The 144,179-nt window shown below is 43.7% G+C and overlaps 4 protein-coding genes and 1 long non-coding RNA gene across 5 annotated transcripts; 3 read left to right on the plus strand and 2 right to left on the minus strand.

Annotated features, from left to right (window-relative positions):
* Positions 1–44,702: 44,702 nt before the first annotated feature.
* Positions 44,703–46,753, minus strand: LOC130082697 (uncharacterized). Its single transcript, XM_056247553.1, has 2 exons — positions 46,374–46,753; positions 44,703–46,175 (listed from the first exon to the last, which is right to left on the minus strand). The coding sequence occupies exons 1-2, from the start codon at positions 46,539–46,541 to the stop codon at positions 44,703–44,705; spliced, it is 1,641 nt and encodes a 546-aa protein (XP_056103528.1). The 5' UTR covers positions 46,542–46,753.
* A 4,278-nt stretch (positions 46,754–51,031) lies between these two features.
* On the plus strand, positions 51,032–90,178 carry LOC130082698 (GTPase IMAP family member 8-like). The gene is made up of 4 exons (XM_056247554.1): positions 51,032–51,102; positions 52,880–53,451; positions 71,718–71,763; positions 89,034–90,178. The coding sequence occupies exons 1-4, from the start codon at positions 51,087–51,089 to the stop codon at positions 90,176–90,178; spliced, it is 1,779 nt and encodes a 592-aa protein (XP_056103529.1). The 5' UTR covers positions 51,032–51,086.
* LOC130082720 (uncharacterized) lies at positions 66,219–67,746 on the plus strand. The gene is made up of 5 exons (XM_056247576.1): positions 66,219–66,379; positions 66,475–66,542; positions 66,641–66,823; positions 67,057–67,118; positions 67,200–67,746. The coding sequence occupies exons 1-5, from the start codon at positions 66,219–66,221 to the stop codon at positions 67,257–67,259; spliced, it is 534 nt and encodes a 177-aa protein (XP_056103551.1). The 3' UTR covers positions 67,260–67,746.
* LOC130082722 (uncharacterized) lies at positions 67,392–69,296 on the minus strand. Its single transcript, XR_008806792.1, has 3 exons — positions 69,172–69,296; positions 68,231–68,560; positions 67,392–68,146 (listed from the first exon to the last, which is right to left on the minus strand). It is a non-coding gene; the product is annotated as an uncharacterized LOC130082722 (long non-coding RNA).
* A 20,245-nt stretch (positions 90,179–110,423) lies between the features above and the next one.
* On the plus strand, positions 110,424–114,189 carry LOC130082719 (trichohyalin-like). Its single transcript, XM_056247575.1, has 2 exons — positions 110,424–110,494; positions 112,187–114,189. The coding sequence occupies exons 1-2, from the start codon at positions 110,479–110,481 to the stop codon at positions 114,022–114,024; spliced, it is 1,854 nt and encodes a 617-aa protein (XP_056103550.1). The 5' UTR covers positions 110,424–110,478; the 3' UTR covers positions 114,025–114,189.
* The last annotated feature ends 29,990 nt before the right edge of the window (positions 114,190–144,179 follow it).

A 144,179-nucleotide genomic window follows, 5' to 3' on the forward strand; every position in this document is an offset into this window, starting at 1 on the left:
AGAACTGATCAACCGGTCCTGCAGTTCATGATCACGAGTCTCGCGCCCCCTGCTGGATCAACAGGCATACTACACACACATGGGATAATAGTTTTGAGGGTACCCAGATAGCATGTAATCATTGAAACAATGTTGACTCAGTGTTGATGCGTCAACGCTAATTGCATTGAATTAACGTTACAAAGTAATGTTGCTTTAGTATCACTCTTGAACCCTCAGTTAATGTTGAAATAATGTTGGGAATTCAACCAAAAATCAATGGTAATAGTATTGATTCAACATTACAAAGTGATATTTTATCAACATCACTTTTGCACCATCAGGTAATGTTGAAACTATGTTGAACAAAAAATCAATGGTAATGCTATTGAATCAACGTTACACTATGATTGATTATACATCACTGCTGTTGAATCAATATTGAAATTAACAAAAATAACCAATGGTAATATTGTTGAATCAACGTTACACTATGATTGATTATATATCACTGTTGTTGAATCAATATTGAAATTAACAAAAATAACCAATGGTAATATTGTTGAATCAACGTTACACTATGATTGATTCTTTATCACTGATGCTGAATCAATATTGAAATTAACAAAAATAATCAATGGTAATATTGTTGAATCTAAATCACTGCTGTTGAATTAACACTGAAATTAACAAAAAATAAACTTTGGTATTATGGTTTGATCAATGTTACAATGTGATGTTGATTCCAAATACATTTTGTTGAAAGACTGAAAAGGAATGTCAAACAATATTGCCATCTGATGTACCAATTAATGTTGAAACAACATTAATATTTCAATCACACTTCAATGGTGCGTCAACAAATTCCTGACCATTTCAGAATTTGTCGAAAACCTTTTCAAATATAAATGACACCTTTCCAGCAGTTGAGTCAATTTATTTTATTCAATCAATCAATGACAACAAATATATTAAAATATCATTTTTTTTAAGAAAGGGGGAGAAATAGGACAAAAGCATTTCAACCTTTAAAAATAAAATTGCTTCAGAAGTCTGATGCCATCATAACTACAGGTCCAGCGGTTCAGGTTTTTAAAAATCTGTCTTGCATCATCAGATTCTGCCTCTTTTCCTTTGGGTTCTCTGGAATCTGAAAAAGAAAGCATGATGTTACTCAAGAATGAGTCAAATCAGTTGTAATACATACAGTCACATTCAATAATGTTAATATACTAAACACAATATGATTCACTTTTTTTTTAAAGTCACTGAAAACAAAATATTCTAACTACGATTATAGTATCGTAAAATTCTGTTTATTTATTTCTATGAATGCTTTAATATCAAAAGAAAACACTAGCAGGGGTGTCGGATTTTATCTCCAGCCCTAATTAAACACACCTGAGGCAGTTAATCAAGGTCATCAGATCAATGAACACTTCAGGTGCTGGAGCTAAACTCTTCATGAAGAGGAATAAACACCTCTGAGCTATAGCCATTCATTTCATTTTCTGTGAAACTACAGCATTCAAATAACACTTTTTGATCTTGTAGAATAAAAAAGATCTTAGTTTTTTTCAATGAAAATTTATTTAAAGAGATAGTTCAGCCCGAAATGAAAATTCTGTAATCATTTACTCACCCTCAAGTTGTTCCAAACCTGTATGAGTTTCAATTCTTCTTTTGAACACAAAATAAGATATTTTAAAGAATGTCGGTAACCAGAAAGTTGACGGTGGCCATTGATTTCCAGTAGGAAATAATTACCATGGAAGTCAATGGCTACCATCAACTGTCTGGTTACCGACATTATTCACTCTATCTTCTTTTGTGTGCAGCAGAAGAAAGACATTCATACAGGTTTGGAACAACTTGAGGGTAAATAAATGATAATTTTAATTTCAGGCTGAACTATCTCTTTAAAGCTGCAGATTCACTAGACCCCAATCTATTTAAATATCACAAAATAGCCATGTCAGTCAGTTTCTTAATAAACACTAGATGTTTTTTTGTTATTGTGTTTCAGTGGAAACAAGCTAAACTGAATGGAAATCAGTTATTTCTCAAATTTAATACAGATTCAGGAATATGAATGATTACCTGATTAAGCAGTGATAAGATACAGGATATCATCAAGTCCCAGGTCAGGTGATTATGCTGTCGACAACAACTCAATGTATGATCAATGTCAGCATTATCAGGAGGGTGCTTTTTTAATTGTCCATCTTCATCTGCCTTCACTCCTACTAAAGGAGCAATGTGTTCTGCATGCAAGCACTGACCGAGACAAGACATGGGCTATGTTAACATTCTTGCTCATGTTCATGTCTCTTGCACCTTAAGAAATCTGTTAAATGACATAACTTTATTCAGGGAATTCCTAATAAACTTTACTAAAGCAAGATGCATTTTTTTAAGAATGTAGAAAAATAGATGCTTTATTCAAACACTTTAATAACTTTGTAATCTAATTACAGTGAGTAACAACACAAATCAAACGCAAATAAACACGCAAAACAAAGGAACAGAGAAATAAGGTAGATGCACCATTGTTTGAAACTCTGCTAGTCGTGTAAGTATGTCAGGTGATTCAACAAACAAGACTTCTGTATAGGATGCAGCTGTTTTCTCTCTAATGAGGAAGCATTAGACTACTGAAAAGTGCACATGCAAAGACAAAATGGGCGTTTACCAATCAGTGGCCAGTTTCAAACTACAATACAGGTAAATGTTTTTCAACCATTTTTCAACAGACTTGCTAAAATCATGAAGGCCCACCCCTAAACCAAGCCCACAGTGGATTACAGCAAATCGGGTAAAGCGGTTGAAAATGCCCATTGTGGTTTGAAACGCCCCACTGATCGAGAAACACCCACTAGTGTTCTGCAGAGATACGCCTGAATGATCTTGTGCTCATCAACTACAAATCACTGTTAGTTCAATGTCACTGTCTCCACCCATGTGTGCTGTTGGCTTTCATCAAAATGTCAATGCTGATCCAGCACACTTTAAACATTGAAATCTCAATCTCAACCAAAATGTTGGTTTAGATCAAAACTCAACATTGTATCAATGTCACCATGCTATCTGGGATAATGACTTGTAATAACTCAATATAATAATTATTTGGTCAGAAGAGAGCGGTCAGCTCTGGTATGATGCTCTGACACGTGTGTGTGTGTGTGTGTGTGTGTTTCTATAAGAGCTTGTTCAGCAGAAGCAAATCTGGGTTTCATTTCAACACACCCTGACGTGATTAGCTAATAATTAAACACATTTATTAATGATTAAAACAAATGTATTGATCTTTTATTTTTTGTTGTTGTTGAAAATAACCTCTAATCAATGTTTTGCATTGATTCATAAGTAGACCTAGTGACACTTATCAATTATCAATGCTAGAAAAAATTTCTCCATTCAAACTTTTGAAATTTGAAAACATTTTCCCTGAAAGATTGAGTTAGAATAATTATTAAGAGCGCGATTATAAACTGTGTTTAGAGGAGTTCACCTGTTTAATGTCCTGTCCTCTCTCATTTACCCAGCTAACAGAAATATGTTTTGCTAACATTCTCATTAAGTTATGAAAACGTTATTTGTGAATGTTTTTTAAAGATTCAAAACTTAATTTTTTTAATGCATTAAGAATGTTTTTTTTCCTCGGTTCATGTGAACGTTAGAGGAACATTACATTCTATCGTTTTGGAAATATTGTGAAAATCTTATTTCTGAATGAAGGAATAATGCACGACCATTCAGAAATATGACTGTTTCTAACGATACAAATGCTTAATCCATTTCGTAAAACATCTTTTGCCCAAAATGTTTTTTTCTGTGAAAGGAGCCAATCTGTGGAACTGTCTTCCTACAAATATAAAGACTTTAACTAAACAGTGTGTGATCATGCCTTATGTATCCGTGTGTGTGTGAGGTGTGTTCATACAGCAGTGTGTGATCATGCCTTATCCGTGTGTGTGTGAGGTGTGTTCGTACAGCAGTGTGTGATCATGCCTTATGTATCCGTGTGTGTGTGAGGTGTGTTCGTACAGCAGTGTGTGATCATGCCTTATGTATCCGTGTGTGTGTGAGGTGTGTTCGTACAGCAGTGTGTGATCATGCCTTATCCGTGTGTGTGTGAGGTGTGTTCGTACAGCAGTGTGTGATCATGCCTTATCCGTGTGTGTGTGAGGTGTGTTCGTACAGCAGTGTGTGATCATGCCTTATCCGTGTGTGTGTGAGGTGTGTTCGTACAGCAGTGTGTGATCATGCCTTATCCGTGTGTGTGTGAGGTGTGTTCGTACAGCAGTGTGTGATCATGCCTTATCCGTGTGTGTGTGAGGTGTGTTCATACAGCAGTGTGTGATCATGCCTTATCCGTGTGTGTGTGAGGTGTGTTCGTACAGCAGTGTGTGATCATGCCTTATCCGTGTGTGTGTGAGGTGTGCATCTGTGAGAGTTTGAGTGAATGTGTTTATTTACTACACTAACTCTTACTGGTGCTAACTGGTTTCTGGACATTTTATTGTATTCACTGTACATTTTTACTCCATTATCTTTACTGTTAAAAGCCCTTTAGGGACAAGTGTTGCGAATTAGCAACGGCTATAAACACTGTGACACAGGCATCGGATTGTTTTTTATAGAATAATCTATGTTTTTTTTGTATCTGTCCCTATTCAAATAAACAACAAATAAATAATTAAATAAATAAAATAAAATGTGTGAAGTGTCCCTTAGAGACACTGGGTAAGGAGCGCGGCCACTATATGTCTTGAGTGGTCTTAGTGTAGCTTCGGTTGAACGCCGAAGACTTTGTTTTGTTTGTTGTATCTTTTTTCTTTTTGTGTTAGTAGTTTATTGGGAAGGGATGTAGTTTGAATGCGGGTTTGTTTTATTTCTCTTGATTCGGCCCTGCTCAGGTTCCTACTGCACGGGATCTGTGTGTTTCTTTAGTCTCTCTCTTTTTGAGCACTTTGTTGTGAATAAATATGTTTCTTTTCTCAATTAAACTCGCTTTGTTCTTGTGTTCTTTTGCCCCAGCGCCTTAATCACGTTACCAGGGTTAAACGATCCGGGACAATACTCATTTATTTGATGTTGTGTTTCCGCATGTCCTTAGCCACTTTAGGGACGCAACCGCTCTGTGAAAGCTTGGGGTCTATCTGACCCAAGGTCCAAACCCTAAACCCTACAGGACTACATTTAAAAACATTCATAAATAATGTTTTCATAACTTAATGAACATTCTAGGAACGCATTTTTGCTGGAATGAAGTCTGTGTGTTATTCCTGCTTGCCTGTATATTTTACACAACTTGCATCCCTTCATTGTTTGTTTCTTATGTATGTGTCTGTGACTTCATGATCTCTTCAATTCACTTTAATTATCAAACAAGTAACGTTTAAAAATGTACAGAAAGTCACAGAGATGATATTACACAGAGACATAATATTCGTCTTTCAGGGAAAAGAGCCAATCATCAATAATACGCATTATCTTCACACCAGTCCCTTATGTTTGACTTCTCCTCGACTGTCCAGAAGATATTCACCAACACTGGCCTCTGCTGGCTCACAGCGTTCACAACACACACAATGGCTGGAGAATAACTACACTGCACGCTTCAAACAACTACACTTCTTCTGACACACAGAGTGAAAGGCTGAACAAAAAGTGAGGCTTTATTTGTTGTTGATGTGATTGTCTGAGAACAGTCCAAGCGCAGATACAGGGCTTCAGTGTCACACACGCATGGGTGACATCACTAATGCAGATGAAGACAGTGAAACTGGGGTTTTTGCCTTGCGACGTCAGCGTGTGCGTCGTTATCCGCTGTGTTTGACGTCAGATTGTGAGCCGCTGACTAGTTCTGATTGGCCAACGTGGCTTTACGGTTAGGGTTATATCGCCGCCTGCTGGTGTGGAATGCTCTTGACAGCGCTTGATAGCGTGTTTTTGCATTTCATGTGGACGGGATTTTTCTTTTAGACGCAGGAGGAAAAACTGGTTATAAAAATACCCGTGTCCGTGTGGACAAGGCCTCAGATACACTACAGTGTTAGAGGGCGGAGCTAAGAGACGCTGCTCAGCCAATCAAGACCATTCAGCAATCAAGGCTGCCATTATGCAAATTATTCCATATGAATTTAGCAACAAGACTCTTCAGTCTAGAAAAAAAGGTGCTAGAGGGATATTCTGAAAAATATATAAAAATTTAGGCAATATATTTATTTTTTTATTTGCCCACAGTAGAAAATTTACATTTACAGTATCACAACATAAAGTTCTATTCGTGTTACAGGGTGTACAAAACATAAAAGACAGGAATAAGTGAAATAAATTAAAATAATAACACAGATAAACAAGTTCACATTGACTTCCTTCAGATAGGAATCCTTTAGATAGGAAGTCGCAGGAATTAGAAGCGGTTCGAAGTGCCTGTTAAGGGAGTTCCTTTATATATTCCCAAAGGGGAGACCATATGAGCCAGAATCTGTCAGATGTTTTATGTTTATCGTAGGTGAGCTTTTCAAGAGATTTGGGATGTACACATGTTAAAGGATGGAGCCTGTGATGCAGACCAAAGTAACAAAATGCATTTTTTAGCTAAGTATACCAGGACAACACATAGTTGTATTGCATCTTTTTTAAACAGACTGTTCACATTAAGATTCAATAAATACAAAGCTGGGGTCATATCGAAGTGTAGTCCAAGAAGATCTTCCATTACACTATGTACTTTCTTCCAGTATGACAAAATGTTGTCACAGTACCAAAAACAATGCATGAAAGTGCCTTTATCTTTATTACACTTGAAGCACAGGCCTGTAGCGTTGGTAAACATCCTCTTAATGCGCATCGGCGTAAGATAGATTCTATTGAAGAATTTGAAATTGAGCTCATGGATCCCAAGGGAGGTACATTTAGGGTACACCTTATCACATACAACAGTCCAGCCATTCTCTTCAATGGTCTGACCAATGTCCTTCTCCCAGACTTCCTTCAGCCCCAGCAAGGCAGAGGTGCAATTGCTAGACAAGATGTCATATGTCCTTGCTATCGATCCCTTTAGACAGATGGATTTAGTAAAATGTCTTCAATCTCTGTTATGTCCATTCTTAACTCTCCTTTGTCTATCTTTAGCTTAAAAAAATGTTGCAACTGAAGATATTACTGAAAAAAATAGACTTTGGTAGTTTATATTGCTCCACAATCTGTTGGAAAGACTTTAGAGTTCTCTCTGAATATAGACAAGAAATTTGAGAGATTCCCAGTTTCAGCCAGTTTGATATCTATCGAAGAGTGTTTGATATGGTATAATGTTCCGAAATATTTTTTAGCTTTGTATAATTCTTGACAAATGGTAGAAATTTGATTGGTAGTGGAGAGCAAGTTGCGGCTTCCATATTATACCAGATAGAATTGGTCCTCTCACTACACCAACTAATCTTTTATCTGGGCTGCCCAATAATATAACTGAATGTGGCAGTTTGAAGTTTTAAGTTAAGTCCGACTACGCCACCCGGAAGTAGTCCGGGAACCCACAGATAATTCAGGTACACAAAGCACACAGATACGTTGTGGCTGAGTCAGATAACAGACAACGATGATAGTGTAAAACAATTCATTCAGAAAAACACCATTTAATAAAACACAACACGACCTTTAATAATAAATCTTATAGGACACACACACACACACACACACACACACACACACACACACACACACACACACACACACACACACACACACACACACACACACACACACACACACACACACACACACACACACACACACCTACCACTTCAGAACCTGGGGAATTTGTCTTGCCTATCAGATGGACACAGCAATCACTCGTGCTCTCTCACAACACTCCACCCGTTGTGAACACTGCAGGCTGTCAGTCAGACCACCACCACACCCAGAAGACTTCAGGAACCACGGGTACCCCAGATTCTGAAGGGAAAAGACAAAAACAATCAATATAACAGCAAAACACATAGATTTTCGTCCTGTAAAGTTCCCCCCGTCCTCAGTCCATCAGTCGAGGAACACTGTCACAGCACCAATCTAGATGTATCCTGGCAAGCTGTACACCCGACGCGGGTTTTGATCCGCTTGAGCGTCGTCCTCCACCGGATGGCACACTGTCGAGTTAGAATTCGCATACAAGTTCACAGGAAAATACACAGTTCGAACAAGAGACGGAAGGGTGGGTGAACACGGCGACTGGTAAGTGAAGCACCGTCCCATCCGTCCGGAGTCGTTCGGTGTCACACGCAGATAATGGTTACCGAAAGTAGCACGAGCCGACAGCGTCCTCAAAGTCTGCTGAGCCTCCTGCAACACCTCCACGCCTTGTACCACTGCGTTAAAATATCACATTAGTTTTAGGAGGTAATTGTCTCGTTTAGCTTAGGCATAAGAAAAAATGCATCACATGCCTGCGTTAAATAGCTCACGCTGCGCAGTGGCGTGTTAATAAAAGGCTCGCTATGATAAGCGCTCACTCCACGTGTCTTCCGTCCTCCTCAGCCACACTGCAAGTTAATCGAGTCCCAAATTACCCTTCCTGACCCAAACATTCAAGATGCACTTGCCACCAAAAGCCCTTACCTCCTGAACCTAAACCGGCGCTCCAGAATGACGTCACTTCCCGAACCCGGAATAACACGCTTGCCTAGATGTCCGTCGCATCTATTTTATATATATTCGCGGAACACCATATTTGGGAATTAACCCTATAATGGCTGATTACATCACCACATGAAGATTTGGCAAGGCGATTCCACCTTTCTCCTTTGGCTTCATTAGTTTGGAAATTTTGATCCGAGGCATTTTATTATTTCAAATAAACTTTGAAAGGTGTTTATTGAAGTCTTTGAAAAATGAACTTTTTAAATAACTAGGTATAGATTGAAATAAATATAAAAGCTTGGGAAGGATATTCATTTTAATTACATTTATTCTCCCTAGAAATGAAATCGGAAGTAAACACCAGGTTTTCACATTGACCTTGATTTTTTCAGAGGGGTATAATAGTGTTTATAAGATCATTAAGTGAAGCTGTGATAAAAATACCAAGATATCTAAAGCCGTCGTCTGATATTTGGAAAGGGGATATTCATTTTAGGTGTTCTAAATAGGGAGATAAGGAGATATTTAAAGGTAATTCAATGGATTTCGAAAGATTTATTTTATAGCCAGAGAGACTATAGTAAGAAATACATTCCAATAATACAGGAATAGACTGGTCTGGTTTAAACATAAATATGAATACGTCATCAGCATACAATGATGCGCGATGATCTTCTCCTCCCACTGTAATGGAAATGTTTGCTCTGTCTAATAAGTTCTGCTAGGGGTTCAATGACTAGAGCGAAGAGCAAAGGTGAAAGGGCAACCCTGCCCTGTGCCTCTCCCTAAGCAGAATGGAGCTGAAGTGAGACTGTCCGTGACCACTGCAGCCTTAGGGTTAGAGTAAAGCAACTCAAGCCATCTGATCAAATTATCCCTAAGGTTAAATTTCCCAAGAGTGGCAAACAAAAAGTCCCACTTAACTCTGTCAAAAGCTTTTTCAGCATCAAGGGAGAGAACAAGTGCGGGGTGCCTTTCCTTTTAAACAAAATTAATAATATTTAACAGTCTGCGTATATTATCAGTGCCGTAACGCAATTTCACAAACCCTGTCTGATCTGGTTTAAAAATCTTAGGTAATATGCTCTCCAACCTACACGCCAGAACTGTAGCCAGTATTTTAGAGTCTGTATTGAGGAGACTTATTGGCCTATATGATGCAGTCTTGTCAAGTCAAGTATATTTGTATAGCGCTTTTCACAATACAGATTGTATCAAAGCAGCTTCACAGTATTAATTAAAATAATAATAAACGTCCACGTTTGGTAATGCTAATCAATAGTATTATTGATTAAATTAAATTGAATATCCCCAACTGAGCAAGCCAATGGCAACAGTGGCAAGGAACCGAAAAACTCCATCGGGTGACCTAATGGAGAAAAAAAGACCTTGGGAGAACCCAGGCTCAGTCGGGGCCAGTTCTCCTCTGGCGGTTATGAACTAGAGGCCGGATTTAACTGTAAGATTAAAAATATTATATGAATGCCTGGGTGAAGAGATGCGTCTTTAATCTAGTTTTTTTCTTGTGGGTCTTTGTCCTTGCTTTGTCCCCAGATGTTTTCCATGTTTCAGGTATTATACCTTGATCTAAAGCAGCTTGTAAAGCAGGCATAAAGATATTAGAAAGCTCAGGCCAAAATGATTTATAAAATTCCGGGGGGAAACCGTCAGGTCCTGGTGATTTATTAGATGGCATTGAATGTATTGCTGCCAAGACCTCTTCTAAAGTTATAGCTGAGTTAAGGTCATTTCGGTCTTCATCTGAAATAACGGGGAGAGAAATATTATTAAAAAAAGTTTCGAATTCTAATTGTGAAGCACTGTTTTGTGAACAATATAGAGATTCATAAGTTCGAAATGCATCATTTATAAGTGCAGGATCATATGTAGTGATGCCATCCGACATCTATAGAGACTTAATTATTCTCTCAGACGGATTCTTTGTTATCTGATATGCTAACAGTCTACTCGATTTGTTTGCGTGCTCATGATAATTTTGTTTGGAAAGAAACAGTAATTTTTTTTATATGATTGGTGTGATCAAGATTGAGTTCGGCTCTAGCATGGCATAAAGCAGACCGGTTAGTTTGAGTGGGAGTTGTGCTATGTAAACGTTCTAATTTTTTTCCTTTCCTTTCCAATCCTTGTTGTTTAGATATCATGGCTTTTTTCTGTGCAGCTGTATAGGAAATAATGTATCCCCGGATTGTAGCATTATGCCGAGTTCAGACTGCACAATGATTTTAGCCCCGATTTTGGCTCGCCGACAGGTTTTGAGAAATCGCCGACAAATGCCCGAAATCACAGGCAAATCGGCGCTCGTTCACACGATTGACAATCACGGAGTGTGAGTAGGCTTGTTTGAGATGCGCCTTGCCTCGCCTGAAATGTAGTCGAGAGTATAGGCGGCTGCAGTGAGGGGAGGAGTGAAGAAAGCGCAGGCAAGCCGGACAGATCGCTCTTCTCGCAGTGGATCTGACACCTGTGAGATCAAAGGCAGATATCGCGGGATTCATGGGATTCACGCCCGTGCACAGTGTTGCTAATAAACTGGATGTAATTGTTGCTTGCAAGTTTTGTTGCTTGAATATGAAAATAAATATAAGGAACAAGACACCCAAAGTACTTATTTAATTCCATTTTAAATAGGCCTATGTGTTTATCAATAATTTTTTCTTTAATAGGCCTACAGATAGCCTATGTGTTTTATTTTTTTTATTTTTTATTATTACATCACATAGATAGATCACACTGTCAGAGAGTTTGGGAATATCCACACATAATTTATACACATAAAACATGATCTCAGAGTTTTAAAATCAAACATTTTAAAAGAGAACAATACATCACGGTTGTTTAAACCAATGAGCATTAAGCTGTGTCGTCAGCAAGTCGTTTCCCATCGTGCTTTTGATCAGCGCAGTCGGTGGAGAGCAACCGTGCGCGACTGCAGAATCCGACACGTGCGCCTTGCGGTCGCGAGAGTTTTTTGACATCCGTCAGCATGACATCAGAGCAAGGCGGAGCGCACTCGGACACATTTCTAACCGGCATGCATCCCGCGCTGATCACCGGTGATCGGTTCTGCGCAGATTTTGCTCATCTCAAACAAGCCTAATGAGCAAAGACGCGATCTGAGAGAATCGCTGTGAGATATTTGGCATGCTAAATATCTGGACCTGTCGGCGAATCAAAATCCTGCTGTGTGAAAAGTGTTCTGACTGAAAACTACATCGGCGATGACCGACAGCCAATGAGAGAGCAAGACACAGGACAGCAGGAGTTCGGGGAGGAGTTAGACCAGAATATCAGTATTTAGATATAATTACAATTATATCAAACAGAAACAAAGTAGTCTACACATTTGCTTGACCAGCAGCACATTGCAAATTTTTTTTTTTTTACCCCCAACTCTCTTTGCAGAACTCACAATCCTTGCTCTCGTCTCCCCAACCATTTCCTCCATAATCTGTTTTTCTTTTCTCCTTTTCACTGCAGATCAGCGCACAGACAATTGGGATCGCAAGCTTCTTGTAGGCTATCATTTTTAATAACAGTGAATCTCGCGCGAGAACTCTGGTCTCACGCACGTGTAAGGACTGGGCTAAAAGGGTGAATCTGAATAACTAAATACATCCTGCTAAAGACCCAAAAATACTGAATGCAACACACACACACACACTCTCTCTCTCAGGAATGGCCAGAGTCATAAAATGCTTTTAACATTCCATGCCATCCCCCATCTCTACAAGAGAGATAACAGAACTCTGACACACACACACACGAACCAACACACACACATAATGAACCTTTACATTACACGCAGAAAACGAGCCATTACCAATTGTATATGATATATTCCTGTATGTCTGTGTGTTTCCCAGTCCATGGTAGTTTAGAAATGATCTCCTAGCGTATCAGTGAAACTCTTGTGAGTTTAAAAGTTATGTATTAAATGTATCTTCATATTCCAATTATGTGTAAATGTTGTGTTTGGTACCGTTTTAATTATCTCGTTCCAACTGATTTGGTCAGATACAGAAGATTACAGTAAAATGTATGTTTTCTATGTTTTTATCATCTTGTGGAATGATTCTGACAAATTCTGACTGGTCATTAAAGAGGCGGACACGGCCATAGTTTAACTTTGACAAGACAAAGAGAATTTGGCCGCCAAAAGTTTCGTTGAATGTCATTGGCCAGTTCGCACCTCAGAGGTGTGGACTCCAGTTCCTCTAAAGAGGACTGAACCTCCCCCTGGACTCCTCTCTTCCTCCCGTGTCCTCGTGTCATGATGTAACGTCTCGCCTCCGGGCGAGCTCTTCGCCTTTCTTTTATTTGTTTCTAGTTTAGTTTGTGTTTTTCAGTTGTAGATAAGTCTCTGTGTTTAATTCCAATCGACGATTGAAAAGAAAACCCCGTGACATATCTCTTCAGCAAATCCATCTACAAGGGACCTTTAAACGAGCGCGCGCTCGCTTTGAAGGAGAAACACGCGCACGTGACCGCGTGACGCGCCGGACCGAGCGAAGCACGCGCTTCTTCGCCAGCCATGCACAGATGGAACATTAACTCCTCGTGATTCCTCCGTTCTACGAAGTGAAACGAACTCAGCCGAACTATTTCCCTTTGGTAATGTTACCCCAAAGACTGTGAACCTCCGTTCAACACGCGCGCCAAGCAGCCCACGTGATGCTTCCTCACACACATAGGAATCCTCTCACGCACGCGGCCAGACAAGGCCGCGCAGGATTGCCGCGATACAGAGAGACCAAGAAACTTGCGCAAGTATATCTCTTTATAGAGCTTCTAAGAAGTTTTAAGATGATGTTTCGTGTTGTTATCAGAGAGGTGAATGTCTTCCTGCCAATGAAATTCTCCCAATTTCTCTGTTCTCTCTCTCCCCATCCCCTTTCCTCTCTCTCTTACTCGCTCACGCGTGTACGTTATCCATTGTCCAAACTTTATGCATTTCTCGTTCATTGATGTCTTATTGTATTGTTCATTGTTGTCTATGTGTTTGTAAATACATATATCCCATGTAACCGTAGTAAATACATAAGTAGTCATGCCTTTATTAAATCCATTATATTCATTTTGATTGATGTTACTGTGTCTGCTCATACTCCAGGTCTCTGAAATGAATAGATCAAGCTACGGCTTTATAAATTAAAAATACTTTAAAGAGTATGTGTTTATAGGGCAGAAAACCCAGTTCTTCTGGCCAGAGAATTGCGTTTCCTGAAATCCTATGAAGTAAGATGATATGTGGGATTCCCCCAATATTAATCTGACAATTGAGCTAATTAAATTTTACCTGTCTGTAAAACGTGATCTATGCAATCAACTTGTAGTTAAAATGCAAGGATACACGTATGCATGCAGGTAAAATGATAGATCCTCCCTTAGAGGGAGAGTAAATTCAATGTAAGACTGATCTAATCCAAACATGTATGAATAATTATTAATTACCAATTATTAATTAATTTATGCAAATTCCCCACGGATTAGATCCGCCCTGAATCCTTACAAAATGGTGGAGAATGCGGGCACATTTTAAACTTGTTTATGAGCAATTCAGATTCAATCGAATGTGTATATTGTTATTTAATATTGTTTATGTAATATTTAATATTACACGTGCGCATCGGAGTGAACGCTTGCGAACTCCCGATCTGATTTAACAAGCTGCTAAATGTTCAAACATCTTAGTCACTTTTAATCGCTAAAAGTAAACTGCAGTTCATAGTATTAAATTTGTCCCACAAAAGACGAAGAAACCTCTTTTGAACGACGACATTTTTAATGTTAAACTCCCCTGTCTGAACGATGTTCTTCTGTCAGGGTGAAGACAAGACTTAGTGAATCGATGCTCTTTCACTATTCTTAAAAAGGCCTTATTTTATAATCGTTAGATTAACGATAAAAACTCCTGGTTAAAACATCGACTTAGCTACTCAATTGTAAAAAACCGAAAAGCATATTATCACAAGTGCTATTTGATATATGCTTGGAGTCGAAAACAGATGAATAATTCCTGTTTCCTTTTGCACGACGCAGCGAAGAAAACCTGCTAACGTGTTAAATAAATATAGCACCGATAAAAATCCAAAACTGAAAACATTTTTAATCAATGCCATTTGATAAATGTTATTTGGAGTTGAAAACAGATGAATAATTCCTGTTTCCTTTTGCACGACGCAGCGAAGAAAACCTGCTAACGTGTTAAATAAATATAGCACCGATAAAAATCCAAAACTGAAAACATTTTTAATCAATGCTATTTGATATATGTTATGGGAGTCGAAAAACAGATGAATAATTCCTGTTTTCTCTCGCACAACGCAGCGACGAATCCTGCTAGATGTGCTTGTAAAACATAGCACCGAGAAAAAAAAAATCCAACACTGAAAACATTTTTCATCATATATGCTATTTGATAAATGTTATTTGGATCCGAAAAACAGATGCCTAATTCCTGTTGTCCACAATTTACGTGTAGTGCAGCGAAGAAATCCTGCCACACACTTGTGTGAAATATAGCATCGAAAAAAAATCCAAAACCTAAAAAACATTGTAAATCATAAAATGCTATTTGATAAATGTATTTGTATCCGAACGACAGACGTGTAATTCCTGTTGTCCCTATGTGTGTGTGTAGGAAAAATCCTGCCACGCCGTTTTGTGAAATATAGAACCGGAAAGAAATCCGTCGATATTTAAATTCCGCACTATTTCGGATTGATGCAGCAATTGAGGCGTGTAATTCTTTGCACGTCCTCTGAGACAGTCACTTGTGAAAGCAGGCGGGTTGCAATGCTACTGCCAAACGCTAGGGCGCGCCCTTGAGTTTCCCAGTATCAGACGGCCTCCACGTCCTGACTTTACCCTCCATGAGCGAGATGTCGCCATCGTGTGGACAATGGTAACAAGGTCATCCTTTCCTAAATAATTTTCTCTCAGCACCATTTCAGATTGTTCCAGTGAATTCCTGAAATTGTGTTTCTAACTTTCAATGCATGTGCAAGTTCCAGTTTTAATAACATGATTTCACTACTGACTGTGTACATTTATTTTGAATTTAGTTCAAACCACGTTTGAATTCAAAATTCAAAAGTAGGTATTAGCAGTTTCTGATGACTAATCAAATATAATGCCAACCTTCAATTTCCTACACTTATTCAAATTTGGTTTGAAACAAACAAATTTCTAATTAATTTGAAGGAAGTCTCCGTTCCTGTCGGGAATGGTTTTATGGCTTTATTTCTATATTTCCTTTTTCAAATTATTTTTAGTAATTTTGATTCGATACGTTATGACAACTGTATCCTTACTTTCTAGAAGTTACTTAACATCTATGCATATGCTTGATTTGAATTGTAGTTAAACCAGTTTGAATGCAATTTAAATCAAGGTCTCTGTCAGCCAGATTGACCACTAGGAGGAAGTGGCCCAAACACGCCACTGCAGCTTGCTTCCTCCTGTGCTCTTCCTGCGGCTCTAAAACTCTCCTCCGAAGGGAGACTAGGTTATTCTGATAATTAACATTGTCATAATTCCCTTTTGTTTTTACCATAATTTTAGTAAAGCCGTTGCCTTTGATTTTTCAAAAAAAAAAAAAAAAAGAGACACTCAATTTGATTTAGATAAAAGAGCTTTAATTCACGTTGAGGTTCAATTGTTCTTCATCCTGTTTTGTGTTTGTAGGTAGAAATCTCTCTCGGGCTGTGGCGATTTGACAGTCAGCTCTGCTCGAGGTCCGGCGGGTGGTTCGTCTGATCTGCGTCACCAGCACTGACTGAGCACGGGTCTCGGACTTTCCTGTATCTTTCCCTTCGTGCGGCCCGCAACACGACATTACCAATTCGGCACCGCCGGTTGTGTTCCAGGTCAAGTTGCTTGAAAGGGCGCACCTAGGTACAGATGCACCGAAAGGCCCGGGACACTGCTGCCAAGTGTTTGGGGCGACAGAAGGACCAACCACGATGCTGACTTCGAGCGGAATGACCTCATTTCACCCCAGGCAAACTAGAAAAAGGTATTAAACCCATCCACTTAGTATTGGCCACAGAATCTATGAATTCCCCCGGTCATTGAAGCGTGTGGCTCCCTTCTCCTCTCCGAGCCACAAACCGCAGGCTTAGGCCTCCTCTTCCCTTGTAACACTTCCTGTGTACTATTGACGCCATTTCATTACAGAACTTTCCATCTTTAATGGTTGCATGTTACTTCAAACTTTGCTATCTTGCCACTGCTCTTTTCTGTTGTGCTCTGTTCCTTTCAGTTCACCTAGAAGACAGAGCCTATCTGAGACAACAAGGAACGCTGAATAATAGTTTGACAAACCAAGCCGTTAGCATCAACAGGTGACCACTAAGCTACCGCCCTGTTAAATTTTATTCAGGCCCATACTGAACTACCTAAATTGTCCCACCGAATGATTTAACTGTCTGCATCAGTTAACCAAAATTTTCATACACGGCATAGCCCGTATTATAGCTCGTTAAACGTAGAACGAAATTGCACTGGTCTCTCTGCGTGTGTTGTGTTCCTCTCGCCCACAGTGAAGCCAGTTTGTTCCGGTCCCACAACCCGCTGGGACAACCTCGACACATGGCTGACGGCCATGACGGCTAACTTCCTGCCCGAGGACGCTAGTGACTCAGAGCCTCGAGCCAAGAGCATCGCAGATGTGGACAAGCTGACGGCGCACAAACCAAGCCAAAGCTCCCACGACAAAGACCGGTCAGACACGTCAACCTCACTTGCCAGCTCATCACACAAGAACGTCTCCACGAAAGGAGCCGCATCGCCCTGGAGCACAAAGTTGCAACGCTAAGGATGCAAGCCGAGGATGACAACGACCCCTAGCTACAAGAAGGAAGTGGAAAGACTTCAAACCGCCCTGGCTAACCTTCATCGACACAGACCGAAGTGAATAGTCAGAGAAAAGAACCAGAGAGGAACTCGACGAGAAACTCCGACAAAGTGAAGCCTCTTGCAAAGAGCAGAGACCGAACTGAAAGAGACTCGAAAGCGCACGGCCTGCGAAAAACCCAAAAGAGGCCCGTGCGACCATCCACAAGCCCGTTCAACAGAGACAAGATCTCGAACACGAACTTGGCACCGATCACACAGAGTCGCCACACTCTGTTAGACTGCAGCATGACCTGAAAAGGGGAAACACACACCACAAGTTTCCCCTGACCGGTCCGCACATTTCAGCCAACGCACAAGAGCTGAAAAGGGGGGTGAAAAAGCCCGCCTTCCACACATCTCTGACAATCTACAGGACATTGATTTTTCACCTGCAGTCTCCAACCGGTGAACACACGTCACAGACACCCAGCAGCACAGACCTAGAAGAACCTGTGCTACCACCACCGGCTCCGAACGAGTTTGCTGTGGAACTTACAACGAACCTGTGACTGAGGACACAAGTTTCAAGAAACTTTCCCTCCAAAACCCGTCAGCCACCATAGTTCTTCTGCCCCCACGCAATGCCCACTCAACGATGCGTGAAGGTCCCCTCAGTAAGAATTCCTAAAACCCCAAATTCCTGAACTGCAAAACCAGAAGACACACTGCACGAACACCGTGCAAGACTCAGCTAAAAGGTCCCCGATCAACATCGGACATAAAACTTTTAAAAGTAGATGAAAGTGTGCTCAAAGAGTTGCAAGACTCTGCGTCTGTAAAATTAGAATTTTACTGATTTAAAGGAATCTTAGACGGACATGTAAGCCTCAACGGCCGACAGACTATGCACGACTCTGTTGAAACAAACGGTTTCTAGATGTTGAGTAAATCGGCACCGCTAAACATTAGGTTCCGTGACAGTGAAGAGTTACATAGAACACCAGCTCCAAATAGGGTATACGTTACCTTGACGCCAGAGTGTAGTAAAATCACCTGAGTTCTAAACTACCGTTAACCCACGGGCGTGCACTTGATCATCGCGATCCAACTAAAACAAAACGTGCAATACGTGTTTCGATCGCTGGCTTGTCTAAATGCCGATAAAACAATAGCTGGAATTGACATCTCTACTTCAAGTAAAAGAGCCTTAGATTCTCAACTGGTATCAGTAACTTCAGCATTAAAGCGTAAGTCTGTGTGAAAAAGGTATCATCTCAGCAGCTTGTAATCTGTACCGATATCCATTCCGCTTTGGTTAAAAAGAAATCCAAATCGCGGTATGACTAAAACCTGTTTCTGACAAAGAAAACTCAGAACAGTGTTATCTATGTAGACCCGGGTGATGCTCCCCTTTCTACGATGTAAAGGCCCTCAGAAAAAAAAAAAGAAAAAAAAATTTGTTGCTAGATTGATGTAATTCACCTAAATTTTGGCTGCATCTACAAGCAGAAAGCTACTAAGCGATCAAACCAAGTCACGTGCTGAAAAATCAGCATTTATGCACGAGAAGAAACGTAACTACATACGCTTAGACAAGCGTTGACTTGCAGCAATTCTATTTCCTTACTTTGTAAACAAATAGAATAAGTCATGTAAAGTAAAGAGCAAAGTTCCATTAGTACAATTAGCAAATGCCAAAACACATCTGCAGTTTACTAAATGGAACATCAAGTTCTTGAAAAACAAAGTATAGGCGCCTCCTGTTAACCCGTTAAAACGTGTGTGATTCATGTAAAATGTACAGACATTCTTCAAGTACTGTTGAATTGTTCTGACATGCTCTGGTTCCCATGACAACAACTTGCCACAGGAAGTGTTAACTCGTAATGTCACTTTTGTAAACAAACCAGCCTGGGTGGCTAAGCTAAATCTAACCTAGCATCCAGCTAACTTAGGCTAAGCTAACCTAGCCTAGCATCAAGCTAACTTAGGCTAAGCTAACCTAGCTTAGCATCAAGCTAACTTAGGCTAAGCTAACCTAACCTAGCTCCCGTACAGCATAGGCTAAGCTAAATAACTTCCACAGTTAGCAGCTAGCATCATTTACTTGAACTCTTAATCACCGCCTGTGTTCCACAGGGCAAAGTATTCTAGAATACTTTCCTCAACACCAGTTAGGGTTTCTAATTATCCACTTTCCGTGTTTGCAATTCTTATTAGCTAAAGTTCACCTTCACTGGTTTAGGAATACTCCTTGCTAACCGTTGAAGACTAACTTCGCAGATCCCCTGTCAATTAAACTTAAGTTTAACTACATGTAAACTGCGTAAATAACTACAGAAGAATTTGTATAACCATAGGAATTTTCATCTGCATGTTGACTAAACCTTTGGAGGGACACACACGATGTGGTTTTGAACATGCAACCGCTACAACCCACTATAAAGTGTTGATCAAAGCAAATCCAAAGTTTAGTCACTAATGCCACTGATTATTCTCGACTTCAGATCATTCCTGTGTTTGATCATTTTATTCCATTTTGCTTTGATTTTTATTTTATTTTCCTCATTAATTATTTCATTCCTTTGACCTTGATAATAATAGCAAGCAGCTATTCCCTGGTCTATTAGGTCATCTATATGATTTAATTTTTTTTTTTTTTTTTGCCTCTCTTGTCCGAGTGTGGTTCCATCTCCTATAGGGCCCAGAAAGGAAACAGACCCCCTTATTTGTTATTTTGGCTTAATTTCAACCAGTGCACTCGTTTTGTGACCCTTCAACACCACTACTAGAGTCCTGAGGATTGACAATAAGCAGAATTTAAATAAGAAAGCTGTCCTTTTCCCTATTATCGTTCACTTCGTCGAACCATCTCTAAGTCCAGAGAAATAATTTAGTCATAAGAACCACCTTACGTCATTTATTTCATCTCGGCTATGTCCTTTCCAGGAAATACCATCGGAACCACACAAAACTTAGCCTAACAGTCACAGCTAAGATAAGGACACAAGAGACACTTAGCTTTATGCTAAATGCTTAACGAACCTATTAAGCAGTAGTTCTGAACTTTTAGGGCCACGCATTAATCACTCACAACAAGTGTGCCAGAATGCCACAGAGCCCCTGCCTAACCGCTCATCAGTCACGACACCAGCCCAGACGCCAAGACTTCTGTAAAGCCTAATCAAAAAGGGGGTGGCACGAAAACTCTACCTAACCACCACCAGAGACATTGATTTGAGCCTTGAAGGCCTGCTAGACACTAGCTCGAACACCACGCTAATGTCAGCCCAACTCTCTGAAAGACTCAGTGCTACAGCTGAGCATCAAAACGAACTCTCAAGTCCCAAACATGTGAGCTGAACGTGCAATCCTACAGCCAAAACAACATTTGGCTCAAAACAGGTAGCTCCCGTTCACCCAGTGTACCGATCACGTACCCACTTCTGATTGGCCAAGTTCTGTTAAATCGCTTTGAGCCTTTAATAGACCCTAAACAACTGAATGTCTGAGCTCAAGTTCAAAAACCCCTCCCCCTCCAGTCACACAGGTCAAGAGAACCTAACTGGCAGGTCACAGAGGTCACAAGAACTCCCTCAGCCAGCCATAAAGGCACAGCCTCAGCACCAAATGGAGATGTGAACTTGCTACCCTGCACCTTTCAGCTCACCAAAGACTGTGACTAACCAAATGAACTTTGAGACAACCACCTCTCTACCCCTCCAACCACCCACGACCGCAGTCTGCACCCACCGACAACCGGTGCCTTCAGCCAACCTGCGTCGACAAGCACATGCTGCGTGCACTAAACAACATTCAGCGTTCTGCACCTGATGCCATCACCGCGCCACAGCTTGTGATGCCACAGTGCAAAAGGGGGGTAATGCCAATGTATGCCGCTGCACGCCGCAGCACCAGAGACACTTGCAAGACACCGAAGCAAGTGGCATACCGGCGAAATTTTTCCTCCCTTTCTCTCTTTCTCTCTCCCTTTCACTTTTACCAGGATGCTGCTGTGCCTCCAGCCAACCAGAGGGCAACCGCACTCGGACATCTCACCAGGTCTGGCACCAGGACTCCTTTTCTGCCGGACCCGCACTCAGAAAGTGAATGTGCCACCTGATCCTTACAACGCCTACAGAACACACTACCCCAGCGTAACAACACAATACAGCTGGGTAGGTGCCGATGGACAAAGGACTCCCGCACTCACGCTGAGACCGTGGTTGAACACATGCTCAAGCAACTTGAGAAAATGACTGTCACGAGCACTCACAACAGAGTGCATCCCTGCAGACCATCGACAAGACACTGAAGGGAACTGTGGTAACTTTCAACACTCACAGCGTTGAACCCCATGCACTCCAACACTCACTCCATGAAACAGCTGTTTACTGTCTTCCAGAATGACTGTGCTCAAACTCAGCTGGTAACAGCCCTGATGACAAACCTGCTGCAGGGGGTGAACTCCTCCATCGACAGCCTCGCCAGGGGTAGAATTCCACCGCACCTGATACCCTTAAGCCTCGTGAAAACCGTACTGGCGTCCGCCATCACCACGCCACGAGTACAAATACACCTTTCCTACTCTCTGGGTAGTGCCATCCCTCTCTGCGCCGACTACAAGCAGAGAAGTTGGGGGGTTTTCTCTTGAACTTGCCCATCATAGAGTCAAGCCGAATCTACCGGCTCAAGAACATTGTCAAGGTCAGATTTTGAAAAGTAACATTCACATCAAGATCCACACGCCGGACGGGGTTGACTGCAACGACGGCAACACAAAGCCGTCCTAAGCTCCGAACCCGTACGTGTGCACATTGACCAAAGAAATTCACTATCTCTGCCCTAACAAGCCTCTCCTCAGAGACAACACTGACGGAATCTGCAGGCTGCAGATCAGCGACACCCGCTGCCCTGCCGAAGCCAAGCTACGCACTCAAGGCATCAAGACCCAAGCAGAGAGTGTAAGTGACAGGCGGCTCGCTAACACTCCTGTACGCACAGCTGCACTCACTTACGACCAGAATGACACCGACACCTGTGTCACCTCGCTCCACTAGAGCCTGTGAATCCAAGCACCGGAAAGTGCCATCCTTCACCTTGGCGACCTGGCATGGTACCATCTTCCATGCAAAGAGTACAAATTAAAACTGGAAATCCCATCCTTCTCCAGGTACCACACTTTCACCCTAACTCCAGAACGGGAGTTGTGGTTTGCGAAAGGGGGGTGATCCCAGCTAATTGACATTGCTCCTATCTACACAGCTCTCCAAGCTTTGTCTCGACTACCCATTCTGACTACCTCACCTGTTGTCCAAGCCTGGACCGCAGCCGACACTGCACGGTGTACCTCTATGGTAGTCAGACACACCCTGACACTGGGCTTGACCTTCATCCTATACAGGAGACTCAACGAGATACAAACATCTTCAGCCAAGCTCACGAAAGGTTTCGGACGAAACCCGCAAAAAGGGGGTGCCAAGTCAGAGACCAGGCCAGAGGCAGCTTCGAACCTCATAGAGCTGAATCCTCAGCCCTAATAACCACCTGCTGCATGAGTCATGATTCACCTGCCATCCGTCCATTGTGATGATTGTTGTCCGATTAAGTCCACACAGGGACTTCATCGGACAAAAAGGGGGACTGTAAGGACTGGGCTAAAAGGGTGAATCTGAATAACTAAATACATCCTGCTAAAGACCCAAAAAGACTGAATGCAACACACACACACACACACTCTCTCTCTCAGGAATGGCCAGAGTCATAAAATGCTTTTAACATTCCATGCCATCCCCCATCTCTACAAGAGAGATAACAGAACTCTGACACACACACACACGAACCAACACACACACATAATGAACATTTACATTACACGCAGAAAACGAGCCATTACCAATTGTATATGATATATTCCTGTATGTCTGTGTGTTTCCCAGTCCATGGTAGTTTAGAAATGATCTCCTAGCGTATCAGTGAAACTCTTGAGAGTTTAAAAGTTATGTATTAAATGTATCTTCATATTCCAATTATGTGTAAATGTTGTGTTTGGTACCGTTTTAATTATCTCGTTCCAACTGATTTGGTCAGATACAGAAGATTACAGTAAAATGTATGTTTTCTATGTTTTTATCATCTTGTGGAATGATTCTGACAAATTCTGACTGGTCATAAAAGAGGCGGACACGGCCATAGTTTAACTTTGACAAGACAAAGAGAATTTGGCCGCCAAAAGTTTCGTTGAATGTCATTGGCCAGTTCGCACCTCAGAGGTGTGGACTCCAGTTCCTCTAAAGAGGACTGAACCTCCCCCTGGACTCCTCTCTTCCTCCCGTGTCCTCGTGTCATGATGTAACGTCTCGCCTCCGGGCGAGCTCTTCGCCTTTCTTTTATTTGTTTCTAGTTTAGTTTGTGTTTTTCAGTTGTAGATAAGTCTCTGTGTTTAATTCCAATCGACGATTGAAAAGAAAACCACGTGACATATCTCTTCAGCAAATCCATCTACAAGGGACCTTTAAACGAGCGCGCGCTCGCTTTGAAGGAGAAACACGCGCACGTGACCGCGTGACGCGCCGGACCGAGCGAAGCACGCGCTTCTTCGCCAGCCATGCACAGATGGAACATTAACTCCTCGTGATTCCTCCGTTCTACGAAGTGAAACGAACTCAGCCGAACTATTTCCCTTTGGTAATGTTACCCCAAAGACTGTGAACCTCCGTTCAACACGCGCGCCAAGCAGCCCACGTGATGCTTCCTCACACACATAGGAATCCTCTCACGCACGCGGCCAGACAAGGCCGCGCAGGATTGCCGCGATACAGAGAGACCAAGAAACTTGCGCAAGTATATCTCTTTATAGAGCTTCTAAGAAGTTTTAAGATGATGTTTCGTGTTGTTATCAGAGAGGTGAATGTCTTCCTGCCAATGAAATTCTCCCAATTTCTCTGTTCTCTCTCTCCCCATCCCCTTTCCTCTCTCTCTTACTCGCTCACGCGTGTACGTTATCCATTGTCCAAACTTTATGCATTTCTCGTTCATTGATGTCTTATTGTATTGTTCATTGTTGTCTATGTGTTTGTAAATACATATATCCCATGTAACCGTAGTAAATACATAAGTAGTCATGCCTTTATTAAATCCATTATATTCATTTTGATTGATGTTACTGTGTCTGCTCATACTCCAGGTCTCTGAAATGAATAGATCAAGCTACGGCTTTATAAATTAAAAATACTTTAAAGAGTATGTGTTTATAGGGCAGAAAACCCAGTTCTTCTGGCCAGAGAATTGCGTTTCCTGAAATCCTATGAAGTAAGATGATATGTGGGATTCCCCCAATATTAATCTGACAATTGAGCTAATTAAATTTTACCTGTCTGTAAAACGTGATCTATGCAATCAACTTGTAGTTAAAATGCAAGGATACACGTATGCATGCAGGTAAAATGATAGATCCTCCCTTAGAGGGAGAGTAAATTCAATGTAAGACTGATCTAATCCAAACATGTATGAATAATTATTAATTACCAATTATTAATTAATTTATGCAAATTCCCCACGGATTAGATCCGCCCTGAATCCTTACACACGCGTGATCTTGCGTTATTTCACTTCTCACGTGTGTTTGGTTGTGAAACGTAGTTTGCGGACCAGGCAGAAGTTGTCGGTGATACTTTCTTTTGTAAAGTCATGCAGTGTGAAACCCATAGACATAATAAATACATAGACGCCCTATTGGCCGCTTTGGAACGTTGCTGCGATACGTCAACGGCGCCGCCATTTTGCGGAGGGCAAGACTGCACTGTAATCAAATGTAAGTAAACGGGTGAGCTGGGTTTCTGTTTCATTCTTACTGACCGCCAGAGGCAGTGTAAACACTATGGATTATCGCAGCGCCAGCTAGATAGGTCGAGAGAATATACCAACAAAGTCACGTGGCGTGACGTATGCTGAGCCCTGGAGGGTAAAGCTACAGTAGCTCAGCACTCTACCTCTTTCGCTTTCTCGCCTAGTTGAGATAGGTTGTATTGGTTGAGTGACGCGCTGTCAAGTGCAGCTTACAAGAGCAGCGAGATTCGTCCTCACAAGCTGTGACAGCGCGTGTCTACGCTCTTTCAAGGATTTGGATTTTTTCAAGGATTTGGATTTAAATTAACGGCACTTGGTGAGTTTTGTTTTTTCATATTGCTTCGTCGGTAACACTCTGTGCCTCTCGGTGCAATCCGGTGGCTTGTGTTTGCCGCGCTATGAGTTAACGGTCTCCCGTTGACATAAGTTATCTAACGTTACTTAGAGAGTTTTTTCCTCGTATCCATGTAACACTTTTTGTCCCTCGGTTCAATCCGCCGGCCATTTTAGACACTTCTTATCTTTTTTCATAAAATTTTTGTTGGTATTACCTGTCGGTTCACCCGAGGTAATCGTTTTATTTTATTTTTATTATTTTTTCATCCCGCTTAACTTAACCTTACGGTACTATCCGAGGGTGTTATTAGCGAGTAACTATGGCTCACAGCTCGATAGCCACTGGTTTTCCACTGACTTGTAAGCTGTGCCCTAATAATCTTCTCCCTGACGACGGTCATGACATCTGCCCGTCGTGTTTGGGTGTTCAACATCTGCGAGAGGCTCTCACGGACTCGTGCATGCACTGCAGCCTTTTGCCTATGTCGGAACGACGGCTCCGTCTTGCCGAGTTAGACCCTAATTCTACAGTGAAACTAGGGCAGTTAGATGTAGCCCCTTCGCGCACTCGGAAGCGCAGGGCGTCGGCGGCAGCTGGTGCTCCCCTCCCAGCTAAGAAGGCCAAATCGCGAGATGATGAACATTCACATGTTGAGAAAGGTTCACTTTCTATGACGGTGTCGGTGCTTTCTTCAGAGATGGCAGAGCTGAAACGCCTGCTTCACTCACTTCAGCCGGTCACATCTGCTACACCTGTGAGGATGACACAGGAGGATGAGAATGTTCAAAACCAGGGAGCTGGGGAAGAGTCTCTTGATTCCCCTTGTTTTTCTCATCGTTCAGAGTTTGATGTGCTTTCTACAAGTGCTTCAGATTCCTTTTTTCACGATCATGGGGATCCTATGGATGTTGCTACACAACCATCACCTCAGGCTGTTTTCACTGGTTACCCAGCAGCAGAGGGCTCTAGTGGGGGGTCAGTTCAGTCATCTGGACAAGCCCAGTCCTCCTCCGATGACACTTTAGCTGTGCTTCGAATGGCAGCTGCTCGTCTAGGACTTGATGAGTCACCTGTCCAATCTGCACAAACTAATGTGTTTTTCAGACAGACCACAGCTGCAACTTCTTTTGCCATGCCACCATGTAAGGATTTTGTGGCTGAATTCTCAAATGCTCTCATTGGTTCTGGTACACCTAAGCGGCGCTCAAAGATTGCCGAACGCTAGCATCTATGGCTGAAGCAGATTCTATCGGGGTGGGTCGTGCTCCGGAAATAGAGCAGCCTGTGGCAGCTTTGGTGGTCTCTCCTGATGAGGCTCTACGAGGGAATGTGCGATGCCCCAGTGCGCAATGCGGTCGTACGGATTCCTTGCTAAAAAAGGCATACGAGTCTGTTGCCTACATTACTCGAGCAGAAAACACGATCTGCCAGTTACTTCTTGCTGCCACCAGTACGCTGGAACCTGCAAATGCAGATCCCTCTATTTCACAATTTCTGCAAACTGCTCTGTTGGCGACAGGCCATGTGACCCGCGAGCTGGGTAGTCTTACAGCCACGCTTCTGGCAGCCCGCCGCCAAGTGTGGCTTGCCCAAGCACGACTGCCGGAGGACTGTAAGAAAACCTTGAGAGATCTTCCTTTTGTTCCCGGGCATATCTTTGGTCCAAATGTTCCGGAACTGTTGGAAAAGCGGGTAAAGCTGTCTGAAGCCACTCGTCAGCTGACACAGGTGCAGCGCAACCCTACCTTTAGGATGCCAGCGGTTCAGACCCGACATCACTATGCCGCATCGGAGCAGCGTTTCCGCTGGCATGCTACACCTCAGTCACAGCCCCCTCAAAGACCTCGTGTTCCTGAAGATGCGAGAGTTTTTCGCCCACCTCATCGACAGTTTCCGGGAGGGCCCCGTCAGCGTCCCCCCGCGACCACTAAAAATCGCACACGTAAAGCCTGAGACAGTCAGGCCGGCGGTCGATCGTTTTTCTGTAGAGCAACTGGAGTACTGGAGATCCAACACAGCAGACCCCTGGGTGTTGGCGACTCTGAGCAGGGGATATACTCTACAGTTTCGGCGCCGGCCTCCCAGATTTTCAAGAATTGTTCCTACGATTGTCAGAGACGCGGTTCGCGCAGTGGCTCTCTCTCTGGAAATCTGTTCACTGTTAGAGAAGGGAGCCATAGAAAAAGTTCATCCCCTCGTTCAGAGAGATGGGTTCTATTCAACTTATTTTCTTGTTCCAAAGAAGGACGGTGGTTTCCGCCCAATTCTCGATTTAAGGCTTCTGAATTTGTTCCTGAAGGCCCTTCCCTTTCGAATGCTGCGCACAGCCGATGTTCTCCGGTCTGTGACAGCAGACGATTGGTTTGTAAGTGTCGATCTGAAAGATGCATACTTTCACTTCCCAATTGCTGTACATCACAGAAAGTTTCTACGTTTCAGTTTCCTGAATCAAGCACACCAGTTCAAAGTGCTACCCTTCGACCTTTCCCTTGCTCCTCGCGTCTTCACAAGGTGTGTGAGCGCAGCTCTGTCTCCTCTTTGGATGAGAGGTATCCGTATTCTTCCTTATTTGGACGACTGGCTTCTCTGTGCCCCCACAGAGCAGCAGGCCGTACAAGACTCCAGACTGCTCTTGAGACATGTGCAGAAGCTGGGGTTTTCTGTGAACAAGAAAAAGAGCCGTTTGATTCCATCACAGACCACTACGTTCATAGGAATGACCCTGAATTCCTGCCTAATGTCTGCCTCCCTGTCTCAGGAACGTGTGACAAACATTCTACAACTTTTGGCTCGCTTTCGTCCGGGTGTGTCTTTGCAGTACGAGGTGGTCCTACGACTGATAGGGATGTTAACAGCGGCTACAGTTGTGATCCCCCTGGGTTTACTCCATCTCAGACCACTCCAGTTATGGAACAACAGTTTGCGGCTAGATCCCACCAGACATCGTCATCAACTGGTTATAATTTCTCACCGTTGCATATGTGCATTGAGGTGGTGGAGACAGTTAGAGTTTCTGAAGGCAGGAGTGCCCCTGGGTGTTGTTCCCTCTCGTCGGGAGTTGGTCACAACAGACGCTTCCCTCACAGGATGGGGGGCAACGTGGAATCGGAGGGGTATTTCCGGGCGCTGGACTCCGATCCAGGCCGCAACCTGCTAGAACTCAGGGCAGTGTTCTTGGCTCTAAAGTACTTCATGCCGGTTCTGGCAGGCCGCCATGTTCTTGTTCGGTCAGACAATACCTCAACAGTGTTCCATCTGAACCACCAGGGCGGCACGAGATCCCGCAGGTCTCTATGGTTGACTAACGAGATCCTGACATGGTGTCAGCCACGACTCGCTTCACTGAGGGCAGCTCATATTCCAGGAGTGTGCAACCAGACAGCAGATGCTCTTTCCAGGGATCAAGTACATCCAGGAGAATAGAGGCTTCATCCAGATGTAGTGCAGGAGATCTGGCTACGATTTGGAAGAGCAGAGGTGGATCTTTTTGCTTCAGAGATGACCACCCACTGTCGCTTATGGTTCGCAAGGACAGAAGTGTCGAGCCCCCTGGGCCAGGATGCACTGTCTCACGAATGGCCGAACTGCCTGCTTTATGCGTTTCCACCTACCCCTCTGTTATGGGAGACGTTGCACAGGATCTCCCTGTGCAAGCACAGAGTGTTACTCGTGGCACCACGATGGCCAGCCAGACCGTGGTTTCCTTTGTTGCTGAGACTTCTGACAGGCAATTCCTTGGAAGCTTCCCCCCAGGAAGGACCTCCTCTCCCAGTTGGAGGCCAGTGTCTGGCACCCGGATCCGGCTCGTCTGCAGCTTTGGGTCTGGCCATTGGGTTAAATCCTTCCCTGGAGCATTGTGACCCTGCTGTTATTCACACAATCTCTAATGCTAGGGCTTCTTCCACACGACAGATTTATGCTTCCCGTTGGAAGCTTTTTTCTGCATGGTGTAAGGAACGGGGGCTCGATCCTGCAACATGCGACATTCCGCGTGTCTTAAGTTTTCTTCAACGTTTACTGGAGGAAGGAAAAGCAGCTTCCACGTTGAAAGTGTACGTTGCTGCAATTTTTGCATATCATGTTCCAGTTGGTGGCTCTTCTCTTGGCTCTCACCGTCTTGTCTGCAGTTTTCTGAAGGGCGCACGCCGTCTGAACCCTGCTCGGAATCCTCATTTTCCTGTGTGGGATTTGTCACTCGTACTTGCATTCCTGTGCTCACCCCAGTTTGAGCCCTTGCAAAATGTTGACATTAAATGGTTGTCCTTGAAGACTTCTTTTTTGTTAGCTATTGCTACGGCGAAACGAGTCAGTGAGTTGCACGCGTTGTCTGTTAGTGAACTGTGCTTGCGTTGGTTACCGGCAGTGGTGGACGAAGTACACATACTATGTACTTGAGTAAAAGTAAAGATACTCAAGGTAAAATATTACTCAAGTAAAAGTAGAAGTGCTGCCTTTAAACATTCACTTGAGTAAAAGTACAAAAGTATTTGCCTTCAAATGTACTTAAGTATCCAAGTACTTTGATTTTTTTATGGCAATAATGTCCTATTATAATTTGTCACAAGACTCTTGCTTAACTCAGTCTAAGTGAAGACTAATGGCACTCTTGGCACACCAATCTATTAATGAAATTACATTAATTAGTCTGATATATATATATATATATATATATATATATATATTAATTGAATTAATTTTTTCTGTGTTTAATTTTGGAGGGAAGGGGACTGTTCCTATAAGGTATAAAACATTTACAGTATTTATATATTTTTCTCCAGCGCCTATGGTCATAATTATTAACATCTTAATGTTATGATACATTCACATAAACCTGCACAACGCCATTAAATATATATATATATATATATATATATATACACACACACATATATTTACAGACGCGCGCGCACACACACACACACACACACACACACATATATATATATATATATATATATATATATATATATATATATATATATATATATTCTATATTCTATGTTATGGGAGCAGCCAATTTCCCTGCAAAATTAAACACAAAAACGTATTAATGCAGTGTTTCTGCTAGGCTACTCCCCAGAAAAAAAAGCTATTATATGCAAGTCATTTTAGTGGCAACGTAAGCAATGTACATTATGTGTCAATACTTACTGATAATTGCTGCTGCTCTCTGTCCCGCTTAAAATCATCAACGCGATTTGTTTGGAACTATTGAGAGCTACACGAATAATGTGACCGCGCGGCGGCGAGATCACTGTCACATCTATGTTCGCAACTCTCATATTTAACGGCTCTGGTTCGCGCTCAGTAGATACCGCCAGGGCAAGTTCAAAACAAAGCGCGCGCGCTGTACTGTGATTGGTGGCTCGTTTGGCCAGTTACGTTTTTATCCACTCATAAATAAAAAGGAACGACTGATTTTGAAAATGTAGTAGAGTAAAAAGTAAGATATTTGACTTTGAAATGTAGTGGAGTTAAAGTAAAAGTCTCCCAAAATTTAAATACTTGAGTAAAGTACAGATACACAAAAAAGCTACTTAAGTACAGTAACGAATTACATTTACTTCGTTACTGTCCACCACTGGTTACCGGATGGCTCCGGGGTGGTTCTACGACCCAATCCTTCTTTTCTTCCGAAGGTCCTTCTTCCTCGGTTCATAAATCAGCATATTGAACTGGCATCCTTTCAGACTTCTTCAGGGTCCGATTCAAGTGCCCAACTCTTGTGTCCTGTTCGGGCCTTGAAGTGTTATGTGAACTCTACTGTTCAATTTAGACGGTCAGACCAGTTATTTGTCTGCCATGGTGGTGTGAAGAAAGGTGCTCCAGTGTCGAAACAGAGGTTGTCGAACTGGATAGTGGAGACCATTACGCTGGCTTACAAGGCGGCAGGGAGACCACTGCCCTGGAGACTAACTTGCCATTCCACTAGGGCCATTTCATCTTCATGGGCTGTTTTTAGAGGAGTTTCCCTGGTGGATATCTGCACTGCTGCTACCTGGGCTTCTCCATGCACGTTTGCCCGGTTTTATAAGGTCAACGTTGCTGCTCATCATGCCGTTAGTTCTGCGGTTCTTCTGGAGCAGCCTTAATTTCATCAGGTGGGTGGCATTCCTCATGACTATGTTGGTATGTGTCATCCATAGTGTTTACACTGCCTCTGGCGGTCAGTAAGAATGAAACAGAACGCTAGTTACGCATGTAACTGTGGTTCTGTGAATTCTGGATGACCACCAGAGTTCTCTGTCACTCGGAATGCGCGAGAAAGGCGTACCGAGGTAGAGTGCTGAGCTACTGTAGCTTTACCCTCCAGGGCTCAGCATACGTCACGCCACGTGACTTTGTTGGTATATTCTCTCGACCTATCTAGCTGGCGCTGCGATAATCCATAGTGTTTACACTGCCTCTGGCGGTCATCCAGAATTCACAGAACCACAGTTACATGCGTAACTAGCGTTTTTCTGGATAAAAACAAACTGTTTTTACATTTATCAACCGATTTCAGTGGTTTGTATGTGGTGTACAAAAAGTTCCATCTCTAGTTATTTAAAATCTCGATAGTTAGACTTAGATTTTTTTTTTTTTATAAAGAATGGTCAAAGCTCAGGCTTATGTATCTGGCTTTTTATTCTTGGATAAGAATGGTGAAGACCCCCATACTGAGATATAATTTAAGTTTTCTTATTGTGGAAAAAGCATTTTCTGTGATTGACCAGATTTTAGCAATAACAAAGATATCTGATGGATCCTTTATGATAATACATATGTTACGGTACAACTATAGTCCAATGCAAATAGTAAATATAACATAAAGTGAGAAGTAATAGTAAATAGTTTAGTCAATAAAATAAACAAATAGTATACAGCAAATAAAATAGTAATGAATAGTATAATTATATAATATCATAAGTACAATAATACAATCATAAAAATATTGATAATAGCATATAGTTTATTAATAATACTATAATAATAGCAATAGAATAAGAAATATCAATTACAGAATATATACAATAAAAAATAAGTTAAATAGTGACATTTTAATATTTAACTCTTTTTGTTAAATTTCAGTTTTATTGATCAGTAATAGCCATTATAACAGAAGTAGCTTCAGTCAAACATACAGCAGGATACAACGTTAAAATAGCCTAAATATAAAGTTATGAAACTTCACTTTGCCCTCAGCCAAAACGGAAACCATTTATAGATTAATGAGACCAAAGATCGCCCGTTAGATATACACAAGACGAATTATATCTCATGTTTAACCACTAGACTACAGACATCAGAGTCAGCGGCACACGTCAGAAGCACTGGCCGAGGTACGGCTGTTCCAGGCGGGGTAGACGAGCGCTGAGCGCATCTTACAACTCCGAAAACGTCAGATACAATTTTTAAATAGGCGCTATCTTTATAAACAAACCACAGATTTGAGCTTTAAACAACTACATTGTCAACTGAAAAACTATTAAAACTACATTTCGTGACACAATAACAGTAGTATTTCTAAATGTATCCTCTGAACGTTACTATTACTAATTAAATCATGACCAAATACAACCAAAAACAAACGTTCAGTCTTGCTTGTGAAAGGTAATTCCTCGAAAGCTGTTTTCAATTGTGTGGCGATGTGTACAGCCCCAAACAGCGCACAAAACATGCATTTTTCTCAATACCCGGTATGAGAGGTATGGGAACTACATTACAAAATTTGGAGTCCGACAACATAGACGAATTCAGTTTCCATACCTTACTTCTGTCATGATCCTGTCTCCTTCTCTGTCTCCCTCTGCTGGTCACACACACATCTCGCTTTCACTTATATTACTGACAGCTGTTATCACTTTTCATTTCGCTCATTCCTCTCCACCTGTTCCTCATCTCCTCTCATTATCTTGGCTTCTGCTAACCCTCTCTTTCCCTGTCTTGTTGTCAGATTGTTTGATGTCTCAGATGCTCATGTACCAGAGTCTTTCTCTGTCCTGTCCTGTCCTGTCCTGTGTGTTCTACGGAATAACGTCTACTGCTGGAATTACTCTGTGCTCCTCATTGTACATCCACAGAACCTTACCTGCTTAAGGCTGAAGCTAGTGATGGGCAGATCGAGGCTTCGTGAAGCAATGAAACAGTTGAACCAAATGGGCCATATTGTGTCGAGGCTTCGAATCAATCCGACACCCGTCTCCACTGTGACACCTAGTGGTCACTTGCAGGTATTGATCTGAAACAACCTTGACGAGCCATTAAAAAATGTTGTTTTTTTATTATTGTATTTTTCTAATATGTGAAGCTTGTAACCTATAGGCTCCTCCTCCTGTGCATAATGTTATTTTGGTCCTGCAAAATGAATATTAATAAAATAAATCAAGCCACAATGTCTCACTTTTTTAAAGATTTTTATTCAAAAATATGAATTTCTCTGCTGTGGAAAGACTTAGCCTACTTCTTTTTTTACAGATAATTTCTCCAGCCTTTGAAAAAATCCTCTCACAAGGGACTGTTGCTGCTGGCATGCAAATATATGTTCCCTTTCGAAGGGAACTCAACAATACGTCATTCGACGCTATGGGGGGGAACGCCTCAGGCGTGACAGGTGTCTGAAATCACTATCAAATCACGTCAATCACATTGACCGGCGACAGCCCGTGAATCATTAGCGTGAATGATTAACGTGCGACCTGGAAGTATATAAGGGCGCCTTGCAAACATGACAAATCATCTTTTCGTCTTCAGGGACTGTTTTGTCTGTAACTGCTTTGAAAATCAGGTAATTATGAAATGCTTTCAGAAGTGTGCAGACCCGTGCTCAAGATATCTGAAGCCGGGTGACACACGCGAATTGTGCATTTTTCTGTCTGGGAAGGAAGACGCGCACAGGCAGTTCTCGAGGGAACTGCCTGTACAAATTGTGATCGCGCCTGTCCCTCTTCTCGAGAGAAGAGGGTTCAGCGTCTGGATGTCACAGATGAAGCTCGCCGATCGCCTTGAGAGGGGTGTAATCCTCTCAGACGATGCGGCGGCTGACGAGAAGCTGCAATTGGATGAAGTTTTTCAAAAAAAAAAAAAAAAAAAAAAAGGAAAACTTAGTCCGGCAGCAAGCGCTCTCCCGGACAAACAGGAGATGGCTGATGAGGGTGGTAATAATAAGATATTTTCCTGTATCTTCTCAGCTACCCTGCCCCGTGTATGCTGAGCTGGTTGGTATTATAGAACGCGCCGCGGACAGGCTGCAGCTGCCGTGGCTGCTCGTTGGGGGAGAAATCGCTCGCGATGAGAGCGGTTTTTCCCCGGTCATAGAACCACCAGCTCAGGTGAGCCTTTCATTTCTTCCCGATCTCATACTGAGATCGAGAGGACATGAAAGAACCCATACTCTGCCTGTGTCCACCAACATCAGCAGGCTAGTCTCGCTGATGTTGAGAGGATAGGAGAGCGTGGGTATGCGTCGATGGGAAAACAATCGACACTGAGAGCTCAAACCCTGCCAGTTGAATGGCAGAGCATACACGTCAGCGGGTCAGGCCGGTGCTAGCCTGCACATCATGGCGGTGTTGCAGGTACACCAGGCCAATCTGCTGGGGGATCTCGACCAGGGGTGGGGCCCCTGAGGCGGTTACTGAGCTGCGCCGCAAATGAAAAAATGTGTATATATATATATAGCTCTCCGGGATGGCGACGATACTGGCCACGGAGAGACATTTGTGGTTGAACCTGGCCGACATCGGGAAGAAAGAGAAAGGCTTTCTCCTCGATTCGCTGGTTTCGCCCTCTGAGCTTTTCGGCACCTCCGTGTTGGCGGTGGTTGGAAAGTTCAGAGAGGCGAAGGCGCGCTCAGCTGTATCCAGGACATACATACCGCTGAGATCCGTGTCCACGCCCAGACAGATGGGAGGGCCTGGCCTATCATGGTCCGAGGACCTTAAATGAGGCCAGAGAGCCAGTGTCACCTCTCGTGCGCCTCTTCCGTGGAGTAGTAGGTCGCAGAGGAGGCGCGACTCCCGCAAGAAGTGGGATCTGAGGGAGGTGATCCGGCACAAACGCACGTTGCGTTGGTCATGGATCATCTTCCCTGAGGGCGTGATTATATCTTAGCCCTTTCCTCTCTTCCCCGACTCCCCAGGCGCTTCTTACATCAGGCCTGAGGCTGGGCTCATGGTTAGAACAATGTTCTGATGGCCCGCCTCGGCTTGGTTAGTGAGAGTGCCTCTTTCAGGTATGTAAAGGTGGTAGACCCCATGTTCATGAAGAACTGTCTGGTGAGTCTTCACTTCGCATGCCGCAGGTGAGCTGCTGGTCCTTCAAAGAGTATTTTTTGTGATTAAAAAATAATATGTTTCTCTTTACAGACCTCGTTCCCTGTATAGAGTTATGGGGCCATGTCAAGGTAATAAGGTAAGAGAACTTTTTTGGATTATCAGGGCCCTGAAGTTCCCCGTTAGGTGGCCAGAATGATAACTATGTTAGCCTTCGGGCTATTAGCCACCTCAGGGTAGAGTAGTTGGTCTCTCTCTGATAGAATGTTTTACTTAGAGTGTTGACTGACGCTAGAGCTTCAGATAGATCTTATGTCCGGCCCATGGGACCGTTTTGACTTTTCTGAGTATTTCGCCCCTTGAGCTCTGTTGAGTTTTCATTAGGTTGAGCGTTCTGTAGCCCTTTGTATGGAATAATACAGACTATATTCTTTAGTAGGCTGTGGCTCCTCTGAGCCCTCAGATAGATCTATGCTTACAGGTTGGCCCTCACCAGGGCCGCCTCTGTAGCTGGCCTAGGCTGTGCCAGGGATATTAGAGGCGTTCTGCTAAAATTAGCATTTCTTCCTCTGACCCTTCACTTTGTGAATGTAGGTTTTTGGCATCCCTGTATAATCAGCCTCCTCCCATGGGAGTCGTTAGGCCAAGGCCCGCCCCCTTCTCTGCATTCTGGGGTGACTAGAGTAATGCAGCGTGGTGCAGAGGATGGTTTATAAGGACATGGTAGGCCTCAGTTAGGCCTCCGTGGTATATAAGTCCTTTTGAGCAGGGTTAGGCCGTCTTTCACTTCACGAAGAAGACTGGGTCTCCTGCCCGACCCTGCCGTGCAGAACTGGCCTACGGATTTAGGCCGCCAGTATGGGCTTCACTTACCTCGCTGAGCTACTGCTCGAGCGCCGGGTTGTAGGTGGTTGGCTTTCATTCAAGCCCCACTCCCCTAGGTTGGGCACAGATACATTTCTGTCACCCCTAGAGCCGCTGGCAGGCCCGCCCCCTGGTAACCTCAGGGTGAGGTGTGAGTATTCCCCTGTGATTCAGGGTAGGTCTGAGTACTTCACTCCCAGTTCTGTTTATCCTACCTCGCACCACTATGGCTCGGGTCGAGTATGAAGTAAGCCTTCACTTCTTCTTTGGTCGAAGTACGCTCCCCTGTAGCCAGAGCATTGCCCTGAGCTGACGCCCATGCATAGACGGTAGGCCCCTGACTAACTGGGGCCTCCGTTGAGGCAGAGTGGCGTATGTTGTACTCCCCTTGTTTTTAGGGTGCTAAGCTCTCTTGCTGAGTACACTGCCATGGGCAATGTGATTAGGCACCAGGATGCTGTAGGCGCTGTGTAAACAGCTTATCTGCCAACGAAGGCTGCGCCATCAGGTAGTAGGCCTCAGCAGGCCTCCTTGTATGGGCAGCCCCCAATGGGGCGCTGTAGGCCACTTCTCGAGAGAAATGGTTGGCCTTAGTGGTTCGGGCAGTTGGCTCACCGGTGGGTAGTAGGCCTTAAACAGGCCTCCTCGGAGGTGAGTCCCAACATTGTGGGACATACTTTATAGCTGCTACAGGTAGCTAGCCGTACTAGGCCGCCTGTGGGTGGGCCCAATAGTTACATTGGTGTAGTATGGTTCCCAACAGTGTTCCTTTGTTGCAGATTTGACTTGCTATCAGCTAGTAGGCCCAACCGGGCCTCCCTGACAGGCGAGTCGCCAGCTGGCTGGCCTTAGCAGGCCGCCTTGGATCTGTCACCCGGACTCAGCTACCAGTTGCTATCAGGTAGTAGGCCCCTCAGGCCTACCTGAAGGTGAATTCCCACTTAAGATGGTTATCAGGTAGTAGGCCTCACCAGGCCTCCCTGGAGACAAGCCCAAGGACAGACAACTGGACAGCTGGCCTGACTTTCTATCGGGTAGCAGAAAAAGCTCCCAGATATTATGGCTGTCAGGTAGTAGGCCTCACCAGGCCTCCCTGAAGACGAGTTCCCACATGCTGTGATTATCAGGTAGTAGGCCTCACCAGGCCTCCCTGAGGGTGAGTTCCCCACGTACTATCGTTATTGGGTAGTAGGCCTCTCTAGGCCTCCCTGTAGGTGACCACATACTGTTGCTATCAGGTAGTAGGCCTCACCAGGCCTCCTTGTGAGTGGTTCCCAAGCGGTGCTGGGTTCAGGAAGCTAGTGGCCTCTTGCTATCATTTCAGCTGGCCTTATCAGGCAGCTGCTGAAGGCGAGCTTGCGCCCTGGCTCGACTGAAGTGTTCATTCTCTGCTGCTGGTTCCCTCTCGGAACCTCTTTCCTGCCTACAGCCTGGTTTTGCCTACCAGGGGGACCATATGCTCCCCTCATTGAGGGTCACTGTGAGCATGCGGACTCCTGAGTCTGGTCAGACGGTCGTAGGCCTCTCGTGAGGCCTCCCAGTTAGATCAGTCCTTAGGCCTTCACAGGCCTCCTCAGTGTTTTGAAACACAGACACTGGGTTGATCCGTGGATCGAGTAGAGAAACTCCCCTCGCTAGCAAGGGTTGGAAAGCACTATGCTGAGTCATACTCTCCGGGATATCCCGTCTCTGAGATCCGGGCCGTGTGGTTCACTGCCAGCTTCGCAGTCCCTCGGGTTGGATGCCTTACTTAAGGCAAGTGTCCAGAGGCTGTGTCTTCGGACAGACAGGAAGTGGCCAGACTAAGTGTCTATGCTCTGACACCAGGTCAGGCCGTCCTGGTGGCACTTCGGGGTGAGTACGTTCCCCTGAATAGTGACTGGCTGGGGTTCCTTCGGGTTCCCTAGCCACATTCCCTAGAAGGGACCCCTTCTAATTGAAGTTGTGGTCCTAGGCCTTTGAGCAGGCCCAGGTAGGCCTTTCATTTAACCATGTTTATGGAGGTTTTCCTGCTAGGCTTATAGCTTGGGCTATGACCGTAGGGAATGCTGTCACTGACAGCCCAGTGTGACCTGACGGTGAGTGGTTCTAGCGTTTCATTTGAAATAGCTGGTTCTGACAGTTGTCACTGCCTTTGGGCATGCACTCCCTCAGCATGGCGGAGTGGGTATTTCGTTCCCCATAGCGTCGAATGACGTATTGTTGAGTTCCCTTCGAAAGGGAACGTCTCAGGTTACAAATGTAACCTTTGTTCCCTGAGAACAGGGAACGAGACAATACGTCTCCCTGCCATGCCTCGGGGCTTGCCTGCCGTACAGTCCCTTCAGACGATAAGGTGATTTGTCATGTTTGCAAGGCGCCCTTATATACTTCCAGGTCGCACGTTAATCATTCACGGGCTGTCGCCGGTCAATGTGATTGACGTGATTTGATAGTGATTTCAGACACCTGTCACGCCTGAGGCGTTCCCCCCATAGCGTCGAATGACGTATTGTCTCGTTCCCTGTTCTCAGGGAACAAAGGTTACATTTGTAACCTGAGACGTTTTAGCTAGGACATACAAATGAGGAAAGATTACTGCTCTCTCTTTCCAGTAAGTTAGTGGATCATGAGTTCTGGGCAAATCTATCTATTAATCTTATTAATTACAGGCTCATTTTAATAGCTAACGCTTGTTTTTAGTCCCGCCTTTTAACTTGTTGTGTTTTTAGTGTATACTGTATTGTTTTTTTTTTTTAAATTATGTTTTACTGTAGCACTTTGAGATTTGGTGTCAAATGTAAAGTGCTTTACAAATAAAATGTATTATTATTAGCTAGCTGTCTATATATTTACATGCATCTATTGTGTCACTATATGTATACTCTGTCTGTCTCTAGCCTATCAGTCAATGTGTTGTGTAAATTTAAATGTAAGCCTAAATAGCCTATAACTAATCAAATCGCACTATGTCACTATATCACCAAAATCCGCTATCTCAAAATCAAACTCCTCTCACAAAAACCCACGAGGTCAAAATGCGTTGATTTCACTTTTATACAGATGTGCGATTGTGTGGTCTGTTGTTCCCGACCGTGTCAATCAAACGCTGATGAAACACTTAGTGAAACACTTCGAGGCTTCGTTTGGCCGTAGTCACGTGACATGGGTGTTTTGAATCACGCTTCGGATCAGTGTTTCGAAACATCTGCGCTTCGGGATCTCGCAAAGCTTCGGAACGACTGTTTCGTGTCAGCCATCCCTAGCTGAAGCTAACTACCTGCTCCGTGCTCGTCACCAGTGTCCAGCTTCATCTGTTTCTCCGTGAGTTACGAGAACCGCTGCTTCACCAGCCTTCTGTTAATCCCTACCACAGAGGAGATTTATGTTCATGTGATATTGCCAGTTCCACTGGTTTCTTCGGTTGCCAATTATTATTGAACTTTCTGCTTGGATTACCTGTGGTCTGACATTTGATTCTATTAAATAACTGTGATTGTCACTCTTGCTTTTGAGTCCTCTCTAACCGCATCACAACTTCTTGTTGTCGGAGTCCCTAATGTAATCTCTATCTGAACCGGAGCATGATCTGAGATAGCAATTGAGCCAATTTGACTAAAAGATGTAAGATTAAAAGAAGTGTTTGGGATAAAACTATAATCAATTCTTGAGTACGAACCATGGGGATTGGAATAAAATGTCTAGTCTCTACTAAGAGGGTTAATTTCTCTCCAGCTATCAATTAAACCAGTCTCTTTGCACAGTTTTTTAAGAACCAAAGAGGATCTAGGATTGACTAGAGTGCCTGACGAGGATTTGTCCAATCTCTCATCCATCACGCAATTAAAGTCTCCGGCGCAGACTCCCAGTCCTTTACACTGTTCATTGAATAACAAAATCATTTTGGATATGAATTTGGGAGAGTCTTCATTTGGCGCATAAACATTTAACATAGTAATATGCTGGCCAAATATTAAGACCGTGACCAAAATAAATCTCTAATTTGATTTTCAAGAATAAATGGCAAGTGTTTTCTAATTAAAATAATCGTGCCTCTTTTCCTGGGGTTAACTGCGCATGAAGGATAATATACTTGACCCACTCAATCCCGATTCAATTGCAGATGCTCGCTATCCGATAGATGCGTTTCTTGAAGCCTGGCAATTGTGGTTCTTTCTTTTTTTTAAGAAAGTCAGTATTTTTTTCCTTTTTACCACATGTCCTAATCCCTTAACATTCCATGTCATAAACCTAGTCGAGCTCTGCATGATAATAAAGTGTGACCAAGTAACAGACTGTCAATGTAGTATTGAAAAAGTAGAACAACAAAAGTGTCTGATGGGCAAATATTTTAACATCAGTGAACAAAATAACAACATTTGCTACCAACATGAGGTTCAAAATCATCCCCGTTGTGAGAAACGCTAAAGTTAATCCGCTCCAGAAAGTAACGTGAAACATTATTATCTCGGGATTAGTCGTGCAAAAAAAATTAGACGCAATATGTAAAGTCTCTGATGTAACAGTCACATGTAATTCCGAACAGATTAGAAACAAATATATGACGCAATATATTCATTTTTAATGTTTATCCTTCCTATTACAGAGATGGGTAATGAGGTCCATCGTTCAATTGACTTTGCTGCATTATCAAAAACAGAATCGTTATTTATTACAACAACATCTTCCACCTTTGGGGTTATTTTAATACCTAAATATGTGAAGACTCTGGAAGTTTTAAACATATTAACATTAACATATACACATATTAACATTACTACTAGGATTTTCCCCTTCTTCCTCATTCAACATCATAATAGAAGACTTTATTATTAATAATTAATACGATACCCTGATATTTTCCCACATATCTCAGTAAGATGGAGTAGAGCAGTGATAGATGTATCCAGCTTCTTTAAAAACAATATAACATTGTCAGCAAAAATAGCTATTTTATGTTCAAAACCAGGAATTGTTATACCTTCAATATCTTTATTTCTTCTAACTGCGATTGCAAATGGTTCCATGGCTAGAAGAGAAAGCAGAGGGAAAGAGGAGAGCCCCGTCTATCCTCTAGAAATATGAACTGGCTTTACCATTCTGTTAGTCAGGACCTCAGCTATATCTATCTTTATTCAGATCTTTCTTTTGTTCCTGCGATGTACATGGTAAATCCAAACCATCTGTTTTTTTGTATTTCAGAACCTTGTAAACGTTCTGAGCTATATAATTTCACATAATTACACCTGAACGATTCATTCATTTGTCTTCTCTCCTGGATCATAAAAGGTCTGTTTCAATTTCAGTAATTTCGTAGCCACTTTATTAGCTGACGATGTGTTATACTTGGATCGAAGCAGCAAAAGTTGCTTATGTGAATCTGTACACACAGACTCATTCTGATAAATCTCATTCTCCAGCTTCTTAATCTTCATCTCTAATGCTTTCAATTCTTGTTGAGATTTTTTTACTTTTTGAACTATAAAAACTAATAATGTGTCCGCGTAAAAAAGCTTTAAATGCCTCCCAATGAACCCCAGCAGAGGTTTCGAATAGATTTGTTTCAAAATAAACATCTATTTGTTCACCAAGAAAGTCACCAGACGAGGGATCCCCCAGCCATCCGGGTTGAAATCGCCATTTTGGAGCGTCCCTATCTATTCTGTATCCCTGTCTATCAATGACACTGCTGCATGGTCGGAGATTACAATACTGTGATATTGACAATCTATGATCCTAGAGAGCATTTGAGCTTAAATAAAAAAATCATATATTCAGGAATAAGTTTGGTGTGTTGCAGAATAACAGGAATAAGAGATTAGAGTTGTGTTAAGATGTCTTCATTTCCAATAGGTTGAGCTCTCTCATAAAGTGTTGTATCAGTTTCCTGGAACATAAATGGGAAGTGTCAACGCCAGTGGAACGATCCCTTTCTGGGTCTAGGGTGCCATAACTCCTGCCAAGGGCGTAGGTTTAGGGGGGGACGCTAGGTACTAGTCCCAATCAATATTTTGAGATGACAAATTTGTCCCCACCAATATTTAGCAAGCTCCTTTGAACTGCTATTTTGATATTTGCGCTGCTATTTGGATCGATTCCAACGGCCAGGACGACGACAGTACAAGATACGCCGTAATTTGATTGGCGGCGGGGTGTCTGACAGGCAGGCTACACGCGCGGGCCGGGACTACTTTTTGGGCTTGCACTCACTGGCAGCGAGCGGGTGGTGTGTGCGTGTGTGTGTTTGTGTGTGTGTGCGCGCGTGACGACGCCGACGGTAAGTTACCAGGGCTGTCTGTCTCTCTGCATGCCATATACAAAGGCCAGGGTAAAACATTTTAATATTCCGTTTTTTGCCACTTTTTGTACTTTGTAGATCAGCTATGTCACCCAAGAAGAAGAAAGGGGACATACGAAGCTTTTTCATAAAGCAGAGTGTAAGTAGGCAAAAATAACTAGCCACACAAATAACTAGCAGTAGTGAGTGACTGACCATGCTTTCAAATGCAGATTCTACTGTGGAAAATAGTTTTAACTGGTGATTCTGGTTACCCAGGATATTGTTACAGTTAAACCTAGCTTCTGCAATCTTTCAAGGTTAGGAGCATTAATTAGCGGTGTGCAGCACGGATAGACCAACACAGTCTCATAGAAGTCGCACTATCATGATAGACGTTAGCAAGTCACTGAATGTTAATTAGCCTACCTTAACTTAGAATCTTGCAGTCATAAACAGTGGATCATCTCAGACATTTTTCGTTTCTACATTCTGTTTATGTAATGTATTTGTGAGTGTAGCCTACTTGCTAGACACATGTCTGGAAAAACATGTTGGCAATGTTAAAAAGGCAAAAGTAAACACTGTTGGTTATTCAAATATAATGAATCATTATTTGTTTGATAATATCCAAATAACAATATCTGGTAGGAGGATAGAATATATCAATAGAATTTGATATAGAATAGAAGATACATAATAATTTATGTTAAATAAAATGTTTGGTTGTTCAGCATTACAGTCTCAGGTTTTTATTTTTTGAGAGTGCATTTTTGAGATTATACAGTTATACTAGCTCTTTATTGACAGTATACAGGATGGTGTATCGGGGGTCAGGATACAATATAATGAGATGAGATGAGATGATCGGGGGGGGGGGTAGGGGGGGGGGGGGGGGGGGGGTCAGATGGGATGTCCCCACCAAAGCTGAGACCAAACCTACGCCCATGACTCCTGCTATAATATTTAAAAAATATAAGCACTAGATTCCCATATATGAAAATGTATTATGTAATATATCACATTATATTTAGCAGTTTATTGGGTGGACTCATTTAAAGTAATCTAATTGTCTGGTTTTAGCCAGGTCCCTGTCAAACACAGCATATCCAGTTTATGATCTGTGATCAAATCATTTACAATAAGTGCTTTTGAAGAAAGGGATCTAATATTTAGCAACCCGATATTGTGAAAATATTGTGTAAAATGTAATATAAATAAATGCGGCTTGACTTGAAATTAGAACTTGAATTAACACTGTAGCTGAGTATCCAACATCTATCATGGAGATGTCTGTGTGTTTGGTGAGCAGGGAGATCTGGGTGTTCATATCTACGAGCATCGACACAGTTCATGAAAATACTGTTGTTCTGTCAGTGTCAGAGATTTGTTTTTACTGAAAACAAAGTATACAACTTTGTGTAAAAAATTGCACATGTGTTATAGATTCATAGATGCTTTTTTATTGAGCTTTTTGTTTGTGCATACAAATCATCAGGAAGAGTTACATTTTAAGCACTTGTTAATTTCACAAGCACATGAGAGTCTTTTTTTTATTTTTTATGTTAGATAGTTTGTAGGTTAGTAAGAGCTCAAAGTACAATCTAAATCAAATTTGCCAAGTCTTGCTTTAGTCACAATCATTCTACATAGTGCAAACAAACTACCCACAAGATTTGCAACAGTATTCCCAGTTGTCTTCATAATCTGTGTAGCACCACAGATAATCTTTACCATAGTAGCCACACTTGTGATCAGACCGGCAGGTTTTGTCCTTCACAGCAGAGAAGCAGTCATCAGAAGTACAGCATTCGTCATTACTGCCATCATCTGTGTAGCACCACCTATATCGCGAACCATAATTAGCACAGGCATGGTTGCTGCGGCAGTACTTCCCGTTTGCAGCTTTACTGCTCCACAGCGGAGGGCTGCAGTAATCCCAGCTGCCAGAGACCTTGTAACACCAGTAGTAGTCCGCGCCATATGTGCCGCAGGGGTGATCATCCTTGCATCTCTCTCCTTCAGCCGTGATGAGCGAGTACCGCGGTGAGCACTCTATCAGCGTCTGGCCTGAGTAACACCAGTAGCCCTTGCGTTCCTCCCGGTAGAGGCAGGGGGAGGAGCAGCAGAGCTTGGTTTCATCTCCTATGTAGCACCAACAGCTGTAAACATAGTCACTGAAGCGTGAACAAGGCGATCCATCAGCTGCAGTCTTCTGCTTCTCTGGGACCAACAGGCACTGAACAGCATCGGACCCCTCGGATACCTCCCTTTTTGTCCTTAATAGTGATTCAACATGAGTTATAAGACAAGCACTTCTAGCAAAAATCTTCAGATCCTCTGTCACAGTAGAATAAGCGCTCATGTTATTAAAGCCTAATTCTGCGGTCACCTTCCTGAACTTGACATTGGTTTTAGATGATAGGCTGTCAGTGCTGGTGGTCCTTTTCAGCGCACCGAGCGTGTTCTGCACATCTGAGGGCATCTGGACTCCTTGGTTCGCTTGTATATTAATTAATTTCTTAAACTCTTCCTGAACCATGCTCAATTTAATATTGTCACCAAAACAAGCATCAGCAAACATCTGAACTGTTCCTGAGAAGCCACTATAGAGTCCGCTGAGCCGATTGTTCAAGTCGGAGACACTCATCAGGCTTATGCCAGGCTCTGCTGGCCGGTTTTTGCCCATATAGCCAAAGGAGAAAGACTTTCTGTCATCAGTGTTGTGTTTATAACAGACAGCCGTCCAGATGTGAGAGGGCACCGTCACCCTTTCAGGGTCGTCAGAGATTCCCCTTTGTGGTATTCGTAGATTCGCATCAGGTACTGTACCTGTGACAATGTAGGCTGTTGCCCAAAAACCATCGCTGGCAAGTTTTCTCAATAAAAGACTCTTCAGAGTGCTCTCCCAATTCTTCCAGTGGATACGGTTGAAACACGCATCCATAGGGGCTGCATTGGTCAGTGTAAATGTAGCCGTACGGCCTTCACCGCATTGGAAGCTGTTGGGGTTCAGGTGTCCACGATCATATCCGGTGTCACTGTAGTCACTGCTCACGGCTTGATTACTTGACAAAGTGTTTTGATAATTTTGATTCTCACGGACCATATATATCCCGGATTGAGGTTGGGAAATCTACAGAAGAAATGACTGTGTAAGAACTTTCAGCAAAGTACCATCTATCTAACATACTTTATATATTATTTGAAATGACAAAACAGAATGGAGACCAATAATTAACCTAACTGAACAGAACTGAGTAATTTTTATGAAATGCAGAGCTTCAACTGCTAATGAAAGTATTTTGTTAGACAGTGAAGCACATATATTTACCTTTGGCTCTAAATGCCAGGCGTTTGAGCTTCCACTGTCGGTCGTGCAATCAGGGTCAAATCTGTAGGCGCTGTAGAGAGGAATCCTGTGAGGAACCGTGTACAGCGTAGCGTAAAAAGGGCCTCTGCTTGCCGTATACTGACAGATTCTCTTGGCATTCTGATCCATTCCGCCTGGTTCTGTGTCTTTGTAAAAAAACTCTTTACACTCATCAAAGCTTGTGACCACCTATGCCTGAGCACTGAATGCTCTCAGCACAACACAGGTGAGCAGACCCAGAGCAAACATGGTTGGACGCTGGTCTCGTGTTATAGAGCAGAGACACCAGAAGCACAGCTGCTTTAACTGCACAGTCAGAGATGTTGTTGTGGGTGTGACTGAAATAACTAATGAGAAGAAATGAGGAATATGATGGGACCTTCGCTTCATCATACTTATGGAACTAATTTGACCTCTGTCACATGTAAAGAAACTTGGATTTAAAATAAAACAAATGGGCATTTACTCTGCTGTTGCTCAGTAGTATAAATGCAATGTCTGCAATTTTCACTTCTGTTTTCTAAGACATGCGGTTTCACTTCTGCATCTGCTGAAAAGCCAGATGCAGAAAGCTGTAAGCCCTGAATTGCTAACATTGGACAAATCATACTCTGTTCTCAAATATGTGTTTCTTGGTGACACCAAGAACTCAATGATTTGGGATTTACTTGTGACCATATTTTTTGCTAGAGAAGACTTTGGCTGCATTTGAAACCGCATTCTTCCCTACTATAAAGTAGGCAAAAAAACAAACAGTAGGCGAACAAATAGTAAGTCAGAGTCCTTAGTATTCATAAAACAGTATGTGAGAAATACCTGGGTGGTGTACTATTTCCTGTGAGATTCAGACGTTCGTATATAATGTTGCGTCGGAATATTCCTAGTTTCCTGCTATATAGGAGAAAACAGTACGTGAAAAGAGTAATTTATCCGAATCCTCAGTATTCATAAAGAGTAGGCGAGAAATCCCCGGATGGCCTAGTGTGTCCGCCTAGATTCTGAAGCACTCATCGATGGATAGTTTTCTATCCCAGCTTCCCTGGATGTCATAATCGAACACCGTGGAGAACAACACCGTGGTGTTTACAAAAGTCAATAATAAAAACCAAAAACATGGTTTCTTGTCACATTTGTTGAACTACTGAAGCGTAAACTGTTTTAAGTGTAAAGATGCAAAACAGTATAGTATATTTATGATTTTGCGGTAAAAACAATATTATTTATAGTTAACGGGAGCTCCAATAAGCAAACGTACGTCTCCAAAGTGGATTTACACACATTCTAAACCAGGGTTCCTCAATAGGCGGCCCCGGGGAAAATGTGCAAGACTTGATTTTCCTGCTAAGACCAAAGCTCAGATAAAACTCATCCTGCAATAAGATGTACCCTGGACAGAAGATCACAAAGAAAGAGCACAGGACATTGGCCAAACTTATCTCCTTGTTCATATCTGCATCCCGCTCTCCCTCCTCCCTTCCCTTCCCTTCCCTTCCCTTCCCTTCCCTTCCCTTCCCTTCCCTTCCCTTCCCTTCCCTTCCCTTCCCCCTGATTCAAGTCACTAAAAGTTCTCTGAGGATGTCTATATATCACATATTATGTATCTTGTGAATCTATTGTTTTTCCTTTTCATGTTTGGTATCATTTTAAATGTCTCAGTGTGATTGGTAAAATGGTCTTAATTTCTGTGCAGTCATTGGTATTATGAGAAAGATTGAAAACTTAGAAGAATCCTGTTCTCCTCTTTGGGTGGTGTCTCTTCAAGATCCCTCCCCTCTCCCCCGAAACCAGGAATAGACCCAAAACAACACTTTTTCGCCAAGTTAGATAAATGCTTTCATATAATGCAGAAAAAGAGAAACATTAACAGAAAAACACAATAAAAAATGTTTCGCCACCTGAGGTTATAACTTTAGCTCCCATACAAGGACTCAATAATAGCAAGATAACTTTAGCTTCGCGTTTCCCAGTGAGCGTAAACAACGGCTCCGTCGTAAACAAATTTAGTCAAAGTTGTCAACAGGCTATAAATGAACATTCAAATTCATAAACAGTGGGTGAAAACAATCATTCACACAAACTGTAGCCCTACTGTGAGTTTGCTTGATCATTTACAATAGAGATCGATAGCTAGCTGCTAGAAACCTGTATGTTGTATTCAACAAAGTTAGCGCTGACTGCATAGTTCCAACTAATTATATCCTTGTGTTTGTTAGGCGAACATGAAAGTCCATTTAGAAAAACCGAACTGGATTTACCCTGTCCAGCAGAAACGGAGCTCCTGATGTGGGATAAAATGAAAATGATGTCATTAATGACTCTCCCTCATGTTGTTCCAAGCCCGTAAGACGTCCGTTCATCTTCTGAACACAGTTTAAAGGGGTCATATAATGGTACATGCACTTTTACAAGTTGATTGTACTGAAATGTGTGTTGGCAGTGCCTGTACACAAACATCATAAAATGATAAAAATCCATCCAGTGTTTTTGTTTTAACCTCCTTATATGTTTTCCCCTGCCTCAAATCCAGCCGTTCGAGCCTGTGACGTCACACGCTCGGAAGCCCCTCCCACGATTGTTGATTGACAGCAGCGATTCAACACAGACCCGCCCTCGCTCGTCCTGTCAATCATAGTCCGCGCGGACCGGCGCGGTCATTGTTGATATGCTGGAGCACTGTCTATGAGCAGAATGGCGTCTAAGCGATTGTGGTGTTCTGTTCTTGGGTGTAATAACGAACACAGTCATTTTAATGTTCCTAAATCCGAACCACCGAAGACGCAGTGGCTGAGTTTGTTTTCGAAGGGAATATTCCCCACGAGCAACGTCAATGCTCTCATGTTTGCGCGAATCATTTCTCACCAGACTGCTTTAAAAACGAGGATCAGTATGAGCTGGATTTGCTAAGAAGCTGCACCTGAATAAAGGATCGGAACCTATTCGTGTTCCTACTGAACCTTCAGAAGAACTAAAGTGAGTGTAACGTTTTATTAATCTTTATATTAATCTTTGCAAATCGCTAGCTGCACGCTTCACGATGAATGCGTCTAAGGTTTACACTCAGGGTACATTACGGCATGTTTTCTATGTACGACGTTCTCAATATAATTCATAATCCCACGTTTATACTGAACAACGCGTTATGGTATTGTGTTATTGTGTTACAAACGGTGTACGCACAGAACAGAGAGGCGGAGTCAGCAAAGCTCATTATCATTTAAAGGCATATGCACTGAAACGGCGTGCTGAAAACAGAGCTGTTTTTGACCAGGTAAAATAAGTGTTTTCTTACAATACTAATGAGAATTTTTAATTAAAGTATATTGTCACAGGTCGGGGGGGCCAAACCAGACTGCACCCACCCCTCAAACCCAGGACCACTCTGAGGAGCGTACCAGAGACCAGACAGACAAGTAGAATTAAAAATGAACAATCTTTATTAAATAGTAAAAGGAAATTAAAAGTCTTGACGTGAGTCTGTGTCTCTGTCCAGGAAGGGGGAAACCGCTTTGGACCCTGGGAGGCGAGGGATTCGTCTGCCGTTCCAGCAGCAGGTACGTGTCGGGGTAAGTAGAACTTCTTAGCTACGATGCAGACGGACAGATACCCGGGCAGGGCAGGACCGGGACTGAGGACTAGGAGACTCTTCCACCGGACAGGTGAGTAGCAGGTACGTATACCTCTCAAGAAGGCGAGCAGGCGGAGGGGCCTCACTGGAAGACAGGTGGGTAGATAGGTCGGTATGTTCCTAGACCGTTGGTCGTTCCGAATATGCTCAGCACAGAAGAATCGTCCAGTTGAACAGACAGAGCAAATTATACAGGTGCAGGCACACTCCGCTGCAGAATCAGGCTTACGGCTGGACTGTGTGGCTCCAAGCGGACAGCGCTGGGACAAGGGTGAATCCTTCCTTCAGACGGGCAGCGCCCAAGAAGACAGCGGCAGACGAATCATCTAGTTAAACGGACAGAGCAATTTATACAGGTGCAGGCACACTCTGCAGAATCAGGCTTACGGCTGGACTGTGTGGCTCCAAGCGGACATAAGCCTGTATTTGGCGATAATCGCCTGTTTTTGCACTTGTGAAGTTCAACATGAACTGCTATAATGGCAAATTCGGGGACTTGGCGCCCCCTTGACAGGCTCTGACGTGTAATGACGTAGAGTTGGCTCATTGGTCGCACGTCAGAGGCGCCCACGCCTTTTTCTTTACAAAAGTAAGACGTACGGGTGTGGAACAACATAACCATTAGTAGATGGCAGGATTTTATTTTAACTATACCTCTTACAAAAGCACTTTAGAAAGAAATCTTACCATTGAAAATAGAAAACAGAATTTATTTAGCAAATTAACATTTATTTCTGAAATAAGGTAAGTGGTAACACTTTAGAATACTGTTCAATCATTAATGAATAACTACACAGGAGCAAATGAGAAACACAATATTAACATTCAAGTAACTACAATTAACTTACAAGATCTCAGATCTCTTTTGCTCCGTGCTGGTATATAGTGTCCTCAAGTGGCAGTTGTGAGTTTACAAAGACCTGAGAGATGAGTCACATGATTGCAATGACTATTTCAACTAGAGGACTTTCACTATCACAACAAAGAGCTCCGGCGTTCAGAGAGAGAACACCTGAGTGAAACAACGCAGGGAATTCCACACAATAAAAATGACTTCAGGTCAAGGTCAGTAAAATTTTTTTTTTTATATATATACTTTTGAGATCAGGCAGATAAGATTTTTCTTTTATAAAACTAGAAGACACAAAGTAATTAATAGCGACTTTTACTGAAATTATAGCACTTTCTATCAGAATAATGTCTTTAAGCCAAAGTAGGTGTTTTTTAAAGGGGTCATATAATGGTACATGCACTTTTACAAGTTGATTGTACTGAAATGTTTGTTGGCAGTGTCTGTACACAGCCATCATATAATGATAAAAATCCATCCAGTGTTTTTGTTTTAATCTCCTTATATGTTTTCCCCTGCCTCAAATCGAGCCGTGACGTCACACGCTCGGAAGCCCCTCCCGCGATTGTTGATTGACAGCAGCGATTCAACACAGACCCGCCCTCGCTCGTGAGAGCTGTCAATCATAGTCTGCGCGGACCGGCGCGGTCATTGTTGATATGCCGGAGCACTGTCTATGAGCAGAATGGCGTCTAAGCGATTGTGGTGTTCTGTTCTTGGGTGTAATAACGAACACAGTCATTTTAATGTTCCTAAATCCGAACCACCGAAGACGCAGTGGCTGAGTTTGTTTTCGAAGGGAATATTCCCCACGAGCAACGTCAATGCTTTCATATTTGTGCGAATCATTTCTCACCAGACTGCTTTATAAACTAGGGTCAGTATAAAGCTGGTTTTGCTAAGAAGCTGCTCCTGAAGAAAGGATCGGTACCAGATATTCGTGTTCCTGCTGAATCTCCAGAAGAACGGAAGTGAGTGTAACATTTTATTAAACTTTATATTAATATATTAATCTTTGCAAATCGCTAGCTGCACACTTCACAATGAATGCGTCTCAGGTTTACACTCAGGGTACATTATGGCATGTTTTCTATGTATGACGTCCTCAATATAATTCATAATCCCACGTTTATACTGAACAACGTGTTATGGTTATTGTGTTACAAACGGTGAAGCGCAGAACAGAGAGGCGGGGTGAGCAAAGCTCATTATCATTTAAAGGCATATGCACTGAAACGGCGTGCTGAAAACAGAGCTGTTTTTGACCAGGTAAAATAAGTGTTTTCTTACAATACTAATGAGAATTTTTAATTAAAGTATATTACAAACTTTTAATTTGAGACCCTAAAGAATCATATTAGCTTGTACAAAAATGGCATTATATGACCCCTTTAAACATTTAAATATAATATTTTCTTTTTAAATGATTTTTTCTTAATTATCTTAATTATACTTTATTTCAACATAAATATTTAATACATGCAGAATAAAAATAAATAACATATTAAACAGTTATTTACACTTTAGCAAGCACACAAAGTGTGAGGGAAATCAGCACCAACCCCTAATTTGCAGACAATTTGTAAACACATACAGGATATTGAAATGATTATATATGTGACTGTTACAAACTGAATTTGTAAGATAAAAACAAAGTTTTTAGCACAACTCTTTAACACATCTAATGACAAATCATAGCTTTGCAAACTGAGAGAAAATGACTGGGAGTCTGGAAGAAAGAAAAGAGACTTTATGATTATATGGAAACCTAAAAAGGCACACACCAAAAGAGACTACCTCAAAGCAAATTTTAAAAATGAATAAAAGTGTCTGTGTTTTGAACAACCTGGGTAACCTTTATGATTGATTTCACAGTAAACCGTGTTAATACATGTGTCCAGAGAGGATTGAGAGGATGGTTTGCCTTGAAATATAAAAATATGTAATTTATTATGATTTTTTATTTTTAAAAATGTTTATAATTCTTTTTAGCAGGTGATCTAAGGATTTTGCTCCTGGGTGAAACTGGAGTAGGAAAAAGCACAACTGGAAACACCATCCTGGGCAGGAATGCATTTAAAGAGGCCAGTAAAATGTGTGAGAGACAGGGAAGAGTTTTGGATGGGAAGACCATTACTGTAATCGACACTCCAGGACTGTTCAATACGTCTATCACAGAAGAGCAAGTGAAGGCTGAAATAGAGATGTGTGTAGAGATGTCTGCTCCTGGTCCTCATGTGTTCCTGCTGGTGTTCAAACTGGGAGTGAGATTCACACAAGAGGAGAAGAACTCAGTGCAATGGATCCAGGAGAACTTCGGAAAAGAGGCTTTGCTTCGTACAATCATTCTGTTTACTCATACTGATCTGCTGAAGGGTAAATCTTTGGAGGCGTACATCACGGAAAGCCACAATTTACCGAGAATAGTTGAAAGTTGTGGTGGCAGATATCACTCATTCAACAATGAAGATAGAAACAATCAACAGCAGGTTACAGAACTGCTGCAAAAGATGAATGCATTGAGGAGGCAGCATGGAATGAGGCATTACACACCTGAGATGTTTTACACAACTCAAACAGAAATGACTGGGAAGGACAGAATGAATCTGTTAAACACTACGCATGTTTTGAGCGTTATCATATTGATAGTTGCTTTGCGTAAATTCACTACGTGAAATATCACGGCCGAACCGAGAAGGAAATGATTAGTTGAATGAAGTCGTCATTTTTGTTTGTTTTTTTGCGCATAGAAAGTATTGTCGCTTGATAAACGTAAGGTTGAGCCACTGTAGTCACTCGGACCATTTTAACGAGGTCTTTAATAACTTTTGGGCCGGCCAGTTTCGATCCCTTAGAAGCCTATGGAGGAGTGATCCAGCTCTCAGATTTAATAAAAATATCTTAATTTGTGTTACAAAGATGAACGGAGGTCTTACGGTGTTGGACAACATGAGGGTGAGTCATTACTGACATAATTTTCATTTTTGGGTGAACTAACCCGGCCTTTAAGAATAAAACTAGCATAAAACCAAAGTATTTTCTTTCTTTCCTTTTTTTGTAAGAGAGATTGCAATCTTTACAAAGGTTTCACAAAACTTCCTTGATCTTTCACTCTTTGCAACACTTCTCTAAATATTAATTTTTCCAACATTCACTTTTGGAACATGCAACAAACAACCTGAGAATAAAACAAGACTATAATCAAACCTTTGCAAACTAAAACTGTACTAAAACCAGATGCGTTTGGCTAAACAGGTCTTGTGAAGATATTTTGAGTCGTAATGGTCAGAACAACACCATCAATATCTATTGTTTCAACAAAGAAGCTTGTTCTTCAGAGAGTAAACCTTTGGAGAAAGTTTGCCACTGTCTAGTTCCAGTAGAATCTTCTGAAGAAATTAAAACGAGTATCTGAGCTCTTTGGGGTAACTCAGATTGATTGCATAAATTAGGCCAAGTAGATAAACACAAGCCTTCGCAACACCTGACAACCCCGTCATCACCTCTATGCCTTCCAGCGTTACCCCAGTCTGTAAAGGATCATCTGCTGAGCCACCTTTCGTGATGATCCTCAATGTGAGATGTTCCAGTTCCTCTTCGTTCCCATGAGTATCCTAAAAAACCCCAGCAAATCTGCATTTACTTGCAACATCACTTGTTATTGTTCAGGTTGTTGCAAAAATTACATTGCATTGAAAATACATTGCATTGAAACACTGAATGAGAAAGAAATGTACCTTTATATTTTAAAATAAAATAAATCTCTTACAGTGTTACGGGTGTGGTATCCGGGAAGCACGAGGAATAACTAGAAACAGGATTTATTAAACAAAACTCGGGAGCACATACACACACTTGACATAAACGAGAACCGACAAGGACTTACTGAACTGAAGGAACTAAATACAAACACTGATGAACACTAACGAGGTGAGGACAGGTGACACAGATGACGATGACGATGAACAGGTGGGTAATGAGGGAGTGAGTTCCGGTGTGGAGACAAGGAGGATACTGGGAAGTGTAGTGAAGACGAAGACAGGATGGTGCAGAAGACGACTGTGACATACAGCCTCTTACATCTAATTTGGTTAAATTAATTAATTGCCATTATACAAGTTGTTTATTTAAATGTCTATACTGTCACGTTTTATCAATTTATTGCATACTTGCTGAATAAAAGTATTAATTTATTTAAAAAAAAAAAAAAAGTTCTAATTGACCCAAAACTTTGAAATTGCATCTTAAAATATATTCAAGTAGAAAACAGTTGTTTTAAATTGTAAAAAGACACAGTACAGTTTTTGCTGTATTTTGGATCAAATAAATGAAGGCTTGGTGGGCAAAAGAGACTTCTTTTAAAAACATTAAACAATCTTACTGGTAGTGTGTGTGTATATATATGTAACCCAGTATGTTATAACTGTGTTGTTAATAAGTTACTTCAATTTATTAGCTTGTATTTGTTTAATTAATAAACAAATCGTAGAGACGAGTGAGATTTGTTGACCGGGGGGGGGGGGGGGGTGGAGGGGGTCTCGCTCGCGCAAGGTCTCTCGCTCGCTATACGCGTTTTGGAGCACAATCTCTGTCTCGCATGCACGCTCGCTCTAGATAACGGGAGATTTTTAACGAATTTGCGGTATAACTAGTCGATCACGAGTGGCTCAACAGGTAGATATATAGATAAACTCATCTTCCAGGCATTTGACCGCCCGGGTTGACACTTCAGCGTGAGAAATCGGGAGTGTGGCGTGTGAGCGTGTGAAACCAATCAAATGCGGGTGTCTCACGGCCAATGCGTGAGAGTTGGCAGCTATGTTCCAGTGTTGTTAATCTGCCGTGCAGGCGCGAATACAGACTGTTTAGATTAATTATCAATGCGCATATCCGCGCATCTGAACGTTTAAGCTAAAACAACAGTTCCCTTTCGAACGGTCACTTCGTATTGCGTAGCTATACGCAGTGGGGAAACTCCTTTTCCTCGATTTACTGAAACCTATATGTAAAACGCATTTGCAGCTGCACAGCCAGCACACTGAGCGTCTGGCACGCTCATAGGCTGTGCTGCCGCAACTGCACAACCAATGGCGCGGGCGACTCTGACCTGCAGCCAATGAGCTAGCTCAACGTCAGAGCCCGTCAAGGGGGTGTGGCTTAGCCTATAAAAGACCCCCGAATTCGCCATTATAGCAGATTTTACTCCTTCAGCGACAGTATACATGTCCCTGAGCCTTTTACTGTGAATTCGCCGTCGAACAAGCCTTTCAGCCTGAGCGAGCTTCTCTTCAGCAGACTTCGCCTGCAAGCCGTCGTCTCCTGACGCCGTCTCACCTGTGGCTATCCGGCGACATCCTATATCCTTTCTATTATTGTGTTTGTTTCAGAATGCCTCGTTCATCCTGCGCCACGTGCGGAGGCCGTCTGCACGAGGCAGACCAACACGAGAGCTGCGTTTCCTGCTTGGGTGTCGACCACGCGGAGAATGCACTCTCTGTCGGCGGATGTGCGGCCTGCGACTGCATGCCTATCTCCGTGCTGCGCAATCGGCTAGCTCTCTCTCGAGACGGCGATGCCGCTTCAACCACGCTTTCCATTCCGAGGAAGAAGAAGCGTCGCAGCCAACGGCAACCGGAGGGTATGGAGATTGGTGAACGCACGCCGGCCGCGTCCCCGCGTGCTTCACTTTCTCCGACTCAAACGCCTTCACTGGTCCTGTTCACAGGAGACCAGCGCCCCCCCCCCCCCCACACGTGGCGGGCCTCGTCTCCTTCGGCGGATCTCTCGAGCGCGACGACAGCATATCCATCGCCGCTTCTGAGGACGAATGGCCGGGCTCTCTCGACCCCGTCTCCGCTTCTCAATCTGTGGCCAGTGGATTAGCGACCAGGACAAACTCCGACGCCGAAATGCTTCGGATCGTGACGAAGGCCGTCGCGGACCTCGAGCTAGAGTGGGCCTCGCCCGAGGAGCCGCCTCGTATTCGGCTGGATGGATGGTTTCTGGAGGGGCGCCAGCAGGCCCCGCGTCACAAACCGGCGCCATTTTTCCCCGAGGTCCACGAGGAGCTAACCAAGGCCTGGCGCGCTCCATACTCAGCACGTGTGGGATCTGCAGTTTCCGCGACGCTCTCCTCCGTGGATGGCGCAGCGGAAAAGGGTTATGAGTCTTTGCCGCCCCTCGAAGAGGCCGTGGCAGCTCATCTTTGCCCGAGCACTGCAGCTAGCTGGCGAGCTAGAGCCGCTCATCCCAACAAACCCTGCCGAAACACCTCAGCCCTCGCTGGACGCGCGTACTCCGCCTCCGGTCAGGCTGCATCGGCCCTGCACACGATGGCCGTGTTGCAGGTCTACCAGGCCAAACTCCTCCGGTCCATGGACGAGACTGGCCCGGACCCGGAGACCTTTCGAGACCTGAGGAGTGCTACAGACTTAGCGCTGCGTGCTACTAAGGCTACAGCACAGGCCATCGGAAGAAACATGGCGAGCTTGGTCGTGCTCGAGCGCCAACTTTGGCTTAACCTCACCGAGATTAAGGACGCCGACAGAACGAGGTTTCTCGACGCCCCGGTGTCCAGCTCCGGGCTCTTCGGCCCGGCGGTGAAAGGATTCTCGGAGAGGTACACAGAGGCACAGAAAGCGTCCCAGGCCATGCGACACTTCTTGCCGAAACGTTCGAGCTCCGCGACCAGCAAGCCCAAGCCGCCGCCTTCGCCTCATCCAGCCAAGCCGGTGAAACAGGCCTCTCAGCCCCGCCCTGCGGCTGATAGCCAACGCCAGCCAAGGCCCGCGAAGCGCTACCCGCTCCCCAGGCGTCAAGGCCCTCGACCCAGCGCCGCGGCCGACCAGGTGCCTCCGAAGTCGTCCTAGCACGGAGAGGAAACAGAGAGGGCTCGTGTCTCGCGCTAGCCGGACCACCCTCGAAAAAACCGGCAAAACTTCCCACAGCTCCCTGTTCAGTTCAGGCGGCTGGGGATTTTATTATTGTAAACAGGCCCGCAGCAGTGAGCGCGTCTTTGCAAACAAACGCCGTTTTCACGGCGACCCAAATAAAGCACAAAAAGAGTATGTTTCACAATCACATCACACAGGTTCACGGTCCCCCTTCACTAAGCGGCCCCCGCCCTGTTGTAAGACTGAAATCCCCCCGGGCAAAAGCCGGTATAATCAGTCAAACACTCAGTATGTGCACAAATCACAGTGTAAGGGTATCAGGTCCCCCTATGTTAGGCGGTCCCCCCCATTCAGTGTGTCAAGCCCTAGCCACACGGGCGTTGGCCTGGCAAGCCATCCCTGGTGTGTCGAGTTGGGTCATAAACACTATAAAGCGAGGCTACTCGCTCCAATTCGCTCGCAGACCCCCGAAATTCCAGGTGGTTATCGAGACATCGGTGAGAAGCGGCGTGGGTCACGTGCTTCGCACCGAAGTTCAGAATTTATTAGCAAAAGGAGCGACAGAGTCAGTCCCTCCCGCGCTAATGTATTCGGGGTTTTACAGCCGCTATTTTCTAATTCCAAAGAAAGACGGCGGGCTCAGACCCATACTAGATCTGAGACGTTTGAACAGGGCTCTCATGAGACGGCCTTTCAGAATGTTAACACTCAAACAAATTCTCGCGCAAGTTCGCCCGGGGGATTGGTTTGTTTCAATGGATCTGAAAGATGCATACTTTCATATTCAGATCGACCCTCGTCACAGGCCATTCTTGAGATTCGCCTTCGAGGGGAGGGCATATCAATACACCGTTCTGCCGTTCGGTCTGTGTCTGGCACCCCGTACATTCACGAAATGTATGGATGCAGCGCTCTCCCCGCTAAAAAGCCAGGGAGTGCGTGTGCTGAATTATCTCGACGACTGGCTGGTGCTAGCGCAGTCGAGAGACGAACTAATAATTCACAGGGATTTGATTCTCGGCCATTTAAAATGCCTGGGTCTCACAATCAATGTTGCCAAAAGCGAACTGAACCCCAGCCAGACTGTGGTCTTTCTGGGCACGGTTTTGGACTCGGTGACAATGAAAGCGCGGCTCACTCAAGAGCGCGCGCTATCTGTGCAGACACTGGCAGCCGCATTCAGGGCGTGCGAGCGCGCGCCTCTGAAGAGGTTTCAGAAACTGCTTGGTCTAATGGCAGCCGCATCATCAGTACTCCACATGGGATTACTGCGCATGCGCCCGCTGCAGCACTGGCTGAAACGCCGTGTGCCAACCCATGCATGGCAGTCAGGCAGCCTGCGCATTATGGTGAATCACGGGTGTTTAAGAACACTGATTCCCTGGCGGGCTCAGGACTGGTACCGCGAGGGGGTGACCATGGGGGTAGTTTCCAGGAGGAAGGTGGTTTTTACAGACGCATCCAACCTGGGTTGGGGAGCGCTGCACGAGGGCAGGCCTGCCTCCGGCCTCTGGTCGAGCACGGAGCAGAGCTTACATATCAACTGTCTGGAAATGAAAGCAGTTGGTTTGGCCCTGAAAGCATTTCTGTTAAACCTCAGGGGTCACCATGTCCTGGTCCGTACGGACAACATGTCAGTGGTGGCCTACATAAATCGCCAGGGTGGCATCAGGTCGTGCAACCTGCATGCTATGGCGAGGGACCTCCTCCTATGGGCACAGGCCAACCTGAGCTCCCTGAGAGCAGCGCACATCCCGGGCGTCCAAAATCTGGGCGCGGATATGCTCTCACGGGGCAACACTCCCCTAAGCGAGTGGTCTCTGAACCCTCAGACGGTCAGTCTGATATGGGAGAGATTCGGCGAGGCCGAAATCGACCTTTTCGCCTTGAGAGCCAACACCCACTGCAGGGTGTTTTTCTCGAAGAACAGGGACGTGCTGGCCCATCCCTGGCCCAACCGCCCCCTTTATGCTTTCCCCCCCATCTCGATGGTCCCACAAGTCATCGAACGGGTCAGGGAGAGCCGATGCCCAGTCCTTCTGGTGGCTCCTCTCTGGAAATCCAGACCATGGTTTCCGGAGCTGGTTCAGCTGTCAGACACGGTCCCCTGGCCCGTTCCAATGAGGAGGGACCTCCTCACACAGGCCAAAGGGACGATATGGCACCCCGGACCCGATTTATGGGCCCTCCATGTGTGGCCCCTAAACGGGTACCCGGGGGCCTTCCTGACAAGGTCTTAAGCACTGTCTCTGAAGCAAGGGCCCCGTCTACTAGGCGTCTTTATGCTTTGAAGTGGTCGGGTTTTTCCAGCTGGTGCTCGAAAAATCGAGTTGACCCAGAGTCATGTGAGGTATCGGTGGTACTCTCCTTCCTGCAGGAGCTACTGGACGCGGGCCGCACCCCGTCCACGCTCAAAGTTTATGTGGCAGCCATCGCAGCGCATCATGCGTTGGGGGCTGGTCAATCACTGGGAAGAAATGACCTGGTGGTAAGATTTCTGAAGGGCGCTAGGAGAATTAACCCCTCCAGGCCCCCATCAGTACCTCCCTGGGACCTCTCCACGGTCCTCAGGGCCCTGAAGGGGCCGCCTTTTGAACCGCTCCGGTCGGTGGATCTAAAACCACTCTCGCTTAAGACTGCTCTCCTGTTGGCATTGGCATCTATCAAGCGAGTGGGAGATCTGCAGGCCCTTTCTGTGAGTCCGGCATGTTTGGAGTTTGGAGCGGATGACTCCAGAGTCATTCTCAAACCCAGGCATGGTTACATACCCAAGGTGCTCTCAACGCCGTTTAGAGCGCAAGTTATCACGCTATTAGCCCTTCCCCCTTCTGCTGAGGATGGGGAGGTTAATCTTCTCTGCCCTGTTAGGGCGCTGAGAGTCTATCTGGAGCGTTCTGCGTCTTTTAGACAGTCAGAACAGCTGTTTGTCTGCTTTGGTGGCCGATCTAAGGGTGGTCCAGTTACCAAGCAAAGACTGTCTAGATGGATAGTGGATGTAGGGCTGCAACTAACGATTATTTTGATAATCGATTAATCGGACGATTATTTTTTCGATTAATCGATTAATCGGATAAAATTTTCACTTTGATTTTTTTGTTTATTGACTAAATAAAACCCGGTTACACTTTATTTTAAGGTGTCCTTGTTACAGTGTAATTATATATTTAAGTACAGAGTAATATTAAGGAACTACATGTACTTACTATAGGAATAGGGTATGATTAGGATTTGGTTGAGGGTTAGTTGCATGTAATTATGCATAATTTACTGTTATTACTACAGTAAGTACATGTAACATATGTAACAAGGACACCGTAAAATAAAGTGTTACCTAAAACCCTAAATTAGGATATTTATGTGTAAAAGTGTACTTTAAAAGTGCCAAAGCCACACATTGAGTTTATTATTATCAATATTTGCATTGTTTTTAATGATAATTGCTGATGGCAAGTTGACAACCATGATTAATGTAAAAAAAAAAAAAAACATTTATATCCAACATATTGTTTTAACATAATTTTTGTTAAAACAAATTTACACAGACATGTTGTTCAGATGTGAAGATATAAACTAAAAACATCTAAAATATATAATTCATTTAATTTTTATTTAAAATTAATTGAATTATAAGGATACATTGATAAAATAAATATAGAAAGACTGAAAACAAGCGTGTGAACGTAGAGCTGCAGTAGATCGCGTTTGAAAAACAATTCAAACTTAGACAAATGCTATAAATAGAGAACGGAATGGAAGTACGCAGCAAGTTAACAGGCTTGATTAAAAAGACAGGAAAAATGATGCATTAGTGCACAAGCATTCGCTGAAAACCACTGAGTACAGTGACTAAAACAATCTTTTACTGCTGCTGTTATTAACTGCCTTTATATTTAGTGCTTTGCTTTGTAAAGACCGTTTTAATTTAACCTATTTCTGCGGTAGCGCTATTTTAATCCATCGCTTGCTTGCGAACTGATTGCGCAACCTGATGCTCGAGACAAAATACAGACATCCCAAGTCTCCCGGAAGTTCTGGGAGTCACCCGCATATTGATAGCGGCTTATGCGGCTCCCTGATGCCCGCAAATTAGTTCAAACTCCCGGGATTTGAGCGCGCATGCGAGACAGAAGAGACTGTGCTCCAAACCGTGTAGCGCGCGCGTGCGGCAGAGCAGCGGAGGGAGAGAGGCCTTGCGTGTGTGCGTGTGTGCCTCATGAAGCGCGTGTAAGACAGAGAGCATCCTGATTGGCCTGTTTCAACCAATCACCAGTAAACCCTCCCCGTGACGTAAGCAGACCAACTAATCGATAATGACATTCGTTGACAACGATTTTCATAATCGATTATTATCGATTTTATCGATTAGTTGTTGCAGCCCAAAGTGGATGCCATTTCTATGGCTTATACTTCAGTGGGTCAGGTTTGCCCTATAGGTGTCAGGGCCCATTCGACTAGAGGCATGGCCTCGTCATGGGCGTGGTCATCTGGGTTTCCCATTCAAGATATTTGTGATGCGGCCGGCTGGTCCTCGCCTTCCACATTTATGAAGTTCTATAATATGGAGGTGCCTTCCCTGCAGGCGAAGGTTCTTTCAGTATGATTAAGACTCGATGCTGTCTGGTCTTGTCTACAAAAAATTACTGTGCATAATCACATACATACATATATAAAACCCGCTTAGGCCGGTTATGAATTGTACTAATAATCCCGACAGTGTCGGGGTTTGTTAGCATATTCTGTTGGTTGTTACTGACTCTTATATATTATTCAGGCCTGACAGTGTCTGGTCTGTTATATATATATTTATTTATTGGGTTCTGGCTTGTTCTGTTAGCTCAGGGGGCCTGAGTTGCAGTGCAACCAGTTACTAAGGGTGCGGCGTTTTACAGGGCGTCCCCACTGCGTATAGCTACGCAATGCTAAGTGACCGTTCGAAAGGGAACTACTCGGTTACTATCGTAACCTCAGTTCCCTGAGAGAGGGAACGAGTATTGCGTAGCCGGCCGCATTTAGTAACTGGTGAAGTTGTCGCTTCAGTCGTTTAAACCTGCTATAATGGCGAATTCGGGGGTCTTTTATAGGCTAAGCCACACCCCCTTGACGGGCTCTGACGTTGAGCTAGCTCATTGGCTGCAGGTCAGAGTCGCCCGCGCCATTGGTTGTGCAGTTGCGGCAGCACAGCCTATGAGCGTGCCAGACGCTCAGTGTGCTGGCTGTGCAGCTGCAAATGCGTTTTACATATAGGTTTCAGTAAATCGAGGAAAAGGAGTTTCCCCACTGCGTATAGCTACGCAATACTCGTTCCCTCTCTCAGGGAACTGAGGTTACGATAGTAACCGAGTAGTTACCAGACTAAAGACGGTTATCGCCGTTGTTTCCTTTTCAACGAGGGAGACCTTGAGGACCAGATAGCGCCCCAAATACCCGCGTTATTTGGGGTTCCTCTGGCGGCGTGGGAGGTGCGTTTCGTCGGCTGACGAGGTGAGAGCGAGGACGAGGAGCAGCGCGAGGCCTGCTACAGGATTCCTGGAAGTGCTGTGTGGTTGCACGTGAAATTGAGGTATCGTGGTTTGATTTGTTTTGTGCTCAGGAGAGTGAAGGGGCCATTTGTCAGTTTCCCGGCCACCACGAACACGAGCCACGATTCAGGCCTGCAACGGGGTGGTTTGAGTGTATGACTGGTGTGTGTGTGTGGGCCCACCGCATTAAATATTGGTTCATCTAGTATTATTCAGTGCACTGAAAATGTGATTGTTTATATTCAGAGTATATTTGGTATAATTTGTGAGTTATTGTATGCATTTATCCCATTGAGGTCATTGGTTTAATATATACTGATTCTATTTGACCGGTATACTAATTTCAGTAGGTCTGGCATCTGAGATATTGTCCTTCGGGGATTCAATTGTGTCTCATTTAGTGTGTATGTGATTGTGGGAACACTTCACATTCTGAAACTCATTGTTTGAGCCAGTTAACATTTGATAATTCTATTCTAATTAAATCCTTTATTTGTTTTGTACTTTTACCAGTGTGTTATTCTTTCAGAAGTGTTTGTTGACTTCATCAGTTAAGGCGCATAGAGATTTAATTCTGAGTAACTCGTAAAAGTAAAGTATAGATTATTATTCTAATTTTCTAAAAGAGAATTAATTCATTTAGTGACACCAGAGGGGCCTAACTTCAACATCTGTAGGCATTTAGTTAATGAATCTGGAGCACTGTCCTACTTAATTACAAGAAAGACAGGTAGGGGGCGCTACATATATATCATTTATTTTTTTCTGGTGATCAAAAATCTATCTAAAAAGAAAAAAATAATTAAATGTTACAAATTAGTCCATTATTAAATGCCGATAAATATAAAAATGAGTCTATTAAATAATATCTATTAATTTAAACAAAACAGAAGTTAATTAATGAAGATCTCTTCAAAAACATTTCAACAGTCACTACTGGAATAGCCAAACAGTAAATAAAGATCTACAATCTTTATTTGAAGCTAAACTTTTATTTAAAGGGTATTTACTCATTTTGATAATAATTTTGAAGGTTTAATAGACAGGGTTGTCACTGTCATTTAGGAATAATATTGTGTTTGAATCAAGATCGCCATTATTTAATGATAAATCGTGCACACGGAGCTGTAGCCAATGTGTTTTCGAATTTAATATTTGTATGTTAACGTTACCAATAGTTGGCTAACCCGCGCCCAAGGCCTGGCCGCCCCCCTTTCCCGCGATCCATAGAGAATATTGGGAATTTGTAAATACGTAAAGTACTTTTTTTTTTTATCCGAAAACTCATAGCCTGCATATAATACTACATTTAGGCCTACTTAAAAAATACTCAAGTATAAGCTACGTGACAACTCGTTAATAAAGTAGGCCTACGAATTTATCCGAGGGGGAGAGTGCCGTCCGAATTGTCCTCTTAATGTATACGTGCCAATGTCATGGTCATATATATTTCGAAAAACACAATAAATACTCTGACTACTATAAACACTTGACACTTGATACATTCGATGGAAGCACACTCGCTTAATAATTCAAATATATACTCGCGTGCAAAGTCACTCATTTCATACATTAACATGTAATGTTAGACTACAAACGTTTTCACACGTGTTCGTAAGTAACACGTTTCTAATTGTTGATGCAAAATTCGTAGCAATTCTGAAATTCAGTTTAAAAGTTAATTTCTTGACCAAAAATGCAATAAACGATCGAGTGTACCTTAAGTAAAAAAAAAGTTAAGCTTACCTCTTTTCAGCGTCTTCACATGTGCTTTACAAAATGGCTCCAATTTTTGGCTGGAAAGGCATCACGGGAAATTGCATATGACGTGGCTTGTATAGTTACTTAAAATGTTATGCTCGATTTACTTAATTTTGAAGCAATTAATATAGTAGTTGACATGACTTATGTTTTTTCATTTTATTTATGGATACATTTAAGTTCACCTAGTAACTTATATTTTTGTGTTACACACACTATATATGTTAAGTAGAGATTGAAAAGTTATGAATACTTAATTTTTTGTGTTTAATCTAATTACTTTAATAAGTAATGGTTATTCAGCCAACGAATCGTTTTTTAGAGTGTGTTTGTTCATTCCTTGTCGGATCGTTGTTTTGCTCACAGCCTGTTCTTTGTTCAGTGTGTCACCGGGTGAACAAACCGGGAACCAAAAAATTGTTGACTCGTTTCCAGGGGGAGGAAATGCCGGTGTAACACCGGGCCGGCTCTGGGTTTACCTGTCATGGCCGCCGACCATAACAAGCGCCAGCTGAAGCCAGTGAGTAGCGCTTCATTGAAGCATGTGTCCGGGAAAAAGGAGTATAAAGAGAGGGGCTTGAAGCACAGTAGGGTGAAAAAATGCTCTGGCAGTAGGAAAGCTCCACAGGAGTGCTCGAGTGGATTGTAGCAGTGAGCGGCGGCAAGTGCAGAAAGCAGAGGTTTAAGACCTGATCGGTGTTCTATGTTGAGTCCCCCGAGACATGCTCATTAATGGCTCGTTTCCACTGAGGTGTACGGTACGGTACGGTACAGTACAGTATGGGTCGGGTCGGTACAGCATGATCCGGCTAGCGTTTCCACTGCCAACAGTACCCTTACTTGATAGGCGTGGTGTTTGTCGGAAAGAAGCGATCGATGTCAGAAAGTGACATAGTAAACAACAATGGATGACAGACAGCTGGGTCTTGTTCTTTGTACGTTGCTTAAAACATCCGAGATCAAATGAGACATCTAAGATGATATCATCGTGCTAATCATGATCCGGCTAATTGGGTTCTTCAAACACACCTGTTGTTTATGATTAGTATCGCTGGATTGAGTTATCTGAGATAATTGCGCGTTCATGCGCTGGGTTAAAAGGGGATATGTATCGATAGTAGAAACAATGATCAGCAACGCTGCTATTGGCTGTTCAGCATGGCCAAAGAACGCGCCCAGTTTTTCTCCCAAGGAGAACAAGAGCTTTTAATGGAAGGTTATGCCGAATTTGAATCTTTAATTAAAACGACAGGGAACACCTCGAAGTCTGCAAAATCCAGGAGAGAGGGCTGGCAAAAAGTAGCAGACAAATTAAATGCGTAAGTGCTGTCCATGGTAGATGTTTCTATCACTTTCTACAGTATGTATTTTTGCATTTTAATAATTTCATATTTATTTTGTTCTTTTATGTCAGAGCCTCCGCGGGACCCACTGGAACATGGGGACAAGTAAAAGTGAAGTACAAGAATATTCTACAAAATGGTAGCCATTAATTCTTATACTGTCTTTATTTTAAAAAGCCAATTTTTTCCTCTTTTTAAAAGCCACTGTTAAATAATGTGTTTGTCTGTTTATAACAGCCACCAAGAAAAAGGCTGAAAAAAAAAAAACAGGTGGTGGTCCTGCACCACCACAATATACCCCAGCAGAGGAGCTGGCCCTTGGGTTGAATGAAAACCGACCCATTGTGGAGGGCATCCCTGGGGGCAGCTCTTCCTCAGACCCAAAGCCAGGGACCAGTAGCAGCAACACCTTTATTACTGGTAGGCTAAATGAGTTTTCAATTCTCTTAGTACACTGTAAAATTATTTGTTGCTGCATTAAATGAAGTATAATCCAAATGGCTTGTACAGTAATTTAAACCGTTTGTGAAAGTGAAAACTTCTAAACTTTTAGTTAATATAAAATATATTGCCATGAGTTATTGATCACATTATATTTTTTACAGTGTAGTTAATTGTAATGACAATTTTTTTTGTTCCCCTCTTTTGTGCAGTTTTACATAATACACCAACACTTTTACCTGTTCCCAAGCAAGTAGTGGCTGAAGCATATGCAGTAAGTTGTGTACTTTTTCTAACTTGCATAAAGGGAAGAAAGTGCAACACTTTGTAATACCCATTTATTTCCATTGCACAGGACAGTGAAGAAACCCTCTCAGATGACTGTCCTTTGGAGGAAGAACCTGTAAGTGCATAAATAACTTTACACTAATTTGTATATACTTGTGTACCTATTCTTTCTGTCTGCAATATGAGTTGCAGGAGTCCACACCTACAGAAAGGCCTACAGAAGAGTCTGCACAAAGAACTGATACAGAGGTGGACAGTGTTGTACTTTTACTTTTTACTTTTGTTGCATGTGGCATGTTTTGACCCTTTTTCTTTCACAAAATGACACAGGGTGACATCCGTTCCCTATATAAACGGCATCTTCAACAAAAAAATCGAGTATTTTGACCTGAAAAAACACAAATTAAGAGGAGAAATTGAACTTGACAACTTGAAAAAGAGAAAAATTGCACTAGAGAGAGTTGCTTCAAAAGGACCTTCAGAGTAAGTGCTAATACATCATTTGACACATAGTAGTATTGCTGACTTTACATAACTATCTCTTATTGCAGGCAAAGGATGACTTGCTGGCTTTTCTTTATAAAGAATTGTTTAAATAAAACTCCAGGAACTAAGCATTTTTGTCTTGTCTTTTATTACACATTCAAAAATGGTATTCCACAATTCTGTCCCGTGCAGCTCTGCCACTAGGTTGGTCCAAGTGCACTGGCTGGAGGTCATCATCAGGCTGCACCCCCACCACAGGGGTCCTCTCCTTTCTGATAGTGGCAATGTTATCCAATATGGCACATGCAACAATTATGTCACAGGCCCTGTCAGGTGCAACCCTCAGACCCTTCAGACACTGAAATCTTTCCTTTAGTTGCCCAAAGGTCATTTCAATGCGTGCCCTTGTCCTGGCTAGAGCTGCATTGTAACGGGTTTGTGGTCCAGGGTTTGGGTCAGGGAATGGCGTCATGAAGTACTGCCTGCAGGCATAGCCCCGGTCACCAAGCAGGACCCCGTCAAAATTCCCTGTATAATGGAAAAATGCAGTTTTGTTAGGCTCAGCATAAGTGTGTGTAATACTGTGAGCTTGACATTTATAAGTTCCCTTACCACGTTCAAATAATGTGCATAAATGTGACTCTCTGAAAATTCTTGAGTCATCCACTGATCCTGGCCATTTTGCTTCCACATTTGTTATATGGAACATAGTCACACACCATCTAAGAGATTTTAGTCAGTCATCTGCATACTTTTTGATTACATTGATTTTTTTTATGTAATATATTACTAATCTGGAATATTATAAATTGTAATAGTAACTTGCCTGCACATTTACACTGTGAACCCCCTTTCGGTTCACAAAATCCCCTTCATTGGGCCCTGGTGGGGCCTTGATGGGGACGTGTGTGCAGTCTATGGCACCAATCACGTTAGGGAAGCCTGAAGGACACATACTGTTAGTCATACTTTTTGGCATGGTCATGATTGCATGTCATTAACAATTATAAATGTACCTGCAATAGCAAAAAAATTCTGCTTTACAACCTGGGGTCTTAAGTGGCTTGGAAATACCACAAAACCCCCTAAAAACTGCTTGAGTGCCAAGTAAACTTTGCGAATGGCACGACAGACAGCACTTTTCACTAAGTTCTCTGCATCTCCAATAGTGTAAAGGAACGTGCCACTCGCAAAGAATCTCAGGGCAATGCACACAGTCTGTGCAGTTGTCAAAGCCCGACTCCTCCGTGTTGAACATTTAATGTGTGGTTCCAGCAAATTAATGATGTAAATAACACCCTCACGAGAAAAACGATATCTCTCAAAAATTACACTGTCGCGCTGCGCTAAAGGATCCTGTCTATCCTGCAATACGCGATTAATTCGAAAAGCTCTGCGAATTATCCTCGCACCTTCCGCAACAGGTTGCTGTCGTAAAAATGGACAAGACATGGCTACGACAGACTTCCCGTATCACCTCCGCTTATAAAGCCGCAATCTAATCCTGTTTACATGAAATAAGCCTGCTCGCGAGCAGGTTCAAGCTGGCGCACCTGTTGCTATGACAGCAAGTCTAGGATGAGCTTCGAAGAACCAAACGATCCAAGATCATGCCAAATCGTCAACAATCAAATCCAGCTAACTGAGTTAGCGACGTACGAAGAACGAGCCCCTGATCTTGTTCTTGCTTCTCGGCATGTTTGTCACAAGTAACAAGCGCTGGCATTACGCGTTTCATACCAAGTAGCCACGCAAAGTCCGACTCAGGAGATGACTCCCGAGGACGCAAGTCCAGTAATTCTGCTGATGGAACAGCGCGTTCTTGAAAGCGCCACTCAGCTCGCTCTGCTACTCCCGTTATGTACATTTTAGGCAACAATAAAACGAAATATGTTATAAAACACCACTCTGCTTCTTTTCGATTTAATTTAAATACATTTTAAACATTATAAGGACACAAATGTGGTTCAGGCAACGCATAGCCTATTGATTATATTCACTGCATGTATGTAACGTTATATTTATAACAAAACTAAATATAAAACACAACCCTGCCTCTTTTCGTTTAAATTTAAAAATATTAAACATATTCCAGGCAATGTATTGCATATTGCATCGGTACAAATGTTGCAATAAACAACATTACAGATGATCTTGTAATAAAATAAAAAAATGACAAAACTATCTATTTTTGTTGAATTTCAGTTTTATCAATAATAGCCATTATAAAAGTATAAGTAAAAGGTACAAAAAGATATACAGTAAAGCTTTAATAACATAAAGCAAACAATTCAGTCAAATATACAAATTCAGCGCTCAAATATATGAAACTTCACTTAGCCTTCTGCCAAAACTATTGGCCAGGGAACGAATTATAGATTCACGAGACCAAAGATCGCCTGTTAGGTCTGTACAAGACGAATTATATCTCATGTTTAACCACTACAGAGACGTCAGAGTCAGCGGCAAACATCAGAATTACTAGCCCGGGAAAGGCTGCTCCAGGCGGGGTGCACGAGCGCCGAGCGTCCGGTTGCTTGGAATGGATCTTCAAATTATCATAAATCTATAAATAAACCACAGATTTGAAAAACTACTAAACTACTTTCTCGCCTGAAAAACTCTTAAAACTACATTTCGTGACACAATAACAGTAGTATATATTTCAACTGTATGCTTCTAATGCCCTTGTAGCACGCGCAAGTGACGATACTCTGTCAACCAATCAGCGTTCTGCAGTGAGTCTAGCTCCACCTTTTAGTACCGTACCCCTGTGCTAGGTACCCCAACGGAAGGGTACCCAAAAAGTGGTACGGTACGGTTCGGCTTTTTGGTACCATTCACAACTTTTGACAGTGGAAACGCAAATAATTGCGTACCGAACCGAACTGTACCGTACCGTACCACTCAGTGGAAACGAGCCATTAGTGAGTATTTTTAAAGAAACCACGAACAGCAACACAACGAAGTAAGTGAGAAAACTTCACAGAGGAAGAAGGAGAGTGACTGGCAGAAAAGAGAGTGGAAACCCGCTGCAGGATTCACGTGATTCACCGAGGAAAAGTTAAGTGCACCCCTTTTATGATTCACCTTTTGGAGAAAAACACATTTGAAGATTGCCATCACCAGTGTACGACTAACCTGTGTTTGTGGGCAGTGTGTGTTATCCTGTTGACAGTAACAGTAGCGGCTGGGAAGATCGCTGAATCCATGTTCATCTTCTGAGTCCACTATTCTTTGGTTCATCCATCCTATGAAGAAAAGAGAAACGAGTTGATTAATCGCTGTGAAGATAGAGTGAGTTTGCAGTGTCTGAAAGAGTGAACTAAACACGTGTGGAGATTTACAAGAGTGATTTATGCACGAGTGCGGTGAGGTCAAACAACTGTGTTCTCTTTGGCCTACAAATAAGGTGCATGTACAGGTATATATATGTGTATATGTGTACATATATGTGTGTGCATGTATCTATATATATGGGTGTATATATAGATATATTTATAATTTTTTTTTTTTTTTTTTTTTTGTCTATTCTATATTTCTCTCCTTCGAGTATGATACTAGTTTAAAACCTGTTACTGTCTTCTCTGTTTTATTTTCTACTACTGATAGTCTCTGAGACTTCTTGAAGGTCTCCCGTTTTAAGCTGTTCTTAACCTGTTGTACTGTTCTATGATGTGCTACTACGCATGGTGTTGGTGTCTTTTAATTTTGTAGTTCTGTGAAGCACTTTGGTCAGTCAGAGGCTGCTATAAAATGTGCTATATAAATAAAATGAACTTGAACTTGAACTTCTCTCTGAGTTTCTGACGGGTGAGATTGACCCATAACTTTGAAGATTCTTTTGAATTGATCTGTCCCCTCAGCTGTGTCCAGGTCCCTGAGATTGTGTGCATGGTGCGGAGGAGAAAAGCTCAACGCACCGTTATTGCCACTGTTCACGAGCACTGTATCCCACGCCAAAGAAAGTCCAGCCTCACTAATTCTTCCAACGACGCCGTTCTATTACACATGGAACGAGGGCGAAGGCTGCTAAAGTACCCCGTTTTCTGTCTCAACCTACTACTGTCTGTCTCACTGTCAAATTGTCTGTTCCTTGCATGAAGCAAAGAAGAAGCTACTGGGGAGAGTTGAGTGGTGGCTCTGTGAGCACGTCAACGGATCCGAGCCTGGAAACTGTCTGTCCCACGAGTTTATTCGACGAGTCTGACGACGAGAAAAGCCACTGTCTGTCCCACGAGTTTATTCGACGAGTCTGACGACGAGAGAAGCCACTGTCTGTCCCACGAGCTGATTCAACGAGTCTGACGACGAGAAAAGCCACTGCCTGTCCCACGAGCTGATTCAACGAGTCTGACGACGAGAAAAGCCACTGTCTGTCCCACGAGCTGATTCAACGAGTCTGACGACGAGGGAAGCCACTGTCTGTCCCACGAGCTTATGCAACGAGTCTGACGACGAGAGAAGCCACTGCTTGTCCCGCAAGGTTATTCAACGAGTCTGCTGACGAGAGAAGCCACTGTCTGTCCCACGAGCTTATTCAACGAGTCTGACGACGAGAGAATTCACTGTCTGTCCCACGAGCTGATTCAACGAGTCTGACGACGAGAGAAGCCACTGTCTGTCCCACGAGCTGATTCAACGAGTCTGACGACGAGGGAAGCCACTGCCTGTCCCACGAGCTGATTCAACGAGTCTGACGACGAGGGAAGCCACTGTCTGTCCCACGAGCTGATTCAACGAGTCTGACGACGAGGGAAGCCACTGTCTGTCCCACGAGCTTATGCAACGAGTCTGATGACGAGAAAAGCCACTGCCTGTCCCACGAGCTGATTCAACGAGTCTGACGACGAGAGAAGCCACTGTGTCCCACGAGCTGATTCAACGAGTCTGACGACGAGGGAAGCCACTGCCTGTCCCACGAGCTGATTCAACGAGTCTGACGACGAGGGAAGCCACTGTCTGTCCCACGAGCTTATGCAACGAGTCTGATGACGAGAAAAGCCACTGCCTGTCCCACGAGCTGATTCAACGAGTCTGACGACGAGAGAAGCCACTGTCTGTCCCACGAGCTGATTCAACGAGTCTGACGACGAGAGAAGTCACTGTCTGTCCCACGAGCTGATTCAACGAGTCTGACGACGAGAGAAGTCACTGTCTGTCCCACGAGCTGATTCAACGAGTCTGACGACGAGAGAAGCCACTGTCTGTCCCACGAGCTGATTCAACGAGTCTGACGATGAGAGAAGCCACTGTCTGTCCCACGAGCTGATTCAACGAGTCTGACGACGAGGGAAGCCACTGTCTGTCCCACGAGCTGATTCAACGAGTCTGACGACGAGAAAAGCCACTGCCTGTCCCACGAGCTGATTCAACGAGTCTGACGACGAGAGAAGCCACTGCCTGTCCCACGAACTGATTCAACGAGTCTGACGACGAGGGAAGCCACTGTCTGTCCCACGAGCTTATGCAACGAGTCTGACGACGAGAGAAGCCACTGCTTGTCCCACGAGGTTATTCAACGAGTCTGCTGACGAGAGAAGTCACTGTCTGTCCCACAAGCTTATTCAACGAGTCTGACGACGAGAGAATTCACTGTCTGTCCCACGAGCTGATTCAACGAGTCTGACGACGAGAGAAGCCACTGTCTGTCCCACGAGCTGATTCAACGAGTCTGACGACGAGGGAAGCCACTGTCTGTCCCACGAGCTTATGCAACGAGTCTGACGACGAGAGAAGCCACTGCTTGTCCCGCAAGGTTATTCAACGAGTCTGCTGACGAGAGAAGCCACTGTCTGTCCCACGAGCTTATTCAACGAGTCTGACGACGAGAGAATTCACTGTCTGTCCCACGAGCTGATTCAACGAGTCTGACGACGAGAGAAGCCACTGTCTGTCCCACGAGCTGATTCAACGAGTCTGACGACGAGGGAAGCCACTGCCTGTCCCACGAGCTTATGCAACGAGTCTGACGACGAGAGAAGCCACTGTCTGTCCCACGAGCTGATTCAACGAGTCTGACGACGAGGGAAGCCACTGCCTGTCCCACGAGCTGATTCAACGAGTCTGACGACGAGGGAAGCCACTGTCTGTCCCACGAGCTTATGCAACGAGTCTGATGACGAGAAAAGCCACTGCCTGTCCCACGAGCTGATTCAACGAGTCTGACGACGAGAGAAGCCACTGTCTGTCCCACGAGCTGATTCAACGAGTCTGACGACGAGAGAAGTCACTGTCTGTCCCACGAGCTGATTCAACGAGTCTGACGACGAGAGAAGTCACTGTCTGTCCCACGAGCTGATTCAACGAGTCTGACGACGAGAGAAGCCACTGTCTGTCCCACGAGCTGATTCAACGAGTCTGACGACGAGAGAAGCCACTGTCTGTCCCAAGAGCTGATTCAACGAGTCTGACGACGAGAGAAGCCACTGTCTGTCCCACGAGCTGATTCAACGAGTCTGACGACGAGAGAAGCCACTGTCTGTCCCACGAGCTGATTCAACGAGTCTGACGACGAGGGAAGCCACTGTCTGTCCCACGAGCTGATTCAACGAGTCTGACGACGAGAAAAGCCACTGCCTGTCCCACGAGCTGATTCAACGAGTCTGACGACGAGAGAAGCCACTGCCTGTCCCACGAACTGATTCAACGAGTCTGACGACGAGGGAAGCCACTGTCTGTCCCACGAGCTTATGCAACGAGTCTGACGACGAGAGAAGCCACTGCTTGTCCCACGAGGTTATTCAACGAGTCTGCTGACGAGAGAAGTCACTGTCTGTCCCACAAGCTTATTCAACGAGTCTGACGACGAGAGAATTCACTGTCTGTCCCACGAGCTGATTCAACGAGTCTGACGACGAGAGAAGCCACTGTCTGTCCCACGAGCTGATTCAACGAGTCTGACGACGAGGGAAGCCACTGTCTGTCCCACGAGCTGATTCAACGAGTCTGACGACGAGGGAAGCCACTGTCTGTCCCACGAGCTGATTCAACGAGTCTGACGACGAGAGAAGCCACTGCTTGTCCCACGAGCTTATTCAACGAGTCTGACGATGAGGGAAGCCACTGCCTGTCCCACGAGGTTATTCAACGAGTCTGACGACGAGGGAAGCCACTGTCTGTCCCACGAGCTTATTCAACGAGTCTGACGAGGAGAGAATTCACTGTCTGTCCCACGAGCTGATTCAACGAGTCTGACGACGAGGGAAGCCACTGTCTGTCCCACGAGCTTATGCAACGAGTCTGACGATGAGAGAAGCCACTGCTTGTCCCACGAGCTTATTCAACGAGTCTGACGACGAGGGAAGCCACTGCCTGTCCCACGAGGTTATTCAACGAGTCTGACGACGAGAAAAGCCACTGCCTGTCCCACGAGCTGATTCAACGAGTCTGACGACGAGGGAAGCCACTGCCTGTCCCACGAGCTTATGCAACGAGTCTGACGACGCGAAAAGCCACTGCCTGTCCCACGAGCTGATTCAACGAGTCTGACGACGAGGGAAGCCACTGTCTGTCCCACTAGCTGATTCAACGAGTCTGACGACGAGGGAAGCCACTGCCTGTCCCACGAGCTTATGCAACGAGTCTGACGACGCGAAAAGCCACTGCCTGTCCCACGAGCTGATTCAACGAGTCTGACGACGAGGGAAGCCACTGTCTGTCCCACTAGCTGATTCAACGAGTCTGACGACGAGGGAAGCCACTGCCTGTCCCACGAGCTTATGCAACGAGTCTGACGACGCGAAAAGCCACTGCCTGTCCCACGAGCTGATTCAACGAGTCTGACGACGAGGGAAGCCACTGTCTGTCCCACGAGCTGATTCAACGAGTCTGACGACGAGAAAAGCCACTGCCTGTCCCACGAGCTGATTTAACGAGTCTGACGACGAGGGAAGCCACTGCCTGTCCCACGAGCTGATTCAACGAGTCTGACGACGAGGGAAGCCACTGTCTGTCCCACGAGCTTATGCAACGAGTCTGACGACAAGAGAAGCCACTGCTTGTCCCACGAGGTTATTCAACGAGTCTGCTGACGAGAGAAGTCACTGTCTGTCCCACGAGCTTATTCAACGAGTCTGACGACGAGAGAATTCACTGTCTGTCCCACGAGCTGATTCAACGAGTCTGACGACGAGAGAATTCACTGTCTGTCCCACGAGCTGATTCAACGAGTCTGACGACGAGGGAAGCCACTGCTTGTCCCACGAGCTGATTCAACAAGTCTGACGATGAGGGAAGCCACTGCCTGTCCCACGAGCTGATTCAACGAGTCTGACGACGAGAGAAGCCACTGCCTGTCCCACGAGCTGATTCATCGAGTCTGACGACGAGGGAAGCCACTGTCTGTCCCACGAGCTGATTCAACGAGTCTGACGACGAGAAAAGCCACTGTCTGTCCCACGAGCTGATTCAACGAGTCTGACGACGAGGGAAGCCACTGTCTGTCCCACGAGCTTATGCAACGAGTCTGACGACGAGAGAAGCCACTGCTTGTCCCACAAGGTTATTCAACGAGTCTGCTGACGAGAGAAGTCACTGTCTGTCCCACGAGCTTATTCAACGAGTCTGACGACGAGAGAATTCACTGTCTGTCCCACGAGCTGATTCAACGAGTCTGACGACGAGAGAAGCCACTGTCTGTCCCACGAGCTGATTCAACGAGTCTGACGACGAGGGAAGCCACTGCCTGTTCCACGAGCTTATTCAACGAGTCTGATGACGAGGGAAGCCACTGTCTGTCCCACGAGCTTATGCAACGAGTCTGACGACGAGAAAAGCCACTGTCTGTCCCACTAGCTGATTCAACGAGTCTGACGACGAGGGAAGCCACTGCCTGTCCCACGAGCTGATTCAACGAGTCTGACGACGAGGGAGGGAAGCCACTGTCTGTCCCACGAGCTTATGCAACGAGTCTGACGACGAGAAAAGCCACTGCCTGTCCCACGAGCTGATTCAACGAGTCTGACGACGAGAGAAGTCACTGTCTGTCCCACGAGCTGATTCAACGAGTCTGACGACGAGGGAAGCCACTGTCTGTCCCACGAGCTGATTCAACGAGTCTGACGACGAGAAAAGCCACTGCCTGTCCCACGAGCTGATTCAACGAGTCTGACGACGAGAGAAGTCACTGTCTGTCCCACGAGCTGATTCAACGAGTCTGACGACGAGGGAAGCCACTGTCTGTCCCACGAGCTGATTCAACGAGTCTGACGACGAGAAAAGCCACTGCCTATCCCACGAGCTGATTCAACGAGTCTGACGACGAGAGAAGCCACTGCCTGTCCCACCAGCTGATTCAACGAGTCTGACGACGAGGGAAGCCACTGTCTGTCCCACGAGCTTATGCAACGAGTCTGACGACGAGAGAAGCCACTGCTTGTCCCACGAGCTTATTCAACGAGTCTGACGACGAGGGAAGCCACTGCCTGTCCCACGAGGTTATTCAACGAGTCTGACGACGAGAAAAGCCACTGCCTGTCCCACGAGCTGATTCAACGAGTCTGACGACGAGGGAAGCCACTGCCTGTCCCACGAGCTTATGCAACGAGTCTGACGACGAGGGAAGCCACTGTCTGTCCCACGAGCTGATTCAAGGAGTCTGACGACGAGAGAAGCCACTGTCTGTCCCACGAGCTGATTCAACGAGTCTGACGACGAGGGAAGCCACTGCCTGTCCCACGAGGTTATTCAACGAGTCTGACGACGAGAGAAGCCACTGCCTGTCCCACGATCTGATTCAACGAGTCTGACGACGAGGGAAGCCACTGCCTGTCCCACGAGGTTATTCAACGAGTCTGACGACGAGAGAAGCCACTGCTTGTCCCACGAGCTTATTCAACGAGTCTGACGACGAGGGAAGCCACTGCCTGTCCCACGAGGTTATTCAACGAGTCTGACGACGAGAAAAGCCACTGCCTGTCCCACGAGCTGATTCAACGAGTCTGACGACGAGGGAAGCCACTGCCTGTCCCACGAGCTTATGCAACGAGTCTGACGACGAGGGAAGCCACTGTCTGTCCCACGAGCTGATTCAACGAGTCTGACGACGAGAGAAGCCACTGTCTGTCCCACGAGCTCATTTAACGAGTCTGACGACGAGAGAAGCCACTGTCTGTCCCACGAGCTGATTCAACGAGTCTGACGACGAGAGAAGCCACTGTCTGTCCCACGAGCTGATTCAACGAGTCTGACGACGAGAGAAGTCACTGTCTGTCCCACGAGCTGATTCAACGAGTCTGACGACGAGAGAAGCCACTGTCTGTCCCACGAGCTGATTCAACGAGTCTGACGACGAGAGAAGCCACTGTCTGTCCCACGAGCTGATTCAACGAGTCTGACGACGAGAGAATTCACTGTCTGTCCCACGAGCTTATGCAACGAGTCTGACGACGAGAGAAGCCACTGCTTGTCCCACGAGCTTATTCAACGAGTCTGACGACGAGGGAAGCCACTGCCTGTCCCACGAGGTTATTCAACGAGTCTGCTGACGAGAGAAGTCACTGTCTGTCCCACGAGCTGATTCAACGAGTCTGACGACGAGGGAAGCCACTGTCTGTCCCACGAGCTTATGCAACGAGTTTGACGACGAGAAAAGCCACTGCCTGTCCCACGAGCTGATTCAACGAGTCTGACGACGAGGGAAGCCACTGCCTGTCCCACGAGCTGATTCAACGAGTCTGACGACGAGGGAAGCCACTGTCTGTCCCACGAGCTTATGCAACGAGTCTGACGACGAGAAAAGCCACTGCCTGTCCCACGAGCTGATTCAACGAGTCTGACGACGAGAGAAGCCACTGTCTGTCCCACGAGCTGATTCAACGAGTCTGACGACGAGAGAAGCCACTGTCTGTCCCACGAGCTGATTCAACGAGTCTGACGACGAGAGAAGCCACTGTCTGTCCCACGAGCTGATTCAACGAGTCTGACGACGAGAGAAGCCACTGTCTGTCCCACGAGCTGATTCAACGAGTCTGACGACGAGGGAAGCCACTGTCTGTCCCACGAGCTTATGCAACGAGTCTGACGACGAGAGAAGCCACTGCTTGTCCCACGAGCTTATTCAACGAGTCTGACGACGAGGGAAGCCACTGCCTGTCCCACGAGGTTATTCAACGAGTCTGCTGACGAGAGAAGTCACTGTCTGTCCCACGAGCTTATTCAACGAGTCTGACGACGAGAGAGGTCACTGTCTGTCCCATGAGCTTATTCAACGAGTCTGACGACGAGAGAAGTCACTGTCTGTCCCACGAGCTTATTCAACGAGTCTGACGACAAGAAGAGCCACTGCCTATCCTACGAGCCACCAAGAGAGGGATATACTTACCTGAAGAACGGAAGAGTGCCTACCAGCACTCCCCTCCCCGTATCGTACCACAGCCACGAACGTCCCTGTCCCTGCTTTTATCCCTTTTTAATTTTAATAAAACCTTACCTTTTAAACTTACCTTGGTTGTCTGCCTCTGGTGTCTGCTCCTCCGGATTGTGGTGAATAACCCTTGGCCTTAACATCGGTGACATATGTCTCTCCGGTCTCCTGCACTCCAGTCCCTGCCGGTTTGTGAATTCTACCAGACGTGTTTGGATATTTCTCACTGGACTTCTGCCTTGGATTCATTTCATAACTTGCCCATTGTAGTCCCTGTGCTAGTTCTTTCAATGTTTTGTAATTGGACTCGGATATGGTAAAATCGACATCATCGTTACTGTCTTTACATTGTTTACAAGCGCTGAGCTTTATGAAGCCTCCAGACGGAGCTGATGTTCAGTAATGGTGTGTAGCTTCCGAAACACACTGTAATCGCTAGAGCTCGACCAATATAGATTTGTGGAGGCCGATACCGATATTAGGAAGTAAACTTGTATCTATTCTTGCTGATTTACAGAAATCCAATGATTTAAACTATTTTTACTTAAGATTTGAGAAGTGTGGGCATATTCCTGTGAATAGCATTAGCGATATGGAGTCTTCTTGTGTTAATAAAGATAAGTTGCTGATTGAGGCTAATCATATCAAACACTATTTTAAACGCATTGGTCCTAAGAAATCGGCAGGCCCTGATGGACTTCCAGCCTACATTGTTAATTTTTGCAGATGAACTGACTCCAGTTTGGCTCCCTATATTTCAACAATCTTTGGTTATGTAAAGTCCAGGTTCAGAAAGTAAAAGTCCTCCTCAGTATTTTGGTTCAGTCACCTGTGCTGCGTCCCAATTCACCTACTTATACTACGCCCTAAAAGTATGTACTCTTTTTGTTCGATAGTAGGGCTGGAAAAGGTGGACTGTATTAGGTGATGGTTTAGATCTAATTTTCCTCAATGGAGTGTCGGTCAGAACACACTGGATTCAGATCAGTTTCATGCAAAGGGGGTTTATCTGTTGGCAGTCTTTGGCTGTACACAACACAGCAGTACACAGGCTTGTGTGTGGTCTACAAAGAGAAAGGAATAAAGATATATTTATTAACAATATGTCTTGAGTATTATTACACAAACATAATTTCCATAAACAGATACATATCTCTCAAATAAAGCAACAAGTTAAAGTTAGAATAAAATAAAGGAATAAACACATAATCCAAGATATTTTTATACAACACCAGCACTTAGTGGTCAGAAACGGTAAAACATTCAAACCGAAACTAAATTACCTAATTTAAATGAACTGCACGTACTCAGAAACATTGCGTTCATAAACTTGAAATAGCAAGTGTTTCAGCTGTTAATAATAATCCAGCCCGTTCTCATCCCAAGGCGTCATACATGTGACGCTTTTGACATTTCGTCGAAATCTTACGCACATGGCATCCTTTAGCGTCAATATGAGACGCAGAACCCAAGCCGTCATACAGGTGACGCTTTTGACATTTCGTCTAAATCCGACACACATGGCATCCTTTAGCGTCAATATGAGACGCAGAACCCAAGGCGTCATAACCGTAACCCTACCCCAGACCTAAACCTGCCCATAACAGTTTGTGTTATATTGACGCTAAAGGACGCCATGTGCGTAAGATTTCGACGAAATGTCATATGGCGTCACCTATATGACGCCAAAGGATGAGAATGTGTTGAATAATCACACATACATCCATGCAAATCAAACACTGGTTGCCATATACAGTATATATATCAACGTTAACATAAACATTTCATATACAATATAATTTCACGTTTGTAGGTCTATATTGTCTCATTTATCATTGTGAGTTGATTTTCTGTATATTTATTTTTGGAATAATAGTGGTTAATAAAGTCCAATAGAGAGTATCAGTGGTAATATCATTGTGTTCCTGTCGGTCAGTGTTAGAGGATCTGTGTAACAACAGTTAGCCTGCCCTGGACAATATTAGTTTCCCAGCAAGTTGCCAAAGTAACTGAGTTTTAACTATTTTAAGTTTGCTTTATGAAACAGAATCAACCGACAATAAGACTGACTAACCAAAATAAGCCTGGCTCGTATTCTAATCTTGTTTTATGGAACAGCCCTCAGATCTAGCAGTTTTTAAGGAGCGTCCGAAACAAATACTCCAGTAACGGCCATTGTTCTGGGAAGAGGAGCTGCAATGCGGGTATGTCATCTGTCATGTAGTGGCTGGTTTAAAGACACTCATGACGAAGGGGATTCTATAACTACAGTCTTTAATATAACACTTAGGAATAACAAGAGAACTCAGGAGATTCAGCTAACACAACCACTTGAATCAAAAACAACACGGAACAAAGGACTGAATGAAATGAGTATAATACACAGAGAGATAGTTAACTTAAAAATGAAAAACTGCATAACTCAATTAACGACCATGGAGACAAACTAGCAAAGAAAACACAGGCAAACAGGAACTGAACACAAAACCAAAACTGAATATACATGTTACAGGGAGATTATATACACCGAGCGATATTAATTTAACTCAGGGGGTTTAGCTGTGTAGCGACGGAGGAGCTTGGTCTTTGTAGTGGATGATAATGGTGCGGGGCCTCCACTTTTCTAATGAGGTCCAACTCTACACATGCCTAGCTGTCCCTGAGAAGTGCTATGCCTGATGCTGTGGTCAAGAAGAACATCATGTCAGTCGTTTTGGTTTTTAGTCTGCATGTGTGGCTGAATGACACCTTCTGGTTTGATGCAGGTGTCACCATAAGATGCAAGCACTGTGTGTTTTTTGCATAGTCACAGGGATCTGCAGCTGATCATGGATTTTCATCGGAAGAATATTTGCTTCAGCACTGTGTCGAGTTTGAGATTGACAGTCATGCCTGTCAGACCTGTTCAGCTGAACTACAGGCCCAATAAACAGTGTGTCTATTTCTAACTTGCAAAGTGGTTCTTTTGCCACATTTTTTGAATACTTCATTAGAGGCAGGGCACTGTCTTGGCATCTGAATGCCTCTTCTTATGCTACAGGTCGCTGAATGTCCTTGTATTGACTGAGAGGTTGTTTGTTCTACAAAAGTAAGACGTACGGGTGTGGAACAACATAACCATTAGTAGATGGCAGGATTTTATTTTAACTATACCTCTTACAAAAGCACTTTAGAAAGAAATCTTACCATTGAAAATAGAAAACAGAATTTATTTAGCAAATTAACATTTATTTCTGAAATAAGGTAAGTGGTAACACTTTAGAATACTGTTCAATCATTAATGAATAACTACACAGGAGCAAATGAGAAACACAATATTAACATTCAAGTAACTACAATTAACTTACAAGATCTCAGATCTCTTTTGCTCCGTGCTGGTATATAGTGTCCTCAAGTGGCAGTTGTGAGTTTACAAAGACCTGAGAGATGAGTCACATGATCGCAATGACTATTTCAACTAGAGGACTTTCACTATCACAACAAAGAGCTCCGGCGTTCAGAGAGAGAACACCTGAGTGAAACAACGCAGGGAATTCCACACAATAAAAATGACTTCAGGTCAAGGTCAGTAAAATTATTTTTTATACTTTTGAGATCAGACAGATAAGATCAATTTTACTTTTATAAAACTAGAAGACACAAAGTAATTAATAGCGACTTTTACTGAAATTATAGCACTTTCTATCAGAATAATGTCTTCAGGCCAAGGATTGGTTTTTTTTAAACATTTAAATATAATATTGTACAGATAGATTTTCTTTTAAAATTATATACTTGCAAAACTTAATAATAGCAAACGTCTCGGTTTCGGATGTAACCCTCGTTCCCTGAGTAGGGAACGGAGACGTTACGTCGGATGACGGAGAATGGGGGTTTCACCAGAAAGCCTATCATCTTCGAGTATTAAAAAACGAGCCAATGGCAAGAAATGCCATGGGTTTGCGGAATTTGCATAATGTATCTCCGCCTCACCGCGTGAGTATTTAAGGAGAGACACCTGCAACAGCAGATCATGTCTTCGCTGAGGAGCCGAGACTGAACTCAGGCGTCTACCCAGCGGTACAGCGGAAGTGGCAGGGAGACGTAACGTCTCCGTTCCCTACTCAGGGAACGAGGGTTACATCCGTAACCGAGACGTTCCCTTTCGTAGTCACTCCGAGTTACGTCGGATGACGGAGAATGGGGGTCCCCGTGTAATCACGCCACCTTCACAGCTGTCTTCCAGTGCCCTGCGAAGTCTGACCTCCCTGTCGTGATATAGGCACGGACGAAGGAGTCCTACTAAACACAGGAATACCAAGGTACACTGGGAAGCATATCTCAGGGGAGATATGCCGCAGCATGCCTACCCGTAGGGAGGACTTAAGAATACACATATGGCCCGAGGGGGCTACATATGGAGGAACACTAGAGTGACCAGCCCGTGGGGTGGCATCTACTTTCAACTCCAGGAGTGGCAATGTGGCTTGCCGAGGGAAAGACACATGCTCAAAGAGGCTTACAGTGGAAATACACATGTGGGGGTTACTCAGGGGAGGAACCATGCACACGGAGGCACCTAGCCGACGCACAGGCAATAGACACTGGCGCCAGCGTCAACAGTGCTGGAGGAACTCAGGGCTTCAGAGAGGAAGGCTCACCTGAGGAAATATCGCACGTATCCAGTCCGTGGAGTGGAGTGGCGAGCAAGCGAAGACACCTAACGGTTCCCGTGTTAGCTTGAAAAAGTCAGTACACGGGAGGAGACTGGCTCCACTCGGAGATTGTAAAATCTGGCGAATGTGTTGGGTGTCGCCCAGCCTGCAGCTCTGCAGATGTCTGTTAGCAAGGCGCCACGCGGTAAAGCCCAAGAGGACGCCACACTCTGAGTGGAGTGGGCCGTCACCCCAAGGAGGCATGGTCGACCTTGCTGCTGGTATGCCAAAGCAATGGCGTCCACTATCCAGTGAGACAACCTTTGTTTGGAGAGAGCCTTTCCCTTCAGCTTCCCACCATAACAGACAAAGAGCTGGTCTGAGGTCCTGAAACACTGCGTCCTGTCTACGTAAGCACGGAGTGCGCGTACTGGACAGAGCAGTGCCAAGGCTGGGTCTGCCTCCTCCCGGGGCAGCGCTTGCAGGTTCACCACCTGGTCCCGGAAGGGAGTGGTGGGAACCTTGGGCACATATCCAGGCCGGGGTCTCAGGATCACCTGAGAGTGACCGGGCCCGAACTCCAGGCACGCTTCGTCAACGGAGAATGCGTACAGGTCCCCTACCCTCTTGATGGAGGCCAACGCAACCAGGAGCGCTGTCTTCATTGACAGGATCTTAAGTTCAGCTGATTGCAGAGGCTCAAAAGGAGCCCTCTGCAGGGCATTTAACACCACTGAGAGGTCCCAAGAGGGAACGAGAGGAGGGCGAGGAGGATTCAGTCTCCTCGCTCCTCTCAGGAACCTGATGATCAGGTCGTGCTTTCCAAGAGACTTACCTTCGACTGCATCGTGATATGCGGCGATAGCGGCCACATACACCTTCAGGGTGGAGGGAGACAGCCTTCGCTCCAACCCGTCTTGCAGAAAGGAAAGCACGACACCGGTCGAGCATCTCCTGGGGTCTTCTCGCCGAGAAGAGCACCAGTTGACGAAGAGGTTCCACTTCAATGCGTAGACGTGTCTCATGGAGAACGCTCTAGCGGAAGTGATGGTAGCCGCCACCGCAGGTGGCAGGGTACTCAAACCGGGTGCCATAGGGTGCCCCGTCTCTGAGAAAGGAGGTCCTTCCTCAGAGGAATTGGCCAAGGAGGTGCTGTCGCGAGGAGTATCAGTTCGGAGAACCAGGTCTTGGTGGGCCAGTATGGGGCGACCATAATGACCTGCTCCTCGTCCTCCTTGATCTTGCACAGAGTCCGTGCGAGAAGGCTCACTGGGGGAACGCATACTTGCGTAGGCCCTGCGGCCAGCTGTGCGCCAGTGCATCCGTGCCGCGCAATGGGATGAGTCGTGGGAGGCAAACAGATCTATCTGTGCGTCCCCGAACTGGTCCCATATCAGCTGGACCGACTGGGGATGGAGTCACCATTCGCCAGAGGTTGGCCGGAGCCGTGACAGCTCGTCGGCTGCAAGGTTCCGCTCTCCTGGAATGTAAATAGCACGAAGGGACCTCAGGTGCTTCTGACTCCATAAGAGGAGGTGGCGTGCGAGTTGCGACATACGGCGAGAGCGTAGACCAGCCTGACGGTTGATGTACGCTTCTGTCGCAGTATTGTCCGAACGGACAAGTACGTGTTGACCCAGGAGCAGCGCGTGGAAGCGGTGCAGGGCAAGGCGTACTGCCAGCAACTCGAGGCAATTGACATGCATGAGGCGCTGGGGTCCTGTCAAGGAGCCCGCGGCTGCATGTCCATTGCACATGGCGCCCCAGCCCGTGGCAGAGGCATCTGTGGAGAAAACAACATGCCTGGAAACTCGTTCTAGGGGAACTCCGGCCCGTAGAAAGCTGAGGTTCCGCCACGGGGTGAAGGTCTGACGGCAGGTCGGAGTTATTAGAACTCTGAGCGTACCGCGATGCCATGCCCACCTCGGGACCCGATCGCGAAGCCACAGCTGAAGCGGTCTCATATGAAGCAATCCGAGTGGCGTAGCCGCGGCTGCGGATGCCAATGCCCCAGGAGCCTCTGAAAAAGTTTCAGTGGGACCGCACTCTTGTCCTCGAACTGTCGAAGACAAGTCAGCAGTGAGTGTGCGCGCTCGCTCGTAAGCTGCGCGGACATGGCGACCGAGTCGATCTCCATACCGAGAAAAGAGATCCTCTGCACGGGGCAGAGTTTGCTCTTCTCCCAGTTGACCCGAAGGCCCAGATGGGCTAGGTGCCGGAGCACAACATCTGTGTTCGCAAACCTGATCTCGAGAGTGAGCTAATATTAGCCAGTCGTCGAGATAATTCAGGATGCGAACCCCGTGTTCGCGTAGGGGAACAAGGGCTGCCTCGACGACCTTCGTAAAGACGCGAGGAGACAGAGCCAGCCCGAATGGGAGAAACGCGTACTGGTATGCCTGCCCCTCGAAAGCAAACCGAAGAACGGTCTGTGTCGAGGTAAAATGGAGACATGAAGTAGGCGTCCTTCAGGTCTATCGCTGCAAACCAACCCTGTGGCCACACGCATTCGAAAATGCGTTTGGCCGTGAGCATCTTGAACGGCAGCCTGTGAAGGGAGTGGCTCAAGACGCGCAGATCCAGGATTGGCCGTAACCCACCGGTCTTCTTGGGGACAATGAAGTACGGGCTGTAAAACCCAGACCTCATTTCGGCTGGAGGGACAGTCTCGATTGCACCCTTCGCCAGCAGGGTGGCAACCTCCGCTCTCATGATTGGGGCATTGCCACCGACCAGAGTAAAACGGACTACCCTGAAGCGGGGAGGAGACCGTGCGAATTGGATCGCATAGCCGAGCCTGATAGTTCGGGCGACCCAGCGGGACAGGTTGGGAACCTCTAACCAAGCTCCCAAGAACTGAACCAGCGGAATCATCCGAACCACAGACGTCCCCCCGGAGGGGCAGCGAAGCGGAGTGACCGGCCCAGGCGTGGGTGGCATAGCGGCCCGGTGCGGGGGGACGGTCATGCTCCGCGTCCTGACAGAGGAGACCAGGGAAGGACCAGCGTTCCACGGGGGTCTGCTCTGCCAGGGGTCTGGCGACAGAGGGGGACGAGAGTGGTGTGGTCCGGAGACGGCACACACTGTCATCCGCGCCCTCAGAGACAGAGGGGGACGAGAGCGGCGAGGCCCGGGAGCGTCGCGCACTGTCGTCCGCCCTCTGAGGGCTCAGAGATGGGATGCAGCTCTTTGGTTTAGAAAAGATTCTCCCCCGGCCCTCCACCGGGGGAAGGAGTGGCCCTGCAACCACTCCCTGAAGAACTGCAACCCACATCTGAGCTGCCCGTAACGGGAGCGCCGCAAGCCTGGCGTTAGCGGGGCTGCGGGGCTGGTACGGGCAGGGGCGCCTTCCTGCGACCACCTCCACGGCACGGCCCGGTGCTGCTGGGGGCCGGGCGGGAGGGGGCAGAAGTCGCAGGAGGGTGCATTCGGCAGCAAGTGGACTGAGGCGTCTGAGCGGGCGGCTGGAGGCAGCAGCGCTGCGGGGTCAGACAAATAGCCACAGTCCACTTCTGGGCGGCCGAGAACTGTTGGGCAGAGCCCTCAACCGCGCCGCCGAAGAGGCCAGCCTGGGATATGGGGAAGTTGAGGAAACGTATTCACTCAGCCTCGCGCACATCAACCAGGTTAGCCAGAGATGTCTGACCACCTATGTGGACATCACCTGACTCAGGGAGCGTGCGGTCACCTACGTCGCTCGTAGAGCAAGGTCGGTGACGGCAGGCAGCTCAAGGATGAGCCCTGAATCAGCCCTACCCTCGTGCATGTCATTAAACACCAAAAAGGATGGCAATAACACGCAGTGAGGTGGCAGCCTGCCCCGCAGCTCTATAGGTCCCCGCCACCGGAGTAGACAAGAACCTACAGGCATTGGAGGGGTGCTTAGGGTCGCCACGCCAGGTGGAGGCGCTGTGGGGACACATAAGTGTTGCCACAGAGCACTCCACAGGGGGAACCCCAGTGTACCCTAGGCAGCGGCCTCTACAAGGGCAGAGAAGGCGGAAGAGGCCACTGAGCAGTCGCGAAAAGTCAAAAGAGACTTCCACGATCTCATGATCTCTTCATGCACGTCCGGGTAGAAAGGATTTGGGTTCGCCACCCCCAAAAACCAATCATCAGCCTTAAGTGCTCGGGACATGGCAGAAGGTTCCACACAAGCCCGATACTCGCGGCAGCCCGGGAAGCATAGCTGTGCACTCTGGATCAAACTCGTTATGCTAGCACATCCGAGGACGGCAGCACAGACGAGCCATCATCTCTAGAGGACTCCAGCTCACCTTGTGATGCGGTGATATACATGATTTCATCAGCCGGGGGACCGAATGAGACCGCGGGCCCGCGGGCGGGCCGGCGAACTCACCCGGGACCACGCGGGTTCCAAACACTCAAACAGCGCTCGCGCCCATCAGCTGAATCTATCAGAATACCACACTCAGAAATACACGGGCAGATCGTCTTTAGAAAGACGCGTCTTTAAAAAGACGTGCCGCGTGCAGCTCTTTAGTGAGAGGAAAATACTCCGCGGATGTTGAAGCAACCAGGGAGAACACACAGACTGGCAGACCACTGCTCAGATCGCAGGCAATGTGAAACTCGCTGGATACCGCCGTCACACCAACACCGGAGAGTTCGCTCGTCTCGAAGAGATGTAGTCACTGAAGAAACTCAGGATTTGGCTTGTGGAGTGAAGAGATGCTCTTGGCTCCGAAGCGAAAACATGATCTGCTGTTGCAGGTGTCTCTCCTTAAATACCCACGCGGTGGGGCGGAGATACATTATGCGAATTCCGCAGACCCAGGCATTTCTTGCCATTGGTTCGTTTTTTAATACTCGAAGATGATAGGCTTTCTGGCGAAACCCCCATTCTCCGTCATCCGACGTAACTAGGAGTGACTACGAAAGGGAACAACAATTTTTCTTAATTATACTTTCAATTCAACATAAATATTTAATACATGGAGAATAAAAATAAATAACATATTGAACAGTTATTTACAGTTTAGCAAGCACACAAAGTGTGAGGGAAATCAGCACCAACCCCTAATTTGCAGACAATTTGTAAACACATACAGGATATTGAAATGATTATATATGTGACTGTTACAAACTGATCAAATCATAGCTTTGCAAACTGAGAGAAAATGACTGGGAGTCTGGAAGAAAGAAAAGAGACTTTACAATTATATGGAAACCTAAAAAGGCACACACCAAAAGAGACTACCTCAAAGCAAATTTTAAAAATGAATAAAAGTGTCTGTGTTTTGAACAACCTGGGTAACCTTTATGATTGATTTCACAGTAAACCGTGTAAATACATGTTTCCAGAGAGGATTGAGAGGATGGTTTGCCTTGAAATATAAAAATATGTAATTTATTATGATTTTTTATTTTAAAAAATGTTTATAATTATTTTTAGCAGGTGATCTAAGGATTTTGCTCCTGGGTGAAACTGGAGTAGGAAAAAGCACAACTGGAAACACCATCCTGGGCAGGAATGCATTTAAAGAGGCCAGTAAAATGTGTGAGAGACAGGGAAGAGTTTTGGATGGGAAGACCATTACTGTAATCGACACTCCAGGACTGTTCAATACGTCTATCACAGAAGAGCAAGTGAAGGCTGAAATAGAGATGTGTGTAGAGATGTCTGCTCCTGGTCCTCATGTGTTCCTGCTGGTGTTCAAACTGGGAGTGAGATTCACACAAGAGGAGAGGAACTCAGTGCAATGGATCCAGGAGAACTTCGGAAAAGAGGCTTTGCTTCGTACCATCATTCTGTTTACTCACACTGATCTGCTGAAGGGTAAATCTTTGGAGGAGTACATCACGGAAAGCCACAATTTAATGAAAATAGTTGAAAGTTGTGGTGGCAGATATCACTCATTCAACAATGAAGATAGAAACAATCAACAGCAGGTTACAGAACTGCTGCAAAAGATGAATGCATTAAGGAGGCAGCATGGAATGAGGCATTACACACCTGAGATGTTTTACACAACTCAAACAGAAATGACAGAGAAGGACAGAATGAACCTGGCAAAGTTTCCATATATTTTGTGTGCTATTGTATTGATTGCAGTTATATTACTAGGGACATGGCATATGAAAAGGGAGCTTGAACAGAAGGAGGAACAGCTGCAAAAGCAAAAGCAGGAGAACCAGATACTGCAAAAGCAAGCGTATGAGACTCAGAAACTGATAAAGGACCTCGAACTGAAGGAGGAGAAGATGCAGGAGCAAGAGCAGGAGAATCAGAAACTGATAAAAGAGCTCGAACTGAAGAAGGAGAAGATGCAGATGCAAGAGCAGGAGAATCAGAAACTGATAAAGGATCTCGAACTGAAGAAGGAGAAGATGCAGATGCAAGAGCAGGAGAATCAGAAACTTACAAAAAAGCTCGAACTGAAGGAGGTGAAGCAGCTGATAAAGGAGCTCGAACTGAAGGAGGAGGAGATGCAGAAGCAAGAGCAGGAGAATCAGAAACTGACAAAAAAGTTCGATATGAAAAAGTTGGAGCAGCTGATAAAAGAACTAAAAGCGAAAATCCTGTCAACATTCCTGTAAACTAGTTAAAATGCGCACGTTTGCATCTAATTGACAGGGCAATGCAGGTGTCAAACAAAATAGCAAAACAAAATAGGATAAACAAAATAACTAAAGCATATCACCACAGAACGTCCCCAGTTAATGACTTACATACATCAAGAGTCTTTCCCCCTGAAATGTAGAAATCTAAATTGGTGAATTTAGAAGAAATCTACAGATGCAAACAGATGGAGGATATAGGTTTAAAACAAACTCCATCTAAATGTGGATTTTGAAGGTTTTATTTGATGATGATGATACAGTCCTCCCTCAAATGTGAAACTAAGTCCATGTCACCATCAGGTGTATCAAATATATACTTGATTGAAACTACTAGCCTAGAAAACATGCACATTGTGGCATGGTATCCTTTGCTGCTCTATAAACCTATGAATATAAACCTACTAAGGAGACCATGGTTTCTGTGTGAACTGATTATTTTGTAGACATCTTTTGAAAATGAAACAATTGCTTGAGTTTGAGGAAGATAAAATGAACTTTTTTAATGAATTTTTTAAGTCAGAGTTGTGTTAATATATATACTTTTTTGTTTAAAAAAAGTAAAAAAATACGTAATTATGAGAAGTGCCCTTTTTTTCACTTGAGCCCCTGCCCCTCAAAATGTCTGTGCACGTCCCTGCTGTCTGCAAAATGTTGTAACACCCAAAGCATTTAATTGATGCTTGAAAAACTAGTTATTTTCATAATAAAGTTTAGGTAACACATTATAATAAGTATACAGTAATAAACAAACCATTAACAAAATATTAGCTTTCCCCCTCAGCGATAAAAAAAATAAAAAAAAATAATTGCCAGCCAATGCCAGTGTTTTTGACCATTTTCACAAAAATGTCATGGCCCCCATAATATTTTGTTGTACAAATATCTGAACATGCAATATATCAAATGAAAAGACAGAACCTCTGCTTAAAAAAAAAAAAAAAAAAAAATGTAGTCTTTGACAAAAACATGATTTTTTTTTCTGTTTTTTGTTGTTGTTGTTTTTTAGCAACATTTTGAGCAAAAAACTGAAAAAAAATCATGTTTTTGTCAAAGACTACATCTGGATCAGATTCAGACCGATGATCAAAACAGTAGATCGAGTAGATCGAGTCCAACACACTGTAGTTCATCCTGGGTCAACATTTCATTCAGAAACATTAGGCAGTTTTGATTTTATATGTTTAAATATATCCGGATCATATATTTTTATGCCTTTTAACTCTTTCCCTGTCATTGACGAGTTATCAGGTCTTTTATGAGAAAGTGCTTCCCGCCAAAAACGTTTTTACGGCTTTCTGCGTTTTCATTGTTATAAGGTAGGGGGTGCTACTACACTACAATATTCTGAAAGAGTACAGAATCTCCTGATCAAAACACAGGCGAAGAAGATGCAGACACAAGCAATAGCATATGTAATCATATACATGTAAAATAATGCGATCATCAACATTAAACAGCATATAAATCAAAACTGCCTAATGTTAAAGAATGAAATGGTGATCCAGCACGAGCAACAGGACTGTAAAGCTTGATGGACTCGATCTACTCCATCTTTGACAAAACACAATTTTGCCTGCTTTCTGCTCAAAATGTTGCTTTTTTTTAATGAAACTTACCCACTTTTAAGTGTTGATAAAAAAACAAGAATGCATGAAGCTAGAATAAAAGTTTTTTGTCTTTAAAGCAGAAAAGGTTTTTTTTTTTTTTTTTGATTTATTACGTGTTAAAATATTCTGGGGGCCATGACATTTTTGTGAAAATTATCAAAAATGCTGAAGGGGAATGTGGATGTTTGTGTTATTTTACATATGCATATGATATCGCTTGTTTTTGCATCTTCTTCGCAGGTGTTTTGATCAGGAGATTCAGTACTGTTTCAGAAGATGTGTAATAGCGCCCCCTACCATATAACAGTGAAAACACGGAAAGCCAGAAAATTCTGTCAATGGCAGGGAAGTATTTCTCTCACAAATGATGGAAATATCCATCAATATTTGGGAAAGAGTTAGTATATAGTCTATATACAGTCTCTACATTGTTAATATATTAATAGGCTACAGATGGTTCTAAACCAGAATAATACTTTTACTGCCCCGGCATGATTAGAGCTCTGTGTCATTAAGAACGTGTCTTTGCTGCCTTTTAATGGTAAGTGGCGCTACAATCATAGACTTTGAAAGGTCTATGTTTTGAGCTCTGTGGTTGGGCTCGTTGAGGGCTGTGGTAGTGGATTCAAGTGAAACATTGTGTGTGTATATGTTTAAACAACATTTGAAGGTGATCAAAAAAGTTAATCAACAACGTACAAAATACATTAATCTTACGAAAAGATGTTTTGTACCAGAGTTAGCCGAAGCTAATTTTCATCTGCAGTCCCCGGGCAGGTACACACAATATGTACAACATTACATTACAAAATAACTATCAATAGTACTAGCAAGTACATATAATATTAGTCCAACAATGGTCATTTAAAAACAATCAGATGTTCAAGATGAAAGAACTAATCAAAAGACCATCACAGCCTATAATATATACAACAAAGTCAAAAACATTTACTTTAAAATTACATTTGTAAATTTTAAATATGCTAATGCTGACACAGCTGGTTATCAAGAATGTGTTTCTTTAAGTTTTGAGAAAAATTATTCAAATCTTCAGACAACTTTAGACTGTTAGGAAGTTGATTCCATTGTTTAATACTTTTAAATGAAAAAGCTGTCTGTGCAAAGGCGGAGGATCTTTTCGGGATAGCACAATTTCTGTGATCAGTGGACCGGGATGTTCGGTTCGTTTGTTCAGAATAAAGTTTTATGAATTTTTTCATTGAGAGTGGAGCAATATTATTAACAATTTTAAAAACAGTTCTCAAATTTGTACATCGAATTAGGGAGTCAAAAATTAATACTTTATATTTACTTAAAATACTGCAATGATGATAGCGAGGGGCTTTTCTGTCAAGCACCTTTAACGCCTGATCTGAGCGGTTTAAGTGTGGTCTCGTTGGCCTGTGACCAACAGGACAAACAATAGGTGATGTGTGAAGAAATCATGGCATTAAAATACATGAAAGATGCTTCAATTGTCAAACTATTCCTAATATGTTTGAAAATAGAAATGTTATATTTAATGGAGTTAGACATTTTTTTAATATGTTTTTTAAAACTTAAAGTTTGATCTAAATGGACACCTAAATATTTAGTCTCTGTCACGATGGTAATTTTTTGTCCATTAAAATAGATGTTAGGCATATCTTAAAATTTTTTAGACTTAGCGAAATACATTCCAACATTTTTTTCAGTATTTAGTGTTAAGCAAAAAGATTTTAGCCAGTTACTTATTTTGTCCATAGCTGAGGACAATTTAGTGGCTACTTGCTCCATATCCCTCCCATGTACGTAGATGACAGCATCATCTGCGTACATGATGCACACAGCCGGGAGATCATTGATGTAAATACTGAACAACAAGGGTCCCAGATTTGATCCTTGCGGGACCCCAGTTGTGCTGGGCTTCAGAGAGGACAATAGATTTTTCACCCTCACACATTGCATCCGATTTGCAAGATATGATCGTATCCAATGCAGTGTGTCCATTGACAGATTATACTTAGAGAGCTTAGACAGGAGGACACCGTGGTTTACCGTGTCAAAGGCTTTTCGTAAGTCCAGAAACACGGCACCCACCGTGCCCCCTCTGTCCAAGCTAGCCTTTATGCTTTCCATCAGATAGCAGCAGGCTGCGTCGGCGGAATGATTGCGTCTGAAGCCAAACTGCATGGAGTGCAACAGATTATTACAGTCTAAGTGATCGGTTAGCTGCTCTATGATGGCTTTCTCAAGAATTTTAGATGCTACAGGCATTATGCTAATTGGCCTGTAGTTGCTTATTTCGTTTTTGCTTCCGGATTTGTATATTGGGGTTATAACTGCTGTTTTAAAGATACTGGGGAAGATACTCTCATCAATAGATTTATTCACAATATATGTAATAACTGGTGTTAAAATCTCCCTATGTTTTTCAATGAAAGAGCTATCAATTCCCCAAAAATATTTTGCTTTTGAATTAGATAAGGATTGTATTATTTTATCTGTTTTAGAATAATCAATGTGTTTAAAACACAGAGCCTCATGGTCGTTAATAGGAGGCTGAGGTAATGAACAAGAATGAAGTAATCCAGAGGCATGTTGAATAATTTCATTCACTGAATCAATAAAATAATCATTAAAATAGTTTGAAACTGTTAGTCCATCCTTGTGGTTTTCATCATCTATTTTCAGCTCTATAACTCCGCTCTTATTTGCATCTTTCCAGTTAATTTGTCTATAGTTTGCCAAAGTTCTCTAGAGTTACCCTTAGCTTGTTTAATTATATTCAGATAAAACATTGCTTTTGCTTGTCTTAGCTGTTGAGTGACTATTTCAAAGTCCCTTATAGATCAGGCGATCAGTTGTAAGTCCCGTTTTATGGGACTTTTTTAATGCTGAATCTCAAGTTCTCATCAATTTCCATAGATTATCATTTAACCAAGGTAAAGGAATTTTGCCTTTAGGCTTTACCTTTTTTTCTTTAGAATATTTAAAAACAAGCTGTTGGAACATCTTTATCAACTCACTAGAAGCTGTATTACTGTCTTTATCATTTATCATTTCCAACCAATTTACCTTTCTCATTTCATTGTCAAACCTCTCAACATCTTTCCTGGGGATATACAGTACAGAATCATTAATATTAACCTTATTTAAATTTCGGTAGCGCATTTTTGACAATTTCCTTGCAACTAATGTTAAATTATGATCAGAAAGACCTGTTATTAAATTATAAACTTTACCAATACGCTCAGCTTTGTTAGTAAAAACTAGATCAATAAGCGTTTGAGATGTCTTAGTAATCCTAGTTGCTTTTTCAATCATTTGTGTAAAATTAAAATTTCTTTTAATTTTTTTCTACCATTTTTATCGATCCAATTTATATTAAAATCCCCCATAAGAAGTATTTCTTTCACATCACACTTTTTAAGAATGTCTGTTAGGTGATCAAAAAATAGATTATTGCCTATACAAGGCAAGAACAGCAAATGACATTTCCGGAGACAGCTTAATTTTTATCCCCACACATTCCAAAACATCTCCCACTGATTCCATGTGTACACATTGAAAACTGTCCTTAAAGGGGTCATATAATGGTACATGCACTTTTTCAAGTTGATTGTACTGAAATGTGTGTTGGCAGTGCCTGTACACAACCATCATATAATGATAAAAATCCATCCAGTGGTTTTGTTTTAATCTCCTTATATGTTTTCCCCTGCCTCAAATCGAGCCGTTCGACCGTGTGACGTCCAACGCATTCTCATCCTTTGGCGTCATATAGGTGACGCCATATGACATTTCGTCGAAATCTTACGCACATGGCATCCTTTAGCGTCAATATAACACGCACTGTTATGGGCAGGTTTAGGTCTGGGGTAGGGTTACGGTTATGACGCCTTGGGATCTGCGTCTCATATTCACGCTAAACGATGCCATGTGCGTTGGATTTACACGCGCGTCACCTGTATGACGGCTTGGGTTCTGCGTCTCATATTGATGCTAAAGGATGCCATGTGCGTAAGATTTCAACGAAATGTACAAGCGTCACATGTATGACGCCAAAGGATGAGAACGGGCTGTGACGTCACACGGTCGGACGCCCCTCCCGCGATTGTTGATTGATAGGCGCGTTTCAACACAGACCCGCCCTCGCTCGTGAGAGCTGTCAATCATAGTCCACGCGGACCGGCGCGGTCATTGTTGATAAGCTGGAGCACTGTCTATGAGCAGAATGGCGTCTAAGCGATTGTGGTGTTCTGTTCTTGGGTGTAATAACGAACACAGCAGTCATTTTAATGTTCCTAAATCCGAACCGCTGAAGACGCAGTGGCTGTGTTTGTTTTCGAAGGGAATATTCCCCACGAGCAACGTCAATGCTCTCATGTTTGCGCGAATCATTTCTCACCAGACTGCTTTATAAACGAGGGTCAGTATAAAGCTGGTTTTGCTAAGCAGCTGCTCCTGAATAAAGAATCGGTACCAGATATTCGTGTTCCTGCTGAACCTCTAGAACAACTGAAGTGAGTGTATTATTAAACTTTATATTAATATTTATATCTTTGCAAATCGCTTCACGATGAATGAGTCTAAGGTTTACACTCAGGGTACATTACTGCATGTTTTCTATGTACGATGTTCTCCATATAATTCATAATCCCACGTTTATAATGAACAACACCTTATGGTATTGTGTTACAAACGTGTACGCACAGAACAGAGAGGCGGGGTGAGCAAAGCTCATGATCATTTAAAGTAATATGCACTGAAACGGCGTGCTGAAAACAGAGCTGTTTTTGACCAGGTAAAATAAGTGTTTTCTTACAATACTAATGAGAATTTTTAATTAAAGTATATTACAAACTTTTAATTTAGACCCTAAAGAATCATATTAGCTTGTACAAAAATGGCATTATATGACCCCTTTAACATAGATCATTACTCCGCCCCCTTTGCCGTGACCAAATCACATGCCGCACCAGCTTTCTCCACGGCGGCATTTTGTTTGTTTACCCCAGTATCCGGACAAGATTTATCTGTGCACGGTGTCTGTGCCAAAGCACCCGACAAGTTCTTTTTACACAAAGTCTCAGTACCATCTGGGGACAGTGTTGATGGCATGCAATTTTGTCCATTTGTTTGTGTATGCTCGTAAGATTAACTCACTGCGATCGTGACTGCAGATCCACACATGGGTGAGACGCCATTTACACCCGTTTGTTCTCCCCCCCCCCGCCGACAGGTCCTGGGTTTAGATGTATATCCTCACATAGTAAAAGTAAAATGCATAGCAAAGTTGAAACAGCTGATCCTCGGCGGCGTTTATCAAAGCACGAGCTGATCAATGAAGGCACAACTGCGCGTCCTTGTTTTAAAACAGACGCATAAATGGCGTGTTTGCTCCATGTGTTAAAAGGTGGCAGTACATGGCACATTGCATTGTAATCCGACCGGTAGCCTCCACCTGATGCCATATCTCGTGCAACTCCCTCCACGTCAGGAGGAGATGTTTTTCATCTCATGTTTTTCAATCTCATTTCATAACGTCATAACGAATGGAAACATTTGAAGTTTCATATGATAATCCATATATTTTTCTCTAGTGTAGTGTACTGAAGTGATTTATAGGCCGCATGCTATATGCTATTGTTATTATTATTTTATGCAGCCCTACACATATCCCGGCGTGACGTCACGCCCAATGAAGGGCGCCCGCGCCTTCATAGCGTCACAGCCCGCCAGAATGGGCGTGGCTTAGCGTATAAAAGTAGGGGCTGTAGGCTGACTTCCCTGATTTTTCATCTCTTCAGCGAGCTCTTCGCATTGCTGGATCTGAGAGAAGCCACCGCCGCCGTCGAACAAGCGAAACAGCCAGCTTAGGACAGCGCTGAGGAAGCCGGCCATCTTCGCCACCTTCAGCCATCCGTGCGAGCTACGCTATCCGGCGACATATCCTTTTATCTCTGTATTCTGTGTTCTACACTTCCTAAAAGAGCAGCGAGACGTCTCTTTCAAGATGTATCGTACTTCCTATGGCTCGTGCAGAGCCGCTCAGCGTTGGAGACCGCCCATCTGCGCTCTCTGCCTGGGCCAGGAACACGCAGCCTCGCCCTCTCGATGGAGGATGCAAGCACTGCGAGGAACTTCCGATGTCGACCCTGCGGGCTCGAATTGAAGTCTTTAACCACAGCGCCGCGCGGCTAGCTCTCTTTACGTTACAAGAGAGTTTCCCCGCCCTCGCGCCCCCATTTCGCGCGTCATGCAGAGCCCTCTCAAGCTCTCTGAATGACCCGGACGGGCATCATCTGTGTCACATGTAGGTCCCGTGCCCACTACTAGTGCGCGCGCCCTCATACAAACACTGTTCCCAGTTCTGCTCGACCAACGAGCATGCGGCTAGGTCTCTTTACGTTACAAGAGAGCTACCCCGCCCTCGCGTCGCCGTTCGCGCGTCATGCAGAGCCCTCTCGAGCTCTCTGCATGACCCGGACGGGCATCAACATACGCGACGTACTGGATGCGTGGTAAGAGCAGAAATTTTTATACAGTTCTGCTCGACCAACGAGCACGCGGCTAGCTCTCTTTACGTTACAAGAGAGCTACCCTGCCCTCGTGTCCCCGTTCGCGCGTCATGCAGAGCCCTCTCGAGCTCTCTGCATGGGCTGCACGCCACCGTCGCAATGTCTCGCCCTGTCAGTCCCCTTAGATAAGGCTACTGCAGCGGTGTATTTGGCAGCCAACGAGCCGGCAATGCAACCCGCTCGCCTGCACACATCCACCGTTCTCGCGGCGACCCAGAGAAATCTTAAGTGAGTTTAATGTCTGGTTATCCGGCTCACGCCGTTGGTGTCTTGAGTGTAGTAAAGGTGCCCACATCTCGGTGTTCACCCTTACACACAAACACGATACCCACCATGTCTCCCGCAGAGCCCACTCTCATAAAGCTGGCAAATGCCGCTCGAGTGCTAGATGTAGGAAACGTGCCCACAACTCTGTGCTCACGCCTATTTTCTGCCCGCTCTGTCACACGGCCAGAACAGCCTCATACATGTCAGGTTAAGTATGTAAGTTACGTGCCCGCTCACGAGCGCTCACGCTTATTAACAGACACATCGCCTCTGAAAAGACGCGCGTGTCCCGCTGCGGCCGGACTGCCGTCAAAGTTTATTTCCCTGTCAGTCCCCTTCAAACAGGCTACTGCAGTGGTTCATTTAGCAGCCAACAAGCCAGTTTGTTCACCCTCTCGCCTGCACAAAAACGCCGTTTTCACGGCGACCCAGAGAAATCTCAAAAAGAGTATAATGTCTGGTCCGGCTCACGCCGTCGGTGTTTTAAGTGTAGTGAAAGTGCCCACCCCCCAGTGTTCACCCCTACACTCAAGCACTTCAAATCTCGTGTCACTCACAGAGCACACTCTCATAAAGCGCAGAAAAGCCGCTCGAATGTTGAATGTAAGAAATGTGTCCACAGGTCTGTGCCCACTATCTGCCCGCTCTGTTACACGATCAAAAAAGGTTATGAATGTAAGTCTCGTGCCCGCCAGAGAGCGTTCACGCTTACTAACACAAAACCTCGCCCACGCGTTTAAGTGTTATCAAAAAACGCAGGCCATTAATAAGACGCTCCCCATCCATTACGATCGGGGTGTCAAATACACTTGTAAGTCTCGTGCCCGCGCACACGCGCTCACGCTTACAGGAATCTTTTCCGCCCAGAGCGCTGCTCGCGCGTCAAAAAGCGAAAAGAAAATTTTCCCCATCCCTTATGATTGGGACATCTCACATAAATCAGCCGGTTTCGGCTTTCAGCGAGCAGCCATTGCCCAGAACCGAGAGCGCGCGCGCCGCGCTTTCGGCTCCGGTTCAGTTTCACAAGCCCGCAAATGGCGGCGATCTGAACCCGGAGGCAATTCGCCCCCTAGCGGCTCACATAGATGCGTGGGAAACTATCCCAGGGATTTCAGAATGGGTGCTGAGCACAATAAAGCAGGGCTATACACTTCAATTCATTCGCCGTCCCCCGCGCTTTCGAGCCCGGACCGCGACGATAGTGAATGTGGAAGTAGCACACCTACTTCACGCAGAAATAGCAAAGCTGCTGTGCAAAGGGGCTATAGAAAAGGTACCGCCTTCTCTGAGCGAGTCAGGCTTTTACAGCCGATATTTTCTCGTACCCAAGAAGGACGGAGCCTTCAGACCTATCCTAGATCTGAGACATTTGAACAAAGTGCTTGCGAAAAGACCGTTCAAAATGCTTTCGACCAGGAAAATCCTCGCGCACGTTCGCCCGAGGGACTGGTTTATTTCTCTAGATCTGAAGGATGCCTATTTTCAGATTCAGATAATACCCTGTCACAGGCAATCTTTGAGATTCGCCTTCGACGGTCAGGTATATCAATACACCGTCCTGCCGTTCGGCCTGTCCCTAGCACCCCGTACATTACAAAAGTGCATGGACGCGGCGTTTGCCCCCCTGAGAAGTCAGGGGCTGCGAATAATGAACTATCTGGACGATTGGCTGATATTGGCACAGTCTGCTATCTCACAGAACAGTGCTTCTCAGTCACCTGGAAAGCTTGGGTCTCACGGTCAACTGGACCAAGAGCTCATTACTGCCCAGCCAGTCAATTTCCTTTTTAGGAATAGAACTGGATTCGGTGACCATGACGGCTCGTTTATCGACACAGCGCGTGCGCCGTGTTCGCCACCTAGCCGCATCTTTCCAGAAGGGCAGATTTCTCCCTTTGAAAACGTTTCAAAGGATGTTGGGCTGTATGGCTTCAGCGGCAGCGGTGCTCCAGCTGGGCCTACTGCGCATGCGCCCGCTCCAACGCTGGTTGAATGCTCGCGCGTCCCGCCAAGCTTGGGTTTCTGGCGGCCAGAAAATCAGAGTGACTCAGACCTGCATAGCGGCTCTGCAGCCCTGGTTAGTAGCCGACTGGTACCAGCAGGGAGTGATGATGGGAACCATCTCTTATCGGAAAGTCATTTCGACAGACGCGTCCAACTCGGGTTGGGGCGCGCTGTTCGAGGGCAGACCGGTCTTCAGCCAGTGGTCAGACCAAGAGAAGTGTTTTCACATAAACTGTCTGGAAATGATAGCGGTCGAGAACGCGCTGAAGCGCTTCCTCCCGTTCATACAGGACCAACATGTTCTTGTCCGCTCGGACAACATGTCTGTGGTATCCTATGTAATCCGTCAGGGCGGTGTCAGACCCAGAAATCTCTGCAATCTGACGGAACGCCTCCTTATTTGGTCTCAGATGCACCTGCGCTCGCTGAGGGCGGCGCATGTGCCTGGCCATTTGAACAACGCCCCAGACAAACTGTCCAGGGACAATGTTCCCCCAGGGGAATGGTCCCTGCACCCCCAAACGGTCCAGAAACTGTGGCGCCTATTCGGCAGAGCGGAAGTCGACCTATTTGCGTCAAAAGACGCTCAATGCCCGACGTTCTTCTCGAAGGACGAGGACGCGCTGGCCCAGGTTTGGCCCAGCCTCCCGCTATATGCTTTCCCTCCGGTCTCTCTGTTACCACAGGTGATCAAGAGAATCAGGGAAACGCGCCACTCGGTGCTCCTCATAGCCCCGCGTTGGGAGAATCAGATTTGGTTCCCGGAACTAGCACGACTGTCACATACAGCTCCGTGGCCGATTCCGGTGAGGGCAGATCTCCTCTCTCAGGCTCGCGGCTCGATCTGGCATCCCCATCCAGAGCGCTGGTCTCTGCACGCATGGTTGATCAACGGGTACTCGTTGCCCTGCCAGAAGGAGTGATGAACACGATCACGCAGTCTAGAGCTCCTTCCACGAGAAGGCTCTACGCGTCTAAATGGTCGGTGTTCTCCGGATGGTGCACCGACAGAGGTCTGGACCCACGGACATGCGGGGTGGCGCATCTGCTCACCTTCCTACAAGAGCTGTTGGATAAGGGGAGGTCCCCATCCACGTTCAAAGTATACGTGGCGGCCGTGGCAGCGTTCGCAGAATCGACTCACGGCCAGTCACTGGGAAGACATGAGTTGGTCATCCGCTTCCTTAGAGGAGCTAGAAGGATGAACCCACCGCGCCCCCCGTCGGTTCCTATGTGGGATCTTTCATTACTCCTCGAGGCCCTGAAAGCCTTTCCATTTGAACCACTAGACTCCGTGGGGTTGAAATATCTATCACTGAAAACCGTCTTTCTGACTGCACTGTCGTCAGTAAAACGTGTGGGGGACCTGCACGCGCTGTCTGTCAGCGCGTCGTGTCTTGAGTTCTGGCCGAATGACTCTAAAGTCATTCTCAGACGTAGACATGGCTATGTTCCTAAAGTGATGGGCACTCCATTCAGAGCGCAAGTTATTTCGCTGTCAGCTCTGCCAGCATCTGACAGCGAAAGTGATGTGAATCTCCTCTGCCCTGTCAGAGCGCTGAGGTTTTACATTACGCGCTCCGCCTGATTCAGGCGTTCGGAACAGCTGTTTGTTTCGTTCGGTGGGCGCACCAAGGGTCTCGCCTCCTCGAAACAGAGCCTGTCCAGATGGATAGTGGACGCTATAGCAGCTGCTTACGCGTCAAAATGTCTGCAATGCCCTCTGGGCATCGTGGGCGTGGTCCAGTGGGATTTCTATCCATGACATATGTGTAGCGGCGGGCTGGGGCTCCCCATCTACCTTTGTCACGTATTATAACCTAGAAGTTCCTGCCTTGCAGGCTAAACTTTTGTCAGTTTGAAGGAGATGTGTATTCTGCCCAGATCTTCCTGCTCAGATCACTCTCACGTGACTCAGTTCTCCTGGTTGAGCTGCACTAGTAGGGTATGTGCCATGTGCCTATACAGACCGGCGCGCTGCTCTGTATTCCCTATGTGTGCTTATGTACAAGTGATGGCCCGCATGGCTGGCCACCTTATTTTTTCCACTTATGGGGTTCCCCTGAAAGTTCGGGGTCTCATGGTAGATGCTTGGCGCGCACGGCGTTGACAAAGTGTTCCCGTAGCGTAAGCTAAACTTACGCAATACGAGAGAACCTCTCGTAAGAGAACGATACTCGGTTACTAACGTAACCTCGGTTCTCTCTAGAGAGGGAACGAGTATTGGGTAACCGGCCATGCTCGCGCCACGAGCGACTTCGCTTCAGTCGACGAAAAACCAGGGAAGTCAGCCTAGAGACCCTACTTTTTTACGCTAAGCCACGCCCATTCTGGCGGGCTGTGACGCTATGAACGCGCGGGCGCCCTTCATTGGGCGTGACGTCACGCCGGGCTCACTGGTAGGCTGCAGCAGTTGCCCGCAGGGCAGCCAATGAGCACGCGAGATGGCCTGCTCTAGGTCTGCTAGCTGCTGCACTGCGTTGACAATGAATACAAAATTAAGGATAATTTTTTGGCTTCAATATCTCGAGAAGATGAATCTTTCCCGTAGTGTAAGCTAAACTTACGCAATACTCGTTCCCTCTCTAGAGAGAACCGAGGTTACGTTAGTAACCGAGTATCGTTTTCAGTGTATATATATGTAATTTTTAAATTGCAATTTTAACCAGAAAAATCTAAATGTATTCCCAAAATTGTGCAGCCCTATAGTTTCTCTTGATATCAGCATGTTCACAGATGCCACTGAGGAGTCCTCCTGACCTAAACATTCACATGAGACTCTGTACATGAACATGGTAAAATGAAAGATCAAACACCATGGAAATGACAGGTATGTACTATGTTTCAGGAATAGCACAACGTTATGTGACTGTTCAAGTCTCTGTATCTAGATTAAGTGTGTTCAATAATGTGCTTTTTTGTCATTTGTTGTGTATCTTTGGGTTCTGTTGTGTTGTAAATAAATCCAAACAATCAAAAAGCCATTCTTTTTTAAATATCTTCTCGTTCTTTGCGCAAGGCTCCTAATAATGATGGGGCCTGATAGCACCTGATAGGGCCATTATGGGAGGGTCTTTGTCTTTCTCAGGTGTGAAACACATTAATATTCATGATGTATTCACGCCTACTCGCATAAAGCTTTCTTACACAAAACATGTCTTACAAATTTTATTAAATAAATATATCTTATTATCTGAAAGAGTAGTCAGGATAATTTTCACATAGTTTTGAAGCAAATATTCTAGGCTACGTGATACAATTTTCAAAAGTCTTGTGGAGAAATAATCAGTATGGGTTTCATTATTTCAGTGACAGTTTTTTTCACAAACCACGCATAAACATCATCTCAAAACTACAAACTTTTACGTGCATGCTGCTTACATATTTTTGTAGCAGAGTTTGTGCTGAATACAGTGTAATGAGACTTTAGCCATGAAAATGGCACAAGCAACAGAAATAAGCACAAATGTCAGAGGACATAGAGGAACGGAGGACGTAGTCGATGTCGACTGAAATGGGATCACATTAGGGAGCCTATTGTCTTTGAGTATCTTAGAACGAGCCAATGCACATTGGCGTGCGAGATATGCATCTCACACTCCGCCCCCGCGTTTCGGGTATAGATACGGAAGTAGATGCATGCACCATTTGCTTTTCGCTGAGGAGCCGAGCATAACTCAGAGTCAGCGGTGGTCCAGCGGTAGTGGCAAGGGGACTACGTCCTCCATTCCGGGTTGCATACGCAACCAGGACGTTCCCTTTCAGTCGAGAATGTCAGACGTAGTCGACGTCGACTGAAATGGGATCAACCATTGAAAACGCCACTAAAGCTGACACCTACCAGTGCCTAGACAAAAGCCTCCCGATCCCCCCGCAATTTAAGTCGGAGAAGGGACAGGGCTTTAGGCCAGGGAAGTCACTGCTGTTCCTACAGGCTCACTGGGAAAGCGTTCCCTGACATGGAAGGAAGGGACGCTGCGGAAGCCAGATTCTGCCCGAAGGGAGGTAACGTAGAGAATACACATATGAACTGGGCAGAGACCGGGCAGTACAACATATGGAAGGTCACTGGGGTGGCTTCAGCCTAAGACAGGGGGAGACTCAACCGGCCAATGGAGGAAAGACACGGGCTCACGTAGGGAGCCGTACCATTGTAAGAATACACATATGGGATCATCGTAGGGAACGCAACATATGGACCCAGCCTAACACAGGTTTCACACTGCGTACGAGTGGTAGGCCTAACACCGGCGTTCCGCCACGTCCGATGTTGGAGGGGTGCGGAGGAACTGAACCGGGTTCGGTTAAGGGAACTCTACTGGAGCAAAATGGCACACGTATCCAGTCCGTAGGAGGGATAACAGCAAGCCGACACTTCGAACCGGGCTCACGGTGAAACTGGCTTCCTGAGAAGGGAGCCCACAGGAAGCCGTGGTTCGACTAAGGTGTCGCCCAGCCCCCAACTCTAGAATATCTGTCAGCGAAGCACTCTGTGTCAAAGCCTAGGCGGGAGCACACACTCATTTAAGAGGAGCTCACCACGTAAGTGGACATATGCATCTCGGGATTTTCACCAAGATGAAGGCAGCCACACTCAGTGGGCCAACCTCACCTGGAAAAAGAGGTATATATCAGGGTTTCCGTTGTCCGGTAATTACCGGACATTGGCCGGGAAAAAAATGAAATGTCCGTCAAAATTAAATCTCTCAGGTCAAATTGTCCGATTAAAATTGCGTAATAATCCCGCCCCCCTAACACAATATGAATTTGAGAATAAGCCTAAAATCTATAAAGCAAAAATACACCGATCTTTGGCTATGTTATAAAGGAACAGGCTCTACCGTTTGAAAGTTATCAAACAACATTGCATGCTGCATTTCAAATAAAGCGCATGCCTAGAACGGCTGTAATATAGAACTAAACAACGAACGATTGAGTGGGACGTTTCAAATATGGCCAGGCCCAGGCAGGCTAGCCTTAAAGGAACACTCCACCATTTTTTTTTTTTAATTGGGGTTATTCACGGTTTCCCCTACATTTAGATAGGTGGGCAAATGCATGTTTGGAAGCACAGGCGAAGCACTGCTACTTGGGCGCAGAGATATCACACAACACCTGAAATAAAGCTTGCCACAAATAACCGGCAAAAGTAATGATTATGCATGAAACATTTGAATTATTGATAAAGTTGATAAATTGATTAAGTTGACGATGCAGACTCGCCATCTTCACAGTAGTGAACGCGCCTATAGAGAGAAGTGTGCACGCGCCGGCGCCTCTGTGTCCTGATTATATTGTCCACTATATTTTCTTCTTATTTATTAATCCAGGCAAATTTGTTGATGAAACATTGATTAAAATTAAGATACAATTTATACAAAACGAAATTTTCAAGCAAAAATAATATTCGAAGATCGCTGGGTTGATTATTATTCGAAAATCGCACCCCTCCACCACATGCATGCACACATGCATTAGGCTACACACCAGAGCATGTGAGCAAAGGGGAGCGGTGTGACGCTTATTATAGCCTAAGTTAAAAAACTTAAACATACGTTTCATATTTATAAATAATATAATGTTATAATTTTTTTATTTCATCTATGTTGATTATATGAAAAGGGAACCGCATGAGATGAGTAAGATAGGATCATAAGATGACCTATATATCGGAAAACATTTGGAATGCGTCAGATTTTGACCACTTATTAAGTTTTGTTTTGTAGAAAGCCTTTCTTTAACCCTTGTGTTATGTTGCGGGTCAATTTGACCCGTTTCGATTTTCAAGTTGTTGGAAATACTGGTTAACCTTTGTTTTTTTTCTTGATATTTTGTGACTTTTTCTCATTTATCATGATGAACATGCATGCAAAGTTTCAACATGCTGATGTGTTTTGACATATACAAACAAAATTACTGTTACGTTCGTGATGTTCGCGGGTCAATTTGACCCTCATAGACAGCCATTCAAAAGCAACTGTACAGACACAAAATAAAAACATTTATTTTCTGTATGTCAGGGCACTTCAACTCCAGTTCTAACGTGCAATTGCATCTAAAAGTGCTCTAACCCTAACCAAACACACTTGAAAAAGCTAAAATTACAGTGTTCAGAATTATTTGCAAATTACAGATGAAAATCTTTGTCAGACACAGATAGTAAAATAAGCTCTCATTTCAATATTCAAAATATCTATATACCTAGCTTTTAACCAAAACTTTTGTGTAGGATTTTCAAAGGCAGCTTCACAGAGCCAAAAAATAAATAAAAAACATTTATTTGATGTATGTTTTTGTTATGTTTGGTTTCTCACTTCCCAGTGAGTGAATAATGAAACTAGGAAAATAGGTCTTAGGAAACTAGGGAAAGTTAACTTAGGAAAATGAAAAATTTTCATTATACAGCAATTTTTTTTTGTTCAGTTACGATGTTCAAAGCATAAAATGTAAAAAAAAAAAAAAAAAAAGTAAAAAAAAACATATATGCAAAAAAAATCAGTATACTGTTTATTTTCCAATTTTGTCAAAACAAAACTGTTTTAAAAAATGTTTTAAAAACATTTTCATTAATCATATTTTCAGATATAATGTTTTTGTAATGTTTGACAAATGTTGATATTAAAAGTTTACAGTTTGTATCTAAATCTTTGTTGTTTTTCATAGTGTGATTTTTGAGGAATTGCATTGAATCCAATTAGGGTCAATTTGACCCGGTCCATAAGGGGTGTACACAGAAATCGAACAGAACACAAGGGTTAAAGTTTATTTCGTTTTGTATAAATTGTATCTTCATTTTAATCAATGTTTCATCAACAAATTTGCCTGGATTAATAAATAAGAAGCAAATATAGTGGACATTATAATCAGGACACGGAGGCGCCGGCGTGTCCACACTTCATATGAAGTGTGCATTTCTCTCTCTAGGCGCGTTCACTACTGCGAAGATGGCGAGCATGCATCATCAACTTTATCAATTTATCAACAATTCAAATGTTTCATGCATAATCATTACTTTCGCCGGTTCTTTGTGGCAAGCTTTATTTCAGGTGTTGTGTGATATCTCTGCGCCCAAGTAGCAGTGCTTCGCCTGTGTAGAGTCTCCGCAACGGCGATAGATTGAAACGCGCGTCCGAGTGAAGATTGCGCAACTCGCGCAGCGTGTCGTCCATGCAACTGATAGCAGCGGACACGAGCGCTCAGCTTGATTTCAAAAACAACTGATTTTAGCGCTAGATCTCTTATTTAATAGCGAACTAAATGATCTGCTGGTTAACTGGAGATGTTTTATTTATTTGTATTAGGTACATCCGTGCCTCAATGTTTCAAAAAGTGAATGTGTGTGAAACCATAGTAAAAAACATACTATGGTTGGTGTTGTTTGTCCCGAATCGGACTATCATGTTTTTTTCCGTCTATTTGAAAGTTAGGCTAATAATAACATGTTGCATTCTATACGGCCTGATTATGTCATTTTGTAAGTTACATAGCCTGCCTCCAGTTTTCCTCAACTTGACTAATTAAGAGGCGATATTTTACCGGCATATCATCAAAATGTCCGTTAAACAAAACCTCTGCCGGTCACTTTGACCGGCACCATTTTTTTCTAGCGGAAACTCTGGTATATATATATATATACAGTATATACACTCACCTAAAGGATTATTAGGAACACCTGTTCAATTTCTCATTAATGCAATTATCTAATCAACCAATCACATGGCAGTTGCTTCAATGCATTTAGGGGTGTGGTCCTGGTCAAGACAATCTCCTGAACTCCAAACTGAATGTCAGAATGGGAAAGAAAGGTGATTTAAGCAATTTTGAGCGTGGCATGGTTGTTGGTGCCAGACGGGCCGGTCTGAGTATTTCACAATCTGCTCAGTTACTGGGATTTTCAGGCACAACCATTTCTAGGGCTTACAAAGAATGGTGTGAAAAGGGAAAAACATCCAGTATGCGGCAGTTCTGAAGGCGAAAGGGGGTCAAACACAGTATTAGTATGGTGTTCCTAATAATCCTTTAGGTGAGTGTATATAAAACAACGTTAACATAAACATTTCATATATAATTTAACACATTTGTAGGTCTATATTGTCTCATTTATAATTGTAAGTTGATTTTCTGTAAACTGTGTATTTTTTTGGGGACTAATAGTGGTTAATAAAGTCCAATAATGGTATGAGAGAGTATCAGTGGTAATATCATTGTGTTCCTGTCGGTCAGTGTTAGAGGATCTGTGTAACAACAGTTAGCCTGCCCTGGACAATATTAGTTTCCCAGCAAGTTGCCAAAGTAACTGAGTTTTAACTATTTTAAGTTTGCTTTATGAAACAGAATCAACCGACAATAAGACTGACTAACCAAAATAAGCCTGGCTCGTATTCTAATCTTGTTTTATGGAACAGCCCTCAGATCTAGCAGTTTTTAAGGAGCGTCCGAAACAAATACTCCAGTAACGGCCATTGTTCTGGGAAGAGGAGCTGCAATGCGGGTATGTCATCTGTCATGTAGTGGCTGGTTTAAAGACACTCATGACGAAGGGGATTCTATAACTACAGTCTTTAATATAACACTTAGGAATAACAAGAGAACTCAGGAGATTCAGCTAACACAACCACTTGAATCAAAAACAACACGGAACAAAGGACTGAATGAAATGAGTATAATACACAGAGAGATAGTTAACTTAAAAATGAAAAACTGCATAACTCAATTAACGACCATGGAGACAAACTAGCAAAGAAAACACAGGCAAACATGAACTGAACACAAAACCAAAACTGAATATACATGTTACAGGGAGATTATATACACCGAGCGATATTAATTTAACTCAGGGGGTTTAGCTGTGTAGCGACGGAGGAGCTTGGTCTTTGTAGTGGATGATAATGGTGCGGGGCCTCCACTTTTCTAATGAGGTCCAACTCTACACATGCCTAGCTGTCCCTGAGAAGTGCTATGCCTGATGCTGTGGTCAAGAAGAACATCATGTCAGTCGTTTTGGTTTTTAGTCTGCATGTGTGGCTGAATGACACCTTCTGGTTTGATGCAGGTGTCACCATAAGATGCAAGCACTGTGTGTTTTTTGCATAGTCACAGGGATCTGCAGCTGATCATGGATTTTCATCGGAAGAATATTTGCTTCAGCACTGTGTCGAGTTTGAGATTGACAGTCATGCCTGTCAGACCTGTTCAGCTGAACTACAGGCCCAATAAACAGTGTGTCTATTTCTGACTTGCAAAGTGGTTCTTTTGCCACATTTTTTGAATACTTCATTAGAGGCAGGGCACTGTCTTGGCATCTGAATGCCTCTTCTTATGCTACAGGTCGCTGCATGTCCTTGTATTGACTGAGAGGTTGTTTGTTCTACAAAAGTAAGACGTACGGGTGTGGAACAACATAACCATTAGTAGATGGCAGGATTTTATTTTAACTATACCTCTTACAAAAGCACTTTATAAATACATATTACCATTGAAAATAGAAAACAGAATTTATTTAGCAAATTAACATTTATTTCTGAAATAAGGTAAGTGGTAACACTTTAGAATACTGTTCAATCATTAATGAATAACTACACAGGAGCAAATGAGAAACACAATATTAACATTCAAGTAACTACAATTAACTTACAAGATCTCAGATCTCTTTTGCTCCGTGCTGGTATATAGTGTCCTCAAGTGGCAGTTGTGAGTTTACAAAGACCTGAGAGATGAGTCACATGATCGCAATGACTATTTCAACAAGAGGACTTTCACTATCACAACAAAGAGCTCCGGCGTTCAGAGAGAGAACACCTGAGTGAAACAACGCAGGGAATTCCACACAATAAAAATGACTTCAGGTCAAGGTCAGTAAAAATTTTTTTTTTATATATATATACTTTTGAGATCAGGCAGATAAGATTTTTCTTTTATAAAACTAGAAGACACAAAGTAATTAATAGCGACTTTTACTGAAATTATAGCACTTTCTATCAGAATAATGTCTTCAAGCCAAAGTAGGTGTTTTTTAAAGGGGTCATATAATGGTACATGCACTTTTACAAGTTGATTGTCCTGAAATGTGTGTTGGCAGTGCCTGTACACAACCATCATATAATGATAAAAATCCATCCAGTGTTTTTGTTTTAATCTCCTTATATGTTTTCCCCTGCCTCAAATCCAGCCGTTCGAGCCTGTGACGTCACACGCTCGGAAGCCCCTCCCACGTCATACTCCGCGCGGACCGGCGCGGTCATTGTTGATATGCTGGAGCACTGTCTATGAGCAGAATGGCGTCTAAGCGATTGTGGTGTTCTGTTCTTGGGTGTAATAACGAACAAAGTCATTTTAATGTTCCTAAATCCGAACCGCTGAAGACGCAGTGGCTGTGTTTGTTTTCGAAGGGAATATTCCCCACGAGCAACGTCAATGCTTTCATATTTGTGCGAATCATTTCTCACCAGACTGCTTTATAAACGAGGATCAGTATAAAGCTGGATTTGCTAAGAAGCTGCTCCTGAAGAAAGGATCGGTACCAGATATTCGTGTTCCTGCTGAATCTCCAGAAGAACGGAAGTGAGTGTAACGTTTTATTAAACTTTATATTAATATATTAATCTTTGCAAATCGCCAGCTGCACGCTTCACAATGAATGCGTCTCAGGTTTACACTCAGGGTACATTACGGCATGTTTTCTATGTACGATGTTCTCCATATAATTCATAATCCCACGTTTATAATGAACAACACCTTATGGTATTGTGTTACAAACGGTGTATGCACAGAACAGAGAGGCGGAGTCAGCGCAGCTCATGATCATTTAAAGGCATATGCACTGAAACGGCGTGCTGAAAACAGAGCTGTTTTTGACCAAGTAAAATAAGTGTTTTCTTACAATACTAATGAGAATTTTTAATTAAAGTATATTACAAACTTTTAATTTAGACCCTAAAGAATCATATTAGCTTGTACAAAAATGGCATTATATGACCCCTTTAAACATTTAAATATAATATTGTACTGATAGCAGACATTTTCTTTTTAAATTATTTTTTCTTAATTATCTTAATTATACTTTATTTCAACATAAATATTTAATACATGCAGAATAAAAATAAATAACATATTAAACAGTTATTTACACTTTAGCAAGCACACAAAGTGTGAGGGAAATCAGCACCAACCCCATTTGCAGACAATTTGTAAACACATACAGGATATTGAAATGATTATATATGTGACTGTTACAAACTGATCAAATCATAGCTTTGCAAACTGAGAGAAAATGACTGGGAGTCTGGAAGAAAGAAAAGAGACTTTATGATTATATGGAAACCTAAAAAGGCACACACCAAAAGAGACTACCTCAAAGCAAATTTTAAAAATGAATAAAAGTGTCTGTGTTTTGAACAACCTGGGTAACCTTTATGATTGATTTCACAGTAAACCGTGTTAATACATGTTTCCAGAGAGGATTGAGTGGATGGTTTGCCTTGAAATATAAAAATGTAATTTATTATGATTTTTTATTTTTTAAAAATGTTTATAATTCTTTTTAGCAGGTGATCTAAGGATTTTGCTCCTGGGTGAAACTGGAGTAGGAAAAAGCACAACTGGAAACACCATCCTGGGCAGGAATGCATTTAAAGAGGCCAGTAAAATGTGTGAGAGACAGGGAAGAGTTTTGGATGGGAAGACCATTACTGTAATCGACACTCCAGGACTGTTCAATACGTCTATCACAGAAGAGCAAGTGAAGGCTGAAATAGAGATGTGTGTAGAGATGTCTGCTCCTGGTCCTCATGTGTTCCTGCTGGTGTTCAAACTGGGAGTGAGATTCACACAAGAGGAGAAGAACTCAGTGCAATGGATCCAGGAGAACTTCGGAAAAGAGGCTTTGCTTCGTACCATCATTCTGTTTACTCACACTGATCTGCTGAAGGGTAAATCTTTGGAGGAGTACATCACGGAAAGCCACAATTTACCGAGAATAGTTGAAAGTTGTGGTGGCAGATATCACTCATTCAACAATGAAGATAGAAACAATCAACAGCAGGTTACAGAACTGCTGCAAAAGATGAATGCATTGAGGAGGCAGCATGGAATGAGGCATTACACACCTGAGATGTTTTACACAACTCAAACAGAAATGACTGGGAAGGACAGAATGAATCTGTTAAACACTACGCATGTTTTGAGCGTTATCATATTGATAGTTGCTGTTTTTCTAGGAACACAGCAGTGGAAAAACAGGCACCTAAACGAGGAGCAGAAACTGAAAAATGACATCCAACAGATAGAAGTGGAGGTGGAGCAACTGAAAATGGAGCTCCGAGAGAATGAGCAGAGAGAGAAGCTTCTAAAAACAGGCCTTGAAGAGAAGGAAGAGGAGGAGCAGCAACTGAAAAATGAGCTCCTGCTGAAGAAACAGGAGGAGGAGCAGCTGAAAAATGAGCTCCTGCTGAAGGAAAGGGAAACACAACTGAAAAAGCAGTTCTTAGCAAATGAGCAGAGAGAGCATCTTCTAAAAGCAGACCTCCTAAAGAAGGAAGAGGAAGAGCAGCAATTGAAAAAGGAACTGCAAGAGAAGGAACAAGAGGAGAAACAGCTGAGAAATGAGCTTCTAATGAAAGAAAAGGAACATCAGAAGGAACAGGAGTTGTGGAAGCTAAAAAAGGAGCTCCTAAAGAAAAAACAGAATAAGCATCAGCTAGAAGAGGAGCTCTTACAGAAGGAACAGGAGAAGTTCCAGTTTTTCCAACAGAAGGAACAGGAGAAGCATCAGCTAAAAAAGGAGTTCTTAGAGAAGGAACAGGAGGAGCATCAGCTAGAAGATAAGCTCTTACAGAAGGAACAGGAGAAGCATCAGCTAGAAGATAAGCTCTTACTGAAGGAACAGGAGAAGGATCAGCTAAAAAAGGAGCTCTTACAGAAGGAACAGGAGAAGCATCAGCTAGAAGATAAGCTCTTACTGAAGGAACAGGAGAAGCATCAGCTAAAAAAGGAGCTCTTACAGAAGGAACAGGAGAAGCATCAGCTAGAAGATAAGCTCTTACAGAAGGAACAGGAGAAGCATCAGCTAGAAGATAAGCTCTTACTGAAGGAACAGGAGAAGGATCAGCTAAAAAAGGAGCTCTTACAGAAGGAACAGGAGAAGCATCAGCTAGAAGATAAGCTCTTACTGAAGGAACAGGAGAAGGATCAGCTAAAAAAGGAGCTCTTACAGAAGGAACATGAGAAGCATCAGCTAGAAGATAAGCTCTTACAGAAGGAACAGGAGAAGCATCAGCTGGAAAAGGGTCGCCCAGAGATTGAGCAAAAGAATCAGCAGTTGAAAAATGATCTTCTACATAAGGAAAATGAAAAGCAGCAGCTGGCTAAAAAGCTCCTACAGTAAAATCAGAAAGAAGCAGCAGGAGCATCAGGAGGAACAACTAAAGCATGAGTTGCTAAAGTAATAGGAGGAACAGTAGCAGCAACAGGGAGATCTACAGAAAAGAGTAGCATTAGCAGAGGACGTGTAATATCAGCACTGAAATAAGTATGATGGTAACTTATAAGGTTTTTGCATTGTGAAATGACACACTTCTCTGTATATACTAAATATATTATAGTTTAGGTATGTAAATTATTACAGTTTTAAACTGGATATTTTACCTAGTTTACATAGCAGCAAAATTACGAGGTTGTGCTTTTTAAACACAGCTAGTGTTAATCAGAATCATCTAATTGAAACTGTCTTTCATTTTCATAGTAGATATTAAAATGTACAGCATTATTATAAAAGATAGATTATATAAATGAAAAAATAAAAACACAATGTAGTGTATTTTGAAAGCTATTTAAAAAAAAAAGATTGTTTCTTTTTACATGCACATTAAAGTCATTACAAATATCTTTTTTTGTGTGTTAATGAAACTTTTTAAGCAAGCCTGGGACACACAAAGTTGGTGTCAGGCAATGTGGGGCTGTTTTTGAGTGTCTGTCGGCATAGTTTGTGTTCCGCATCGTTGGCTATAGTCGGACACCGCCAGCTGTTTTTGGGGCGATTCTACATGTCGAACTGGTGGCGGAGCTCATTCATAAGAGAGATCATTCTGATTGGCTGTTCAGCTTTAACGAATCAGCGCACAAGGAATGACACTGACAAAAGCAAACAAACAATGGAGTAAAGAGGGGACGTTCAGACACTTGTCATTCTTGTCATTTAATCTCATTTGAATAGTGGATTTTTTTAATAGTAACCCAGGGTTGACAATGCCAGTAACAACTTAGCAGACATAATGGAAAAAGCATCTGTTATGAGCAAGACAATAACATGGACAATAACATAATCTGTTATGGTACAGAAACAAGTGCTGATTGCTTTGGTGTGTCGCGGGTGGATGAATCATTCATGTGTTGATTTTAGCAAAGAGACAGAACTCTGATTTCACGATAAAACACAACGAAAGTGTGTCAGTCTTTTACTTTCGTTTTCAACAACAAAATATATCTCTTCATAAACAAACAAGTGCACCTTGCCTAGTGCACCTCCTGGTGGTCGTTATATTAAAACACAAAGGAATCTACATAAGATATTGCTTAATAACTTAACAGCTTTAACCAAAAATATACTCAAGCTTAAGAGAAATTATTCTGTAAAGAGAGTTTTCCAACATAATTATGGAAATATGAATGTGTTTATAGCTTAATTTTTCATCAGGCACTAATTTGCAGATGTAGTTGCAGGTCCATTTGTTTAAAGGAGTAGTTAACTTTAAAAGGAAAATTATCTCATAATTCACTCACCCTCAAGCCATCCTTGGTGAATATGACTTTCTTCTTTCAGACAAATAAAATTATTCGGAGTTATATTAATAAATACCCTTAAAGGTACAATATGTAGGAATTTTGTAATAAAATATCCAAAAATCACTTGCACAGTGTGATATATTTCCTGCAGTTGTGTACTTACAATATCCCAAAAGTCTCCAAAGATTTTTTTATTTCAGAGAAATTCAAATTTTAAATAAGTGTCCGTCCCGGAAAAAAATGTCGCCTGTCAATGACGCAATATCCGCGCTAGGGCTGTCACGATGTTAGATTTTTCACACCACGGTTATTGTGGCCAAAATAATTCACGATATCGATATATCGCGATATCTATAGAATACATGGGGGGGGGGGGGGGTTGTATAAATGGGGGTATGTACGTATAAACAACGTAAAACAACTTTTACGTTGTTTATATAGTTTTTATTTTTTACCCAACAAACATAAGGGTACAAACAAAAAAATTAAGTGCAAATACAAATACAAAAATAAGATGGTTCTTAATAATCACCCTTTATTAAATGTATGAACACAGGAACCCCCTGTTAACAGGTTAATGTCACTTTTCCCATTCTATGACTAGTAAAATAATCGCAATTCTCTGTAAAATTGCGTAATCTGCAGGGTGATGGACACGGAGATGGGTAAAAAGGTTGGTGGCTACACATTCTGCAGCGCCGCGTCGCGTGTAGGACAACTCGAGGTATCGCACACCGGACGCGCACTTTCTCAGTTTATGGACAGCCAGCGTATTCTTATGTTTAAGGAGATTATGAAATTAAGATAATGTCTGTACTATGTTATGGTTGTACTGTACAATTAAATACAATAGTTGCTGAGTCTGTGATCTGAACACTTTACCTCAGAGCATCCATTAACTGAATGAATTGACAATATCACCTGAAAATCCGATAACATCAGCAATTTTCATTCAAGCAGCTGATTTCTGTAAATTAATGTGAAACTAAATGTACATTGCAGCACAGGGTGAAGTCATTTACGATGATTTGCGACAAATATAATGTAAATTTAGCCTAATATAAAACTATGTAAATGGCGCTCTGTGTCGCGGCAGGATTTTGAACAAGAGCCGGGCGCCGCGGACAGACGCCGAATGGCACAACCGGTGTGTGTAGTCTACACTCGAAGAGAAAATGTGTTCGAATTTTAAAGACGTGGCGCTGCGCTTCTCGTCCGGTGTGCGAGCCCCTTTAAAGTGCTGTTTTCTTTTGAGCCGAAGAACTCCCATTTAGGCGAGCTTACTTTTTTCGGCTGTGGACAGAGTGTTTCACTCTCTCGCTCAGACAGCTGTGCGGCGCGGGCTGCGTCTTCTTGTTTGATAGGTGTCAGCGGGTGCAATATAGCTGAGACGTCAATCAGGCACTCGCGCTGGAGTATTTACGTGTCATGTTATCATAACAGTCCTATTCATTTTAAACATTGTGGTTATCGCCAATACCGGTATATCGCCACACTCTAAATTAACACGATGTCGATATTTCATGCTTTGAATATCACGATTATCGTCAACACCGGTATATTGCGACACCCCTAATCCGCGCTATCCTCGGTTTCCGCTCGTACTGCCATAGCCATGACGTAACCATGGCGACAGACGTGGACAACTGCGTAGTGCGTAACGTTTAGCAGCACGCAGTTCTTGTTTCTTTCAGACATAGACCATGGCAAGCAGACTTTGGGACAAACAAGAGAACTAAAATGAGGATCAATATCAGCGTGGCGTTTTTGAGATGCCGAGAGCTAGCGTCCGCGACTAACTTGTCACGACTCGACAGCTTTATTAGACAGGTGAGCAAATGTACATAAAACAAATCAATGTTATATAACGTTAGCTCAACATGATGAAATGTTAGAATATGGTCAGTATGTTATTCTAATGTTGATCTAGCTTACTGCTAGTTTCGTATAGCAAACGAACTAACACGTAGTATAACATTATAACTTTCAACACACATTTAAATGCCGTTTAGTGTGATCAAGTGAAGCAGCGCTGCGTTACCTCACAAGTTTAATTCGTCTAATGAACTGACCTGTGTGAGTAATCCAGCACTCGCAGGTAACGTTAGTTCGGTAGAATTAAATGTCCTTATTCCTTTATATCCGTGGGATTCGCGTGTGATATCTGTCTCTTTAGCAATCGCGACCTGCTTCATACCACTGTAATGTTAAAAAAACATGAATGTTTGCACTCATCCATAAACATTATTAGATCCATCAGCTTGACAGCAAGTCCCATCATTCAGCTCATCACTGCGTCATCAACCTACGCCTGTGTTATTGTTGGAAACTGCGCCCTCTTGTGGCGAAAAAAACCTACATATTGTGCCTTTAAGCTTCCAAGCTTTATAATGGCAGTGGATTGCAACCATTGCAACCATCAGATTGAAGCTCAAAAAAGTGCATCCATCCATTATATAAGGACTCCATACGGCTCCGGGGGGTTAATAAAGGCCTTCTAAAGCAAAACGATGAGATTGTGTAAGAAAAATATTCATATTTAAAAAATTAAAGAGTAAAATAACTATCTTCCGGCTAAACGAACATACGGATTCAACTTAAGTGTTAAGCATAACTTATGCGAGTAATGCGACGTAATGCTGATATTTACGCTACGCCGTGACGCAATACGCTACTTCTGACGTCACAAGTTGCGTAAGTTGCGCTTCAGGCATAAGTAGACTGTGTATGTCCGTTTGGTCAGAAGCTAGAATTTTACTTTTTAACGTGTTAAATATGAATATTTTTTCGTACACAAACTCATCGTTTTGCTTTAGAAGGCCTTTATTAGCCTCACGGCGCCATGTGGAGTTCTTATATAATGAATGGATGCACTTTTTTGAGCTTCAATCTGATGGTTGCAATGGTTGCAATCCACTGCCATTATAAATCTCGGAAGAGCCAGGACATTTATTAATATAACTCTGATTGTATTCGTCTGAAAGAAGAAAGTCATATACATCAGGATGGCATGAGGGAGAGTAAATCATGGGCTACTTTTCATTTTGAAGTGAACTACTCCTTTAAAGTCTTTTTGTTCAGCAGAAGGTGCCCAACGATTCCACCGGACATACGCGTCTCTTGCAGCTTTAACCAATCCTCCCATGTGGCTCAGTCACATGCTTCCAGGTTCGCACAAGGTTGAACAGAAAAGACCCAGTCACACTCCGCCTCTGCCACTTGAAAAGCCAGGGACATTTGTCTTCAAAAATAGATCTTTACCCTCCTTCAGTCTCTGGTCACATTCTCTTGCAGTCTTCTCTAGGTCATCCTTTTGTTGTGAACTTAATGCTGGCACGTCCTCTGCATCCAGCTCAGCTTCAACCTCTGCGATCAAAGCAGCCATGCCTTTTGTGGCTTGTAGTGAAAGATTTTTGAAGCTTTCTTTGAGCTCTTCCTCACACATGTCCATATGGGTCCTGGAAACGGAATTGGCGAGCCGAGAAAATAGTCTTTTTGCGCTGGTCCTTTCAGCTTTAAGCTGCTCCAACGACTTTGTCTCCGCCATATCCTCTGGTTGGAACAATGCAATAATAATGCACACTTTGGGATGACGCTACGGCAGTTTACCTTTCTTCTTCCAGGCCTCCAGGTGAGTTTCAAGGTCCTCCTATCCTGGCTCTGGTTTTTTACTGTCAAGCGTTTGTTTGACTGCGTTTTCTTACACTTGAAAGAGATAGTTTCTCACTATTTGAAGATATTAACTGGATTCCACTCAATGATTAGGCCTTGTGAATTATTTCCATCCATTTATTATAGAATTCATGTAGGTAAAAAACCTTTAAATAATAATAATAATTCATTAAATTTAGATATAGCGCTTTTCTCGGCACTCAAAGCGCTTTACAGAAGGGGGAATCTCCTCAACCACCACCAGTGTGCAGCTCCACCTGGATGATGCGACAGCAGCCATATTGCACCAGAACACCCACCACACACCAGCTTACTGGTGGAGAGGAGACAGTGATGAAGCCAATCAGTGTATATATATATATATATGGGGATTATTAGGAGGCCATGATGGACAGAGGCCACTGGGCAAATTTGGCCAGGATGCCGGGGTTACACCCCTACTCTTTCGAAAGACATCCTGGGATTTTTTGTGACCACAGGGAGTCAGGACCTCGGTTTAACTTCTCATCCAAAGGACGGTGCTCTTTGACAGTATAGTGTCCCCTTTACCATACTGGGGCGTTAGGACCCACACAGACCACAGGGTGAGCGCCAGAGATGCTCACGAGTCTCTGAACTAAAGTCCAAGTCAAGTCTCAAGTCTTTGAGCTAGAGTCCAAGTCAAGTTTCAAGTCTCTGAACTAGAGTCCAAGTCAAGTCTCAAGTCTTTGAGCTAGAGTCCTTTGCTTTGCTAGAGACAAAGCATGTAATGTTATTATGACTCCTTTATCTATTAGCATACAGTATCAGCTTTGATTTAGGTATATAATCAGTGTAAACAGGCTATTTCAACATGACAAAAACACCAAGAATGCTTTACTTTTAAGTTAATATCTGCATCTGTAAAAATTGAGGTTCTGAAGAAAAAGGACTCTCATGTCTGTTGCTGAATTATAATGAAAGGCCTTGGCTCCTATTGTGCTGGCTCTGTGGAGCCATAAGACCAAATATAGAAAATGTTATAGCCTACCTCACAGCACTAAAATTGACATAGTGCAAAACATCACAGTGTAGCTAAATGCAAAACACTATTGGAATCAAATGATGTGAAATACATGGTTCCTCATACGTTCATATATTTGTGGCGGCCCGCCACAATATCAACACTGGCTGACCGCCACACATTGATTTTCGATTTTATTTTTACTAAGCCTATTTAAAATCGTATTTGATTGCAAAGCGCCGTAGCGCATTCGCGCCCCACTACCTCTCGCACGTCTCTCTCTCTCTCTCTCTCTCTCTCTCTCTCTTTCTCTCTCTCTCTCTCGGTCACCCATACCTCTCGCACGTCTCTCTCTCTCTCTCTCTCTCTCTCTCTCTCTCTCTCTCTCGGTCACCCATACCTCTCGCACGTCTCTCTCTCTCTCTCTCTCTCTCTCTCTCTCTCTCTCTCTCTCTCTCTCTCTCTCGGTCACCCATACCTCTCGCACGTCTCTCTCTCTCTCTCTCTCTCTCTCTCTCGTTCACCCATACCTCTCGCGCTCTCTCTCCCTCATGGAACACCATGAGGTGCACGCGCGCAGATACCGCATATTTTGCATTGAGCGCTTCTTTTATTTGGCCTGTCTTGTTTGAAGTTTTTAAACCCAAAGCTTACGATAAATGGCACAGCAGCGGCCGGTGCAGTCGACATGTTTGTTTGTTGTCCTCTCATGTGTGGCCACGCGCACGTAGTACGTGTTATGTAGGCAGGTTTTAGGTAACGGTCGGAGGGAGGGGAATAACAGAGAGCTCATCAGACGTTTCCTAAAAATAAGCATTGTTCACGAGTCCCGCAGCTCGAGTCCGAGTCGAGTCTGAAGTCTTTCGAGGACGAGTCTCAAGTCACTGTGTGTGGGACTTAAGTTGCACTCGAGTCCGAGTCTCAAACTTGAGTCCCCATCTCTGGTGAGCGCCCCCTGTTGGCCTCACTAACACCTCTTACATCAGCAACCTGGTTTTCTCAGGAGGTCTCCCATCCAGGTACTAACCAGGCTCAGCCCTGCTTAGCTTCAGTGGGCAACCAGTCTTGGGCTACAGGGTGATATGGCTGCTGGCGAAGACAAACATACGTACAGGGTTGATCACCAGGAAACCCAATAAAGTGCATAAGTTGGCAGGTTTAACATGACTGGACTTTAACCACAATGGCCATGAAATAACCTATGCTTTTAACCATATTTATAAATGAATTGCTATTTTAATAATTAAACAATCTATATCAATTATATAGTCAAATCACTTAAGTTATTATTTCTATTTATATCAAATGGTTTTTAAGCGGTATTTCATATGATTTGGACAGCTGTTAAATATTTCAAATACTGAATTACCGAATTAAACCAGGCAAATTAGGCAAACTAAGTTGATTAATTTAAATAAATATTAACAAACTCTAATTGTTAAACAAAATATAAACATATACACGAATAGGCATATTTTAACACACTACACCGATAAACACCATATATATTAAAATTACGCTACTTAAAGGGATAGTTCACCCAAAAATGAAAATTATGTCAGTAATTAGTCACCCTCATGTTGTTCCAACCCCTTAAGACCTTCGTTCATCTTAGGAACACGAATTAAGATATTTTTGATGAAATCTGAGAGCTGGATCACTCCTCCATAGGCTTCTTCAGGGATTGAACTTGCCGGCCTCGAAAAGTTATTAAAGACATCGTTAAAATAGTCCAAGTGACTACAGTGGCTCAATCTTAAGTTTATAAAACGACGAGAACACTTTTTGTGCGCAAAAACAAAACAAAAATAACGACTTTATTTCAACTATTCATTTCCTTCTCTGTGGGCCTCGAGTCAGTTCACTAGTGTAACAGCGTACGCTTCTGTTGTTGTACGTCACATGCATCACGCACATGACCAGCGTCGGCCAATAGTGAGCCTACGTGTGACGTAGCTCTACGGAATTACACTAGTTTAACTGACTAGAGGCCCAAAGAGAAGGAAATGAATAGTTGAAATAAAGTCGTTATTTATGTTTGTTTTTGCGCACAAAAAGTATTCTCGTCGCATGATATACTTTAGGTTGAGCCACTGTAGTCACTTGGACTATTTTAACGATGTCTTTAATAACTTTTCGAGGCCGGCAAGTTCAATCCCTGAAGAAGCCTATGTACTAGTATGAAGGAGTGATCCAGCTCTCAGATTTCATCAAAAATATCTTAATTCGTGTTCCCGAAGATTAACGAAGGTCTTACGGGGTTGGAACAACATGAGGGTGAGTAAATACTGACAGAATTTTCATTTTTGGGTGAACTATCCCTTTAACCCTTGGAAGTCTTGGGCTATTATGGCTGTTTTTGAGTACTTTTTTTTGTGACATAAATGTTTACCATACCAATGTTTGGTATCATTCTTTTCAGCACAACATCACCTATATGACCAGACAATTACTTTTTCACTTTGATGTACTGTATCAACATACTGGACCCAAAATCACACAAAAAACACAAAATCTGAATAGAAAAATTATAGCTTTTCTACTACAAAAAAACCCAACATGCTCTATGAAGCATTTTAAAAGGTTTAAAATGTAAACACAAGTTGTAAATGTCAACATATACAGGTACAACTCAGATATAATCAAGCTATATACAAAAAAAATATGACTTACAAAATAAAGTGGGTGTAGCCATAGGCTTTTTTTTCTAGCTTTAACCCTTTAAAAAAAATGTGTGCACACAATTATACAGAGAGCTATATTTAAGGCCTTGCATTCCCAGAGTATGAGGGTTCCCAAATAGTGCAAATACAACATAAAAAAGGTAAAATTGAGATAAAATTAAACTATATACAGCAAAAAGCAGGTGTGGCAATAGGCGCTTTTTCTTTTCTTTTTTGCTTAGAAACTCTAAAACACTTCATGTACAATTACACAGATAGCTACATTACAGGGCTTTCATTCATTGAGTAAGAGGGGTTCCACAATAGTGCAAATATACCATAAAAAGGTAAAATGAACACAAAATCAAACTTTACATACAACTATTTACAACAAATATCAGGGTTTTTTTTATCTGTGCCACACCTCAAAATAGTTTATCTAAATCTACTCCTAAACTGCCTAAACTACTCCTAAATGTAACGATCACCAGCTGGAGTGCCCTCGAGAGCCACCAGAGGGCGCTCCACAATAGACTATGATCACTTCCTCACAAACTACATTTCCCATACTCACTGCCTGGACTCATCATCACTGATCACATTCACCTATACCTCATTGTCACTGATTGTATTCACCTGTGTCTTGTCATCCTGCTAGTTCAGTCTATTTATACCATGTTCATTCATTCACTCACTGCGAAGTCTTGTTGTACTGTGTGTCTGCATTTCCGAGCGGTTTCCCGTGTTTGTTTTGCTGTTTTCGACTTTGGATTGTTCTTGGACTCTGATTATTGCTGCCTGCCCTGACCTCTGCCTGTTTCTTGGATTCTCTCTGTGCATTCTCCATTGTCCTTTCTGCTGACTCTTGACCCTGCCTGTACGACTATTCTATAATAAAGCTGCATTTGGATCTTTACCTCCTAGTCTCGGAGCAGTTCATAACAGAAGACTTCGCCGAAATGAATCCAGCAGCACAAATTATGCGCCTCCGTCAAGGAGATCGATCCATCGAGGACTTTGTAATGGACTTTTTGGAGCTAGCTCACTTGACCTGGATGGATGAGGTATGTTTCATGATCTTTTTTCGTGGAGGACTATCCGAGCCACTCAGCTCCTTAATGCCATTCCATGACCCTAGCGGGACTCTTGAACATTATATAGACTTAGCATTACAGCTGAGTGGCTCTGAATTCACTGTGGGAGTCGCAGTGGATAAATGTAACACGTCTGCACAGCCAGAGACTGTCCACGTCACGTCTGCACAGCCAGAGACTGTCCACGTCACGTCTGCACAGCCAGAGACTGTCCACGTCACCTCTGCACAGCCAGAGACCGTCCAGCCAGAGACCGTCCAGCCAGAGACCGTCCAGCCAGAGACCGTCCAGCCAGAGACCGTCCAGCCAGAGACCGTCCAGCCAGAGACCGTCCAGCCAGAAACGGCCGAGCAAGAGGCTGCTGTTCACGTCACGCCTGCCGAGGAAGAGACTGAGCTTCACGTCACTTCTGCCGATCCAGAGACTGAGCTTCACGTCACATCTGCCGATCCTGAGCCTGATCCTGAGCCTGAGCCTCTTCCTGAGCCTGTGTCTTCAGACAAGATGGCCGTCTCCGAGCCAGTGTCTACGGACAAGATGGCCGTCTCCGAGCCAGTGTCTACGGACAAGATGGCCGTCTCTAAGCCAGTGTCTACGGACAAGATGGCCGCCTCCGAGCCAGTGTCTACGGACAAGATGGCCGATTCAGAGACTCTTCACGTTACTTCTGCCGAGCCAGAGTCTGTTCCTGTTCCAGAGCCAGAGTCTGTTCCTGAGCCAGAGCCAGAGTCTGTTCCTGTCCCAGTTCCTGAGCCGGTGTCTGTTCCTGAGCCGATGCCTGTTCATGCGCCGTGGCCGCCCGAGGGGTCTTCACCGCCGTGGCCGCCCGAGGGGTCTTCACCGCCGTGGCCGCCCGAGGGGTCTTCACCGCCGTGGCCGCCCAAAGGGTCTTCACCGCCGTGGCCGTGGCCTTCCGTCCTGTCCCAGTCTCCAGGTCCTCTTCTGCTCCACGGACCTGGCCCTCCATCCCGCCCCCGGATCCGCCTCCATGCCACCACCCACCTGGACAGTTTTGGAGCATCTGGAAGCCGCTCATTGGGGGGGGGGGGGGGGGGCTATGTAACGATCACCAGCTGGAGTGCCCTCGAGAGCCACCAGAGGGCGCTCCACAATAGACTATGATCACTTCCTCACAAACTACATTTCCCATACTCACTGCCTGGACTCATCATCACTGATCACATTCACCTGTACCTCATTGTCACTGATTGTATTCACCTGTGTCTTGTCATCCTGCTAGTCTCAGTCTATTTATACCATGTTCATTCATTCACTCACCGCGAAGTCTTGTTGTACTGTGTGTCTGCATTTCCGAGCGTTTTCCCGTGTTAGTTTTGCTGTTTTCCACTTTGGATTGATCTTGGACTCTGATTATTACTGCCTGCCCTGACCTCTGTCTGTTTCTTGGATTCTCTCTGTGCATTCTCCATTGTCCTGTCTGCTGACTCTTGACCCTGCCTGTACGACTATTCTATAATAAAGCTGCATTTGGATCTTCACCTCCTAGTCTCGGAGCAGTTCATAACACTAAACTACCTAAACTATCTCCTAAACTATTCTGAAAATCAACTCAAACTATTCCAGAACCAAGCAATAATTTATCTCTCTCTATATATAACGTATATATGTCTCTCTTTGTCTACTCCGTAAATCTCCTGCCTTTCAATTTCGCTTCTTTGCCCAGTTGGCTCCTCCTCCATTCCCTAAAATGCCCAAGCTATATGCTTTCACAGGAAAACCTCCATAAACATTGTTTGAGAGGCCTACCTGGGCCTGCTCAAGGGCTTAGGACCACAGCTTCAAATTAGAAGGGGTCCCTTCTAGGGAATGTGGCTAGGGAACCCGAGGGAACCCCAGCCAGTCACTATTCAGGGGAACGTACCAGCCAAAATGCCACCAGAAAGGCCTGATCTGGTATCATTTCAGTCTGGCCACTTCCTGTCTATCCGAAGACAGAGCCTCTGGACACTTGCCTTTAGGTAAGTGGGGAACGGCATCCAACCTAAGGGACTGCGAAGCTGGCAGTGAACCACTCGGGCCCGGATCTCAGGGACGGGGTATCCTGGAGAGCATGACTCGGCATAGTGCTTAGAACCTTTGTTAGCGAAGGGAGTTTCTCTGCTCGATCCACGGATCTACCGAGCACTTATGTTTCAAAGCACTGAGGAGGCCTGAGAAGGCATAAGGACTGATCTAACTTCACGAGATGCCTACAACCGTCTGACCAGACTCAACACTGAACACTTTAGTCGTGGTAGGGTACAAGCTCCCCTTCAGAAGCTGCCTGCTAAGGCCAGCTGAACTGATAGCAGAGCACAGTTGCCAGAACCCAGTATCACTGGGAAACCACTCACAGGGAGGCCTGGTGAGGCCTACTACTTAATAACCATAGCCATGGCTACCTAAAGTCCATACTTGGAAGCTCGAGCTAGGTAGCCCTGGTGAGGTCTGCCACCCGATAACCAGAAAGTTGGCTACCTACCCCTTAGGGAGGCCTGGTGAGTTCTACTACCTGATAGCCAGTCAGACTAGCTGTCCAGTTGCTTAAGGACTGAGCTTTCATGGTTTAGGAGAGTAAGGCTTACTTGTAAGTCAACCACCTTCAACCCATCGCTTGAGCGGAGGCTCAGTGAGGTAAGTGGAGCCTACTCGGCAGTGGCTCAGTGGTTCATGTAGGTTGTCTACAAACCAGAAGGTTGCTGGTTCAATCCCCGGTTCCACCTGATCAAGTGTCGAGGTGTCCATGAGCAAGACACCTAACCCCAGCTGCTCCCGACGAGCTGGATGGCGCCTTGCATGGCTGAAACCACCGTCGGTGAGTGAATGGGTGAATGTGAGGCAAAATGTAAAACGCTTTGCTGGCCATTGGCTCTGTGAAAGCGCTATATAAATGCAGTCCATTTTACCATTTACTCTGGCGGCCCAAATCCATATGCCAGCTCTGCATGGCTGGGTTGGAAAAACCAAAAACAATCTCTTTGTAGAGCGAAAGACGGCCTGACCCTGCCCAAAAATATCAATTGCACTGGGGAAGCTTTATTGAAGGCCTAGGCCTTTATCAATCAAACCTCTACACCAACCTCCATTACTCTTCTTGCCCCAGAACTCAGAAAGGGGCCGGGCCTTGGCCAAACAACTCCCATGGGAGGAGGCTATCATATAGGGATGCTAAAAAACCTACATTCACAAAGTGAAGGGCCAGAGGTAGAAATGCTTTAGCAGAAAGCCTCCACTATCCCTAGCATAGCCTAGGCCAGCTACAGAGGCGGTCCTGGTGAGGGCCAGCCTGTAAGCATAGATCTACCTGAGGGCTTTTTTGTTTTTGAGGGGCTGCAGAACCGCTCAGCCTACTGAAAACCCAAACAGAGCTCAAGGAGGTGATGTAATCAGGACCAAAGATGTCAGACAGTGCCGTGGGCCGGACATAAGATCTAAAAACTGTGTGTGTTCACTTATGCTAAGCACTTTATGTGTGTACCGAGTTTCATATTATTACGCAAGCATGTTTGTTACATTGAAGTTTTCAGCCCCTGTTTATGCTCAGAGCTCTGGCTCTGTAGGCATCATTGTCCAACTCCGGTTCGAAATGAACACAGCTACTGACAGTTTCTGAATTTTTCAGTGCGTGAGATTGTCCTGAAATTGTTTTTGCCAGCATGAGCTCTTGAAGCTATGCCGTCTTCTTGACAGGGGGCTGGGAGCTTGTTTGCATTTAAAGGGACAGACACAAAAACTGTGCGCTTTTGCTCACCTGCCAATTTTAACATGCTATAAAAAATAATTTGTAGGGTATTTTGAGCTAAAACTTCACACACACACACACACACACACTATGGGGATATCAGAGACTTATTTTACATCCTGTAAAAAGGGGCATAATAGGTCCCCTTTAAAACAAACGAATGGGGTGACTTGGGGATGGGACCTGCTGTTTGTTTCATCAAAGGAAAACGGCTGGATTCTGAAAGTTGTATATTTTCAGCTTAATGTGAATAAGATATTATGTTTTTATTAGCAATTGTAACTGTGCTGAAAAATTATGTTAGCACTTACAATGTTTAGTGATTGTAATTCTTCCTTTGAATCAGATAAAGACAACTTTGCATTAATGTTTCAAATCAAATCAAAAGAAACTAAAAACTGAATAAATACCAGTTGCTTTACATCAGGGAATTTCAATACATTACATGTCATATATATATATATATATATATATATATATATATACACTCACCTAAAGGATTATTAGGAACACCACACTAATACTGTGTTTGACCCCCTTTCGCCTTCAGAACTGCCTTAATTCTACGTGGCATTGATTCAACAAGGTGCTGAAAGCATTCTTTAGAAATGTTGGTCCATATTGATTGGATAGCATCTTGCAGTTGATGGAGATTTGTGGGATGCACATCCAGGGCACGAAGCTCCTGTTCCACCACATCCCAAAGATGCTCTATTGGGTTGAGATCTGGTGACTGTGGGGGCCATTTTAGTACAGTGAACTCATTGTCATGTTCAAGAAACCAATTTGAAATGATTCGAGCTTTGTGACATGGTGCATTATCCTGCTGGAAGTAGCCATCAGAGGATGGGGACATGGTGGCCATAAAGGGATGGACATGGTCAGAAACAATGCTCAGGTAGGCTGTGGCATTTAAACGATGCCCAATTGGCACTAAGGGGCCTAAAGTGTGCCAAGAAAACATCCCCCACACCATTACACCACCACCACCAGCCTGCACAGTGGTAACAAGGCATGATGGATCCATGTTCTCATTCTGTTTACGCCAAATTCTGACTCTACCATCTGAATGTCTCAACAGAAATCGAGACTCATCAGACCAGGCAACATTTTTCCAGTCTTCAACTGTCCAATTTTGGTGAGCTCTTGCAAATTGTAGCCTCTTTTTCCTATTTGTAGTGGAGATGAGTGGTACCCGGTGGGGTCTTCTGCTGTTGTAGCCCATCCGCCTCAAGGTTGTGCGTGTTGTGGCTTCACAAATGCTTTGCTGCATACCTCGGTTGTAACGAGTGGTTATTTCAGTCAAAGTTGCTCTTCTATCAGCTTGAATCAGTCGGCCCATTCTCCTCTGACCTCTAGCATCAACAGGGCATTTTCGCCCACAGGACTGCCACATACTGGATGTTTTTCCCTTTTCACACCATTCTTTGTAAACCCTAGAAATGGTTGTACGTGAAAATCCCAGTAACTGAGCAGATTGTGAAATACTCAGACCGGCCCGTCTGGCACCAACAACCATGCCACGGTCAAAATTGCTTAAATCACCTTTCTTTCCCATTCTGACATTCAGTTTGGAGTTCAGTAGATTGTCTTGACCAGGACCACACCCCTAAATGCATTGAAGCAACTGCCATGTGATTGGTTGATTAGATAATTGCTTTAACCCCCTGGGGTCGGCGGTATCGTTGGCGATACCAGCTCACTTTTTTTCTTATCAGTGCAAAAGAGACTCAAATAACTCTGTCGATTTTTGATACAGGCAAGTGTTATACATCATTCAAAACTGTTAAATGTTTACTTTTATTTGTGTACACTAATAATACAAACAAAATGTTGTGTTTTTCGTAAAATAAAGAAAATAAACATGATGCGCGTTCTGTCGTCTCTCTCAATGTGAAGTTATTCACATAGCTTATTCAGCCCTGCTCTGCTTTTCGTCGAGTTTGGAAGTGTTTGGTCTCTGCACCTTGGATTTGCCACAGAAGAATTAGAATAACACGATTTGATTATGAGAACGATTTTTAAGGTAAGACACATAATAAACATCTTATGGTTGTATATACTTTATATTGTAGCTACTAGTTAAACTGGTGCTAGACTTAAATGTTATGAAATGAGATTGGAGTGCATGAAGCCTAATGCTAAATAAATATACATGTACACACAAGAATGTTTTTATCTTCGATAATTAAACACAGCATGATATAAAGTAGGCTTATTCTTTAATGGTGAATATTATAATGTTTAGACCCGTGTTTACTGTTAAATACTGTGTTTGTGTATATCTACTCGGTTACTCACGTAACCTCAGTTCCCTGAGTTAGGGAACGAGTATTGCGTAGCTATACGCAGTGGGGGAAACTCCTTTTCCTCGATTTACTGAAGCCTTTATGTAAAGCGCATTTACAGCTGCACAGCTAAAACATGAGCGTCTGGGGTGCGCTGCGGCAAATGCATATCCAATGGCGCGGGCGCCTCTGACGTGTGACCAATGAGATCACTCTGCGCCATACACGTCAGAGCCCGCCAAGGGGGCGTGACCTTAGACTATAATAGTCCCCGAATTCGCCATTACAGCAGGTTTAACGACTGAAGCGACAACTTGCCATGCTACTATAGTGCGGCTGGCTACGCAATACTCGTTCCCTAACTCAGGGAACTGAGGTTACGTGAGTAACCGAGTAGTTCCCTTTCGAACGGTCACTTCGTATTGCGTAGCTATACGCAGTGGGGACGCCATGCAAAACGCTGCACTGGATAACTGGCTGCCACTGCAACTCAGGACCCCTGAGCATACAGAACAAGCCATAACCGCATAATTATGTATAAATAGACCAGACACCGTCAGGTCTAAAATAGTACACCTCAGTTAGCAATAACCCAACCTACTGCACCAATGAACCCAGACACTGTCGGGGTTATTAGTATATGAACATACAACCAGTCAAGTGGGTTTATATATGAAATTATAACCGGCCAAAGCGGGTTTATATATGTATGGAATATAACCGGCAAAAGCGGGTTTTATATATCCCATATACCCGGCCAAAGCGGGTTTCTATATATGTAAATCTACCCGGCAACAGCAGGTTTATGCATGAATACAACCGGCCAGCAGCGGGTTTTATATATATATGTGAATGTGATTGTGCACAGTCAGGGGCGCTGCTAAGGATTTTGGGCCCCATGAAAAGAATCTTGACAGGGCCCCCAACACAGCTGAGACTTTTTTCATATTAATTTACATAAAATCATGCACTTTTATGGTATTTTGACTATCATTCTCATATATTTAAGTCAATCAGACAATTGAACTCCATCCCATGTCCACACCCGTAATTTGTCCTCTGTAATACAAAGCCGTGCACCCGCTGCACCCTGCCTTATCGAAACGTGCTAACTTGTCGAAAAATGCTACCGCAGAGACCTGGGGCCTCATGTACAAAGCGTGCGTATGCCATAGCTGTCAACATTGAACATTGAAAATAAGTGAGATTTCCCGGAATCCATCACCAAAATAAGGGATTTTTTTTTACACGATTCTTAACCACAAACTTTAAAAATAAAGCACTAATCATTAAAAGTCTAAAGAGTTTATAACTAGCCTACATATGTGTGAGAGAGAAAGAGACAATGTGTGTGTGTGTGTATGAGAGAGAAAGAGACAGTGTGTCATTTAAAAAAAATTATCAGAGAATGTTTAAATACTAATATCAGCTTACGAGGGAAACGGAGGCGAAGTTAGTTGGTGCTTCGGAGGCTGAGTGCTTGAGATGATTGGGAGAGGTCCGTGCACCTTTACCGATCAGAGCGCTCGCTGACACTTGTTTATTCTTGACGCGTCCCACGAGCGCGGCAAAAGTGACAAGTTCGGTGCGCAAGACCTCATTTCGCTTAGCTGTGTGCGCAGCTTTTTTGTAACAGCGCGCGCGGCACCACATCCGAGGATGAACGACTTCAAGCCGAATCTGTCCGAGCGTGTACGTCTCACACAATCAGAGCGTAAAAATACGTTGCCTGGATACAATTTGGGCGGACTGAACCATTTTATGATGATCGAGAGGGGGAGAGGGGCCCACGGATGTTTGTGTTTCCTAAACAAATAAAAAAATTTGACACCAGGAAACAGCAAATAGAATAATTTAAAGTTAATAATTTTTATTATCAAATATATTTTTTTAGCACCACAATTTTATTGGGGGCTTCTCTGGGCCCCCTCTTAGTCATGGGCCCCGAGAATTGTCATCGTTTACCCCCCCCCTTTACAGCGCCCCTGTGCACAGTAATATATGACAAGACCGGCCACCGACGGGTCTTAATCATACCGAAAGCACCTTCGCCTGCAGGGAAGGCACTTCCATATTATAGAAATTCATAAATGTGGAAGGCGAGGACCAGCCGGCCGCATCACAAATATCGCTAATGTGAATGCCAGATGACCAAGCCCATGACGAGGCCATACCTCTGGTCGAATGGGCCTTGATGCCTATAGGGCAAACTTGACCCGCTGCGGTATAAGCCATAGAAATAGCATTCACTATCCATCTAGACAGTCTTTGCTTAGTGACTGGATCCCCCTTGGATCTACCACCAGAGCAGACAAAAAGCTGTTCTGATTGTCTAAAAGACGCAGAACGCTTCAGATAGATTATCAGCGCTCTGACAGGGCAGAGAAGATTAACCTCATCATTCTCTGCAGAAGGAGGGAGGGCTGATAACGTCACCACCTGTGCTCTGAACGGTGTTGAGAGCACTTTAGGAACGTAACCATGTCTGGGCTTGAGGATGACTCTGGAGCCATCTGGACCCAACTCCAAACATGCAGGGCTCACAGAGAGCGCCTGCAGATCTCCCACTCGCTTGATAGATGCCAACGCCATAAGGAGAGCGGTCTTCAGCGAGAGAGGTTTTAGATCAACCGATTGGAGCGGTTCAAAAGGCGGACCTTTCAGAGCCCCCAGGACCATGGAGAGGTCCCAAGACGGCACAGACGGAGGTCTGGAGGGGTTCATTCTGCTAGCAACTTTAAGGAATCTCACGACCAGGTCGTTTCTTCCCAGTGACTGGCCAGCCACCAGAACATGATGTGCTGCTATGGCTGCCACATACACTTTGAGCGTGGACGGGGAGCGACTCGCATCCAGCAGCTCCTGTAAGAATGAGAGAACCACAGATATCTCACATGACTCTGGGTCAGCCTGATTTTTCGAGCACCAGCTGGAAAAACCCGACCATTTTGAAGCATGAAGGCGCCGAGTCGACGGGGCCCTGGCTTCAGATATGGTGCTTAAGACCTTCTCAGGAAGGTCCTTTGGTACCCGTTGAGGGGCCAAACATGGAGGGCCCATAAATCGGGTCTCGGATGCCACAATGTCCCGTTCGCCTGTGTGAGGAGGTCTTTCCTCAGTGGGACAGGCCATGGGATTGTGTCCGATAACTGAACCAGTTCCGGGAACCACAGTCTGGGTTTCCAGAGAGGGGCCACAAGAAGGACTGGGCACCCGCTCTCTCTGACCCGTTTGATGACTTGTGGAATCATCGAAACGGGGGGAAAGGCATAAAGGGGACGGTTGGGCCAGACATGGGCCAGCGCGTCCCTGTTCTTTGAGAAGAACAATTTACAGTGGGTGTTGATTCTCGAGGCGAAAAGGTCGATTTCGGCCTCGCCAAACACCTTCCATATCAGACTGACCGTCTGTGGGTTCAGGGACCACTCGCCGAGGGGAGTGTTGCCCTGTGAGAGCATATCCGCGCCCACATTCTGGACGCCTGGGATATGTGCTGCTCTCAGAGAGCTCAGGTTGGTTTGTGCCCATAAGAGGAGGTCTCTCGCCATCGCATGCAGGTTTCCTGACCTGATGCCCCCCTGGCGATTTATGTAGGCCACCACTGACATATTGTCTGTGCGGGCTAAAATGTGGTGACCTCTGAGGTTCGACAGAAATGCCTTCAGGGCCAACCCAACTGCTTTCATCTCCAGACAGTTGATATGTAAGCTCTGCTCCGTGCTCGACCAGAGGCCGGATGCAGGCATGCCCTCGTGCAGCGCTCCCCAACCCAGGTTGGACGCATCTGTAAGAACCACTTTCCTTCAGGAAATTGTTCCCATTGTCACCCCCTTGTGGTACCAGTTCTGAGCCCGCCAGGGAATCAGGGTTCTTAACTCTCTGGGGTCGGCGGTCTCGCCGGCGATACCAGCTCACTTTTTTCCTTATCAGTGCAAAAGAGACTCAAATTACTCTGTTAATTTTGATCTTACATATAAGTGTTGTACATCATTAGATCCTGTTAAGTTTCTATTTTTTTTGTGGATACTCACAATAAAAACAAAGTGTTGTGCTTTTCACCAAATAAAGAAAAACAAACATGATGCGAGTTCTGCGTTCTCTCTGTCAGTGAAGTCCATTCTGAAACGCGTCCTAAGATTAACTGTAACTCCGCGATTACTTGTCACACAGGCACGAGAGGTTTTTCTTTATGAAGCTTAAATTCTCTTCTTTTAAATGAAGTAATTTATATAAAAAACAAATATTCTCAGTTTATGCAATCTGTATGAAAAGAGAGTGCTGTCAGTATTTTTTCCCCCAGCTCATTACACTTCATTACGCGTTAATCTGACACGCCCACGGAGGACGCGCGCTATTCAAACGCAAATGTGAGGCAAGCCATGACAATGCCCACATCAGCCGTTCCACCGCGGCGGTAAAATGTGTGGTGTATTTGCTGCCTTTTACCGCTAAGAGGCGCTACAATCATAGACTCTGAAAAGTGTTCGTTTATTCCGGTTTATTCTCTCTAATGTGTAATCTGCTGCCGCACCGAAGAATTCAACAAGTGAAACGTAGTTAAAATAATTCATAATCACAATACTGAAATTAGGCTACTGAAATGTAATTGAATAAATAATGAAAACATTTCAACATAAAACATTGCAATAAAATCATTTAGGCTACATGAATGAGGCTTTACAACATTAACAGCGTACAGAAGACAGCTCAGTGATCAACGCAACGACACGAGCTTCGAGGAGCTTCAACAGACCCGAGATCGAATCTCAATGTAGCATACATGTTGTTAACCGATGTTGTCCTACGTTTATATTTTCCCACCTTGATGCTTAAATAGGTAACTATTTATATCTGTTTACTTATTTAAAGTCAAGAGTTTTGTTTGATTATCATTACAACATAAATTTGCTACATTCCTGTAGAACCGCAGCCGCTGCACAAACGACAAAAACTGATGAAGATTGTCAGCCGATCAGAAAATGAAAATGAAGAAGCTCGTCTTTAGTCTGCTAAATTATTGTGTAATGTAAAAGAACACTAAAATTACTTAAGTTTGAAACCAAGTTCGAACATTTCAAGGTTTAAATTGTTTAATTTAAAACAGGGTTGCATCTTGTTTAGAGTTTATTTCTTTTGCGATGCAAAATAAGAAACACTAGGCTAATCTTATTCTTGCGACATTTTAAATTTGTATTGCCAAAGAAAATACAGCTAAATTAAACAATTAAAACAGTAGGCCTACAAAACGAAAATTGTCCAAAGAAACATAATTAAATTAAAAACATGCGTTTCTCTTTGCCTCTCTCGCGCTGGATCTCTTTTTAACAAGTTTATTTAGTCTCCCTCGCTGCCCGCGCCGGGTCTGTCTCGAAATTAATCATTTCAGGGTAAAAACACATCATACAGCTGATAATACTGTATATGTCGCTGCGTGTCAGCCATACAAATCACGAAAAATTTATTTAACCTTTAATTGTTGCTTCAAAGGCACAGCATGCCTTGTTGAATTCACCTTACAATAACTTCAATTGAAATTTTGTGTGAAAAAAACTTTAAATAGGCTACAATAAATAAACTACAATATTTATAATTTAATAAGATATGGGGCCTACATTTGGACACAGATTTATCCTTACAATAATTTTGCCTGCTCATCAGGCTGGCTATCCGACACTCTCCATATGAAAGAGGAACATTAACACCTTTGTCCAGCAATGTCCCTCCAACCCCCCCACAGGCTATCGGAGTCTGAGGCTGACTTTACACAAAGAGAAGTCACAATTCACACTTAAATCGCCATTCTAGACAGTGTTGATAATGAAGGAATTAAATGATTTAAGTTACATGTAGCCTAGTGATATTTCTGTCATAAAAGTTTATTACTAAATATTTCATTATTTCAATAATTGATGAAATAAAACTGGTTTGGGGCAGCTTTTTCCAAGCAAAACTAAATATAATCTGAAAAAACGCTTGTTAATTTGTTGTCATGAACAAAATGTTCAACTTAATATTAAAGTCTACAGGGATCTTTGGATCCTTACAACCAGGCATGCAATTTGTGAATTAAGTTTTTATTTTATTTTGTATTATTCAAATAAATATCGAAACACGGTGCTTCGTGGTAATGCTGCTAAATTAAATAACATTTATAGAATAATTATGAACTTAAATGAAACAATATCGCAACATTTCGACAAATACATTATTATGTTTTTACATTTTAATTCAGGGCGATTTAGCCTACATTTAATTAGAGCGAGATTTTCACCCATGTCTTGTCATTTTCTCATTGGGAAGCGCATGTTTGAGTAGCCTAGATCCTCTGTACCTCTCGTTTTCATATGGATTAGCCTACATAATCAGATAACATTTATTAGCCTAAATATTTAGACATTTAAAGGCTTTAGACATAGCCGATTTCTTATCGTGACTGAGCTGAAGTGGCTTTCGGTTCATTTTTGTGATGCGCAGTTCCCGGAGACAGAGATACTGTTTTTGTCGTTAGCCTAATATGAATACAAGTTTACAGTTTTGAACGATGTAAGCTACTCTACTCTTATCTGTATGACCAAAAAATTACGGAGTCGCCTATTAAGTTATTTTAGCTGTAATAATGAGATAAATAAATTAATCTAAATGAACGCTCCGCCGCGTTTGTCGAACACTAACTCACGATGCCAGAATAAAACCCGACTTTAGAAAAATGCATAGGGTCACTCGGCGTGGTGTGCCAAAACACTTAATTATAAACTTCAATATTTCATTCAAAATAATCTCAACACGCTTTGTGAAATTTTGAAAAGCCGTGCATGCATTAAGGCCACTGGAACTAATGAACAACTGAAACGCTGGTTTTGATTTTATTGTTTTTCGTTTAAACGTGCCTGTTGCATATCTCTATTTTATATTTGATATTGGTGAAGTAGCCTATAGCATTGATTAGCTGTGGAGGGAGGGGTGTGGGGATTAAAATAATTAATAACTAATTCGCGGTATAACTAGTCGATCACGAGTGGCTCAACAGGTAGATCTATAGATAAACTATATCTTTCAGGAATTTGACCGACCGGGTTGACACTTCAGCGTGAGAAATCGGGGGTGTGGCGTGAGAGCCTGGAATAAATAAATAAAAAATATATATAGCCTATATAAAACAAAACTGTATGGTGTAACAGAGTTTTAGAGCTAGACAAATCTCTCTGCAATAATAAATATAAAATATACAGCAGACTATGTTTGTGCGGGATTTAAACCTGTGTCATCTTGATGATGAACCGTCAGTTCTACCGCTCGGCTATGAATTTTGTTACTGAGAAATAACCAAACGTTTGATTCTCACATGAGCGAGAAAACGTTTTGTCTTTAGCCTGTGAGTGTAGGCCTACTTTAGCCTTTTACAGTTTTAAAAGATTATATCTTATCTGTATGACCAACAATTTGTTGTAGGCTTATTTGGAAATTACCATAACTTGTAGTATTTCATCCTTAGGCTACTGTTAATAGACATTAGCCCCACTTACGTTTTGCTAAATATCCCTTTGCGCCACCTGGCGGTCATTTCGCGTACGACTTTGAAATGCGACTGGTTTATTTTTTCCGCGGTGGATGGCTAAAAATGGTATGTGGATGGCTAAAAGGTGTGACTAAAAATGTGCTTTTGGCTTTCATTTATATTTTGATTGTTTGTATATATATATATATATATATATATATATATACTAATGAGCCTTTCATTCAGGGGTGTCACACAAGAAAGAATGCAAGGACAATATATATATATAAATAAATAAATATTTATACACACACACATATATATATATATATATATATATATATATGTGTGTGTGTGTGTATATAAATATTTATTTATTTATATATATATTGTCCTTGCATTCTTTCTTGTGTGACACCCCTGAATGAAAGGCTCATTAGTATGCAGTCTGCTCAGGTGAGAACTGCCTAATTATTCATGAGGGGGTTGGGCCGATCCGCCCATCCGCATATTGCCTTTGCAAACAAAAAAATGTTTTTCACAATTTAAAACAATCTATTGTGTTATGTGAATGATAAGACAGGATGATTTTCAGATCATTTTGAAGAAAAAACTCTAGGCCACAACATCCATTAGTCAAAAGTCTTGTGGACACATATTTAGTATGTGTTTTGTGGCCTTATTTCAGAAACTTTAAGTTTTAGTTTTTTCAATAACCACGCATAAACAATATTCTCTCAAAAATACAAAAATGTACATACATGTTGATAACACATTATGGTAGCCCTGTGTGTGCTAAATAGAGTGTAATTACACCTTTGCCAGTAATATGTTTATAAGCAACTGAAAAAAGCACAAATGTCAGAGTATGTCAAAACATCTCAAGGACCCCAAAAACACCTTGGACCCCAGAGGGTTAAACAACCGTGATTCACCATGACGCGCAAGTTGCCTGACTGCCATGCGTGAGTTGGCACACGGCGTTTCAGCCAATGCTGCAGCGGGCGCATGCGCAGTAATCCCAAGCGGAGTACTGGCGATGCTGCTGCCATGAGACCAAGCAGTTTCTGAAATTTCTTCAGTGGTGCGCGCTCGCGCCCTCTGAAAGTGCCTGCAAGCGCTCGCACTGAGAGCGCGCGCTCTCGTGTGAGTCGCGCTGTCATAGCTCTCGAGTCTAAAACTGTGCCCAGAAAGATCACGCTCTGGCTGGGGGTTAGTTTGCTTTTTGAAACATTGATTGTGAAACCCAGGCATTTTAGATGGCCGAGAATCAAATCCCTGTGAGCTAATAGCTCGATTCTCGACTGTGCCAGCACCAGCCAGTCGTCGAGATAATTTAACACGCGCACTCCCTGATGTCTCAGAGGAGAAAGCGCTTTATCCACACACTTTGTGAATGTGCGGGGTGCTAAAGATAGACCGAACGGCAGAACGGTGTATTGATAAGCCTGGCCCTCGAAGGCGAATCTCAAGAATGGCCTGTGACGAGGATTTATTTGAATGTGAAAGTAAGCATCTTTCAGATCCATTGTGACAAACCAATCCCCCGGGCGCACCTGCGCGAGGATATATTTGATAGTTAACATCTTGAACGGCCGCCTCATGAGAGCTTTGTTCAAATGTCTCAAATCTAGAATGGGTCTGAGACCGCCGTCTTTTTTCGGAATCAGAAAATAGCGGCTGTAAAAACCCATATGTTTTAGCGCGGGGGGGGGACTAATTCTATCGCCCCTTTTGCTAAAAGATTCTGTACTTCGGTGCGAAGCACGTGACCCACGTTGCTTTTCACCGAAGTCTCGAGAACCGCCTGAAATTTTGGGGGTCTGCGAGCGAATTGGAGCGAGTAACCTCGCTTTATAGTGTTTATGACCCAACTCAACACACCGGGGTTAGCTTGCCAGGCTAAAACCCGTGTGGCTAGGGCTAGGGGGGGGGGGGGGGGGGGGGAGGGGTGCACTGATCTCCCTCGAACCGGACCGGAGATGAAGGAGCTGGAGAGAGTGAGGCACGCGGGGACGTGGCCGGCGTGCGTTCACTAACATCCATGCTCTCCGGTTGCCGTTGGCTGCGGCGCTTCTTCTTCCTCGGCTGAAGTAGGGCCGGAAAGGGAAGCGCGGGAGAGGCGGCGTCGCCATCCCGGGAGAGGGCTAGCCGAGTTCGCAGCACGGAGATAGGCATGCTCTCGCAGGCCGCACATCCGCCGGCAGACAGTGCATTCTCCGCGTGGTGAAGTCCCAGGCATGGAATGCAGTTAGCCTGTTCGTCCGCATCGTGCAGCTTGCATCCGCACGTGGCGCAGGTCTTGACACGAGGCATTTGAAACAACGCTCGTATAGATAAAACACACAGAAATACAATGAATAATGAAAGGATATCGCCGGATAGCCACAGGAGAGACGGCGTCAGGAGAAACACGGTAGAAATGTGTCGTCTGCTGAACTGTAGCTCGCTCAGGCTGAAGGCTTGTTCGACGGCGAAGGCTCAATAGATGGTCAGAGACGTGAAGTTTGTCACTGAAGGAGTAAAATCTGCTATAATGATGAATTCGGGGACTATTATAGTCTGAGGTCACGCTCCCTTGGCGGGCTCTGACGTGCGACCAATGAGATCACTCTGCGTCATACACGTCAGAGCCCGCCAAGGGAGCGTGACCTCAGACTATAATAGTCCCCGAGTTCGCCCACGCTATTGGATATGCAGTTGCCGCAGCGCAGCCTATGAGCGAGCCAGACGCTCATGTTTTAGCTGTGCAGCTGCAAATGCGCTTTACATAAAGGCTTCAGTAAATCGAGGAAAAGGAGTTTCCCCCACTGCGTACAGCTACGCAATACGAAGTGACCGTTCGAAAGGGAACTGCTCACACATAGATATGTATAATATGGTAAGAATAATGTTTCATGATATGGTAAGAATAATGTTTCATAATATGGTAAGAATAATGTTTTATAGTTTGGAGCGGCTCGATCGCTTCAGTAAATGTTCCCTGCACGCGCTGTGGTTTTGAAAAGCAAAACACGCCAAATACACTTACCGGCCACTTTATTAGGTACACCTGTCCAACTGCTCGTTAACACTTAATTTCTAAGCAGCCAATCACATGGCGGCAACTCAGTGCATTTAGGCATGTAGACATGGTCAAGACAATCTCCTGCAGTTCAAACCGAGCATCAGTATGGGGAAGAAAGTTGATTTGAGTGACTTTGAACGTGGCATGATTGTTGGTGCCAGAAGGGCTGGTCTGAGTATTTCAGAAACTGCTAATCTACTGGGATTTTCACGCACAACCATCTCTAGGGTTTACAGAGAATGGTCCGAAAAAGAAAAAACATCCAGTGAGCGGCAGTTCTGTGGGCGGAAATGCCTTGTTGATGCCAGAGGTCAGAGGAGAATGGCCAGACTGGTTCGAGCTGATAGAAGGGCAACAGTGACTGAAATAACCACTCGTTACAACCGAGGTATGCAGCAAAGCATTTGTGAAGCCACAACACGCACAACCTTGAGGCGGATGGGCTACAACAGCAGAAGACTCCACCGGGTACCACTCATCTCCACTACAAATAGGAAAAAGAGGCTACAATTTGCAAGAGCTCACCAAAATTGAACAGTTGAAGACTGGAAAAATGTTGCCTGGTCTGATGAGTCTCGATTTCTGTTGAGACATTCAGATGTTAGAGTCAGAATTTGGCGTAAACAGAATGAGAACATGGAACCATCATGCCTTGTTACCACTGTGCAGGCTGGTGGTGGTGGTGTAATGGTGTGGGGGATGTTTTCCTGGCACACTTTAGGCCCCTTAGTGCCAATTGGGCATCTTTTAAATGCCACGGCCTACCTGAGCATTGTTTCTGACCATGTCCATCCCTTTATGGCCACCATGTACCCATCCTCTGATGGCTACTTCCACCATGTCACAAAGCTCTAATCATTTCAAATTGGTTTCTTGAACATGACAATGAGTTCACTGTACTAAAATGGCCTCCACAGTCACCAGATCTCAACCCAATAGAGCATCTTTGGGATGTGGTGGAACGGGAGATTCGCATCATGGATGTGCAGCCGACAAATCTGCGGCAACTGTGTGATGCCATCATGTCAATATGGACCAAACTCCCTGAGGAATGCTTCCAGCACCTTGTTGAATCTATGCCACGAAGAATTGAGGCAGTTCTGAAGGCAAAAGGGGGTCCAACCCGTTACTAGCATGGGGTACCTAATAAAGTGGCCGGTGAGTGTATAAGGCTTCATGTTTTTCTCCAATCTCATTTCATAACGAATGGAAATGTTTGAAGTAACATGATAATCCATATATTTTTGTCTAGTGTAGTGTTACTGAAGTGTACTTTTTAACGATAAATAGGCTGCCTGCTATCTATCTGTTATTATTTTATGCAGCCCTACACATAGGCTATAATAATGCACAGCAAACTTGGTGTTTTTATATATATTTAATAATAATTTTAACCAGGAAAAATCTAAAATGTATTCCCAAAATCGTGCAGCCCTATAGTTTCTCTTGATATCAGCATGTTCACAGGTGTTTATTTTTATTTTTTTACAGGGACCAGATGCCCCACTGATGAGTCCTGCTGACTTCAACATTCACAGGAGACTCTATACATGAACATGGTTAAGTGAAACATCTTTGTTGTGTATCTTTGGATTACGTTGTGTTGTAAATAAATCCAAACAATCTAAAAGCCATTCTTTTTAAAATCTCATTCTTTGTGCAAGGCTCCTAATGATAGGGCCTGATAGCACCTAATAGGGCCATTAGGGGAGTGTCTTTGTCTTTCTCAGGTGTCAAACCCATCAATATTAATGGTTGGTTAACGCCTCCTTACATAAAGCTTTCTTACACAAAACACGTCATACAAAGATGTACAAGACTTTATTGACTTATCTGAATGCGTAATCTGGATGATTTTCACATAGTTTTGAAGCAAATATTCTAGGCTATGTGATACATTTTTCAAAAGTCTTGTGAAGAAATACTTAGTATGGGTTTCATGACCTTATTTCAGTGACAATTATTTTTAGTTTGTTCACAAACCACGCATAAACGTCATGATCTCAAAACTAAAAACTTTTACATACATTCTGCTGACATATTATTGTAGCAGAGTTTGTGCTGAATACAGTGTAATCAGACTTTAGCCATGAAAATGTCACAAGTGTCAGAAAAAAGCATAAATGTCAGAGCATGTCAGAACACCTCCAGGGCCCAGAAAACACCTCAGACCCCAGAATTTTAATTACAAAATGATTTATTAGTGTATTCTACAAGATACAGTTGAATATTTTACATATCAATAGTTTTTATTTTAAATTCTGCATCACCAGATTTCATTTTCATTTGTGACAATTTATCTAAACTTTATCACAGTACTACTAAGCTTAGTATTCTTAACCTACAAACATAAAACGTTCCTTTATGTCGAAGTGATTTTTATGCATATCACCACCAGAGTTCATGTCACATATACAAAAATATATTCCAGACAATTTTCAACATTTTATTCACTGTTCTAGATACATATTTGACTCAACTTTGTTATTTATTTATTCGGGACAGTGCACATTAATGAACAATCTTAACATTTCTGTACAGACTGTAAATGAGCCAGGTTAGAGCATAAATGCTATTTTTCACCTGTAGTCCCGAGGCAGGAAGACAACAACATATAAAATAATGCAACACAATAGAATATGATAATATACAATATCAAGCAAGAAACACATTAGCACACATTCAGGCAGAATACATTGTATCAATAAAATTAGTCAAAATGAGGACATAACTGGGAACTTTTAAGAAGCTGTTTAAGGTGCTTTTTAAATATACAGTAAGTGGGACATTCCCTAATGTTTGTTGGGATGCTGTTCCAAAAATGACCTCCTCTGATAGACAGAACAGTTTGTCCAAAGGTAGTTTTTCTATGCGGGATCTCTATATCTCCTCTGAATGAAGCTCTGGTACAAGTACAACAACCTCTGTCAGACCTTGGTTTAATATATAGTCCATGAAAAACTTTATAAAATTAAACAGCTATTTTTAAAATGAATAACATTTTCAAAATTGAGCATATTGTATTTTCCCCAAATATTACACTGATGGTATGACAGAGGTTTTTGATCAAGTATTTTTATAGATTTTTTTAATAACATTTCTATGGGTTTTAAAATTGTATTTCCAGTGAGTGACCAGGTTGTGATGCAGTAATCTTTATGTGAAAATCTCATTGAATGTAGGAACATTTTAGCAGAAGTAATTGTCATTGATGGTCTGATTTGTTTAAAATTATGTAAATTGAAATTGATTTAGTTCGCTGTAAGTTCGATGTGTTTTTTAAATGAAAGTGTTGGGTCCAGTGTGACCCCGAGGTACTTGAACTCTTCTACAATGTCAAGTTCCACTCCCCCCAGGAACACATTGGACCGCTCCAGTTTTATGTTTTTTTTTTTTTTTGTGTGAAAATCATAGCAACAGTTTTATTTTTGTTTAGTAGTAGGCAAGATTTAAGCAGCCAATGCTGTATATTCTCCAGTGCTGATGTAAGGATGGATGATGCTTCCTGTGTACTTTTAGCAGGTGTAAAAATAACTGCATCATCAGCATACATTTGAAAATGGACTTTTTGACAAACGTTTGCCAGATAATTTATATAAACAGAGAACAATACTGGTCCCAAAGTAGAGCCTTGTGGGACCCCTGCTGAACATTCAAGGTAAGATGACTTAGTGTCACCAACACTCGCAGATTGTCTTCTGTTGGACAAGTAAGATTGAAACCAAACTAGCGCATCTTCTGCAAAGTTGAAGTGA

The sequence above is a fragment of the Rhinichthys klamathensis genome, unplaced genomic scaffold, assembly GCF_029890125.1.
Source record: "Rhinichthys klamathensis goyatoka isolate OS25496 unplaced genomic scaffold, OSU_Roscu_1.1 h1tg000049l_1, whole genome shotgun sequence".
In the NCBI taxonomy this organism is placed as follows: Eukaryota; Metazoa; Chordata; class Actinopteri; order Cypriniformes; family Leuciscidae; genus Rhinichthys; species Rhinichthys klamathensis.

Bases quoted from the DNA above. Each gene is read 5' to 3' on its own strand.
- LOC130082720 (XM_056247576.1), top strand. From the start codon at position 66,219: ATGGCCAAAGAACGCGCCCAGTTTTTCTCCCAAGGAGAACAAGAGCTT. The intron at 66,543-66,640 runs GTAGCCATTAAT...TGTTTATAACAG, and splicing joins CAAGAATATTCTACAAAATG to CCACCAAGAAAAAGGCTGAA. The intron at 66,824-67,056 runs GTAGGCTAAATG...TCTTTTGTGCAG, and splicing joins CAGCAACACCTTTATTACTG to TTTTACATAATACACCAACA.
- LOC130082698 (XM_056247554.1), top strand. The intron at 53,452-71,717 runs TACACAACTCAA...GTCTGTTCCTTG, and splicing joins ATTACACACCTGAGATGTTT to CATGAAGCAAAGAAGAAGCT. The intron at 71,764-89,033 runs GTGAGCACGTCA...AATTATTTTTAG, and splicing joins GAGAGTTGAGTGGTGGCTCT to CAGGTGATCTAAGGATTTTG.
- LOC130082697 (XM_056247553.1), bottom strand. From the start codon at position 46,541: ATGGATCAGAATGCCAAGAGAATCTGTCAGTATACGGCAAGCAGAGGC. The intron at 46,176-46,373 runs GTAAATATATGT...TTTCTTCTGTAG, and splicing joins CCTGGCATTTAGAGCCAAAG to ATTTCCCAACCTCAATCCGG.